Source organism: Aedes albopictus, chromosome 2 (assembly GCF_035046485.1).
Source record: "Aedes albopictus strain Foshan chromosome 2, AalbF5, whole genome shotgun sequence".
Taxonomy (NCBI): domain Eukaryota; kingdom Metazoa; phylum Arthropoda; class Insecta; order Diptera; family Culicidae; genus Aedes; species Aedes albopictus.
Window position 1 is genome coordinate 159448561 of NC_085137.1, and position 144179 is coordinate 159592739.

The window sequence follows — 144179 nt, forward strand, 5'->3', positions numbered from 1 at the left end:
TACACTACCCAAGTAACCACAATGCTGAAGCCGTACGCACTGCACGTACGGAGTACATACAGACCTACCCGCACCGCCTAAACAAACCACCTAGGCCGAACACAAGCGAAAATCGGGGCCACCACTGTTGAACCACGACTATACCAGTAGGTATAATCGCAATTAAGCAATCGTAGATCCATTCTTCGCTCCTACTCAGCCCTAACGATCCATAGCAATGCTTGTCAATATATGCACCACACACACGCAACCCCCACAACCCAACAGTATGGTCACTTGAGTATCCCTGGGATTTTGATTACATGATGGTCAGGGATCACAGCCATCAAAACGTTCCACACTTTACCAGGGCTTGCGACCTGTTACCATGATGATTTCCGCTATGGGAAACCATAATGGCTAGCGGTGTTCCGACTCATCATCTGTTTATTAATTTCAAAGCGGCGTACGATTCAGTGAAGAGAAATGAATTATGGCAGATAATGATTGACCACGGTTTTCCGGCGAAGTTGATTAGACTGTTTCGTGTGACGCTAGACGGATCAAATAATAAAGTGTACGGATTGCGTCATCTGCAAACCCTGAGTCAATGACGTAAATGTTTTTTTTCTTCCTCACTCTCTTAAACCTCTTAAACAAACACGAGAAAGAGAAAGATGGAAACAGGGGCTGCTGCCTCGAGTCTTAACTGAGCAATTTCAATGTTGGGCGATCTCAGCTTAAAACCTACAGCAGGGAATTTCTCTAAAAAGAACACTAGATCAAGGTCATTTTTTAATGAAAACGAAACTTTATTGAATATCATCGGGATCGAACTTTCCAAAGGCATTTTGGAGTTCGTAAAGGGCAGGGAAAACTATCCATAGCGATCAAACGGTGCTGCATCTCACGCGGCGAATGCTAGTTCTTTCATTAGAAATTATATTTTATTGGCAAGTACAACTAGTTAACGACAAAAACAAAATGGAAACAATAATGATAAAAAAACTAAAGCAAAACAAAATCGAAAATTAAAGTATGGAGATTTACACCGCCGCGAACCATTTTCATCTTCACAGCCGCTTTGCTTTCCACCAGCGCACTGGCTCTTCAGTGTCTCCAATCGCTTCCGTTCCGTTGAACGAGAACTTCGGAAGATCAGCAGCTATCGGTTGTTTTAAATTGGGGGGACATTGGGAATCATCGTGGGATAGGATTGGCTTTAGACGGGATCGTACAGAGTGGCTTAGACGGGATATTAGGGAAAAGGAATTACTGCTTGCGGATGGACAGTGTTTTGGGAGTTTTTCAGGAAAATGACTTGTAGTTTTCTTTCGGTATGTCGCACCGTGCACTATCGATCAGGCGTTGATCGTTCATATACTGGTGCAGCAAATTGTGCGCTCTCGGTTTCCGACCTGCAAAATTTTCCCCGGGTACAATTGTCCGTATCCCGTTCTGAATTCGATCCAGCGAATTGATGAATATTCAAAAAATCCAACGAAATCCGATGTTTGACCCAACCCAAAAATCACTTAAAGAGTTCATCTAGTTAGAAGTTCTTCAATCAAATATTTACACCTAGTCACTAAGTTCATACAGGATTCTTCTAAAATTGGCTTAAAGTTCTTCTTTGCTACACTTATCAACGATCATGGATAATGTTGGTGGAAATCAGCTATCACCCGGGGCCGTTATATACAAAACCCAGCACCCTCTCACAAGACAATCTTCGAAAGAGCAATGCAATGGTAGCAGTAGAGTTCCTAAGAAGAAATCCATCCCAGAGTTTCACTCGGGTTTTCACAACACACGCGACGCGTAATTTACGACTCAATCGATGTCTAGTCGCCAGCCTTGTGGTAGGATCTAGGGGCCAATCAGCTGCGTCTCCTGCGTACGACCGTTACACCGAAGATGATGGTAGCTTGCTTCGGCAACTCTCCCGAGTTGTCCTGGCTCATTGAGTTTAGCTTCATTTGGTTGCTGGTAACACATTACTTGTCATGACGTCTTCCAGGAAGCTTCTGATAGACTTTCGACACATTTCTGCTAACTTCGATTTGTTTGAAGACTTCTATCTTCTAGTCAGCAATTCTTGCTCGTTTCCACAGACTTGGCAGTTCCGTGCCGGACAGTCTCATGCTACTCTTGATCTTTTCAAAATCCTCGAGTTTGTGATCCACACGGAAGCCTCCGGGCTTCTGCTCCATGTCATGGATGCCGCGTCCTCCTTCGCAGTCGATCCCCACAAGGCTCAGCGGACTCAGACAATCTTCATCGGCGCACCCCTTCTCGGAAGTAGTGTCCACTCCGTTTCGGTTACCACCGACAGTTCATAATCAGATATTCAATCACGCAACACAACACAATTTTCTTCTTTCTCGTCCTTCCGCGAGAAATCTCTGGATCCATCATTCTTCTCTCGTCGCTCCACAGTCCCCTCAACCATCTTCGACTTGGCAATCCGGGCACGCAGCTGAAGTCCTCCCAAAGGAAGAGGAATTCTAAAACGCATTCCTCTTGGTCTTCTCAAGAAAACGGCCAACTATTTACTTTCCTCCGATCTGGCGAAACTTTCTCCATGGCGGAAACAACGATTCGGGCTGATCCCGAAAATCAATCGACTAACGGCCAGACCAGAAGGACAAAGACTTGGCGCCATGACGGAAGTTTGGTTTGATGTTGGGTTTCCTTGCACCACTTGTTGGGGTGCTCACGAGGAGACTAGGCTTAGAAGTTTGCCAGCGCGTTCATACTGGTCTTGCAGTCGATGAATCTCGTAACCGATGTCGTCGAAGCAGCAGCAGCACCTCCATCCTCCGCAGTCGCGCCTTGCTTGGTAATAAAGGTCAATTCGAACGTCGATAACCAGTCGAAACATTTGTCCACACTCTCAAAGGCCAACGCTTGACTGACATAGTCCACCGGGCAATTGGGACGATAACTAAACGGTAATAGATTGGTAAATGAGTTATTTTCGGCAAAAGACATGTGAGAGAATAGAGAAATGGGAAATCTAACAGAGATCAGCAATCCTTTCGTCCGAGAATGCGCTATCCTGTAAAACAGAATCACAATTTGGAAATGTGTTCCCTCCCAAAACCAGCCCCATCGAAAGAGAAACAACAGCCAAACTCCAAGAGTGGTACCACCTAAAACCTAGAAGGAAGAGGAGGAAGCCAGAGAGACCTAACTTTGGGCAATTTCAACAAAAAACTCAATCGGGGGGCCGCAAAGCTAGGTCAAATACGTACGCTTTGATAATGGTCTTCAGGGCGTTCTTGCGCTCTCGCTCGATAAACCAATCAATCAGATAACCGGCCATCAATGGGGCCGTCCGATACAGCGTGAAGAACCGACTGTAGTTGCCGAGGGCCCAAGCCGAACGGAGTTTGAGCGCGAAAATGATCACGTCCTGTTCCCGTTCGGTGGCAGTGAGCGCTTTCAGGATGGTGGTCAGATCTGTCGATGGAAAAAAGGACATTGTTAGAAACCACCGAGAAACGATTTCACTTCTTCACAGATTTCAACACCAACCGAGCGTGTTTTTGGTGAAAATGTAGTACAGGATTCGATACGCCGTAAACTCCAGAATATTCTCGCCCCCCACTTCGGAGTAGAGCATCTTGAGCTGCGTTTGGCACTGGTTGAACTCCTCGTGGTCGCCCTTTTCCATCGCAATGCGGGCGTGTGTTTCGTAGACCTGCACGGTGAACGCGTCGCGGATGCCTTGGACCTGCAAAAAACATGAATTCACATTACGTTTGTGTTTGTCTTTACATGTCTGTCTTCTTGACCTAACAAGAAAATCACAATCCATTTTATTAAATGAATAAGACAAATTGAAATACCTAAAAATCATTGAGAATACTTCAAAAATTTCTAAAGGTCGTAGAATTTATGAAACTTACCGTCAAATCCTGCCGGATCGACTTGAGTTGATCGCACGCATAGTAGTAGTCCTGCTTTTCGACCCACTTGTTCTTGACGTTCTGCAGCGAGTAGCGCAGCACTTCGACCGGTCGCACCTCGGACGGTGCGGGGGCCTTCGTGAGCCGCAGGAAGCTCTTCTCCAGATCGCGACAGGTTCCCACGATGTGCAGGTCGAACAGGTCCAGGCCACCATCTCCGTCTCCGGCGGCATCATCGATGAACAGTCGGGAAGGCGTCGGCATCTGCAGGCGTTTCTTCAGCGGGGAAGCGGCGGCGAAGCTGGGAGGCGAGATTTTCTTGCTGTTGGAGTTGAACCGGGCGGCACGTTTCTTCAGCGCTTCCTGATCACCATCCACGGCGCCTCCGATCTGACCATGCTCCGAGTAGAAACCGGACCGTTTCTGGTGGTTCTGGTTTTTGGTGTTGGACTTATTTTTCTGATTGACTTTTTGGTTTTTGAGCTTGAAAGATTTTCCTACGACGGAGGAGTTGCGACTTCCGCCATCTTCGCTACTATCGGAGGAGCGGCGCTTGCGGCGAGGTGAACGGGACTCCGTGCTGGAAGACCGACTGCGACGGCTCCGGCTGGTGCTGTAGCGACTTGAGGGAGATCGGGAGCGCGAACGAGACGAGCGAGACTTTTTCGAACCGGACTTGTTTCCCAGGCGAGAACCGAGCGAATGGGGCATCCCCAGCCCACCAGAGGAGCCGTTCTTGCGGGCGGCAAAGTTTTGACTGTTTCGACCGAATCCATTGGGAGGAGAAGGACTACCGCTTCGGTTGTTCTGGTTCTGATACTGGCTAATGCTACCGACGATTCCGGATTGTTTCGGTTTGTTCTGGTTTGGCGTCAGCAGGGCCCGTTCGCTATGAACGCTCGGCACCGGCTCGTTATCCCAATCCTTGGTCCACAATTCACCTTTGTTCGCGGCAGCTGTGATGCGCCCCTTAAGGCAAATATCGATCTGATCCTTATCGAAATCTGTCTTGCATTTGGCGTAACAGCGCGCGACAAAGTTGTTCAGACTTTCTGGCCAAGTGTCGGTCGGATTGTTGAACGGATCCGGTTTCTTCATGACCGGCGGCGGTGGAACAGTGGTACTAATAGTTCCCCCAACCATACCGGATTGACCGGGAAACGGCGGTGGAGGCTTGCTCAAATCCGGCACCTGAACCGGCGAGGAAAAGTTCGGAGCAGCCGGAGGAACCGGCGGCATCAATGGCGGTATTCCTCCATTGTTAAAAATCTGCTTGTTCTGCTGCTGATTTGCCATGTTGTTGTTGTTCATATTGTTCTTGTTCTTTTTCTTTTTTCTCTTGCTCATCTGCTGATTGTTCTGATTGAACTGCTGTTGTTGTTGTTGTTGTTGCTGCTGCTGCTGCTGTTGTGGTGGCGGGGGCAACTGAGGAGATCCACCCGACAGAGGGTTGCTCTGCTGCACCAATGGACTCACCCTCTGGGGTTGCTTGTTGATATTGAATCGAATCGGTCCGAACTGACTCGGCGCTTGTTTGAATCCTTGCATGTTCCCATCCTGTTGCTGCTGCTGAGGACTAAAAAATGACGACTTGTTCAATAAACTACCTGACGACGGTGAGGACGATCCATCGGAACCGTCTCCTCCGGGACCACCGGATACGGTGGACATCGTGGCGCTTGTGAAACCCGGCGCAGCGCCACCTCCGGGAGAACCCCCTCCTCCACTGGCCGACATCGGCGGTGGCGGAACATTCGTCGACATTGACCCCCCGGAATTGTACTGCAACTGCTGATAGTACGCGTTGCAATACTGAGCGTACTGTTGATAAGCCATTCCGTAAGGATTCGCCGTCGTCGATGCTAAATTATTCGATTTATCTTCCGAACTCATGCAGTTTCCTCCAGGCAACGCGTTACTTACGACTACCCCACCTGCTGAACTGCTCATCACAGCGTGCGACGAGCTACGATCGACGTATACTTTCAACTGCGTAGCGCTAGCGCTTGGCGATTTCAACCCTGTAGGTTACGAGAAAGAGAAAAATCAAAATTCAAGATGGCGACCATGGGTACGAACTTTTCCATTTTTCAATCGAACATTTCGGGTACAAAACGCTCCGCAAATCATTGAATTCCATAGTTCCTCCATTACTTACCTGATAATCTATCCGATGAACGAAGTTTGAGAAATAATCCTCGAATTTTACCGCTGAAAAATAACTTGAAATGGGCACTGCACCACTTGAATTCACGACACACTTTTTCATACGAATCACGAATGACGAAAACGATGGAGGAATGCGCGTGAGAAGGGCGAAGTGAGAAGAAAAATGGCTACAGTGAGCAACTGAATCGAGCGAACTGAGCAAGGCGGGCGAAAATAACCGAGAGCTGGCGCGTGACATGCGTTTGTTTCTCGCATAACATTTGGAGAAGGCAGATTTTATTGCGCTTCCAAGGGGAATGACATATCCTTTTCTAACTGGAATATCCGCATTTATCCGTTTCTATCTGTCGCTAACCGTTGCTAAGCGAGCTGCTAAGTGAGCAGCAGTTAAACGCGATTAACGACGGTTAGAGACGGATAAAGGCGGATATTCCGGTTAGAAAAAGATATGTCATTCCCCTTGTGCGCTTCTAGGGCCGATTTCTTCACCCGGGCTTAAATTTTAAACCAGGCTTAGCAACATTTTAAGCCGGGCTTAACTTTTTTTCAATTTCTTCACCTCGGCAGTAGAATAACTAGCCACAGAATGTCAATGTCGCGAGCGTTCGTGTGACCAACATCTAGTTTGCCACGCCCTTACAGCGTCAATACCGGTCCTACAAGTGTCAAACAAATTTTTATAGCCAAAACAAAACATCTACAACAACATGCGTATTTAAAAATAATAGATAAATACATCTGAGATATGAAATGAAATTAATTAATTTATTGGCAACAGCGCCATTGGCGATCTAATTTCTCATACATCTACTACCTCGGCTTAACCATTAAACCCGGTTTAATCAAGCTACGGTTTACGTTAAGTGTGGCTTATTGTACGTGCACTTGAAACCCGGAATTTTCGACTAGCGAAGTTGGATTTTTCTCCAAATCCGTACGTCGGACCTAACTTCGGAAGTGGTGCGCTGTATAGCGGATCAGGTTTGCTATACAGCGCACCACTTTCGAAGTTAGGTCCGACGCACGGATTTGAAGAAAAATCCAACTTCGGTAGTCGAAAACTCCAATTTTCAACTAAATTGAGAATATTTTAAGCGGTGCTCTGAGGTGGCTTAGCAACGCTAAGCCAGGCTTAAACCGCAAATTGCAGAGTTTGGGTTTCTTCACCTGCTTCATAAATAAATTTTTGAAACGGCAGAAAATATTTTTTAAGAAACATGTACACTTATGAACGATAAAATTCCCAAGTAACCATTAAGCCGCAAAAATGGCATTAAGTCGGCTCTATAGTCGAATGTAGAACCTGGCTAACAGAGCTAATTGGTTCTATATCCTCTTATAGAGCTGCTCAAAAGCCACTTTTGGCGAATTATTCGGCTGATATACGGCCAACTTTAAAATATCGTACCAAGTCTCTGGAGCGAAAGTTGTCAAAAGTGAGACAAAGAAAAAAGAAGAAAAAAATGTTTATCTTCTGTTCTTTTCTAACTTCCTTCGCTTCCATTGAAGTTGCTTTTTTGCTACTTCATTCAGATTCTAGCTGTTGTCCTCCGAGTTCCTGATCAAATCCGTTGCCTTTCTCATCTGCTCCACCAATGCACTATGGGAATGGTGTGATCAAACTAGTATTTAAACCATGAAAAACAAAATAGTTTGGGCATTTCGAGGGTTGAAAATGATATGGGATGAGGATGATTCAGTGGTGACGAACGCAGGAATTGATGCAGGAGAAGCAATGTTTATATAAATGGTCGGGAAACGTTTCACAAGAAGAGGTAAACGAGCTGGAGTTTGTCTTGAAAAAAATGGAATAATCAAGATAACCAAATTCCATTATCTATTTAACAACACCATTCCGATAAACATGCCAACAACAAACCCGGTTAACCCGGTCCTTCCATAATTTCAGGTCACAATAAACATTTTCGTCTCTTATGGTTCAAAAGATATTATTTTTTTTACAAACAAACTTAGGATGACACTCAAAAAAAAATCTTCTAATACCTTTTTATACACTGATTTTTTTTTATAAAAACTTAGTTCAAAAAAGCACATTTAGCCCATCGAATATTCAACATTTTGACTCATAATTCTAAATATAAAAAGTTTTATTCGTGGTGTATGTACTTCTAAACATGACTTATTTTGAATACCTAATAGGGTGACGTTGGATATTATTGGCAGGTTTGTCCTCTCCGTCGTGGGAGTTTTTTGTCGGCCAAAATGCCTGATACATTGCCATATTGTCGGGCCGCCACCAAACCGGACTTCGCACAATCAAGTCGCGACGTGACCCAACTCGCGACGTTTTTTTAATCATGTCAAATGTAGTGCGCATCCTTCCCGTTGTTGTCAGCAACACAGCGCACTAGATGCGAAACAGTTGCGACACTTGTGGACCAAGAAAATGGCAATTTTTGATTGAATGTCGGTCTTGATTCGAACCGGATAGACAATATCATTCAGCTTACTTTGGAAGGATTTGAGGCCAACTTTGAGTTCAATAGGTTTCTAAAAACCTCTCGTGACGAAGAGAACAAAACTGCCAAAAATACGACGCAAGTGGATTTTAAATATCTTTATGCAATTCAGAATCATAATTTACATTTTATATAACTCATTTTGGTACATATCATAATGGCCAATTTTTCCGAACTGGCTCATTATACAACTGAAATGAGTTGCATAATGAAAAATAGTTGTATAATTTTCATAATGCAACTCATTTGAGTTGCGTTATGAACTTGGTTATGAACATTATGCAACTCAAATGGGTTCAAGAATGGGTTGCATTATGAAAAAAATCATTGCATAAAATTTTGTATGGAACTCGTTGCAAAACTCGATTTTTTCAACACTCTTCGTATTTATTTAACTCGGCAAGCCTCTTTGGATAAATGTATTGTCTTCGCGGTTGAAACCCGAAGTTTCCCCACACCCGACAATCGAATTTTCTCAAAATCTATACGTGAAACCTAACGTCGGGCGTAGTGCGCTGGACAGCGGACCTGGCCCTCTATCTAGCGCACTGTGCCCGACGTACGTCCGACACACGGTTTAGGAGAAACATCGATTTTCGCGTGTTAAAAATTCCGTTTTTCAACTGCACGAACAATACGACTCGTGCTGAAAAAATCAACTTTTTGCAACTCGTTACACAAATAACTATTTTGCAACTCAGCACTATGAAATTTTATTTATACTTGCCGCACAGACAAACAGACGTATCACTTGGAACAAATTGCGATAAAAATCATCGTCACGAAAACATAATCACCCAATGCTAACCAGGCTGTGTTACGCAAATCGCTCAGTAGGTGGCAGTAGTGAGCAAACGTCAAACAGGAGCAAAAACGATGCGAGCGCCGTGACCGAGCGATTTGCCTACAAAATATTTGAACTAACCGTTAAAAAGGGTAACGATGAGAAGTGAGTAGAGTGAGACGTCTGTTTGTCTGTGCTTGCCGTATCACAACGGACTAGTTTATCGTACTATACCAAACAATTGCAGTACGATTCAAAATGCAACTGATTTCGGTTGTATTATGAATCATAATGCAATTGTTTGATCCACAACCCGAGTTGTCACGGCAAGAGCTTGCCAAATTGTCACGGTTATGGTACAGCTTGCTTGATCAAAATTTAGTGTCTAGCATGATAGAAGACATGACTGTTCCCATCGAACCACCGCGAAGCATGATGGTACTGATAGAAATGATCATATTCTAGTGATGTGTTTTTCATTGCAAAAATGTTTTGCAACTCGTTGCAAAACTCGATTTTTAAAGCGCACATTTAATTCCATTTTTTTCATGATGAATATTAATAGGGCACGATCGGTGAAGTACTAGATTTGTAGTAATGAGCTGATTTTTTGTATGGTGAGAAGGTGGATTCTCGTTTCTGCAAGGAAATCGTGCAAAAAGCGTGGGTATTATGGTTCCTCGCCTAATTTGATGATGTTTGAGCAAAACTTTAGAAAACTGTTTTGTTGTTTTGGCTAATTCTTGTCCCTTAATCAGTACAGTTTTCCCTATTGAGCGTTGTGAACGGCACCTAAACATTTTTAAAATAAAGTATTAAAAACACCAACGAATGGAATGAAGGTAGAATAAACTGTTTCTATTAAGGGATTTCAGTTTCTAGTGTAACTTGAACTTTGCTGTGGCTTAAACATATTTGAAAATGGTCTGAACTCTGGAGCATCTCATGACAAACACATTTTCAAAAACTCACTATCGAAATGCATCTTTATTCGAAGGCGATTATGGATATCACAACATAAAATCAACATTGCAACGCCTTTTCTGCAATGTGGCACTCCAACTTTGTATAATGAGAGGAAAATTCTAACACCAGCAAATTCTAACGATCATATGTAATAGGTACTAAATCGTAGATCATCGATACTAGCATTGGGTAAAACATCAACAGTCTAGGTAGATCATTATTGTTAATTTCCTTTGTTGGCGCGAGTTTCTTCTGGTTCTGGATTAATAAAACACATACTGAGAGCAGCGTATTTTACGGCAGCTTCAATGCTATATTGAAAATAATTCATTTTAATAATCTACATTGTTTTTTCTTAAACTTAACTTACTTGATAGTTTTCTAATCCAAACTCCCAGAGGGACGAACTGCACAACTCAGCGCACAACTTAACACTGAATCATCTAATTAATGAATTCCTATTAGACAATACAGTTGCCAGTTTCACCAAAATACCGCCGCAACATCCTTCTGTATCCGAAAAAAATATTTCAAAATATCGGCGACTTAAAATGACGTTTCCATTGGAAAGTCACTGGAATGATATGGGAAATTTCGTTAAGCTTGGCTTAGCGTAAGCCGTCACCTTTATTTGCTAAACCGGTGTGAAGAAATGCAAATATTTAAACCTGGCTTAAGATTTTGGCTTAACTTTAAGTGTGGTTTAAGATAAACCAGGCTTATGTCGTTAAGCCGGGTAGGTGAAGAAATCGGCCCTTAGCAAGAAAAAATTTTAGTTTCACACTTTTACCAAGGGGAATGACATATCTTTTTCTAACCGGAATATCCGCCTTTATCCGTCTCTAACTCTAACGTTAATCGCGTTTAACTGCTGCTCACTTAGCAGCTCGCTTAGAAACGGTTAGCGACAGATAGAAACGGATAAATGCGGATATTCCAGTTAGAAAAGGATATGTCATTCCCCTTGACTTTTACCGATCTGTCAGTCAGTTGTGCGCAAGGGTGAATCTCATATCATGGGCAGTATCCATATTTGCATTACTTAAAACATACCCAACCGGTATCAACCGCGTGCGATCAGTACAAGACTGAATGTATTATGCGTTGCGCGAAAATTTGTACGCGCAAGCGCCCATACATCTCCGCCTGTAAGAAAAATCATTTCGGTGTTTTCGGCGCAGTATTCCTTGGCCAATTCGCGCACTTATTGTAGAAGACACCATCACGATTAAACATACCAGCGGAGGTCTATAGTGGTAATCACGTTCAAATGTATGCGTGTCTCTTTTGTAGATGTAGTAGTGAAACTTGGGGGAAAATATGTGCACTCTTACCCCGGTTGTTAGTTTTATCATTATTTAGCCGTTTTACCCAAATCAGTTGGGTAATATTTTCATATGCAATCTGAATAGCCTTTGAATTGTCGTGCATTTTTGTGTATGGAAAAATTCAAGCTAGTGTTCGTGTGATGAAATGTCACTTATCTCTATTAGCGATTTTGCACCTTTTTCGCTCTCTATTTTCTTGCAACGGGTAATAACAAATAATGACACAATCAATCGAATCAGCTACTATTCCAGAAAATATTGTTTTATTTCAGGCCAAACATTTCAATAGGTCCTATCTGCATTTGAGAGGCTCTCTTTGTTCACTGTCTCTTTCAATTATTGCAATGTAATGATACACTTTTCAACTATTTTTGCAGTACAAATCAAAAGACGATTGTTTTGACCATCGTTCAATGCAAGGAGACAATTATAATACCAATAAACAGCTGAGATATTAACGCAAGAGAGGGAAACCAAAGAGAGCCTCTCTTCTGCAGATAGGACCTTTAGACATGTTTGGCCTGATTTCCGTTTCATTAAAACAATCTCGAAAGGGATCATAATGAGTTAACTTACCTTTCCATGCAAGTTATCAACAACAACGATCAGCCGGTGGACGAGCGTCGATGTTTGTTTTGGTTGCAGACAATGGAAACGTGCTGCGTGTAGCTTTGGCGCGCAATGACGTCGTCTGCTTGCTTGCTCCTAATAAGACAGATCGGTGAAGTTTGGGTGAAGTACTAGATTTGTAGTAATGAGCTGGATTTTAGTATGGTGAGAAAGCAGGGGTAGTCACTCTACACAGTGTGCCCTGGGCAAACCGGGCACACTAATGGCACCGGCTGGCACAAATGAACATTGAACTGAAATTATGGGAAAACCATCTCAGCAAACTTTGAAACCAGGAAAAAAATGTCCAGCTGTCAAAACTGAAGAATCACTTCGGCAAGAATTTGTCTTTTTTTACGATTTCCATTAACCATTTTACATATATTTTTTTCATATTTTAGGTTCAAAAACTCGAATCAACATAACGGACTGTTGCTTTTATTGGTTTGGTGATATGTCTTTGTCAATCGGTCATCATATGGAGGCTACGTCGTTGCAGCATGATCAGCGGTGTCATGGTCACAATTTTTTCCGCAGTCAAGTTCGCAGATTGTGAACAATCCTCGGTACTCACTTTACGTAATTTATGTTTAGTCCCTTGCTGTCAGAGCTGTCAGATCAATGTAACACAAGGGGTAGTCACTCTACACATTTCATTTGTGCCAACGTTTTTTTAATGTGCCTACCAGTGTGCACTGGTGTGCCCTAGTGTGTCGAGGTGCCGAGGATCAGCGTTCCACGCTTGTCATAATGACGGATGCACTGAACTGAAAACATGATAACATAATCTCAGCAAACATTGAACCTAAGGAAAAAAATGTCTACTGTCATGAAATGCACCATTTTATTGCAGAAACGGTGAATTGAGCTTCTCACCATACTAAAATTCAACTCATTACTACAAATCTAGTACTTCACCGATCTGTTCTATAGGACACAATCGGTGAAGTACTAGAATTGAAGTAATAGGCTAAATTTTTGTATGATGAGAAGGTCAATTCTCCGTTTTGCAATGAAATGGTGCAAAAATCGTGGGTATTATGATTTCTTGCCTAATAGGACAGATCGGTGAAGTACTAGATTTGTAGTAATGAGCTGAATTTTAGTATGGTGAGAAGGTCAATGGGGCACGTTCGGTGTAGTACTAGATTTGTAGTAATGAGCTGAATTTTAGTATGGTGAGAAGGTCAATTCTCCGTTTCTGCAATGAAATGGTGCAAAAAGCGTGGGTATTATGATTCCTTGCCTAATTTGATGCTGTTTGAGCAAAACTTTGGATAACTATGTTGTTTATGTTGCAAGAAATGGAGAAAACATCAACACAGTTGCCCAAAGTTTTGCTCAAACAGCATCAAATTAGGCTAGGAATCATAATACCCACGCTTTTTGCACCATTTCATTGCAGAAACGGAGAATTGACCTTCTCACCATACTAAAATTCAGCTCATTACTACAAATCTAGTACTTCACCGATCTGTCCTATTCTCCGTTTCAGCAATGAAATGGTGCAAACAGTGTGGGTGTTATGATTCGTTGCCTAATGGGGCACGTTCGGTGTAGTACTAGATTTGTAGTAATGAGCTGAATTTTTGTATAATGAGAAGGTCAATTCTCCGTTTCTGTAATGAAATGGTGCAAAAAGCGTGGGTATTATGATTCCTTGCCTAATTTGATGTTGTTTGAGCAAAACTTTGGATAACTATGTTGTGTATGTTGCAAGAAATGGAGAAAACAACAACACTGTTGCTCAAAGTTTTGCTCAAACAGCATCAAATTAGGCAACGAATCATAATGCCCACGCTTCTTGCATCATTTCATTGCAGGAATTGAGAATTGACCTTCTCACCATACAAAAATTCAGCTCATTACTACAAATCTAGTACTTTATCGATCTGTCCTATTGTATGCTGTTTGAGCAAAACTTTGGGCAACAGTGCTGTTGTTTTCTCCATTTCTTGCAATATAAACAACGTCGTTATCCAAAGTTTTGCTCAAACAGCATCAAATTAGGCAACGAATCATAATACCCACACTTTTTGCACCATTTCATTGCTGAAACAGTGAATTGACCTTCTCACCATACTAAAAGTCAGCTCATTACTACAAATCTAGTACTACACCGAAGGTGCCCCATTTGATGCTGTTTGAGCAAAACTTTGGATAACTATGTTGTTTATGTTGCAAGAAATGAAGAAAACAACAACACTGTCGCCCAAAGTTTTGCTCAAACAGCATCAAATTAGGAAAGGAATCATAATACCCACGCTTTTTGAACCATTTCTTTGCAGAAACGGAGAACTGACCTTCTCACCATACTAAAATTCAGCTCATTACTACAAATCTAGTACTTCACCTATCTGTCCTATTCTCCGTTTCTGCAATGAAATGGTGCAAAAAGCGTGGGTATTATGATTCCTTGCCTAATTTGATGCTGTTTGAGCAAAACTTTGGATAACTATGTTGTTTATGTTGCAAGAAATGGAGAAAACAACAACACTGTTGCCCAAAGTTTTGCTCAAACAGCATCAAATTAGACAACGAATCATAATACCCACGCTTTTGCACCATTTCATTGCAGAAACGGAGAATTGACCTTCTCACCATACTAAAATTCTGCTCATTACTACAAATCTAGTACTTCATCTATCTGTCCTATTCCTGAAGAAATACCAGAAGGAACTCCGAGTGGAATCTCGCATGAACTTCTTGGAAGGAATTTCAGAATGAGATTTTTGGAATTTTGGAATTTGCTTACTTACTTACTTACTTACTTACTTACTTACTTACTTACTTACTTACTTACTTACTTACTTACTTACTTACTTACTTACTTACTTACTTACTTACTTACTTACTTACTTACTTACTTACTTACTTACTTACTTACTTACTTACTTACTTACTTACTTACTTACTTACTTACTTACTTACTTACTTACTTACTTACTTACTTACTTACTTACTTACTTACTTACTTACTTACTTACTTACTTACTTACTTACTTACTTACTTACTTACTTACTTACTTACTTACTTACTTACTTACTTACTTACTTACTTACTTACTTACTTCCTTCCTTCCTTACTTACTTACTTACTTACTTACTTACTTACTTACTTACTTACTTACTTACTTACTTACTTACTTACTTACTTACTTACTTACTTACTTACTTACTTACTTACTTACTTACTTACTTACTTACTTACTTACTTACTTACTTACTTACTTACTTACTTACTTACTTACTTACTTACTTACTTACTTACTTACTTACTTACTTACTTACTTACTTACTTACTTACTTACTTACTTACTTACTTACTTACTTACTTACTTACTTACTTACTTACTTACTTACTTACTTACTTACTTACTTACTTACTTACTTACTTACTTACTTACTTACTTACTTACTTACTTACTTACTTACTTACTTACTTACTTACTTACTTACTTACTTACTTACTTACTTACTTACTTACTTACTTACTTACTTACTTACTTACTTACTTACTTACTTACTTACTTACTTACTTACTTACTTACTTACTTACTTACTTACTTACTTACTTACTTACTTACTTACTTACTTACTTACTTACTTACTTACTTACTTACTTACTTACTTACTTACTTACTTACTTACTTACTTACTTACTTACTTACTTACTTACTTACTTACTTACTTACTTACTTACTTACTTACTTACTTACTTACTTACTTACTTACTTACTTACTTACTTACTTACTTACTTACTTACTTACTTACTTACTTACTTACTTACTTACTTACTTACTTACTTACTTACTTACTTACTTACTTACTTACTTACTTACTTACTTACTTACTTACTTACTTACTTACTTACTTACTTACTTACTTACTTACTTACTTACTTACTTACTTACTTACTTACTTACTTACTTACTTACTTACTTACTTACTTACTTACTTACTTACTTACTTACTTACTTACTTACTTACTTACTTACTTACTTACTTACTTACTTACTTACTTACTTACTTACTTACTTACTTACTTACTTACTTACTTACTTACTTACTTACTTACTTACTTACTTACTTACTTACTTACTTACTTACTTACTTACTTACTTACTTACTTACTTACTTACTTACTTACTTACTTACTTACTTACTTACTTACTTACTTACTTACTTACTTACTTACTTACTTACTTACTTACTTACTTACTTACTTACTTACTTACTTACTTACTTACTTACTTACTTACTTACTTACTTACTTACTTACTTACTTACTTACTTACTTACTTACTTACTTACTTACTTACTTACTTACTTACTTACTTACTTACTTACTTACTTACTTACTTACTTACTTACTTACTTACTTACTTACTTACTTACTTACTTACTTACTTACTTACTTACTTACTTACTTACTTACTTACTTACTTACTTACTTACTTACTTACTTACTTACTTACTTACTTACTTACTTACTTACTTACTTACTTACTTACTTACTTACTTACTTACTTACTTACTTACTTACTTACTTACTTACTTACTTACTTACTTACTTACTTACTTACTTACTTACTTACTTACTTACTTACTTACTTACTTACTTACTTACTTACTTACTTACTTACTTACTTACTTACTTACTTACTTACTTACTTACTTACTTACTTACTTACTTACTTACTTACTTACTTACTTACTTACTTACTTACTTACTTACTTACTTACTTACTTACTTACTTACTTACTTACTTACTTACTTACTTACTTACTTACTTACTTACTTACTTACTTACTTACTTACTTACTTACTTACTTACTTACTTACTTACTTACTTACTTACTTACTTACTTACTTACTTACTTACTTACTTACTTACTTACTTACTTACTTACTTACTTACTTACTTACTTACTTACTTACTTACTTACTTACTTACTTACTTACTTACTTACTTACTTACTTACTTACTTACTTACTTACTTACTTACTTACTTACTTACTTACTTACTTACTTACTTACTTACTTACTTACTTACTTACTTACTTACTTACTTACTTACTTACTTACTTACTTACTTACTTACTTACTTACTTACTTACTTACTTACTTACTTACTTACTTACTTACTTACTTACTTACTTACTTACTTACTTACTTACTTACTTACTTACTTACTTACTTGTAGATCTTTGTTTGTTTGCAAAAATCTATACAAATCAAATTAGACTTTATGAAGTTCAAGTTTATTAGGGCAAGTTCGCGCGACTGCACTTACTACCTCATTCAAAGAGGAAGTAAAAAGGTAAAATAATGCAGCACCCATCAACCCTACGTGTATGATGATAATATACCCCCGGAACATTGCATGTAATCTCATTTAGGTACCTGCGATTGTGCTATACGTTCTCACATCAGAAGCTCAATACCACATCTACTTTTAAGTACATTTACATAAATGCACATGCCCTCCATTATTGTTTCACACATTCATGTCGCCCATTTTCAAATTAGACGACGCTACGACGCAGTTCTATACACCTTTGCAAAATAAAATAATAAAATTACTTTGCTTGACTAATTGAATAATTTGCTGCACGTTCTCGTGCATTCGTACTTCAGTTCATGCTCAACATTGATCCAGTTAACTTCTGGGTTGGTTTATGCTAAATATAGCAAATCAAGCTGGTTCTGCAGCAATCCTCTCGAGAGTGATTATTCCCTTCAGACAGAGCTCTCCGAAGCAGCTCGGTTGATATTTCGATTACAATGCGGTTTTTGAGTCCTGTCGCTAAATATGTAGTCAGTTCGCGCTTGCTTGTACCGTTTACTTCATCCGACATAAAACCATATAAACTGGATGTGGAAACCAAGGTCGCTTGCAATAAAAAAAATCACTTTTCACTTCGGGAGAATCAGAGGACAACGAATCCCGCACACGGAAGTCGATACATATTCTGCATTCTCGCTATGCCGGTTTTTGCAACAGCAGAGAAGAAGAAATCAAAACAAAAGAGGAACGGAACTGTTTGTTTAAATTTTCGAACCAAAACCGTATTGCGAGTGTGAATTAATTTATGCAAATTATTTTGAAATTTATTGGTCTGGTGTGTCGAAAACCGCTAGATGCTCTAACTAGGGGATGGAATGCATTTTATGTGCGAATTAATGCAACATTTAAATTGCTGATCAACTTATGTTTTTTTAGGCTGCAAAATGGTGAGTCGATAACCTGGAAATAGCGTCTAACATAGCTCTTGTCCTCTATAGTACAGCTGTGAAGACGTGGGTATTCAGCATAACCATGCTGAGGGTGACGGGTGCAATTCCCGGTCGGTCCGAGAACTTTTCGTAAAGGAAATTTTCTTGGCTTCCTAGAACATAGAGTATCTTCTTGCCTTCTTGGCACGATGTGCACGTGCTAAGCTATTGGCAGAGAAACATATACACAATACAGGTACCGTAAACCGGGGTCAAATTGATCAGCGGGGTGAAATTGATCATTCGGGTACTACATTGTAATTCTATACTAGGAATTCTTAAGCGTCGTAATGATCTTAATCTTTTTACGTCATTTGGTTCGTAGATGTGTAGATGTGAGTGTAGACTTTTAATTTCTTAGAAAAAAGTTAGTTTTGTCTTATTTTTTAGGAATTTGAAATGTATTCCTCATTTAGCTGAAATCATTGCTACTAAACAATCGATTGCTAATAGGACTTCCCGTAAATTTTCTGTTTTAACATTTTTGTGGAGCCTTGGTTCATTTTATTATGAAATAGTCATTGATGGTGATAGAATTCACTTATTTCAAATGAAATTGCCTACCTTTAGGCGTTTAAGTCGAAATTTCAAAATTAAATTTTGCATTTAAAGTATTAAATTTACTAGTTGTAAGATTTTAAACGCGTTATTCGGTTTTAGAAGAGCAAAATTAAGCGGAAAAGCAAAGTTTCCTTTCCAACCAATGCTAAATTGTATACTGATCAATTTCGCCCCAAAGTGGTATCTCCAATTTTTGATTTTTGGAGTTATTTAACTTAAAGTTCAAATTTATTGAACAAAATTCTGACACATGGTTCCATGGAGATCCACTGGGTACTGGTTTTACAGAAATTCTTTTGGCAATATTTGAATTGCCACTGATGTTTTCGAAAAAGTTGTATTAAAGTGATCAATTTGACCCCAGATTACGGTCAGTTTAAAACCTTCAGTTTGTAAATATTATGATGACTTATAATGTAGGGGTTTTCATCCTTTTGACATGCGGAGGACTTCATAACAATAAATTGTTTTGTGGATCCATAATAGCGCAAAAGTATACCTCATGACATACTTTGTTTTAAATACAAGGGATAGACAAATTGATCAGGACAGGCAAAATTTTCACTCTTCAAAAAATGTTCAAATAGTTGTAACTTTTTGAAAAGTGCATCAAAAAAAAAATTAAAAAAAATATTTTACTGTAAGTTGATCAACTAGTTGTGCATCAATGGTCTGATTTTGAGAAAGATCGGGCTATTCTACATAAAGTTAGAAAGATTCGAGAAAAAGTAAAAAATATCCGATAGCCAGCTTTGAACTGTTATATCTCCAGATTCGATGAACCGAATGCAATAGGACGCAATCAGTGAAGTACTAGATTGAAAGTAGTGAGCTGAATTTTTGTATGGTGAGATGATCAGTTCTCCATTTCTGCAACGAAATGGTGCAAACAACGTGGGTTATATGGTTTCTTGCCTAATTTGATGCTGTTTGAGCAAAAGTTTGGGTAACTGTGTTGTTGAAGTTGCAAGAAATAAAAAATACAACAACACAGTTACCCAAACTTTTGCTCAAACAGCATCAAATTAGACAAGAAACCATATAACCCACGTAGTTTGCACCATTTCATTGCAGAAATGGAGAACTGATCAACTCACCATACAAAAATCCAGCTCACTACTTTCAATCTAGTACTTCACTGATTGCTTCCTATTAAATTTTGAGCGTTCATGACTCATATAATGAGCTTTGAAAAAAGTTTAACTAAACTTAAAATTATTAACAAGAAAAAAAGTTACAGCAATTTCATTTATTTTATGATTTTTTTATTAAATTGGTCTAATGTTGATAATGTTTTCCATTACTTTTCAAATTTATTGCCAGTTATATTGTTACTTCCTTTCAAAATATATTCATATTAAAGTCAATTCGAGAGAATTCAAATAAGCTATAATAACCATCTCAAATGTTGAAGCGATGTTGAAATTTTCGGTAATTCAGTGTTATATCAGAAAAATAAACTTAACGCTATAATTTTATTCCGTATGAACAATTTTAGGTTGTGTCAAAAGTTTTTCAAAGCCAATCATATAAGTTATGAACGCTCAAAATTTCATTGCATTTGGTTCAATGAATCCGGAGATATTAACAGCTCAAAGTTGGCCATCTGATCATTTTTACTGTTTCTAGAATCTTTCTAACTTTATGTAGAATAGCTCGATCTTTCAAAAAAAATTGAACCATTGATACACAACTAGTTGATCAACTTACAGTAAAAGTTTTAGACATTTGATGCACTTTTCAAAAAGTTATAGCTATTTGACAATTTTTTGAAAAGAGAAAATTTTACCTGTCCCGATAATTTTGTCTATCCCCTGAATTTACCTTAATCTCATGCGTCAGAGAAACAGACGTCACACTCTCCTCGCTTCCCATCGATTACCTTTTTAACGGTTGATTCAAATATTCGATGGTTGGTCAATTCACCAGTCACGGTACTGGCATCGTTTCTGCTTCTGTTTGACGTTTGATCGCTATCGCCATCTAGTGGTGACTTGTCCAAACACGGCATGATTAGCATTGCGCGATTACGATTTCCTGACGATGACTTTTATTATTTTTTTATAATTTGTTCTAAATGTTACGTCTGTTTCTCTGTACAATACGTTATGTGCAATAAAGTCCCAAAAAAATCAAAAAATTCAGTCAGGGATTTCTTTGAAAATGTCTCCAAGGATTTACCCTGAAATTCCTTTACCAATTGATTCAAAAAAATCCCGGATTGCTTCAGAAATTCCTCCAGGTATCCCTTCTAAAATTCCTTAAGTGGAAGAGATTCGTGACAAGCACTTGATAGAGCGTGGTTACTGCCCAAGTAACAATTTTAATTTTATCAAAGTTTTTTAGCGATTCAAAAATCCTAAACATAAAACCATTGATGCCGACTTGAAAATGCTCTCGAGTTCTTGTATGCCTCAATAAGCCCACGTTCTGGCTAGTTGGCCCAGTCTTATTAGGGTCTACAGGACTTCGTATGCAAACCGGCTTAGGATTTCGGGTTGTATCATACTTTTATCAATCTTCTAAATAAAACCATCTTCTGACTTAAATAATTGTTTTGATTATTTTTCACTCTCAATGTTCGATCGTCAGAATAAATTATGCTTGGTTGTTTATCCAGCCATCAGTTGGAAAGATGCATATATGGAATTCAGATTTGTTTTTTTTTTTTTTTAAACTAAGTGCGCCACACAAACTATGCATAATTTGGAAGTTAAATGCATTTAATTTACTCGGCGGAATTGGGTGCAAAAAAGGTTTTTTCAACACAGCGGAGTTTAAAAGACATTATGTAATTTTTCTGACAAAATAAAATGACGGAAACGTGTTGTATGGTTTAATTTGATCTTAAGCTGTACGTGAAATCATAAAATTGAGTAATAATTTTTATGTATTTACATGAATTATCCCGGCTAGGCGACATATTTTTCTGATAAAACCCTGTGTTCCTGATGATTCCTCCAATAGGGCTAACCCTCCTGATGTAGTCATAACTGAGCTCATGATAGAACTAGCGGTTTTATCACAGCATGTTTTTGGTTTATGTTACGGCCACGAAATCTTTTGTTGGTTTTATACATTGCCTCACAGTTTTGTGTATTTGTTTACAAAAAAAATCTCTCCGACAACAACCGCAAATGCAAGTTTTATTGAAATGGTATATAATAAGTGATAAAACCAATTCATGTCTACTTGCAAGTCTTTAATTGAAGATGTTTATAGCAGAAGTTATATGATAGTTTTATGGAACGCCAAAGGTTCAAAGTAAAAAACTACCACATAAAACTAATTTAGAACAACTAGCTTGTTGACATGCTCGTATAAAACCAGGATAAAACATGAATAAACCTGGTTGTGCTGTATTTGCCGAACGATCTCTCTGTACGAGTACTGTTGGTTTGTACCGCTATCTTTTTTTTGGTCGCCCTTTGTTTCTGTTCTGCGGTGGTAAATAAAAGTAAGTGAACCCAGAATTTTCAACTTTATTACGTCGGTTTCCGATGAAAACATCTCAAATCAAATCATCATGTTACAACAGATTATTTCAGAAAATCTTCCACGTGTTCCTCTAGAAGTGTCACAAAGAATTCTTTAACGAAATCTGGCATGAATTGCTTCTCTAGTTCATACATGATTTTTCACAAACCATTTCGCAGATTGTTTGAGAAATTCGCTCAGAGATTACTTCAGAAATTCCTCAGGATATTTATTCAGAAGTTTCTCTAGGCATTCATTTGGAGAATCTTTTGAGATTCCGTCAGAAAATCTACCAAAAATTTATTCAGAAATTCTTCTAAAAACTCATTCTAAAAAATCTTGTCCGAATGCTAAATTTTCCTCACGATTTTTTTCAAAAAATCTTCCATGGATTCATTCGGAAATTTTCTTCAGGGATTTGTTAAGAATTTCTCCTATTCTACAAATTCCACAAAGAATTCTCTAAAAGCATCTCGCATGATTAACTTCTGAAATTCCTCTTTTTTATCAAAAAATATCCATGCATTGCGCTGAAATTCATCCAGGGTTTCTCCAAAAAAATCGTTCAGAAATTCTTTTTGAAATTTATTCGAAACATTTATTCAAAATTTTGTCCAGAGATTCTTTTTATAAAACTTTAAGTGATTCCTTCAAAAACTATTCCAGGTTTTTTTTCAGAAAGTGTTTCAAAAGTTCCTTCAAAATTTTGGTATTACTTACGAAATTCTTTCAAGGATTTCACCTGAAATTTCCACAGCAACTTCCAATTTCACCAGAAATTCCACTACACTAAAAATAATTCGCATCTAGTTTGTAAATGCCGCGCACATAGATTTTTGCAATCAAGCTTTGCACATAAATTTCACTGGCATTGCACATAGAATCAGATTTCCAGCTCATCTTAGTTTTTACATGCAATTCACATAAATAATAAAAGTCCGTACTTTTTGATTTTGAAGGTAAACCTATTGAATTTTATATGTCATCACAAATAAATACTACATGCGATTTTCTAGAAAATAAATAATTCACATTATTTTTTAATGATGAAAAAATGCATTTCGATCTAGATTTAAAAGCTATGGTGATTGCGAGGGTGATTGCATGCATCTTTCTAAAAGCGACGTTTCGGTGATAGAGCTTTCCATCTAGCAGGGTTTGTCCGGTCCAAACGAAAACTTCTGCCAAATCTTCCGGAAGTTCGTCTGTGGTCACCGTGCTTTGCCGCGCTGTAACCTCGAAATGGATCTGTTGGCATATTTTGATTATCATTACGTAAAAGAAAATTATTAAAATACGATACCTTTAAAAACTGTAGGAATTCGACCGGGAGACTTGAAATAGCGACCATAAACTCGGCCAGCAACAAAAGTCTTGCTCCAACATTTTTCCGTTAATGAAATGTTTTGAACGTATTGAAATATCAATTGATACACTCAAAATTTATAATCAGTTAACATAGGTTATAAATTTATCATTTTTAGAATTCATAGCTCTGCATATGAAAAATATGAGCAACTCAATTATATTTAATGCAAACGCTTTAAAATCTAAATGCCGCACATAAAATAAGGATTTGCGCCACCGATTCGCTTTTATCTGCTTCGCGCACATAAAAACTAATGGAGTTTTCATTTCAGTGTAGGGATTCTTTAAAAGTTTCACAAAGAGTTGTGTAAGAAAGTTGTGTATGAGCATGTGTATGAGTTTTTTTAAATACGCAGACACCGTCTTCAGTCAGAGGCTGTACAGACTGAATGAAATTTAACACTAGACAAGGGACACACGAAGCATGCACCAGTGGATACGAAGAGGAAACTATTCTCACGAAAAGTTTCATCGCCCGGAGCGAGAATCGAACCCTCACTCCATAGGATGGTACCTAGGGGCAGGACAGATACAGCGAGAGTAACTCTGTTATCGAAGTGTTGCTCGGAATTCCTCAGGATTGCTCTAGATCACTCTGGTTTTCCTGAAGTGTTGCCTGATACCAGTGAAAAATCGAGCAGGCTTGCCTGATTTTCCGCTTCGTAGAGACGTTTCTGAATGGATTCGAACAAAAAGAGCTACTCAGGATTGCTCAGAGTTGCTCCGGATTTCACAGTGTCTTGCCCCTAGGATGGTGCGATTAGAAGCTTGGTGACCCTAACCACAAGGCTACGAGATTCCACGAGTTTCTGCAGAAATTCTTCCAGGGATTTCTTTAGAATAACCTTCAGAGATTCACCCTATTTTCTTGGAACTTTTCTAGGTTTTTTTTTCGAAAACCCCTTCTTTTAACCCTCGAGCGATCGCGCTGTTGTATTTTGTACAACACGTTGAAAAAATCTCGCTTTTTGTACTCAGGCATTAATGTGGTGCTGACGCAGGTAGCCAACCGCGCGAGTTACGGAAGGTTAAGCAATCTTTCAAACGATCTTTTAAGGATTTTTTCCATTTTTTTTCTCCGGAGTTTGCTTTAGAAATTGCTCGAGAGATTTTTTTTTAATCTGAACTCTTAAAAAAAGTGAGATCTACTTGGGAATTTTCTGCAGGTTTTTTTTTACAAATGTTTCGAGGTATTCTTTTAGAAAATCAACAAGGGGTTTCATTATAAATTCGACTAATAATTTCTTCAAAAATATCTCCAGATTTTCCTCCAGAGATATCTTTATAAATTTCTCCAAGGATTACTTTGAAAACAATTCCAAAGATTTTTCGATAATTCTTTCATAGACCCTTGCTGAAATCTATCCTGGAAAGATTTCCGGGAAACTCCTGGAAGTATTTCCGGGAAACTCCTGGAAGGATTTCCGGGAACTCCCGGGGTCACCTAGAGGAATTTCCGCGGAACTCTTACGATGAATTCCCAGGAATGGAAGATTTCATGTGGAACTCCTGGAAAAGTTTCCAGAAAATTAATGAGAGAATTTCCGAGAAACTCCTGGAGGAATTTCGAAACAACTTCTGAAGCAATGTTCGAGAAGCTCCTGACAGAGTTTTTGTAAGAATGCCCGAGGAACCCATTATGAATTTCCGAGAAAATCCGGGAGGAATTCATGAGGCACTCCTGGAAGAGTTCCTAGAGAATTACCGAAGAGCTTCTGAAGGATTTCTCGTGGAACTCCTGGAGAAATTCTCTGGAAACTCTTGGATGAATTTCCGAAAAACCCCTGGAGAAAATCCCAACAATTCTTCTGAAGAGCTCTCCGTTTAAAACTGTGGAAATGTTGAGAAACAAGCTTTGTCTCAGTAGAGACGCTACGCCAGAAAGAAGAAGAAGAAGCATAGAAAAAAAACAACGATAGGAAGCAATCAGTGAAGTGCTAGATTTAAAGTAGTGAGCTGGATTTTTCTATGGTGAGATGATCAATAGGACAGATCGATGAAGTACTAGATTTGTAGTAATGAGCTGAATTTTAGTATGGTGAGAAGGTCAATAGGAAGCAATCAGTGAAGTGCTAGATTTAAAGTAGTGAGCTGGATTTTTCTATGGTAGGATGATCAATAGGACAGATCGATGAAGTACTAGATTTGTAGTAATGAGCTGAATTTTAGTATGGTGAGAAGGTCAATAGGAAGCAATCAGTGAAGTACTAGATTGAAAGTAGTGAGCTGGATTTCTGTATGGTGAGATGATCAGTTTTCTATTTCTGCAATGAAATGATGCAAACAGCGTGGGTTATATGGTTTCTTGCCTAATTTGATGCTGTTTGAGCAAACTTTGGGTAACTGTGTCGTTGAAGTTGCAAGAAATAAATAATACAACAACACAGTTACCCAAACTTTTGCTCAAATGGCATCAAATTAGTCAAGAAACCATATAACCCACGCTGTTTGTACCATTTCATTACAGAAATAAAGAACTGATCATCTCACCATACAAAAATCCAGCTCACTACTTTCAATCTAGTACTTCACTGATTGCTTCCTATTCTCCGTTTCTGCAATGAAAAGATACAAAAACCGTGGGTCTTATGATTTCTTGCCTTATTTGATGCTAGTTGAGCAAAACTTTGGGCAACAGTGTTGTTGTTTTCTCCATTTCTTGCAACATAAACAACATAGTTATCCAAATTTTTACTCAAACAGCATCAAATTAGGCAAGGAATCATAATACCCACGCTTTTTTCTCCATTTCATTACAGAAACGGAGAATTGACCTTCTCACCATACAAAAATTCAGCTCATCACTACAAATCTAGTACTAAACCGAACGTGCCCCATTCTTCATTTCTGCAATGAAATGGTGCAAACAGCGTGGGTTATATGGTTTCTTACCTAATTTTAAGCTGTTTGAGCAAAAGTTTGGGTAACTGTGTTGTTGAAGTTGCAAGAAATAGATAATACAACAGCACAGTGACCCACACTTTTGCTCAAACAGTATCAAATTAGTCAAGAAATCATATAACCAACGCCGTTTGCGCTATTTCATTGCAGAAATTGAGAAATGATCATCTCACCATACAAAAATCCAGCTCACTACTTTCAAACTAGTACTTCACCGATTGCTTCCTATTGTTTTTTTTTCTATGCTTTTTTTTCTGGCGTAGCGTCCCTACTGAGACAAAGCTTTTTGCTCAACATTTTCCACAGTTTTAAACGGAGAACTTCCTCTGCCAATGTCTATTTTGCATGTGTACACACTCAGCAAAAATCACCGACTTCAGTAATGTTTTACCGAAATCTCAACCGTTAAGTTTGTTATACAAGAAAAAATCGGTAAAGTTAGCACTTTTTACCGAACTTTGTTAGAGTTTGACAGAAAAACGATAACATTTTACCTAAATTTACAGAATTTCGTTTAAAACCTGTTACCGAACGCTCAGCAGTTGAGATTTCGGTAAAAATTACCGAACGCGACTAGCTGTGTATTAGGAGTATATCGGAAACTAGCTGTACATGTTCAAAACAGTCTTAAAAATAATCTATTCCAAATAAACATAACTTTTTTTAGAGATTCTAAAAATCTTAAAAAAAATAACAGTTCTGATTTTCTAAAAATAATCAGTTAACTTTGACTTTCATCTCATAGATTAAGGTTACACTTTAGCGTGGAACACAGAAAGACATTGTACATCCTGTACACTTTTTGAGTTCCATTTTGGCCCCATATCAACTGTGCAAAATTTCAGCTCGATCGGAAAAACCATATTTTAGCGTCAACCGTTTGAAGTTTTCATACGATTATCGTATGAAATCGATGAATGATTTCTGTTGGAAATATCACGAGAAACCAACCCTCTAAAGACCGCAAAGCGATCTAAGACAAGTGTAAAAAGTTATTGACTGAAATCCGAATAGCATGGAATAACGCTGTTTAACATGTAAAGAATAACAATACATAATAAAATCTCGTCATTTTATCGATCGGGTAAGGCTTAATAACTTTTTCCACGAACGTCGTATCGCTTTGCAGTCTTCGAAGGTCTGATTCCTCGTGAAGTTTTCTGCAGAAATCATTCATCGATTTATTTTTAGGGATCAAGGGGTGACCCCAAACGACTTTTCTTTGTAGAAGTAAATTTTCCCCATAGTAAATCGTATAAAAAACTAAGAATGGCGAGCGCTAAAGAATAGTTTTCTCGATCGATCTGAAATATTGCACAATAGGACACATCGGCGAAGTACTAGATTTGTAGTAATGAGCTGAATTTTTGTATGGTGAGAAGATCAATAGGACAGATCGGTGAAGTACTAGATTTGTAGTAATGAGCTGAATTTTAGTATGGTGAGAAGGTCAATTCTCCGTTTCTGCAATGAAATGGTGCAAAAAGCGTGGGTATTATTATTCCTGGCCTAATTTGATGCTGTTTGAGCAAAACTTTGGGTAACAATGATGTTGTTTTCTCCAATTCTTGCAACATAAACAACATAGTTATCCAAAGTTTTGCTCAAACAGCATCAAATTAGGCAAGGAATTATAATACCCACGCTTTTTGTACCATTTCATTGCAGAAACAGAGAACTGACCTTCTCACCATACAAAAATTCAGCTCATTACTACAAATCTAGTACTACACCGAACGTGCCCCATTCTCCGTTTCTGCAATGAGAAGGTGCAAAAAGCGTGGGTATTACGGTTCCTTGCCTAATTTGATGCTGTTTGAGCAAAACTTTGGAAAACAGTGTTCGGAGAATCGACCTTCTCACCATACTAAAATTCAGCTCATTAATACAAATCTAGTACTACACCGAACGTGCCCCATTGATATGGGACCAAAATGGAACTTAAAAAGTATACAGGAACTAGTGTTTTTGCATTTTTTTTTTATATTTTCCCATATAAACCGTGTCCCAGACTATTACACATATGTTTTTTAAAATTTTGAATATCTCCTGAAAATTTGAAATTGCAATAACAGTGGGGAATATATTCTTTTCTAGAATACTCATGATATAGAAAAAAAATTGTTTTTTTTTTCAAGAAAAATATTGCCCGCATTTTAGCCCAATTCTTAAAAATCAAAAATGGCCAGTTTTTGAGGAACTACATAGATTTTTTTACAGATTGTTATTTTATGTGGTGTACTCATTGCAACGTGTTTTCAATCATATTAAACATTTCCCAAATTTCTTCAGGCTGTTCTAAGCTTTACTATATTGTGAAGATTTGATAGAAGAACCGGAATAAAAAGACCAATCATGCTTCGAGATAGAACATTTTGAACATTTACAGTTAATTTCCCATACACTCTTTGTCGTGTGGCCGCAGGCACGTAGACACTCTTTGGTTGTTTTACGAAAAACGAGATTACAAACAACTAGAGTATCACGAGTGCCAAGTTTGGGAAAAATGTATTAGAGACTCAATTTATGAATTCTGTGAAATTTCTGAATAGTTTGACTTGAAGTTCTGGAAAAATACTCCCCATACTTGTAGAACTTTAGAAAAAAACATTGCTGAAAGTACAAACTGACAAAGTTTGAGAAAGTTTGATTTCAGTCATATAGGCGATGCGAAGCATAGGTATTCAACAAGACCATGCTGAGGATGACGAACTTTTCGTAATAGGGGGTGATACACAAATTATGTCACACAAAAATCGTCATTTTCAACTGCCCTCCCCCCTATGTCACACTTTTTGTAAGGGACCTCAATATTTTTTGTATGGGTGGTCACGCTCTGCAACACCCCCCCCCCCCCTCCCCCCTGATAGAGTGACGTAATTTGTGTACGACCCCAAGGAACTTTGCAAAAAAATGTGTATGAATAGAACCAAAACTACTTTTACTAACACCAACACCGTGTGTCAATCACGTACCAGTTATGGTGATATTTTCAATTTTGGTTAAACTTTGCTCTACTTGCAAGCATTCCTTATGAGATTAGCCATGGCTATGGCTAAATAAGGTGCAATGATGCCGAATTTTTTAGTTTTTTTTTTTTAAATTTGTATTATAAACTAGCTGTACCCGGCAAACTTTGTCTTGCCTACTGCGTTTTTTATGTTTCAAGTTTCTAGCCAAGACCAAATCCCCGGTCAAAATGTATGAAACATCGATTTTCAAAAACTTTAATTTTTTCTAATTTTTTTGTCTCATAAACCTTCCTTGGGTGAAAACTAACAGAACAAAACTTAGACGACCCAAATCGGACCATCCGTTCGCAAGTTATGCGCGGGCCCACGTATGCCACTGCATTTTTATATATATAGATTGGACAGATTTGAAGTTTAAATGAGTTCAACCATCTCATATGAATATGATTTTTGAAACTACTAATAATGTCATGTTGATTTGAACAGCAAAAGGTGGAAAATCAACTATCACTGATTTGTGGTACTGTCATAACTACTACAGTTAGCCTATATGAGAGTAATTTTTCATTTTATGTAATTTAATGATAAACTCTTACATTTATAATCGCCTTCAAATAGCTATTTCTGATGCATCACAGATTAAATCTTGTTTGTCTGATGAAACATCGGTACCGTCGTGCGGGGCTTCTTTATACACTTTTTAATGGTTTTCCAACTTTATGACATTATAACTCCCAGAATAGTGAATGTATTTCCACAATTTTTACACATAATAATTGTGAGTATGTATGTAGGATGCATGCAAAATTTGAACTAAATCCATCAATAAACAAAAAAGTTGCCCATACACCAATCGGAGACATCTCATATAGAACCAAAGGGGGGCTACTTTGGACATTTATAATTAAAACAAATCTGCAGTTAAAATTCCGGGTTTATTTAAAATACTACTTTGTACCAGTACTGTTGTGTACTATATCATACATGATTTCAATAAATATATGCGTTTTTAGGTGGTTCTGTGCTACCTTTGGTATTATGAGCAGCGCGATATTTTGATATAGACTTAAAGGCTGTCTGGGGGCCATTAATCCTTCTATTAGGTTAAACGGTCATTTAGAATGTGTATCGATACAAATATTCGATTGTATATGCTACGTCGATACTTTTTGCACGAATTGAGCAACCCTCTGAAATTTATGAACTGTAGAAACAATGCTTACAGAGCAAATGTTCTGATACGTTATGTATATTTTTATGATTCATTCGATGTTCTTTCGCCTCCTGACAAGCAATAAAGGGTTTGTTTGGAAAACAATTTCAACCAAATGAAGGGGAAAATATTGCGTCATAATAGTCCCAAAGACATGAAACAGATTTGAACCATATTTCAAATTCAAAAAATACATATTCAAAAGTGTCCAAAGTAGCCCCGTTTTTCAAAAGTAGCCCCGCACGACGGTAGATTGTATTTACAGTTGTAACGGTTCGTAGTACCCCCTCAGCAGGTTATTAAGAGTTTGTCGCGGTCTAGTGTAGTTTTCGTCTGTTTGTTTATATAAAATTCAGGAAAGTGTTTGTGTTGTTTGTTTCCACTTTTTGTGTTTGCTAGTCACCCGAAAAGGACGCAGCCATAGATATCAGCTACCACCATCCTTCAAAATTAGCCACCAGATGCCTCTGCCTTGCCTGAATCATGGACGTAGACGTTGGTAGCGGAAGGAGGCCATTAGGATCTTGGAGCTCCTCAATTGACCTAAGAAACGGCCATTTGCCCAAGTGATCGACACTCGTGAAGTCCGTTGTAAGTATAGTGTCTAATGTGTTCCTATTGTGTGTGTGGTGGATTCCAAGGACACAGAACACCGTGGTTTTACCATAAGCTAAAGTGACCAGACGTCCCGGATTGTGCGGGACAGTCCCGGATTCAAGCTAGTCGTCCCGCACTGCACAGTGTCCCGGAAATGTCCCGGATTTCAACAATCCCCTAAAATGTCGTTTTCTTGACAAACATGTTGACCAGAGATGGCATTTCACCGTAGCAATTCACTGGGGCGTCAGTTTATCGACCACACTGGGGATAAGAACATTTTTCACCACACCAAGAAACCAGTTTCTCTTGTTTTGGGTGTGCTCTTGCTCGTTCGCCTTGGATCGAGTGTGGCTCACTCTTTCGCGCGCATCGCGCTCGCGCGCTCTCCCGTGTTTTCACCCAGAAGTCACCGAATCACCACCATGGTGTCACCGGGGCGAGAACTCTACGGTGTTTCACCGCAGCGCGCACTCTGGCGCAAAAACCTCACTGGAGCGCGCGCCCGGGTGATTTTTTACACTTTCACCGGAGAGAATTTCAAAGCGCTCTCACCGCACTGTTGTGAGGCCTAGTGCTCAGGGAGCTAAGAGATTTATTTCTACCCACCAAGCTTGCGCGCATCTGAATCGCAGTGGTGGATCCATATATAAGAGACGGGCTCCTGTTGAGATGCACAGCGTGAGTGGTGTATTTTCTATTTCTCTTTTCTACACTGAGGATATGGACATCTCTGATGTTGACCAGAACTTTTGTTCATATTTTTTTTTTTCAAAAATCTCAAATGAATATCCAGTAAAAATCCACAGGGCTTTCTTGTAGAAATATCTGTTAGAACCACGGTTAGAACCCGTCAGATAAACTCTTAAGAGAAACATGCTCACATGGCTACTTGATTCGTGGAAGGTTACGTCCAGGATTCCCCTAGTCAGATTTTCCCGGGGGTTTTCGGAAATGATCGAAGGATTTCTATAGAAGTATATAATGGATCACTCTGGAAACTCCACCGGTGATAGATTTTTTTAGCTACAAATGGAAAGGATTCCAGGAAACAAATATCTTTTTTAGAAACGTTTATTCATATAAAGTTTGGTAAATATACACTTCATATTTGTGATGAAAATATTGGAGAATTGTTCCAGAATACTTTCCAAGAAATGTTTTGGAAAATGTTCTCCAGTAATCCACCAGTACTTTGTATTTGAATGCAACTAAAAAAATCCCATAGTTTTGTCAAAAACTCATTCCTGAATTTTCTCCAGCTATCTCTTCAATGGTTTGGCAGAAAATTTCCATGAAAAAAATTCAGACATTTAGAAAAAAAAAATCTTAAGCTAGTTTCCCAAATTCCATAATTTTCTTGTTGAGATCTAATACTTTGTTCCCTGAGTGTCGTGAAAAAGTTCCCTGATCATCAACCAAATTCCCCGTGAAATTCCCTGACTTTCTCTGATTTTCCAAGCCCAGAAATGAATTCCCTAAGTCTCTGGCTTTCCAGGTAGTCGACGTCCTGGTTTAGTAAAACTGTGTCCCGCATCAGAGCAAACTATATCTGGTCACTTTATCATAAGCATAGAGGGGAACCCTAACCCTAAAATGGGTCACCCTCCGCCGTGACGATATCCGGCAAAGACTTGGGCAGATGAATATCCGGCCATTCGGTACTCCAGGCCGAGGACCAACCTGAGGTCGGTGCTCCAGCGGTCGCGGACATCCTGGCTCGATCGGATGGCAAAGGTCGCAAAGGACATTGAAGAAGAAGAAGGAGAAGAAGAAGAAGAAGAAGAAGAAGAAGAAGAAGCAGAAGAAGAAGAAGAAGGACGAGAGGAAGGAGAGGATCGGCAGATGATGGCAGCAGTAGAAAGGGGCCCCGAGGAAAGATAGTCAAACTAGATTAAGAAAGTGGGTGGAAGTAGAGTGAATGTAGATAGCTAGCGAAAGATAGAAGAAGTGCACTAAATCGTAATAAACAGGAGTGTGAAAAGGGCAGCTCAAGTGTTTTCCTGAATCCGCGAAATAGTAGGATAAGCGTGCCGACCCTTGAGATGTGAGGTCCTAATACAGAGTCTCGTAAGCCGATGGGAAGGGTCACCTTCTGTGACCCTCTCCTCAGCCAACGGTAGCTATGGTAGTTACACAGTCATATCAATTTGTGACGATTTCATCTCGGACGGGCCAGCATATGAAAGGGAATCCTTTGTCGATTGTCATCTACCAAATAAATACACTTACATATATGTTTCTACCTCAAAACCCCAACCCGCCTTTCCGAGACAGGAAATTCTCACGAGATTTGCAGCCAGTTTTTTTCTCGCTTCTCAAACCTGTACTCGATGTGTTCGGTGCTTGATTAGGTGCAAAGCAGGTGGTACGCGGGTGCGAGAAACAAATCGACGAGTCCGCGTGGCGCGCGAGAGATCTACGCGGTGCAAAAAAAAAACAAAACAGTTCCGCGCGCGCCAGTTTGATCTCTCGCGCGCGCCTTTTGCTCTGAGTAGCATGCTGTTCTGCTGAACGATGACGATCATCAGCTTAGGGTGGCGTCGGCGATCGGCCGGGTAATTCGAATCGAATTAAATCATAGGGGTAGGTATTCCTCGTTCGCTACTTCCACATGGACCGGACGGTCGCGCGCGCTCGTGCTGGCAATAAGGGGGTGAGATTTGAGCGGCTGTAGATTGTTTCTCGGGCTCTAGTATAGAACGCGCACTGGCTGATCTCTCAGGGGGTTGCCCGAAGCCAGCGAGCACCGTACTCGTGTCCATATATAAGAGCACCTCCGACGCCGCGAACAGCTTAGTTTGAGTTTGATTACTTCAAACAAGACCAGCCTAATAAGCCACCGAACGGCTCTCTAGGTGCTTCTTGTTCTCCGAGGAAGCATTTCAGTTTAGTTCCGCTCCGCTAGCCACTAGTCTGTTGCAGTCGTTGAAGCAGTGTCTTAGAAAAAGTGCGAAAAGTGCCCCCGAAAAGTGTGACAGTGTCAGAGTGCCAAAATGCCAGCCAACGGAATGTTCGACGTCGCTCTGCAGGTCATCGACGACTCCAACGTGTCTAGTGGATCGGACAGTGCTGGTGTGTCTGAAGATGAAGATGTTCAACTGTTCTGCAGTATGGGGAATACGATAGTCCCGAAGCCGTTGAAGAAATCCATAACGAAAACCAAGGATGAAGAATTCAGCAAAACCGCCAAAGCAAACGAGAAACGATACGCCAGTCTTCCGAATCGTGAACAACACCAGCAATTCTTGACCGACTTCCTGTCGGAAGTGCTGAACAACGCGGTTTTCAATGCCACCGAACGGGCCAACAAAGTTCTGAACTGGGTAGATCCAGAACAGCTCAAGCGATCCTTGGACCTGGAGCTCAAGGATGAACCGGATTCGCATGAAAAGCTGCTGGAACTGACCCGGGCTACCATCAAGCACTCGGTCAAAACCGGGCATCCCTACTTCATGAATCAACTGTTCTCGTCCGTCGATCCGTACGGATTCGCTGGACAGATCCTCACCGATGCGCTGAACCCCAGCGTCTACACGTTCGAAGTGTCTCCGGTGTTTGTCCTGATGGAGGAAGTCGTGCTCAAGGAAATGAGAGCCATCGTTGGTTATCCTGACGGTGCTGGGGATGGTATCTTCTGCCCCGGTGGATCCATGGCCAACGGCTACTCTATTAGTTGTGCCCGCTTCAAACACATGCCCGATGTCAAGGTGAGTTGGTGTGACGGTGATAATTATAGCGAGCGACGTGCAATTAATATTGTGGACTTCTAGAACGCAATTATATTGAAGTGAAAGTGAACGATGATAATGTGGAATGCTTTGAGCTAATATGGCATCATGCCAGTAAGTACAAATTACAACCAATTTAATCATTGTGGAAAGAGTGACTATCTGGCGTGATACGGCGCAGGTGACACTGGCCGACGGTGGAATAATATGCGAAAAAAAACTTCAAGGCAAGAGCAGAACTCAGGATCACAAGTTTGCAACATTCCGGAGGAATGCGTTATTTGTACCTTTGCTGAAGTGTTGAAGGTTAACAATGTTGGTGAAAACAGTTGTCAAATAGTGTCGAAGGGGTCAAGTCCAATATGCTGCCTTAGATTTGCTAATTGAGATCACATTCGCGTTTGCTGTGCGTACACAACCCCAACGAGGTTACGTCGGTGGGGACCAGTTTTAACCATATTCTGACCCCTTGACTCCAGACAAGTTAACATGACTAGTACAGGCAGAATGGTAGCGTGGATCCACGGCGCCCTTGGAAATCACTCATATTGGCATCTAACAATACTTGGCAAATGTTTATTACAAGAAGATCTTTTCAAAGTGTTTTCAACAATTGTTTTTCGGTATTTCGTAAATTCCCTCCTTAACCCTTCGGGGACGGATGGGTCGTATGTGACCAGCCGAGATAATCGACCATCACAAACGTTTTCTAGACTAGCGAGGTTGCATCCAGAGAGGTGAAAATGCGGTCTCCAAAGGGCTAAAAGGCGTCCACAATCAAATTGCATCACGAAAAATAGTGTATTACTTTTGATTGCATGCATCAAAATAGCTGATTTTTTAACCAGCAGTAGTTTATTATGTGTAGATGATGCAATCAAAATTTCATCGCAATTGGTTAAGTATGTATAGAGATATCTCTGATACGAGAAATTTAGAATTTGGGATTATTGGGAATAAAAAAAAATACAAATATTTTATGTGCTTATATAGAAATCTTGAGTCAGAAATACTGAACCAATTACCTACAATGCTAGCATCAAGGATGGGAACACTCACTTGCAAAGAGTTACACTCACTTGCACTTTTCTCAGCTCAGAAGCGTGCAATCAAGAAACGATGTATGAACGACTTTTGCCTTGTAGTTTTGTCTAAAAGTTTGCCGAATAGAGTAGGGGTCGCACACGAATCCCAAAGTTTTTTTTGTTTGAATTGTAGTTTTCAGGAAAAATACGTTAAAGGGGCTAAAATGTAAAGAGTACCATAAAATATGCAAATATATTAGTTTTTTCACGTTTTCATGGTCTCGGGACCAAAGAGGTACCCTGGTTTTATATTTTTATCAGAAAATTTAGTTTTTGAGATATGATTTTTTGAAAATAAAAGGTCAAATTTTCCCATACAAGACACTTTTTTAAATTTGATTATATTTTGATTCCTTATAATATTATGGATACCAAAACCACCAGGAATCACTTTAAAAAGCAATACTATGCATAGTTTTATGAGAATTTGAAATTTCAAGCAATTTTAGAGTAGCTAGTACTAAAATATATGACTCTATATATTCAAAAAATCATATCTCAAAAACAAAACAACATACATTTCTGATTTTTTGATACGTTACGCCTAATTTCCATAATTTTCTGATAAAAATATAAACCAGGGTACCTCTTTGGTCCCGAGACCATGGAAACGTGAAAAAACTAATATATTTGCATATTTTATAGTACTCTTTACATTTTAGCCCCTTCCTGAAAACTACAATTCAATAGCTTTCAAACAAAAAAAAGAAGTTTAAAATCGGTCAACTGGTTCAAAAGTTACGATTTTGAAAATTTTTAGTTTTGAAAAACCTTATTTTTTTGGACCACCCTACATGAAAATTGGTCACCCTAATGACGAAATAAAAAATTACGGGTCTTATAATTTCCGAAAAACTACAAGCCCACCAAGTTTCACGACAATTGGAGATGCACTATATCGTTTTTTTATGGAATGGCTGATAGAGAACATTAAAAATTCTCAAATATTGACTGTTTGTCAACCTATTATTTGTGCATCATTGGTACAAATTTGGGCTCGGTTGGTTAATCTTTCGCGAACCTGGAACCGTTCTGGTAAAACACTGTTTATTAGACAACTAAATTTTGAATTGTCATATCTCAGGAACCAGTGAACCGAATTGAATAAAATTATAATTTCAAAACAAATAATATCTATTACCTATTTATCTGTTTTATTGATGTTTCTCGGTGAGCCAATAAAAACTATTGGCACGGGGGTGAATCTTCATCACGAAAAGTGCTGCTCGTTTGATAGCTCAACACTAGCGAACCTGGTGGTGGATGTCAAGCTTTAGCCTACAGCGAGCATAGAAAGGCGGCGTAGCACGCTTTGATGATTTTTTATTTCTCCATGCACATGCATTCTAATCTAGTTTTCCAAGTGACAATTTCACGACTTCCACCTTGAAACTTCAAATTTGTTCGAAGATACACATCTGTTCTGTGCTATTGGTTTATTGTTGTGACGTTTCGGCTTACTGTTTTCAGGATGGCTGAAGGAAAACAGTAAGCCGAAACTTCACAACGTTAAACCAATAGTTTTCATTGGCTCACCGAGAAACATCAATAAAACAGATCAATATCAGTTAACGGTGATTAGCACATCCAATTAAAGCCATATTAATTAATGAAGGGAGTAATGTTTTTTGTTAAAATAATGTATTTTCGTGTAATAAATTTTAGTGTCCGAGGATGGCTGAAGGAAAACAATAAGCCGAAACGTCACAACTTTAAACCAATAGTTTTTATTGGCTCACCGAGAAACATCAATAAAACAGATAAATATCAGTTAACGGTGATTAGCACATCCAAACAAATAATATCTACTGGATCAGACACAAATCCTGAATTCGGTGTCGGTGTCGATCAGGCTAAGGGCGGGGTGGCCTCTGCTGTACATAGTAGCCGTCTCCATTCCACTCGGTCCATGGCTGTTTGTCTCCAGTTCCGCACTCTGCGTAGGGTCCGCAGATCGTCCTCCACTTGGTCGACCCACCTAGCTCGCTGCGCTCCACGTCTTCTTGTACCGGTCGGATGACTCTCGAGAACCATTTTAGTCGGGTTGCTATCCGACATCCTGATGACGTGACCCGCCCACCGTAGCCTCCCGATTTTCGCGGTTTGGACGATGGTTGGTTCTCTCAGCAGCTGATGCAGCAGTGGTTCATTCGCCTTCTCCAAGTCCCGTCTTCCATCTGCACTCCGCCGTAGATGGTACGCAACACCTTCCGTTCGAAAACTCCAAGGGCGCGTTGGTCCTCTGCACGTAGGGTCCATGCTTCGTGGCCACAGAGGACGACCGGTCTAATCAGCGTTTTGTAGATAGTCAACTTTGTGTTACGGCGAACTTTATTCGATCGCAGAGTTCTGTGGAGTCCAAAGTAAGCACGATTTCCTGCCACAATGCGCCTCTGAATTTCTGTGCTGGTGTCATTGTTGGCGGTCACTAGTGAGCCCAAGTACACGAATTCTTCAACCGCCTCGATTTCATCACCGTCGATATAAATTCGGGGTGGCGGACGCGGTGATACCTCCCTGGAGCCCTTTGCCATCATGTACTTTGTCTTCGACACATTAAGGACTAATTCGATTCGCCTGGCTTCACTCAGGATGTAAGTTTCCGCCATCGTCTCAAATTTACGAGCAATAATATCAATATCATCAGCGAAACCAAGCAGCTGAACGGACTTCGTGAAAATCGTTCCACTCGTGTTTATCCCCGCTCTCCTAATTACACCCTCTAAAGCAATGTTGAACAGCAAGCACGAAAGACCATCACCTTGCCGTAACCCTCTGCGAGATTCGAAGGGACTCGAGAGTGTCCCTGATACTCGAACTACGTACATCACTCGATCCATCGTCGCCTTGATCAACCGTATCAGTTTATCCGGGAATCCGTATTCGTGCATTATCTGCCATAGCTGGTCTCGATCGATTGTATCATACGCCGATTTGAAATGGGCACGTTGTATTCGCGGCATTTCTGCAACACCTGGCGGATGGCGAACATCTGGTCCGTTGTAGCGCGTTCACACATAAATTTAGCTTGATATTGCCCCTCGAACTTTCTTGCAATCGGTGATAGTCGGCGGCATAACATTTGAGAGAGTATCTTGTAGGCAGCGCTCAGTAGTGTGATCGCGCGGTAGTTCCCACAATCCAACTTGTCGCCCTTTTTGTAGATGGGACACACGATACCTTCCATCCACTCCTCCGGTAATACTTCCTCCTCCCAAATCTTGGTAATGACCCAGTGTAGTGCTCTCACCAGTGTTTCTCCACTGTTTTTTAGAAGCTCGCTTGGTAGTTGATCTGCTCCAGCGGCCAACCTCCTCCTCAATCTCTTGGAGGTTAGGGGATCTGTTATGATCTGTTATCACGCCACCTTCGGTACTTGCAACGTCGCCATTGAGGTGCTTATCGTAGCTGCCGCCACCTCTCGACCATCTCGCGCTCGCTCGTGAGAATATTCCCGTGATTATCTCGGCACATATCGGCTTGTGGCACGAAACCTCTGCGCGAGCGGTTCAGCTTCTCGTAGAACTTTCGTGTGTCCTTAGCGCGGTACAGCTCTTCCATCGCTTCGCGATCTCGTTCTTCCTGCTGGCGCTTCTTCATCCGGAAGACTGAGTTCGGCCTGTTTCGCGCCTGTCTGTAACGTGCCTCATTCGCTCTCGTACGGTGTTGCAGCATTCTCGCCCATGCTGCATTCTTCTCGTTTTTCAACTGTTCACATTCGCCGTCGTACCAGTCGTTTCTGTGATTCGGAGTCGCAGTGCTGTAGCCGAGGTACCTACTACTTATGGCGGATCGGATGTCCCTCCAGCCATCTTCAAGTGTAGCTGCACCAAGCTGCTCTTCCGTTGGTAGGGCCACTGCTAACTGCTGCGCGAAGTCTTGAGCCACTTCTACGTTACGCAGCTGCTCGATGTTGAGCCGCGGCGTTCGGCTTCGACACGTGGTGATAACTGTCGAAAGTTTTGAGCGCATGCATACAGCGACTAAGTAGTGATCCGAATCTATATTCGCACTGCGGTATGTGCGGATGGTTTGGTTATATCCGAGAAGAATTTACCGTCGATTAGAACGTGGTCGATTTGGTTTTCTGTTTGAAGGTCGGGTGATCCCCAGGAGGTTTTGTAGATATCTTTACGGGGGAAGAAGGTGCTTCGGACTACCATACCACGGGAGGCTGCAAAGTTTACGCATCGCTGGTCGTTATCATTCGATACGGCGTGCAGGCTGTTTCGCCCGATTACCGGTCTGTACATTTCCTCCCTTCCTACCTGCGCGTTCATGTCGCCGACAACGATTTTCACGTCACGCGGCGAGCAACCATCGTATGTTTGCTCTAACTGCGCCTAATACGCTTCTTTCTCGTCATCAGGTCTCCCTTCGTGTGGGCAGTGGACGTTAATGATGTTGAAGAAACGTCCCTTAACTCTCAACATGCACATCCTTGCGTTGATCGGCTGCCACCCGATCACACGTTGTCGCATCTTGCCCAACACTATAAATCCTGTTCCCAGTTCATTGGTGGTGCCACAGCTTTAGTAGAAGGTAGCCGCTCGATGCCCGCTTTTCCACACTTTCTGTCCACTCCAACACAGCTTCTGCAACGTCACGATGTCGGGGATGTAGTTCGTCGTAGATTATCCTGTCACATCCTGCGAAACCAAATGGCTTGGAATTCCATGTTCCAAGTTTCCAATCGTAGTCCTTATTACGTCGCGTGGGTCTTTGCCGATTGTATCGAGTCGTATTTTCTCCTATGTTTTTCGCAATGGGGACTTTTACGGGTGCAGCCCAGCAAGGAACAACACAATTCCTAATATTAATGCTTTACAAGAGAAATATTCAGTTTTATAGGGCCCATATAGCACCAACTGTTAAGGCAAAACTGGAAGCATTTCCTAATTTTTCAGTTTTTGATTTTTTTTAAAAATAACGAAGCAATATTTTCAAAAACGGTTTTCGTACACATGTAGAGTATGGATCAATGTATCTTCTGATTTTCTTTTATGGTGAAAAAGTTCTCCATTTTTTCTATAATCATTTTTTTGTGAAATTTCGTTCAAAAATGGTTTCTGCAAAAACGAAAAACATTTTCCACTACGAAAAAAAATCAGAAGATACCTTGATTCATCCTCTACATGTGTACGAAAACCGATTTTGAAAATATTGCTTCGTTATTTAATAAAAAATCAAAAATCAAAAAGTGAGGAAATGCTTCCAGTTTCGCCTTAAGGCGTGGGTTTTCGGCATGCTGAAGGTAACGGGTGAGATTCCCGGTCGGTCCAGTAACTTTTAGTAAAGGAAATTTCCATGGCTTCCTTGGGCATAGAGTATCTTCCTGTCTGTCTAAGTAGTTAATACTGTCCCAAGTATAGACGAGGTTTTGAACACCAGGGCAGTTTGGCTAACCTAGGATATCCTGAAATGTCTCAGAATGGCCTTTAAGATTACAAGAGGTTCCTTTATTCCGACTGACTATGAAATATTATTGTTAAACACAAAAACAACTAACTATCGCTATTATATTGAAAAACTGAGGTCTACACTAGTTTGGGTGACTTAGAATATCACAGAATACAAAAAAAAACATTCCATTTTTATGAAATAAAGCTAATTTTTAACGGAAGTGAAATTAGTTTATGGTGTTACCAAATGTGCTATGTTCACCAGAGCATTTGAGTTACTCATTGTAATCACTGCAATCAAAATAACAAATTATTTAAATTATCACCACCAAAAACGTCATCAAGTCAATAACATCTCATTATCTTGAAGGTGAAGTATTACTTTGAATAACAAGTTATTCAGTTTCCAGTCTGAACATAGCACTACTTGAAAAGTTTCTACCAATCCTTTACCAACAAATTGTTTTAAAATCGTATAAAGGGTGATACGGTCAAAATTTGGTCACCCAATGTGTTTCATAACTTGAGACTGCGTACACCAAAACAGCTGATTTTTGTACCAGTAATGGTACATTATATGTAGCTTATACCATAAAATTTTCATAAAAATCGGTTCAGTATTTGCAGAGATATTGTGAATCCTGAAAACTGCAATTTTAAAATTTTGTACAAAGAGGATTAAAAAATAAGAACACATTTTTACTCTTTTATTTATAAAGCCAGAAATACTGAACCAATTGCAATGAAAATTTTTCTGTATGTTAAGTATACATATCAAAATGTTGTGTAAAAATTTCATTCAATTTGATCCAGCCGTTACAAAGTTATATTTGTTTAGGTGGTCAAATTTTGTCAAATTTTGTCAAGTCATGTCAAATTTTGGTCACACAATTGTTTTCATAACTTTAGAATGCGTACACCAAAACAGCTGATTTTTGGATCAGTAATGGTACATTATATGTAATAAAATTTTCATCAAAATCGGTCTAGTATTTGCGGAGATATTGTTGAACCCTGAGATCTGCAATTTTAAAATTTTGTGCAAAGAGGATTCATACATTTTTACTGTTTTATTTATAGAGCCAGAAATACTTAACCGATTTCAATGAAAATTTTTCTGTATGTGAAGTATGCATATCAAAATGTTGTGTAAAAATTTCATTCAATTTGATCCAGTCGTTACAAAGTTATATTTGCTTGAGTGGCACCCGGTCAGTTTTTTTTTATATTCAAACTGCTAAAACTTTGAAAGTATTCATACAAAATGGCTCAAAATTTTACTAAGAACATATTTTCATAATATTACTGAACTGTAAAATTTTGATAAAAATCGGAACAGTATTGGTAGTTCTATAATCAAAATTGTGCTTTACTGACCTCAAATTTACGAAAATTTACTATGGAGCGCCTTTGTACAACATTTTAAAAAGGTAGGTCGATGGTTTTATCTATATATCAACCAATACTCAATCGATTTTGATGAACATTTTATGGTATAAGCTACATATAATGTAGCATTACTGGTCCAAAAGTCAGCTGTTTTGGTGTACGCAGTCCAAAGTTATGAAAAAAATTGGGTGACCAAGTTTTGACCGTATCACCCTTAAATTATTGAATAATTAAGAGAATAATGTCAAAAATAATTGTTACCATGCCATGTGTTAATTGTCCTCACCTTCGTCAATTGTATAATTGCTTTGATTTGCGTATTGCTCACCTTGACGCAATAGATTTTCTGCAAATTAGAGCCGTAACGTCACTAGCAATCTCCATTGACCTTACGCTGATTGATAAACTATATTGAAATTGTATGCGATCGCTAATCGATATCCATCGATGCAACAAAGCTCAACTTTGCAAATTCCCAGCAACGTTGCGGAAACAGTCACCGATCGCAATTCCAACCCATAACAACAACAGGTATTTCCCAGTTGATCGACCTATGCGAATATGACACGCGTCAGTCAAGCCAGTTTTTTTTTCGTTCATCTCAGAACAAGTCCATCAGCCGGTCCGAATAAGATGTTGTGGTTGTGAGGAGATTGATATCTTGGGGGAACCTTTCACGCTTATTTAGTATCTGCTATTAAATTAATTATCACTCGCGCAAAAAAGGAGGCTCACCATCCGATCGCTGGCATTAACTGCCTTGCTACCGGTTAATGTGGTCTTGTATCTTGCTCGTACTACAGTATAGGCGACTATGGGTGGAACATTTAGCAGAGCATTTAAACTCCAAGTGAGAGATAATTAGCGAAGGAAATCTGTTCTTCATCGAGGAGAATGGTGATTTTATATTATTCTACAATATTAGCTTTAAGAAAGTTTCAGAAAGCCATATACATTATAGAAAATATAGCATCAAACGCCCACAATTCTAGCCCACCCTGTAAATGCTTAGATACAAGCAAACTTGATGTTAAGTATGTCTAAACATGAATCATTATAACACCTGCACCCGCCGCGGCGTTAGGTGATGAATTACGATAATCGCGATCAGATCGGGTCAGGTGCATGCCACACAGGTACAACAGCTGAAACAGATTGAATGACTAATGAATGCCGCCGATAGGGTGCCCGCTCAATTATGTCATTACGTCCCTGGTCCATTGAGGGATTCTCGAGAAAAGTGTTTCTTTATTATCAATAATTGTCGTCACTCATTTGCAGTGGAAACACTTTGTAGTGGTACCGTCGTTTAGGGTGAAGTCGTAAACCCAGTTTATATGTATTCAACCAGCTAGTTTTATATTTATTCAATAATTTATTAGGTGTTCAAAGCCGCTCATAGCTGACCGTAAAATTTGAAGTTGCTACTCCGTGATTGAACAGAACAATCGAAATTACACATGGAACCAACAAACGCAACTTGGAAGTAGCTTAAGGACCTACGTTTTGAAAACCCGCTTCAACAGTGCATCAGAACTTCAAACGCACAAATCTCAAGAAGCAAGCTTCAAACAACAGTGCATTTTATTATTATGTTCTTGCTCACTTGTAATAAGCTTAAAATAACAAGATCAGTTGCATTGGTTTTGTTTACGAAGAGATTTGTGCCCTCGAAATCGTGAGTAGGTGCCAAAGGCAGCCATAATGGTGGCCATTTTGGGATTCTAACAAGTCCTCAACGTTCCCATTGTCCTCCTTTGAGAATTCCAAACCTCATAAGGTCGATAACGGCGCCGGCCACATCTTTACGTTGATGATCGAAGGGAAGGGAAGGAATGTTAGTATGACGTGCGTTGCTTATTAGTAAACACCGAGATCACCTTTTTCTCCTACTCATCTGTAAGTTACCGATTTGCCTCCCCAATTTCAAACTCTACTAGAACTCTAACACTTTTAATGTTCGTCTGCGGACGAAGTAACGATTGTGATATCTCGATCTTACTCGGTTTCGTATGAAAGCATTTCCTCGACCGATACTACTGAATGTAATCTAATGATGTAAGAATTTGTCTGTTCTGAAAACGGTTTGCTACTGGCTTAATTGAGAATGGCAAATGATCCAGAACTAATGAAACAGTGTTTCCCAAAATGATCCACACATCGAAGAAAATGTTAAGAATGTCCGATTGTTTATTTAGTCAATTACGTGAATCGGGCTTAAGTGTGGAATTAGCTCAATGTTAAAATACACGTTAATAAAAACAAAACAAAAATATGATAATCGGACACGCTGATTTTGTTCGCCTTTTCGTCATTCTGGAGAAAATTGTTTTTTCAGTACCGTGATTTCGGGTGAAATTGATCGGCGTGAGGATCAATTTTATTTATTAAAATAACGCTTTTAACTAAAAACAATTTGTAAAAAATGTTCATCATCAGGCTCAAGAGTTATTGAATGATGAGTTTACATGAGACACATATTTCTGTATAAAATTCAATATTTTCCGAAATTGCATGTTGGGCGAGCTTTAAAGACACTTTTAAACTTTTGTTACCGTAGCTGTATCGCAAATGTAATGAATATTTGAATAAATGTTTCTTGCTGCCAAGTATTCGCTAAATCCGATTTCGTCATCTAAAGTTCTATAAGCATTGAAATTTATGCATAAAATTGTACTTTTCTGGAAGTTATAACATACAGGGGATACTCAAAATAACTGGGACAGGTAAAATTTTCACTTTCCAAAAAATGTTCAACTAGCTGTAACTTTTCGAAAAGGGCATCGAATATTCTCAAATTTTTACTTTGAGTTCATCAACTAGTTGTGTATCAGTGATACAATTTTGGAAAAGATCGGACTTTTCTATATGAAGTTAGAAAAATTCTAGAAAAAGGTATAATTATCCGATAGCCAACTTTGAGCTGTTATATCTCCGGGTTCAACCAACCGAATGCAATAAAATTTTGATCATTTATGACTAAAATAATGAGCTATTAAAAACTTTTGGCTTAATTTAAAAATCTATACATGAAAGAAAATTAAAACGATTTGATTATTTTTCTAGTATAACACCAATTTATTCAAAATTTCATCATCGTTTCAAAATTATGGATAGTAATTATAGTTCATTTAAGTTCTCTCTAATTGACTTGAATATATTTATGTTACGAAGGAAAGCAACCAAATAGCCGGCATTAAATTAAAAAGTAATGCGATGCACATGAAAAATAGATAAATTTACTAAAAAAACATAGAATAAATGAAATCGCTATAATTTTTCTTATATATATATATATATATATATATATATATATATATATATATATATATTTATATATATATATATATATATATATATATATATATATATATATATATAATTTTAAATTACGTCAAATGTTTTTCAAAGCTCATTATATAAGTCATAAGTGATCAAAATTTCATTGCATTCGGTTCATTGATTCCGGAGATATAACAGCTCAAAGTTGGCTATCGGATAATTATACCTTTTTCTAGAATCTTTCTAACTTCATGTAGAAAAGCCCGATCTTTTCCAAAATTGGACCACTGATACACAACTAGTTGATGAACTCACAGTAAAAATTTGAAAATATTTGATGCCTTTTTCGAAAAGTTATAGCTAGTTGAACATTATGTGGGCTCCAAACGATGTAACTTGGAATCTGAGAATCGAGCGGGTTCAAATACGTTTTATTCGGCTTGCTCTCAGAAATTTACCTTGGCGCGACCCAGCGAACTTGCCGCCATACCCTGATAGGTGTCGGTTGCTCGGAATTGAAAGGCTTGACAGAAGGCCAAATTCATCGTCCAGCTTCTCAACGGAGATATTGATTGCCCTCATCTCCTATCTTTGATAGACTTCCGAGCACCAAGTAGGATGTTAAGGCAGCGTCGCTTGATGCAATCACGATTCCATCGATCGAATTACGGCTACAATCAACCCATCTGTGCGATGATTCGTATGCTTAGTTCTGTAGAGTCCTCGTTTGAATTCGGTATGTCCACAAGTAAATTTGTCAGTAAAATTAGAAGATTAAATTCATTGTAGCTAGTACGTAACATTATTCATTAAGACAATATTGTCAGATGAATTATACTATATAAATAAATAAATAAATAAAAACATATTTTGAAAAGTGAAAATTTTACCTGTCCCAGTTATTTTGAGTATCCCCTGTATCTATATATAATTTAGTACAAAAATTGCATAATTTCAGGCGTTTTTTAAAGATTTATTAAACTTCAAACCCTAAAAATTGAAAAAAAATAGTAAACTTGTAAAAGTTTTGCATAGCTTTTCGCATTCTGGGGTTGTTAATGCACGTGAAAAAAATATTTTCAGCACTTTACAACAACATTTCACTGACTGATCAATTTCATCCCGAAAGTAAAATTTTTGATTTTTTATTTCAAATGATATTTTTTGTAATGAAATGTTTTGCAGTAGAATTTTCAACCTCAGTGACGGATGAAAACCATGGTCGTACTTGTTTTAAAGCATAGAATGGATTCACCTCAATTAGTATTCAAAAAATATTATTTAAAAACTGCAAAAAGTCATCAATTTCACCCGAAATCACGGTATATGGATATTAGTCTATGCGATTCTCATTAGAGCCTTAAGAAAGCGAAGTCCATGGTGCGTTGGTGCATCAGATAAGAAGCATGACGAGAATCAATAAAAGATCCTCAAGACCATCAACCGGAATCTGGATCGATCATCAAAAAAATCGTTAGGACATATTTTTTCTTGTCCCTTTTTTGACAGTCCTTTTTCCAGAGACTTGATTCGGCAAGTTGGAGTAGGCCGTATAACAGACGAATGATTCGCCTAAAGTGGCTTTTAATCAGCTTTGTTAGAAGATTTATAACTTATTAGCTTCGTTAACAATGACCTATATTCGACTGTAGAGACGACTTAATGCCATTTTTACGGCTCATTTGTTTTCTTGGTCGGCTTTCGTGTAACATTAGTTCATTATATTTTTTTTTTGATTATTTTGAATATTTACCATGTTACCTGGGAATTTATCTACTATTTTATTTGAGAAATTATTTTAGCTTTTTAATGAGCAAAGTAAAATCAATTGCCACTCAAAATTCTAATGAAAGTTTGAATTTGAAAATTCGTAAACATTCTCATTGGGGAATGTCTTGAGGTTACCTCCTAGCATTTCCTTCGCATTCATTTAAACATTTTACAGTGTTGACAAAAATACTTTAACTGAAAAATATTTAGATGATGCTCTTTAAGTTTATATAATTGTTTTTTTTTTGGATAATACATCTTTAGGCTTCAACTCTTGCAAATCTAACAGGAAACTGCAGGAATTCCAGATGTTCCCTAAAAACTACCAGTGAGTTTTTCTTATTTTCATTTTCACAAAGCAAATTAAATATTCCATGAATTGATTTATAGATTATACACAAAGTATTTCTTCCACATGTATCACTGGGTTTCTTTTAGAACATCTTTTAATCATTCTTTCAGAATATTTTGAAATTATCTTAAACTGAGAAACTCTTCAATAGATTTCCTCAGGAATCCCTCCTTAGATTTCTAGAAAAATCCTGCAAAGATTTCTTCAGAAATCGCTCTGAGAATTCCCTCAGAAATTCTTCCCAGATTTTTTTTAATATTTTATAGACTCCTGTAGAAATTCATTCTTAATTTCATTTAAAAAGTCTTCTAATAGTTTTTTTTTCTTTCTAAAAAAAAGTTTTAAAAATCTCACACATCACTTAGGAAATCTTCTATTGATTTCTTCCAATATTGTTCCATGTTTACTAGAGATTGCTTCATAATGTTCTGCTGGAATTCCTATAGAAAACCTTTCATGAATTTTCTCATTAATTTCTTAAAAAGATCCATAAATTTAAAATTTCTCCAGGTCTTCCGTTGAAAAATTTGCCATTGATTTCATCCAACATTCTCTAAAGGTTTTTCTTGAAATTTTTTCAGCGATTCCTTCAAAAATTCTTCTAGTTGTTCTCCACAAATTACTACAGGCATTTCTTTACGAACTACTCGAGGAATTCCTGCAAGAATTACTCCATGAATTCTATTGGAAATTCTTGCTGAATTATCTCCCGGATTTTCATGAGGATATTCATGCAGGAATTTTACCGGAGATTCCAACAGCAACTCATATAGATATTTATTCAGGAATTCATCCTGGCATTCCTTCATGTCCGTCTTATGATTACTGAAAATGTTCTTACAGATCTTCTGGGAAATATTTTGATTAAACTTCAGAAGAAATATTTGGTTAAGTTCTTGGAAAATATTTTTGAAAACAAAATTCAGAAAAAAAAATAAAAAAATACTGTCAGAATCTTCAAGAAATTTATGCATCATTCATGTTAGGTATCTGGAATATCATTTTTAATTATTGTGCTGGTCTTAGTGAGATTATTGAAATGCAAAATGCAAATTCGTACTTGTACTCGTAACATAGGAGAAATAATTTTGGGAACATTTTTGGGTGACTCTCATTGAAATTAATGAAATGCATGCCTTCTACACGAATGAATAAAAATTGATAGAAAATAAATAAAATCGAGAGGAATAGGGCACGATTGGTGAAGTACTAGATTTGTAGTTATTCTGTGTTTCTTATGAACGGCATATTAGTTCCATTTATTCGCACTTCGCTTCTTTCATGTGGCGTTTTTTTCGAAAGAGGCGGATCCGCTGTTTCCGCTTCGGTCTGTATCGCTTCACATTCTGTCGGGTTCCATGCTGAAGCATTACCGCCCGCCCTGCACTGCGTTATTCTCTTTCAAAACCGCTCTGCACTCCTCGTCGAACCATTCGTTCCGTCAACTTTTTCCGTACTCGTTACTGTACTCCAGCAGTCCTCTAGAGGGGCCACATCAATCACCCTTGCCTGGTAACGCTGCCTCGAGATTGTTGAGGCGATATCCGGTTGCTGCAGTCACTCTAGGTTTTACCGTGACGGTCGCCAGTACCGTACATTGCTGATGACGGGAAGTTTTGGGCGCAGTTTGACCATTACCAGAATCGATGTTAGCCCTACGATACGTCCTGAAGTCGATTATATCTGAGAAGTGCCGTCGATCAATCAGAACGTGCGATTCCGTCTGCTGTGGTGATCTACAGGTATATCCAGTAGGGAGACTGTGTTGGAAAAAGGTGCTACGTAAGGCCATGTATGACCACTCGATACTTTAGTCCTTAGTAAGTAGATAATCGTTTGAACGATGAATGTTCCCTTCAACAAAGTGCCGTTTTTTCTTCAACCGTCTGAGAACATGAGTAACGCGTGGCTTTCCAATTGTTTACTATCGTTGTTGCCGGCAAATCGGACGTAGCAGATGTCTGTAAATAGTGAGACACGCTGTCGTCAGCTTGCCACCATCCATGTAGGTATCTATAGGTGACAGGGAAAGTGTGGTTGAGTAAAAAAAAGTGGCACCGAGCCAGACGGAAAGTGAATTTTGTGAGGCGAGACCGGAAAGTGGCGCAATAAAAATAATACCACTTCTGTAATTATAGATCAAACCACATTTCTTAATTTAGTGAATGAATGCAGTGGCGGAATGTTCTTAGAATTTCACGCTCTGCGGAATGGCATGGGAAATTAATAGAGATTCAGATTCATGATTTATCATACTGCTTCCGCTATGGCTGAGAGTTTCATAAGAACAGCAACATCTGAGTCTATTTGGTTCGGCTTGGATCAGTGTTTCATCACAACACGAAACAACATTTCAACAGTTGGGTTTTCGAGTTTCTAGCAATTTCAACACTCATTTCAGTTGCATAATGAACCAGAACAGAAATTGACAATTATTATACCGAAATGATGATACTAAATTGCATAAAAGGATTCATAAGCCCAAAAAGAATAGTAGGCGAATATCCACTGGAGCCTGGTCTTCCTAAGATCTTCCAAACATTCTCTGGTACCTAATGACCATTTCTTCATTCACATTTATATTTATGTATCAGTATCATGTAGGTATCATGTATGCAGGCACAAAGATACTCTATGCCCAAGGAAGATAATGATCTGGACGATAATGATCAACATTCCAGCTTGAGAAGGCACAATGCACTCTACATATTTATCAGCATATCGCCATCAGATCGACCGTTGCCACAGCTCGATAATTAAAAGTCTTGTCAAATTGTCCCCGGCATCGTAAAACCGGACAAGGAAACAGTTCGTTACCAATCCACCGACAACCGTAAGCAAACGAAAAAAAATCGCTCAAAATTCATTCCGCCTCAACGAAGCTGCTGCACTTGACATTGAATCGATAAACCAGAACGGTAGCTCGCGAGTCGTCCGTCATCATCGGCGGTTTGCCTGCTCCTACCGCTGGCGCTGAGGTGGTGGTGTGCTGCATACCCGAGCAAAGTCTTACAACAAAATGATAGCAAATCGAAAACACGATTTGTAATCAGCAGCAAATTGATATCACAATTTGATATCAGATTGTCTTGATTCAACTTGAATTCAAATTTTGATTTCGTTTTGCTGTCACTTCAACTTATTATAAATATTAAAGTTTCTAACCAATTTCAAAACTTCTAGACGACCTTGTATAATACAACTAATGCTATACCATCAGTGCAATTAACATATTGCATTTAAGTTTTCATGTCATTCGTAAAACTATACATTTAACGATTTTTCCATTTTTTCGCACTGATAGCAAAAACAGTTATCATTTTGATATCACTGATGGCAGGAATTGTTTTCAACTTGCTGTTACGGGAACATTTTTCTGCTCTCATTTTTGATGTTTTAACCGTTAAAACGACCAAAATGACAACAACCTGAGTTTTCATAATTTGCAATATCACAACATCAAAATTAGTTTTCAATTTGCTGTCAAGCTTTGCTCGGGTAGCCCAACCGACCCGGCACAATAAATACCTCTATCCACCCATTCACTCACGCTATGCGCACCGCAATCAGCTGCTGCAGAAACCGGAGCTGAGACCACGAGAGTGTTGACCGCATTCAGAGAAGCCGTGGCACGTGCCCCCAGTTCTGTGGCGACCAATTCGAATTCGACGCCTAACTTCTGATTGGCGTTTCTTTCTTTCCGACGGAAGTTAATTTTAGCCCAACCCATTCATCGGTGTTCTTCGGCTGAACAGTCAGTTAGTGCCAGAAACTTAGTTCAATCGAATACCATACGATTGTATGGAGACAAAATGCTGTTCAATGCAATATCGCAGCAGGATAACGCGAAAATCCCCTTCCTTCATCAATCAATCATTGGACAAAATGACCATGAGAAAACCACAGCCTCATTCGTTGAAAAGCTCAGCTGGAATTCCGCATGGATCTCGATTGGCAAGTGATTACAAGTCAATCAATGTATACCGTGAATTGTGGTGCAGTTGATCGCTTTTCATGCGGCGCAACCAAACATATAGTGGCGTGACAACTTGGTTTGTGTGTACACAGATGGGAAAACTGAAATATACATACGATTTGGTGAGGTCGTTTCATTTATTTACGTTTACATTTATCTATTCGTATTCTTACATTATACTCAGTCAATTTTCTTCCGATTCTCATGAAATTTTATACACATGTATGCACGATTAGTACTATCAGTGTACACAAATTCATAAGAATCGGTTCAAAATTGACTGAGTTATAGCAACATAACACGCAGAAAAATATCACATATTAGAACCAAATGCCACTTTGGTTCAAACTCCATACTTTTTTTTTAATCAAAGCTCATTAATATTCAATTCTAATACTTAACAGCTTTGGATAAGTTTCTGAAGGGATGAACGCTGTAGCATAACTGTGAAAGTGGTTCCCGTTTTGGCTGATTTTTTGCTGTTCCCATTTCGCCTTAAATCACCCAGTGTGAGTAAAACAGTGGCCTAACAATTGACTCAATTTCGATAGTAATCGGCTGCCATAAGCTATTTATACAGTGATATCCACGCGAGCGTTCTTCGTTTGCAAGCCCTTCAGAATTCATCGATCGCTTTGTTGATTAACGTCAGTCATCAACAATAGCCAATATGAGCCATATCAAATCCTGCAAAACGAACCCACCGATCACTCGATCGGTCTCTACATCGTCTGCGTGTAGCGATGGAAACAACAACAAGCGACCCAGGGATGATAGGCTGACCGACGACGATCCTGACTGCGAAATGCTCGACAAAATCCAACAGATGTTCTCGATCTCAAACGCGAAAATTGAGGCAAAAATTGATGCAAGCAATGCCAAGATCGAGCACAGGATTACAGAAGTGGAAAACGTGGAAAGCCGAGTGTACCTGCAAGCACTCGGAGTTTTCGAGCGACGCGTGTTAAGGACAATCTTCGGCGGTGTGCAGGAGAATGGCGTGTGGCGAAGAAGGATGAACCACGAGTTCGCTGCACTCTACGGCGAACCCAACATCCAGGAGGTGCCGAAAGTCGAAAGGATACGATGGGCAGGGCATATTGCAAGAATGACGGACAACAACCCTGCAAAGTTGGTGTTCGCGACAGATCCGGTTGGCACAAGAAGGCGTTGAGCGCAGAAAGCACGATGGGCGGATCAGGTGGAGCGTGACTTGGCATTGGGCGTGACCGAGGATGGAGAGCGGCAGCTACGAACCGTGTATTATGAAGAAATTTTCTGCCTATGATCGCATATCAGTCCCATATTTGCTGGGTTTCCTATTCATATGGGACAGTTATGCGATCATAGGCAGTATTGTTGATTCAGTTTTAACTTGAAGTGAGATACGTTAACAGTTTTAACGGGAGTGAGATACAATCCCAGGTCCTTGACGTGAGAGAAAACCTAGGAAGATGTACTCCTAATGCAATCTCGAAAATAATTTGTGAAAGAAATCCCGGATTTGGCCCTGGGCGAAACCTCAGGAAGAGGAATCCGGAAGGAATCCCTGACAAGATGCCGAAAAATAACCCTGAATCACGGAAAAAAATCCCCCAAGGAATCAACTTCAAAATCCTCTAAGCTCTAAGCTAGCTAAGGAATACCTTCAGAAATTGATGAAAGAATCCCGGGAGGAATTCCTAACGAAGGAATTCTAGATTTACTCACAGAATCCTGGGAAATCCCGAAAGGAATTCTCAAATGAAACCCCATGAATGAAGCAATCCCGAAAAAAATCTCTGAAAGAATTCCTGCAAAAAAAAAACAGGAGAAAACCCTTATTCAGCTTGGGAAGAATGCCGGATAAATTCTGGGATAAATTCCTGAAGCAAGAAATAAAATAAAGGAATGTCGGAAGGAATCCCGGGATAAGTTTCTGAAAGGAATCTTGCAGAAGAATCCTTGAAAGAATCAATAAATCAATCTTGGCAGCTATCCCTTGAGGTAACACGAAAAAATCCATGATAGGGGTCCCAGGAGAAAACCCACGAAGAATCCTGGTGGAAACCGTGATGAAATCTCGAGAATAATCCATAAAAGAAGTCCTTGAAGAAGTCAATGAAAAACCCCCTGATGGAAGCCATAAAATATCGCTGAAGAAATCCCGGAAAAAATTCCTTAAAGAAATTATGAGAAGAATCAATGCCAAGATCAATGCAGGAACACGTATAGAACTTTGAAAGCGATCCTGCGAAAATCGTTGAAGGGATTTCCTGATTTATTGAAAATATGAATGAATGAATGAAGAAATCCCGGGAGGCATCCAGCGGCATCCACAACCGAGTATTGCGGCGTTCTATTTTTGATTATGTGTTATATTAAATATCTCCTTATCCCTCGAGCGATCGCGCTGTTATATTTTGTACAATGGGGCACGTTCGGTGTAGTACTAGATTTGTAGTAATGAGCTGAATTTTTGTATGGTGAGAAGGTCAATTCTCCGTTTCTGCAATAAAATGGTGCAAAAAGCGTGGGTATTATGATTCCTTGCCTGAATTGATGCTGTTTGAGCAAAACTTTGGATAGCTATGTTGTTTATGTTGCAAGAAATAGAAAAAAACAACAACACTGTTACCCAAAGTTTTGCTCAAACAGCATAAAATTAGGCAAGGAATCATAATACCCACACTTTTTACGCCATATCATTGCAGAAACTGAGAATTGACCTTCTCACCATACTAAAATTCAGCTCATTACTACAAATCTAGTACTTCACCAATCTGTCCTATACGTTGGAAAAATCTTGCTTTTTATACTCCGCATTAGCGTAGCTTTCTTCCCCCGCAAATATATCCACAAAGCCACCTGGAGATCACCCGACCAACAAACAGAAAATCAAATCGACCACGTTAATCGACGGTAAATTCTTCTCGGATATAACCAATGTCCGCACATACCGCAGTGCGAATATAGATTCGTATCACTACTTAGTCGCTGTATGCATGCGCTCAAAACTTTCGACAGTTATCACCACGCGTCGAAGTCGAACGCCGCGGCTCAACATCGAGCAGCTGCGTAACGTAGAAGTGGCTCAAGACTACGCGCAGCAGTTTGTAGTCGCCCTACCAACGGAAGAGCAGCTTGGCGCAGCTACACTTGAAGATGGCTGGAGGGACATCCGATCCGCCATAGGTAGTACCTCGGTTACAGCACTAGGCTTCGCGACTCCGAATCACAAAAACAACTGATACGACGGCGAATGTGAACAGTTGAAAAACGAGAAGAATGCAACATGGACGAGAATGCTACTACACCGTACGGGAGCGAATGAGGCACGTAACAAACAGGCGCGGAACAGGCAGAACTCAGTCTTCCGGATGAAGAAGCGAGCGCCAGCAGGAAGAACGAGATCGCGAAGCGATGGAAGAGCTGTACCGCGCTAAGGACACACGAAAGTTCTACGAGAAGCTGAACCGCTCGCGCAGAGGCTTTGTGCCACAAGCCGACAAGCCGACATGTGCCGAGATGATCACGGGAATATTCTCACGAGCGAGCGTGAGGTGGTCGAGAGGTGGCGGCAGCATTACGATGAGCACCTCAATGGGGACGTTGCAAGTACCGAAGGTGGCGTGGTAACAGATCTAGGAGTATGTGCACAGGACGAAAGACTTCCGGCCCCTGACCTCCAAGAGATTGAGGAGGAGGTTGGCCGGTTGAAAAACAACAAAGCCGCTGGAGCAGATCAACTACCAAGCGAGCTTCTAAAATACGGTGGTTACGGTGGAGAAGCACTGGTGAGAGCACTACACTGGGTCATTACCAAGATTTGGGAGGAGGAAGTATTACCGGAGGAATGGATGGATGGTATCATGTGTCCCATCTACAAAAAGGGCAACAAGTTGGATTGCGGGAACTATCGCGCGATCACACTACTAAGCGCTGCCTACAAGATACTCTCTCAAATTTTATGCCGCCGACTATCACCGATTGCAAGAGAGTTCGTGGGGCAATATCAGGCTGGATTTGTGGGTGAACGCGCTACAACGGACCAGATGTTCGCCATCCGCCAGGTGTTGCAGAAATATCGCGAATACAACGTGCCCACACATCACTTGTTCATCGATTTCAAATCGGCGTATGATACAATCGATCGAGAACAGCTATGGCAGATTATGCACGAATACGGATTCCCGGACAAACTGACACGGTTTATCAAGGCGACGATGGATCGAGTGATGCGCGTAGTTCGAGTATCAGGGACACTCTCGAGTCCCTTCGAATCTCGCAGAGGGTTACGGCAAGGTGATGGTCTTTCGTGCTTGCTGTTCAACATTGCTCTAGAGGGTGTAATTAGGAGAGCGGGGATAAACACGAGTGGAACGATTTTTCCGAAGTCCGTTCAGCTGCTTGGTTTCACTGATGATATTGATATTATTGCTCGTAAATTTGAGACGATGGCAGAAACGTACATCCGACTAAAGAGTGAAGCCAGACGAATCGGATTAGTCATTAATGTGTCGAAGACAAAGTACATGATGGCAAAGGGCTTCACGGAGGAATCAACGCGCCCGCCACCCCGAATTTATATCGACGGTGATGAAATCGAGGCGGTTGAAGAATTCGTGTACTTGGGCTCACTGGTGACCGCCGACAACGACACCAGCAGAGAAATTCAGAGGCGCATTGTGGCAGGAAATCGTCCTTACTTTGGACTCCGCAGAACTCTACGATCGAATAAAGTTCGCCGTAACACGAAGTTAACCATCTACAAAACGCTGATTAGACCGGTCGTCCTCTATGGGCACGAAACATGGACCCTACGTGCAGAAGAAGGTGTTGCGTACCATCTACGGCGAAGTGCAGATGGAAGACGGGACCTGGAGAAGGCGTGGAGCGCAGCGAGCTAGGTGGGTCGACCAAGTGGAGGACGATCTGCGGACCCTACGCAGAGTGCGGAACTGGAGACAAACAGCCATGAACCGAGTGGAATGGAGACGGCTACTATGTACAGCAGAGGCCACCCCGGCCTTAGCCTGATCGGCGGTGGTGGTTAGCGTAAGGAATATTGTGCAAACTAATATGGAACAACCTCACCGGTTTGTACATTATAGGCAGCACAACAGCCACCCACAGATGACGCAACAGCCACCCTGCTCCACACAACTGATATAACGGGACTATAGCGTTAAGATTTGATTTATCAATTTAAATGTTGTATGGGTCATACATGCATCAGTATTTCAAAGGCACAAATTTTATAAATTACACATACAAGCAGTTTCCTTCCGAGATGATTGAATATGACAATACAAATTAATAAATAATCAGAACCGTTACATCAACCCGCCACCACGATCAGCCTGTCGATGAATGATCGCTCGTATGCCGGTGACGGAATCCGTATAGTAAATAAACAATGCTTTGATGATAATCGAAAATCTGGTTTCGCTAATGGAGCCGCTTACTGAACGAAACCATAACAAAAAATGATTCCCAGCCACATTTAACCCGTTTGAAATTGACTCGTCATTTTGTAGACATAATGTATAGCCAGAGCAATCCAATCGATCGCGCGAGGTGCTGCCCCGTCACGTCAATTACAATTCTATCATCAATGAAATCTACGTACGATGATCAGATTCTAACCCGCCAATTTCGCACAGCGTGCTCGTCGTGATCTTCCCCATTGAGGGCAGCCTCAATCTCAGACCCGGCTAGACCATCGACTGCCTGCCTAGCCGCCAACCTGTTCCGTCCGATGATTGATAATCGGTAGTAGCCGTTCTACAATCATTTTAATTAATTTGCGCTCTTTGTTCTCCTCGTTAACGCATGATTTACCACGTCCCTCTCACTCTCTGTTTTCTTTAACCGGTATTTTTTGTTTTGTTTTCATTACAGACAAAAGGATTACATTCACTTCCGCGCTTGGTAATCTTCACATCTGAAGACGCTCATTACTCGGTGAAAAAATTGGCATCGTTCATGGGCATCGGGTCGGACAACGTGTATCCCATCCGTACCGATGCCATCGGCAAGATCAGGGTGGATCATCTAGGTAGGTTGTTGGACCTTTCGCTTTTTGAGTTTCTATCACAGACAAACGGACATTAAATTACCAGAGAACTTGTATAGTAATCGAATGACCAATGGAAGCTTGGATTCATAGGATTGACGATCAACTTTGAGTGTTATCGTAGGGTTATCATACTAAATGAATTAGAGCTTGACACTAATGTATGTGAATCTAAACAAGTCAACTATTTGACCTTATGTACAAGTTCCCTAAGTAATAATAATCGAAGATCATCAACCAATATCTTACTTTTAGGTTTATTCCTCATTTGAGTTTAGTGTTCTCCAAGATATAGCATGTGTCTAGTTGAAAAATAATAAAATTCCTCCAGGAATGTCATTAGTGTTATATTCGAATTTGAGCTACTGTCTAATGACAGTGAGCAATACCAACCTTAACAATTAGAAGTGCCAAAATGTGAATAGCATAAAAGAGGAATAAACTGAGGACTCGTCCTCTTTCGTGTTTGGAACGTCAACGCAGAAACATCTATTCTTATTCTACCAACCTCGTCACATACCCCGGGAGTTATATAGTGAGACTTCATCTTCAGACATAATAGTGGCTGCGAGGAGAAATCCACGTGAAAAGATCGTTTGTGCTTCATTGTGCGAAACAAGTGAATTTAATAGACTAAACCCGATAGTGGACGCAACAAAAGGTTACAGTCGGTAGCGTCAGGGGTGAAGTGATATTTTTTTTTATCGCGTGCAATATTCTTTAAAGGCAAATAAAGCATAGTGGAAATCCCATTGTGAAACATATTCAACAGTTTAAGTGAGGTGAGCCTACGGTGGACCAAGTAGGTACCGTACAAAGTTTTCGCTAAGGCTAGAGCGAGTTTGTCTCGACGAAAGGGTGTACGTACTGTACGAGTGGATTTGGTTGTGTCTTTTTGGACTTCATCTGGTAGCGTCATCCGAAGGAATTGATCAAAAAGCATCGGTCCTGTGGTGCCATACAAGGTAGCTAGCTGGTGTAGCGCATACTACGTGTCGCAAGGTGACCCCAAAGTAATTGAATAATGGCTCAATCCAACATGGCGTTTACCATCGAGCCATACCGCCGAGGCGGAAAGTTTTCGGACTGGGTTGAACGTTTGACCTATTTTTTCTCAATGAACAAGGTCGAAAAAGAAAATTACAAGGCGTATTTCATTACGATGAGTGGACCAACCGTTTTTACGGAATTGAAACTATTGTTTCCAAACACCGAGCTTACTCAGGTCTCTTATGATGAGATGATCAGGAAATTAAAATCTAGGTTGGACAAAACCGAGACCGATTTCATTCAGCGTGTTAAATTCAACAATAGAGTTCAATTGCCCAACGAGTCAGTAGAGGACTTCATCCTTGCGGTCAAGCTACTTGCGGAGTTTTGCGGTTTCGAGAATTTTAAAAACTCCGCCATTAGAGATCGCATTGTAGCAGGGGTACGGGACAAAAGTTTGCAACAACGGCTTTTAAATGAAGATAACCCCACTTTGGAAACAGTTGAGAAAGTAGTTGCAACCTGGGAGATAGCAACCAATAATGCCGTGTCCTTGAATACCGATACCGAGATAAGCCAAGTGGGAGCTCTTCATACTCCAGGTCATCAGGGCCGTAGAACGAGTTACGATAAATTAGCTTTGACTTATCAAGCTGCAAGAAACTTGAACAGAGGCTCGGTTAAAGATAGGTTAGGGTTCAGATCTACTCCGCGAGGAACCGGAAGGATCGATTCATCCAGCAGAGGTGGACTACTGAGGACGCCGCGGAATAATAAATCCAAGTACGCCAATATGATTTGCGATTTTTGTAATATGAGAGGGCACATCAAGCGCAAATGTTATGCGTTGAAAAATTTGCTAAATCACCGTGTTCATTCTATTGATGAGGATGACCCCAAAGAAGGACCTAGTACAAGACCCAGTGTCGACGAAAACCTGAATGAGCTGATGGGAAGAATGACAACTCGCGACTCGGACGACGAAAGTGATGGATACAATTCAGATTCAAATTGGAAGCGTGGTAACTACCGCACATCGCGTACAACTGAGGATGATCAATAATGGCATTCAGTCGGCACGTCCCAACGTTGTGGTATCGTTCAACAGATCTGGCCAAATGGCAGAGGCGATTATTGAGCGTTGTACAACGGAAGGAGTGGATAACGGGTCTGATAATCGGACAACGGGAAATTCCATTGAGGAAGATCGAAGAAGACGAAAACGTAAGGCGGATCCATCGAACGAACCACCAAGGCGATCCAAGAGGGCACGTCGGCCGAATTTAAGTGATGATTTTGTTTACTGAAGATTAGGAGTCATTTAGTATAAGAGTAAGATCGGTTCCTTATGGAACTTTCTGAATTGTTGATCTAGAATTAGAAAGACCTTGCTGACATATCAGCTATCGAACATTTGTAACTTTTCTTAATTTGTATTTTTGTGTATTCTTTCTTAAAAGGGCAAGAAGTTGTTATATTCGAATTTGAGCTACTGTCTAATGACAGTGAGCAATACCAACCTTAACAATTAGAAGTGCCAAAATGTGAATAGCATAAAAGAGGAATAAACTGAGGACTCGTCCTCTTTCGTGTTTGGAACGTCAACGCAGAAACATCTATTCTTATTCTACCAACCTCGTCACATACCCCGGGAGTTATATAGTGAGACTTCATCTTCAGACATAATAATTAGAACTCAATTACAAATATCTACAGTAGACTTCAAAAGATCGTGCGAGAATCTCTTCTGGACTCGAAAAAACTATTCAAGAAACTATTTTTATAAAAAAAATGAGAACTCATGACTAATCACAAGTATTTGTGTGCATTTTGTAAAAAGATTAGATTTGCATGTTTGAATACAGAACTCATGGTGAACCATAAGTAGATACTCAGTACCTGTTGAAGTCAAAGACAGTTCAGTTGAACAACTTGAACAACTCGCGAATGATCCATTTCTATATACATTGCAATCATTCAATCATAATCCCGACCTACTTCTCAACCTTCCATTTCCCCTCCCCCCCACCAGAGTCGGAAATTCTACGTGCCAAAGCAGAGGGAGCCGTCCCGTTCATGGTATCGGCCACCGCCGGAACTACCGTGATTGGAGCGTTCGACCCGCTGGAACAGATTGCGGATCTGTGCAAAAAGTACAATCTCTGGATGCACGTGGATGCAGCCTGGGGTGGCGGTGCGCTCATGTCCAAGAAGTACCGATCGCTGCTGAAGGGAATCGAACGGTGAGTGGTGCATGTTGAAGTGTAGAGTAGATCTATTAAGCAAAGCGGTGATTGTTAAAGAGACAATTACAGTCAATTGTAGCATTAAGGGGTACTTCCCGGGCGAAACAGTCAGCAAAGTGGAGTGGTAATTGTACTTCGACAAATAGGTTGAACAAATATTTGTCGTTCATTACCTTGAAGAACAAGACTCATGGAATTCTCGGTTAAACCACTTAGTCGCAATTTCCCATTATATAAATATATGCATGAACTTGATCGTCACTTATGTGATGACTTTCTAATTTCTTTCTTATCTTATGTTTGACACTAGTTGTTTTAATCCCAACCTCCGGAATAAACGAACAGAATTAAATAATAGCATATTTTGCAATGAAGATACATTAGTTTGAAATGTATTCCCTCTTGTACCGACTTTTCTAACCCTCTAAACAGAATACCAAGTAACATCAGTGTTGTACCTTTGAATTCCGCTCCCCAGATTTCTCTAGAAAATCCCCCAGAGATTGTGATATGCTTCTTAGATTTTTTAACATTTTTTAAGGGATTCTCCTAGGAACACTTTCAAAAATTTCTTCGGTTTTCTTTAGACTTCCATAGTCCACCCAATTTTTTGTAGCATTCCATTATAAGACCCATAGATTTCCTCAGTAGTTCCTCCATGGATCCTTAAAAAATTCCAGTGATTACTTTGATAATCCTTCCAAAGGATCTAAAGGGATTTTTGTCACGGATTCATTCAGAAATATTTCCAGGAGTTCTTAAAAAAAACTCTGATTCCTTCACATCATCCTCTAAGAATTCATCCAGAGGTCCCTTTAGAAAATCTCGCAAAATTACCTTCAAAACTTTCCTTAACAAAATTCTCCAGGTATTCCTTAAAAAACCCAGGGAATCTTTCAGAAAACCTTTTAGGTATTCTTTTGTGAAATCCTTTAGAGATTCCTTTAGAAATTCCTCTAGAGGTTCCAAAAGAAATTTCTCCGAAAACTCGTTAAGAAAATATTTTATTGATTCCTTCCGGAATGGGGCACGGTCAGTGTAGTACTAGATTTGTAGTAATGAGCTGCATTTTTGTATGGTGAGAAGGTCAGTTCTCCGTTTCTGCAATGAAATAGTGCAAAAAGCGTGGGTTTTATGATTCCTTGCCTAATTTGATGATGTTTGAGCAAAACTAAAACAAAACTGTAAAGAGTATTGAGGTGACTTTAAATGAATTTTTACAAGTTTACCTGGATAAAGCGTTAAGCCTGGATAAAAGGATTAAGCAATTCATATAGTGGCTCCCCGCATAGCAAAATACAATTTGCCATAAGTTCCAAACAATAAATTGCCTTTAACTGACGAGGTAACTATATATCAAGGAGCTAGTTTTATGTTAAGCTATATGAAACAAAATCTAAATACTGTAATCAACAGTTTGCAAAAAGCATATCAAGTTGTGACAATTTACCATAGTATCCAGGCATTGTTGAATGATAAGAGAATGAAAACTCGCATTGAATTGTTGCAATGTAGGATCACCTTATGGTATACTGTTGGTTTTTAGATTTGAGAAACATACTCACACTCACACATGTATATTTTACTATACAGAATTTTTGTTCAACAACATGGCATACAGTAGTATGCATTGTATTTGTAAGCGATGGGTTTTCTATATGTGTCGTATAATTGTTCATTAAAGCTTATTTCGCGAACGTAACCATTTAAAAATATTGGCAACTAATTTTAATTTACATTTCGTTGCATTGCTACACACCCAGCTTCTGTTTGTGTGGCGCACTATTATTTTTCATTATTTGTATTAAAGTTTTTTAACATGTTTTCCTCGCGAGGATGAATTAATTTAACATAAATAATTTTTATTGTTCGATTTTTGATTACTCAAATTACCACACAACTGGGATAAGCCCTTTTCAAAAGATATGCGAGTTTTGTTAACCGCGCCACACTGGGGCAGGATTGAAAATACATGGAAAAAACCTCTAGCTCGTCGAGATGTCGAGATCGACACTTGGTGTCTTCAGAGAAAATATTTCTATGAACAAGGTCGATATTCTGAACGGTAGCATATTTTTCTTGCGTTATTCGCATAAAAGTCCTATAAGTCATTTTGGCCATCTTTCATTTTAGCGGTATGGTGTCTTCGGCAAAGTTGTTCGGCTATTTATAAAAAAGTTTACCGAAGACGTCAAATTTCCAAAGCCTACTGTTCTTGAGATATTAATCGTTTTGTAAAATGCCTATCTAAAATCGAGTTTTTTCATTAAATGACGTTTGTAAACAAATTTAATGTCCGTTTTCGAGTTATAATAATGAAAAATACTAAAATAAAACATATATCAAAGAAATTAGTTGAAAAAAACAAAATATGCATTGATTTTTTATAGAAAGTTCCTGAAAATCACGCAAAATGTATATAGGACGTTCTTGCAGTCGGGCAAGTTCGGGCAAGTTTTTTCATCGGCGATCACCTAAAAAATACATAAACTTTCATGTAAATTTTTTTCACCGACATGATATTTGATGATATTTTTTAAATAGCGTTCAAAGTTTACTGTTTTGTGTGAATTAGTACAACATTTTTGCAGATATTTTATCATGTTGTATGATGCAAAGTGAACCAAGAGAAGTATAAATGCAATCTAGTTACAGGTTTAGTTATTTTTAAGCTTCAAACAAATTGTAAAACACAAAAATGTCCGAAACGCCAATAAAAGTGAGTTTTTAGATCATTGAACACACAAAAAATATTTCTATTAAATAAGATTATATAAGATAATGATAAAACCAAGGCTAAATGGCGTGTTTAGGACATTTTTGTGTTTTACAATTTGTTTGAAGCTTAAAAATAACTAAACCTGTGACTAGATTGCATTTTTACTTCTCATGGTTCAATTGGGAACATACAACATGGTAAAATATCTGCAAAAATGTTGTTCTAATTCACACAAAACAGTAAACTTTGAACGCTATTTTAAAAAAATCATCAAATATCATGTCGGTGAAAAAAATTTACATAAAAGCTTATGTATTTTTTAGGTGATCGCCGATGAAAAAACTTGCCCGAACTTGCCCGACTGCAAGAACGTCCTATATACATTTTGCGTGATTTTCAGGAACTTTCTATAAAAAATCAATGCATATTTTGTTTTTTCCAACTAATTTCTTTGATATATGTTTTATTTTAGTATTTTTGATTATTGTAACTCGAAAACGGGCATTAAATTCGTTTACAAACGTAATTTAATAAAAAAAACTTGATTTTAGATAGGTATTTTATAAAACGGTTAATATCTCAAGAACAGTAGGCTTTGGAAATTTGACGTCTTCGGCAAACTTTTTGAGCATAAATAGCCAAACAACTTTGCCGAAGACACCATACCGCTAAAATGAAAGATGGCCAAAATGACTTATAGGACTTTTATGCGAATAACGCAAGAAAAATATACTACCGTTCAGAATATCGACTTTGTTCATAGAAATATTTTCTCTGAAGACACCAAGTGTCGATCTCGACATCTCGACGAGCTAGAGGTTTTTTCCATGTATTTTCAATCCTGCCCCAGTGTGCGCGCTGCAGGAGCAAAAGGAGCAAACAATTTTCAACGCCACCATCGCAAGCAGCAACCTGCGGACCAGCTGCCACCTGAACTCGGGATAATTATTCCTCCTGAAAGGAACGTGCGGATCGGAGCAGACCCCGGACCTACTAGTAATCCCGAGAGTAATCCAGCCTCGTTCTGAAGGAAATATAATCTTGAAGGTAAGTTAATATTTTGTCTGGTAGATAATGTTTTCAATGAGCGAAAACCGTTTTTCTTTTGTTTCCAGGTTTCCCAGGAAGGAGTGGAGCCGATAATGGACCGAGACGGGTCCGCAGCGCAGGAGCCGCGTGAATGCGGAAGTGAACAGCCGGATGGAAAGAATGTGTGAATGTTGAAAGATCCGATGAATGTGCACGGAACTAATCACTGGCGACTGTAGGAGGTGCACCAAGCTGCTTCGGCGACAATTCCTTCAACAGGATGTTTGGACAACTCAGTTGGTCAGACTCGTCATCTCCAAGTTGTGCTATTTTGGGACGGTTCCTCGTCACATTCAGGAAGTGGGAAAATAATATTTTCACCTGTCGCCACTGAATTTGAATTGAAATATATACATCAACAAAAGTGACTTGATACGGTAAGCTAAATTTGTAAGCATTTCAATGATGGGGCTATATTGTTCGTGCAGTTGAAAATCGGAATTTTTGACACGCGAAAATAGATTTTTCTCCTAAACCGTGTGTCGGACGTACGTCGGGCACAGTGCGCTGGATAAAGGGCCAGGTCCGCTATCCAGCGCACTACGTCCGACGTTAGGTTTCACGTATGGATTTTGAGAAAATTCGATTGTCGGGTGTGGGGAAACTTCGGGTTTCAACCGCGACGACAATATTTGAAGCACTTGGATGAACTGCCAGCATTCCAATGCACATTTTACAATTCAAATTCAGTGGCTACAAATAATTACAAGTTTATTCCCATTTAGTGTAACAACGAAATGATTTTGATTGTACCCAATATTTTCCAGTGTTTATTATAAATATACTAGGTATTTAAATTAATTGGTTTCAGCTTGTCTTATTAAAGTAATATGCTTTTTTCTAGTAGCTGATTTCGCAAACAAGTTATAACTGATATAATTGAACTTCAATTTTTATTGCTTGCGATAGCAGTTATTAGAAAACAGTTTATTACTTGCGATTGATGAATATCTACAAAATACAAATAGATTCTTACAATACAGGATACTGTTAATTCTAGTATATAGCACAATACATGAACTGTCTCTGTTGATGTTGTGCTTTTCTGCCAAATTTATGGTTCAACCACTTTTAAACAATTTGACTTGCACTTATCCTTGCAAAAAATGGATAATATGTCTACACTATGACATACAGTATTGTAAAATTTTTGTTCGAGAAAAATGCTGATTTTTTATTGTAACCTAACTTAACCGCCTATTCCCCATATTGTGAGAAGGCCCATTACAATATGCCAAATGGGTTACTACAATATGCACACACTATCACTTACTGTGATGACGAACAACATGTGATATTGTTCAGGCATTGTAGCAGATTGTTGTGAACAATATGCGAAATGGTGTCCTTATAGTTTACAACTATGCGGGTCATGCTGAATGAGCATTGGTGACCGTACACTTTGTATTTGCTACTCTAGAGCAAGCAGAATCGTACAGAGAATCAATAGATGGGGTTTTGTCATTAACACACCTTCCTCAATGTACGCGTTCCGAGAGCTCAATCTTTGTAATAACCAAATGATCTTTAATAACATTAATAAACTTATTAAAACTATTGTACAATACAACATGAACCAAAATTGCACTACATCATAAGACAATGCCATTTCATATTTCAATACTCAATTATTGACACGTAAACAACTTAATACTTATTAACGTACTCATCAAATCAAACAATATAGATTACTGGAATTGAACATACGAAACAAACATTATTCTGGAATAGATCTTTACGACAAAGGCTTCCAACACAGAGAAACGGAAAGCAGTTGTTTACGCAATTTGAGATTCACATAATGGTTTTGGTAGTGAACCGATGATTCTGTATGTGAGTTGGTAATTTCGGTACCAGGATAAGGGTTCTGCAGAAATGAAGGTTTTGGAAACACAATAGAATGTTAGAAGAGTTGGTGTTGTTCGGATAGGCGAAGGGTCTTCCAGCAGCAGTTTGTATGTGCAGCTCAAAGCTAAAAAAGGGATTTTATTAGAGTTCATTTCGAGAGAGTCATGTTATAGCAATACATTTGATCTTGCCTATATCGATAGCAAACCCCTTTGGATCGATGTAACAGAAATCACGTATAGTCGTTGCCTGAGAGTAACATTGATTAACAAAGCGTAAAACTTCGAATTCATCCTTTAAGCATACCTAGTCACAGCGAATATCTCTATGCACACGATATAATTGCAACCCTCAATACAAGCCGCCGGAACGCTATATTCTATATGAGAAACCGGCATTAAGAAGTGTATACAAATCCCTGTGAGGAATAAACGGTTTCTTTACCTACTCCTAACGTTTATAAATTTCAAGTTAACGACTTAAGCAGAACCAAATTCAACGTAAATCAGCACAAAATAACTCGCACCAAACTAATCATATAATCGAATTCTTCATCAAATTAGCATCACACTGCATCTTCTCTAGCATACGAAAAAGTGCCACACGTTTCTGCCTTTTGCTATTGTGCTATGGCAGCTCATTGTGTCAACCGTAGCTATTCATTCGTTGAGTGGGATTCTAGAGGCGGTGATGCTGAACGTCGTCCGTGCTGCCAGAACAGGTGTTATCACATTGCAGATACAGATTACTGTAAGCGTATCTTACAGGAACAAGATAGGGACTTCACACTTAGAAAAAAATCACTGCCTTCGGTAATGTTTTACCGAAATCTCAACCGTTAAGTTTGTTTTACAGGAAAAATTCGGTAAAGTTATCCACTTTTACCGAGCTTCGTTAGAGTTTGACAGATAAACGATGAGAATTTACCGAAATTTGGTATTTTTTACAGAATTTCTTTAAAAATCCATTACCGAACGCTCAGCAGTTGAGATTTCGGTAAAAATTACCGAACGCGACTAGTTATGTAGCTTGAACAATTTGCTTGAAATAGTTGATTACGGTGAAATAATGGGGCACGTTCGGTGTAGTACTAGATTTGTAGTAATGAGCTGAATTTTTGTATGGTGAGAAGGACAGTTCTCTGTTTCTGCAATGAAATAGTACAAAAAGCGTGGGTATTATGATTCCTTGCCTAATTTGATGCTGTTTGAGCAAAACTTTGGATAACTACCCAAGTAACCATGAGGCACTATAATTCATCTGAAGACGAATATAATGCTATTAAGGAGCTGACACGCTCTATATTGGCCGCTTAATAGCCCTGTGAGCCAAATCTGGCGAAATATAGTGCAAATGGTTACTAGGGTATGTTGTTTATGTTGCAAGAAATGAAGAAAACAACAACACTGTTGCCCGAAGGTTTGCTCAAACAGCATCAAATTAGGCAAATAATCATAATACCCACGCTTTTTGCACCATTTCACTGCAGAATCGGAGAATTGACCTTCTCACCATACTAAAATTCAGCTCATTACTACAAATCTAGTACTTCACCGATCTGTCCTATTACATGCATCAACAATCAATAGGAAACGTTCGACGTAGTACTAGAATTGTAGTAATGAGCTGAATTTTTGTATGGTGAGAAGATGAATTCTCCGTTTCTGCAATGAAATGGTGCGAAAAGCGTGGATATTATGATTCCTTGCCTAATTTGATGCTGTTTGAGTAAAACTTTGGATAACTATGTTGTTTATGTTGCAAGAAATTGAGAACCTTGCTCAAACAGCATCAAATTAGGCAAGGAATCGTAATACCCACGCTTTTTGCACCATTTCATTGCAGAAACGGAGAATTGACCTTCGCACCATACTTAAATTCAGCTCATTACTACAAATCTAGTACTTCACCGATCTTTCCTATAGGAAACGTTCGATGTAGTACTAAAATTGTAGCAATGAGCTGAATTTTTGTATGGTGAGAATATGAATTTTCCGTTTCTGCAATGAAATGGTGCGAAAACCGTGGGTATTATGATTCCTTGCCTAATTGTATGAGTAAAACTTTGGGTAACTATATTGTTCAAATTACAATAAATGGAGACAACAACAAAACTGTTGCCCAAAGTTTTGCTCAAACAGCATTAAATTAGACAATGCCCAAGTAACCACGGTGCTGAAGCCTTATTGCATGCAGATATACGGTATACTTAGAGCAATCATTACTTTACATGCAAACTTAAAGTTGATTTAAAGTGGAAATGGGCAATTATGCGACTGCTTCAAGATTATACCAGTATAATCCTAATTTGGTTCTATAATTGCCCACTTCCACTTTAAATCAACCTTAAGTTTGCATGTAAAGTAATGATTGCACTAAATACACCGTATATCTGCATGTAATAAGGCTTCAGCACTGTGGTTACTTGGGTGAATTATACTTTATGCACCATTTCATTGCAGAGACAGATAATTCTACAGACCTTCTCATCATACAAAAATTCAGCTCATTACTAAAAATCGAATACATCCTGATTGTGTCCTATTGTACTGGAATAGGACGCAATCGGTGAAGTACTAGATAGAAAGGAGTGAGCTGGATTTTGTATGGTGAGATATCAATTCTCAAACTCAATTCTCAAAGCAAATCAATTCAAACAGCGTGGGTATTATGAGAAAATAACAGTGTTGTTGTTTTCTCCATTTATTGCAACATAAACAACATAGTTATCCAAAGTTTTGCTCAAACAGCATTGAATTAGGCAATGAATCATAATACTCACGCTGTTTGCACCATATCATTGCAGAAACGGAGAATTGACCTTCTCACCATACAAAAATTCAGCTCATTACTTCAATTCTAGTACTGCACCGATTGTGTCCTATAGGAGGCAATCAGTGAAGTACTAGATTGAAAGTAGTGAGCTGGATTTTTGTATGGTGAGATGTTCAATTCTCCATTTTTGCAATGAATTGGTGCAAACAGCGTGGGTCGTATGATTTCTTGGCTAATTTGATGCTGTTTGAGCAAAAGTTTGGATAACTTTGTTGTTGTATTATTTATTTCATGCAACTTCAACAACACAGTTACCCAAACTTTTGCTCAAACAGCATCAAATTAGTCAAGAAATCATATAACCCACGCTGTTTGAACCATTTCATTGCAGAAATGGAGAATTGAACATCTCACCATACAAAAATCCAGCTCACTACTTTCAATCTAGTACTTCACTGATTGCCTCCTATAGGACACAATCGGTGCAGTACTAGAATTGAAGTAATGAGCTGAATTTTTGTATGGTGAGAAGGTCAATTCTCCGTTTCTGCAATGATATGGTGCAAACAGCGTGAGTATTATGATTCATTGCCTAATTCAATGCTGTTTGAGCAAAACTTTGGATAACTATGTTGTTTATGTTGCAATAAATGGAGAAAACAACAACACTGTTATTTTCTCATAATACCCACGCTGTTTGAATTGATTTGCTTTGAGAATTGAGTTTGAGAATTGATATCTCACCATACAAAATCCAGCTCACTTCTTTCTATCTAGTACTTCACCGATTGCGTCCTATTCCAGTACAATAGGACACAATCAGGATGTATTCGATTTTAAGTAATGAGCTGAATTTTTGTATGATGAGAAGGTCTGTAGAATTATCTGTCTCTGCAATGAAATGGTGCATAAAGTATAATTCACCCAAGTAACCACAGTGCTGAAGCCTTATTACATGCAGATATACGGTGTATTTAGTGCAATCATTACTTTACATGCAAACTTAAGGTTGATTTAAAGTGGAAGTGGGCAATTATAGAACCAAATTAGGATTATACTGGTATAATCTTGAAGCAGTCGCATAATTGCCCATTTCCACTTTAAATCAACTTTAAGTTTGCATGTAAAGTAATGATTGCTCTAAGTATACCGTATATCTGCATGCAATAAGGCTTCAGCACCGTGGTTACTTGGGCATTGTCTAATTTAATGCTGTTTGAGCAAAACTTTGGGCAACAGTTTTGTTGTTGTCTCCATTTATTGTAATTTGAACAATATAGTTACCCAAAGTTTTACTCATACAATTAGGCAAGGAATCATAATACCCACGGTTTTCGCACCATTTCATTGCAGAAACGGAAAATTCATATTCTCACCATACAAAAATTCAGCTCATTGCTACAATTTTAGTACTACATCGAACGTTTCCTATAGGAAAGATCGGTGAAGTACTAGATTTGTAGTAATGAGCTGAATTTAAGTATGGTGCGAAGGTCAATTCTCCGTTTCTGCAATGAAATGGTGCAAAAAGCGTGGGTATTACGATTCCTTGCCTAATTTGATGCTGTTTGAGCAAGGTTCTCAATTTCTTGCAACATAAACAACATAGTTATCCAAAGTTTTACTCAAACAGCATCAAATTAGGCAAGGAATCATAATATCCACGCTTTTCGCACCATTTCATTGCAGAAACGGAGAATTCATCTTCTCACCATACAAAAATTCAGCTCATTACTACAATTCTAGTACTACGTCGAACGTTTCCTATTGATTATTGATGCATGTAATTATTTCATCGTAATCAACTATTTCAAGCAAATTGTTCAAGCTACATAACTAGTCGCGTTCGGTAATTTTTACCGAAATCTCAACTGCTGAGCGTTCGGTAATGGATTTTTAAAGAAATTCTGTAAAAAATACCAAATTTCGGTAAATTCTCATCGTTTATCTGTCAAACTCTAACGAAGCTCGGTAAAAGTGGATAACTTTACCGAATTTTTCCTGTAAAACAAACTTAACGGTTGAGATTTCGGTAAAACATTACCGAAGGCAGTGATTTTTTTCTAAGTGTGAAGTCCCTATCTTGTTCCTGTAAGATACGCTTACAGTAATCTGTATCTGCAATGTGATAACACCAACTCTTCTAACATTCTATTGTGTTTCCAAAACCTTCATTTCTGCAGAACCCTTATCCTGGTACCGAAATTACCAACTCACATACAGAATCATCGGTTCACTACCAAAACCATTATGTGAATCTCAAATTGCGTAAACAACTGCTTTCCGTTTCTCTGTGTTGGAAGCCTTTGTCGTAAAGATCTATTTCAGAATAATGTTTGTTTCGTATGTTCAATTCCAGTAATCTATATTGTTTGATTTGATGAGTACGTTAATAAGTATTAAGTTGTTTACGTGTCAATAATTGAGTATTGAAATATGAAATGGCATTGTCTTATGATGTAGTGCAATTTTGGTTCATGTTGTATTGTACAATAGTTTTAATAAGTTTATTAATATTATTAAAGATCATTTGGTTATTACAAAGATTGAGCTCTCGGAACGCGTACATTGAGGAAGGTGTGTTAATGACAAAACCCCATCTATTGATTCTCTGTACGATTCTGCTTGCTCTAGAGTAGCAAATACAAAGTGTACGGTCACCAATGCTCATTCAGCATGAGCCACTATATGAATTGCTTAATCCTTTTATCCAGGCTTAACGCTTTATCCAGGTAAACTTGTAAAAATTCATTAAAAGTCACCTCAATACTCTTTACAGTTTTGTTTTAGTTTTGCTCAAACATCATCAAATTAGGCAAGGAATCATAAAACCCACGCTTTTTGCACTATTTCATTGCAGAAACGGAGAACTGACCTTCTCACCATACAAAAATGAAGCTCATTACTACAAATCTAGTACTACACTGACCGTGCCCCATTCCGGAAAGAATCAATAAAATATTTTCTTAACGAGTTTTCGGAGAAATTTCTTTTGGAACCTCTAGAGGAATTTCTAAAGGAATCTTTAAAGGATTTCCCAAAAGAATACCTAAAAGGTTTTCTGAAAGATTCCCTGGGTTTTTTAAGGAATACCTGAAGAATTTTGTTAAGGAAAGTTTTGAAGGTAATTTTGCGAGATTTTCTAAAGAGACCTCTGGATGAATTCTTAGAGGATGATGTGAAGGAATCAGAGTTTTTTTTAAGAACTCCTGGAAATATTTCTGAATGAATCCGTGACAAAAATCCCTTTAGATCCTTTGGAAGGATTATCAAAGTAATCACTGGAATTTTTTAAGGATCCATGGAGGAACTACTGAGGAAATCTATGGGTCTTATAATGGAATGCTACAAAAAATTGGGTGGACTATGGAAGTCTAAAGAAAACCGAAGAAATTTTTGAAAGTGTTCCTAGGAGAATCCCTTAAAAATTTCAAAAAAATCTAAGATGCATATCACAATCTCTGGAGAATTTTCTAGAGAAATCTAGGGGGCGGAATTCAAAGGTACAACACTGATGTTACTTGGTATTCTGTTTAGAGAGTTAGTATGGTGAGAAGGTCAATTCTCCGTTTCTGCAAAGAAATGGTGCAAAAAGCGTGGGTTTTATGATTCCTTGCTTAATTTCATGCTGTTTGAGCAAAACTTTGGATAACTATGTTGTTTATGTTGCAAGAAATGGAGAAAACAACAACACTGTTGCTCAAAGTTTTGCTTAAACAGCATCAAATCAGGCAAGGAATCATAAAACCCACGCTTTTTGCGCCATTTTATTGCAGAAACGGAGAATTGACCTTCTCACCATACTGAAATTCAGCTCATTACTACAAATCTAGTACTTCACCGATTTGTCCTATAGGACACGTTCGTTGTAGTACTAGAATTGTAGCAATGAGTTGAATTTTTGTATGGTGAGAAGGTCAATTCTCCGTTTCTGCAATGAAATGGTGCGAAAAGCGTGGGTATTATGATTCCTTGCCTAATTGTATGTTGTTCGAGCAAAACTTTGGGTAACTATAATGTTCAAATTGCAAGAAACGGAGACAACAACAGAACTCCAAAAAGTGTCAATCTATCATAACTTTTTTCAACGTTTAAAAAGTACCTATGTTTTAAAAAATGTTCAAGCATTTATATATTGTTGATAAACGTTCAAAATTTCATTCACTTTGGTTCACTGGTCTCCGAGATATGACAGTTTAATAATTAGTTGTCTTGAAAATAGTTATTATAATTAGCTTTTAAAAAGTGTTTTACGAGAACGGTTCTAGCTTCGCGAAAGATTAATCAATTGAGTTCTAATTTCTACCAATAATGCACATATACACATGGAATAGGTAGACAAACAGTCAAAATTTGAAAATGTTTTATGCACTCTATGAAAAGTTACAACATGTTAAAAAAGAGAAAAAAAATTACCTATCCCAAACATTTTGTACTTCCCCCATTTTCCCACATAAATTTCAAATTCGTGTAGAGTCCCCTTAGAATTTATCGATTCTCCTCAAATTTTCGCTGTAGCTTATGAGTGTCTTAAACAGCAAATTAAGGTAGAAATAATCAGAATATTTTCGGTTTGAACTTTCATAAAAATCTTTGGGCCATCCTATTACTCATATTGGAATTTCTGTCTACTTACAGTTATTCTTCGGTTACCTTCCAATCTAACTCGTAATTTTTTTGAAGGTAACAAGGCTATGTAATCCCCTAACTATACTGAAAAAAATCAGCTTCATAGCGTTCTGGACAGTCGAGAAAATGCAAATAGAGTACAGCTGCCCCAATTGCGCTAATAAATTTCTCGTTATGTTGTCAGCATAGAAATGCATTTTCCATTTTATTTAATATTTTTCGATTAGTGCAAAAATATCGTAGCACTTTATATCTTGCGTTACAGTTAACCAATTTTCAATCTCTTGACATGGATTGAAAGCTGAATATAATATGGTTCGATCATCTGAACACAATTGTTTCATCAGATTGATGAAAATCGAGTTATTGGTGAGTATATGAACCGATGGCACAAATTTCCCGAATGGAGGAGAACGTGCCTCTAGAGCCGACCTACTGATGAACCGATCTTCTAAAATTTTAGTAAATCTTAAAAAAAAATAATGAAGATTTGTGTTTTTTTTTTTCAATAAGAAAAAGTCAATTTAAAAATTCTTCCTCAAGATACATTTGAAATATAAGATGTGTTAGCGAGTTACAGAAAAAAATCAGCTCAATCGGAGCATTAGTTACGGAGAATGAGATGTAAGAAGGAAGTAACTTTGCTTGAAAATAGAACAAAAATCGATTTCAAATTGTCAGCCTTATATGGAAATTCAAAAAAAAAATCCGCTCTACTGCGTTTTTTTTTTCTTCATGTTTTTGAACACAGGGCATCATTTTACAATAATAATGATCATCAGCTTACCGAGTTCCAAAATGCTGTAAACTGGTGTAATCTTTTCAAATCTTGCTCAAATTATCCTATAATAAACCCCCTGAGGATCATTATTGGATTGTTGAGGTCCTCTATTGGGTAGATCGTATTCTCTTATCATGTTAAATCGGTGACAATAGTAGACCACTATAAGCTAAAATACCCTAACTAATGTGCACGCAAAGTTTACCATGCTCTATCTGCTAATCAATGGGTATGGCTGTGATGGTTAGCCGTTTATGCGACGAAAAAAACAAGTTACACTCGTGATTACAAATGTTACGGTCGCCATTTCACGCTCTACTTATGTGTTAAGATTTTGAGATTTGTACACTAGATGTTCTAGTTTGAATCTCGCAGAATCTCGAGGCAGCGTTGCCGGACGAGGGTGTGCTCGATGTGGCCCCTCTAGAGGACTGCTGGAGTAAAGTCAAAGCAGCCATCAACAACGCAGCCGAGAGCACTATCGGGTACGTAGAACGGAGTCGACGAAACGATTGGTTCGACGAGGAGTGCAGAGCGGTTCTGGAGGAGAAGGATGCAGCGCGGGCGGTAATGCTGCAGCATGGAACCCGACAGAATGTGGAGCGATACAGACAGAAGCGGAAGCAGCAGACCCGTCTCTTCCGGAAGAAAAAGCGCCGCCTGGAAGAAGCGGAGTGCGAGGAAATGGAACTGCTGTGCCGTTCACAGGAAACACGCAAGTTCTACCAGAAGCTCAACGCATCCCGCAAAGGCTACGTGCCGCAAGCCGAAATCTGCAGGGATAAGGATGGGAGCCTCCTGACGGACAAACGTGAGGTGATCGAAAGGTGGAAGCAGCACTTCGACGAGCACCTGAATGGCGAAGAGAATGTAGGCACGGAGGACCAAAGCAGCGGAGGAAATGACTATGTTGGTGCAACAGAGGACGGGAACGAACCAACTCCCACGCTGAGGGAAGTTAAGGATGCCATCCACCAGCTCAAAAACAACAAAGCGGCTGGTAAGGACGGTATCGCAGCGGAACTCATCAAGATGGGCCCGGAAAAGTTGGCCACCTGTCTGCACCAGTTAGTTGTCAAGATCTGGGAAACCGAACAGCTACCGGAGGAGTGGAAGGAAGGGATAATCTATCCCATCCACAAGAAAGGCGACAAGTTAATGTGTGAGAACTTTCGAGCGATCACCATTTTGAATGCCGCCTACAAAGTGCTATCCCAGATCATCTTCCGTCGTCTTTCACCTAAAGTAAATGAGTTCGTGGGAAGTTACCAAGCCGGTTTCATCGACGGCCGGTCGACAACGGACCAGATCTTCACCGTACGGCAAATCCTCCAGAAATGCCGTGAATACCAGGTCCCAACGCATCACCTGTTCATCGACTTCAAAGCGGCATACGACAGTATCGACCGCACAGAGCTATGGAAAATTATGGACGAGAACAGCTTTCCCGGGAAGCTGACTAGACTGATAAGAGCAACGATGGACGGTGTGCAGAACAGCGTAAGGATTTCGGGTGAACTATCCAGTTTATTTGAATCTCGACGGGGACTACGACAAGGTGATGGACTTTCCTGCCTACTATTCAACATCGCCCTGGAAGGTGTTATGCGACGAGCCGGGCTCAACAGCCGGGGTACGATCTTCACGAAATCCAGTCAATTTGTATGTTTTGCGGATGACATGGATATTATTGCTAGGACATTTGGAACGGTGGCAGAACAGTACACCCGCCTGAAACGTGAAGCAGCAAAGGTCGGACTGGTGGTGAATGCGGCTAAGACAAAGTACATGCTGGTAGGTGGGACTGAGCGAGACAGGACAAGCCTTGGCAGCAATGTTACGATAGACGGGGATACTTTCGAGGTGGTAGAAGAATTCGTCTACCTCGGTTCCTTGCTAACGGCTGACAATAACGTGAGCCGTGAAATACGAAGGCGCATCATCAGTGGAAGTCGTACCTATTATGGGCTCCAGAAGAAACTGTGGTCAAAAAAGATTCACCCCCGCACCAAATGTACCATGTACAAGACGTTAATAAGACCGGTGGTTCTCTACGGGCACAAGACGTGGACGATGCTCGAGGAGGACATGCAAGCACTCGGAGTTTTCGAGCGACGGGTGCTAAGGACGATCTTCGGCGGCGTGCAGGAGAACGGTGTGTGGCGGAGAAGGATGAACCACGAGCTCGCTGCACTTTATGGCGAACCCAGCATCCAGAAGGTAGCCAAAGCCGGAAGGATACGGTGGGCAGGGCATGTTGCAAGAATGCCGGACAACAACCCTGCAAAGTTGGAGTTTGCTAACCATCCGGTTGGTACAAGAAGGCGTGGAGCGCAGAGAGCACGATGGGCGGACCAGGTGGAGCGTGATCTGGCGAGTGTTGGGCGTGACCGACGTTGGAGAGCTGCAGCTGCAAATCGAGTATTATGGCGGCAAATTGTTGATTCAGTATTATCATGAATTTGATGTTAACTAAATAAATGAATGAATGTTCTAGTTTGAATATGTTTGAATTATATTTATACGTCCGTATTTAACTTTCCAAATAAATCTGGATGATCATTAGAAATGTAAATTTCTTGTTACCAAATTTAAAAAATAATAATAATAAACTATCTCCCATCTTCCCACCAGATCGGACTCGGTCACCTGGAATCCACACAAGCTGCTCGCCGCTCCACAGCAATGTTCCACTTTCCTGACCCGCCACGAGGGAATCCTGTCGGAGTGCCACTCGACCAACGCCACCTATCTCTTCCAGAAGGACAAGTTCTACGACACCCAGTACGACACCGGCGACAAGCACATCCAGTGTGGCCGCCGGGCCGACGTGCTCAAGTTCTGGTTCATGTGGCGTGCCAAGGGCACATCCGGACTGGAGCAGCACATCGACAAGGTGTTCGAGAACGCTGAACACTTCACCAACAGTATTAAGGCACGGGACGGGTTCGAAATGGTCGTGGAAACTCCCGAATGCACCAACGTGTGCTTCTGGTACGTTCCGCCGGGTTTACGAAGCGTGCCACGGGACAGCGCCGAGTTCACCGAACGGCTCCACAAGGTGGCGCCCAAGGTCAAGGAACGCATGATGCGGGAGGGCTCGATGATGATCACCTACCAACCGATCCACGATAAGCCGAACTTCTTCCGCTTGGTGCTGCAGAACTCGGCCCTGGACAAATCGGACATGAACTACATCATCGATGAAATCGAGCGACTTGCTGCGGATTTATAAATAAAGGAGGCAAGCGAGCGGAAACTGGTCTCGTTTCTATCTTGCACATTTTTGCGTGTAGGGAGTTTTGTTGAAGTTTTTTTTTATATTAAAACATAATTTATATCCTTGTGTAAAAGACAAACCCAAAAAAAGTTGTATTTATTGGTAGCATTGTTTTGTTCGCTGGAAGCACCACGTGGTTGAGGGCTGACAGAACGGTGCGTGATGAGAAGGAATCGGAATGAGAATGCTCTACTTGAGAAGACATGTGATTGTATACTAAGATATAGGCAAAGGAAGCAAGATTGTAATATGCTAACATATCTTAGAATGGATTTAAGAATCAGTATAAAAATGATGTACAAAAAGGAAAATAAAGATGTTTACCAGTGTATTGTATTCTACATTGATAGTTTTTCATTTAGAGAAGAAATCCCGTTTAGAGAAGGCATGAAGTTTTTACAGGATAAGAATCTGGCAATATCGTTTTCAGGGAAACGACCAATACTGCTTAACCTTCCTTAGTCCCTAAAAAAAGTTACAAATAAGACCCTGGGGTCATTTTTTACCCCAAACTTTGGACAGCTCGCAAAAATCAGCGGTTTGTCCGATTTTGGATCTCTTTGGCTCCAATGAAAGGAGCACAAGTCTAGTTTTCAAAACCACTGGAGAAATCCGGATTTGGCCACTGTGGCCACCGGGAACCTGCTTCAACTGAAAAATGCCGCTTTAGAGACCCTAACTTTGGCAAGCTATAACTTTGCAACCAAACAAGTAATCAGGACCGTCCAAGGATCGTTGGATAGGTATTCACGTGGACTTTGATTATAGACATTAAAATTGACTAATTATTGAGAACCGGTTCCGGAAATCCGGAACATCCGAAATTTTAGTTTTCATCATTGCTATGTACTTAAAAATCCACAAATGTATAACCTTTATGCATTTTATTGCATAACTTCTCTGCACACTTCACTGAAATGAGAAACATATTGTTCAAGACCATTTTTGAAGGGTTCTGGGCAGGTCTGGTCAATGTGGAACGGGTTACAGGGATTGCGGAAGGTGGTCAATTGGGTAACGACAATGAACTTCGTATAGTTTTCGCTCCGAAACCCGGTTACACATGGTGCAACCTTCGTGGATTTTCATGTCTGTTGTTCTTGTGTTACACAAAAAGATTGATAGTAATCTTCTTCTTCTTCTTGGCGTAACATCCCTACTGGAAAAAATCTGCTTCTCAGCTATGTATGTATATCGTGTTGCAGGCACGAGGATACTATACAGTCAGGTCTTTTTTCACGCGGTTTTTTTACGCGGCCGCGTAAATAAAAACTCCATCCAAAAAAAATTCATCGTCTTATTTTTGCATGATTCGTCGAGAAATGGTGAGAACTTTTTTTGCGGTTTCTGAATTTTGAACTGAGTTTTTTTTACGCGGTACGTATCCTCCACGTAAAAAAACCTGACTGTGTGCCCAAGGAAGTAAGAGTAATTTCACTTATAAAAAGTTCCTAGGCCGACCGTAAATCGAGCCCGTCACCCTCATGCTGAATTCCTTTACAGCTATGGTTATAGGGGCCCCTAATGAATAGTCATATTTGTTCCACGTGTTCACCGGAGTGACCACCGGAGAAATCCATATTGTATTGCTCTCAGATTTTTACAACAAATGTAGGCTTTGACAGCTAAATTTTAATCATTCACATGTATTGTATATTTACATTTATAATTTGTAATGTTCTGGTATAAAAATGAACAAATGATGATCTCAATATTGTTCTGCGATTTTCGACTGTGAAGATTACAAATTGGGTTCCAAACGTTGGAGCCAAGAAAATAAATTCGTAGGTCAATTTATTATGCAAGCCACCCAAATTTCGTTCAAAGATGATCTTGATCTTTCCAGGCCAAGGTCATCAAAGAAACTGTTTAACAGCATAAGTAGACATTTATCAGTTGACCTCATATTGTGTTTCACGCTTGAAGTGCAAAGTGTGATAAACCAATCTGTGATTTGATTCTTTGTGATCAAGGAATTGATTGTAAAATAATTCTGTGCTTTAGAAATAGATGTTATACTGAGAATTACTCCAAAAGCTTCACCAGCAATTTCTCCAGAAGATGCACCGAGATTTTTTGAAGGAGTGAATCCGGGTGACCTTCCTTGAGGGATTCATCAATAAATCATCTGACATTTCCGCGGAGCATTTATCTAACAGTTTTCCGGAGAATCTATTAAAGGAATTGTCAGGTCGATCTCCTTCGGAACTTATGGAAAATTTATGGCAAAAATTCCGAAGAAACTCTTGAAGGAATTTTCGGACGACCACCCGAAGAAATATCCTGAGAGACTACTGAACGAAATTCTAGTGATCTACTGAAGAACTTTCTGCTAGAAAGATTCTTGGTAGAAACCCTAGAAGAATTAGAGGTGGAACTCTTAGGACAATTCCTGTGAAAGTCCTTGAGGAATTCCTGGTGGAACTGTTTTTTGTTTGTGTTTTTTTTTTTTTTTCAAATTAAAGAAATAATAAAATTATCTCTTGGAAGAATTGAAAATCCTAAAAAAACGAATAAAAGTCTTTGAAGAATTCCATGTGGAGCATCCATAGAAACTATGAACCAGAAACATTGGGCATTTAGTGGCACTCATAGAGAATTTCCCGGTGAAACTCCTCTGGGTGTACCAACTATAAATTCTAGAGGAATATCCGGTGTAACTATTGTAAATTCAAGATCTATTTCAGGAGGAGCTAGAGGAATTCACGAAGCATCTGTGTTGCGAAGCTCCTACAGGTATTCACAGCAAAACTCTTGAAAGACTATCTGATGAAGCTCCCAGAAAATTTTCCGGTTGAACTTCTAAACAAATTAACGGTGAAAATCTAAGAAAAATTAGAGTGGAACTCTAGATTTTCACACAAAAAAAAAACGCGTTATAAAGGGGTGGGGAAGATACGAAAATTAAGGTTTAAGTATTACGTAATAAATTGAAGCTCCTAGAAGACTTACCGCTGAATTTTCTGCGGAAATTTTAGAGCACTATTTGGTGTAACTTGCAGAGAAATTCTCGATGGAATTCCTGCAGGAATGTACGGTAGAACTTCTAAAGTAATAACTTAAAGAAATTTTTAGAGCTCCACTAGAGGATTTTTTAAAGAAAAGAAATTTCCACAAGTATTCTCGGCGGTACTCCTGTTAGGAAATTATCCCCTGTGAATTAATCTTTCAAAGGAATTCCTGATATAATTTCTCTAGGGATTAAAAGTTTATCTTCTAGAGGAAATTTGCGGCGGAACACATAGAGAAGTATTTTGAGAAATTCTTTGGAACTTTTAGAACTATTTCTGAAGAGATTTTTGGTGGAACTTCGAGAAGAATTCCCACAAGAATTCCCGATAAAACTCTTGCCAGACTTCCCGATGGAACTTCGAGAAATAATCGATGCAATTCCTAGAGAAATTCTCTTTGGAACTCCTTGACGAATCTCTAGTGGATTTCCTAGAGAGATTCTTGCTGTTACTCCTAGGAGAATCTCTGGTTGAAGTCTTAGAGGAGTTCCAGTGAATGTACTAGAGGAATTCACGGTGGATTCACTGGACGGATTCACGGTGGATCAACTACTACAATTTCTGAATATTAGCGGAGGGGGGCCACAAGTATTCACAGAGGATCTTCAAGTGAAACTTCCGGTGTAACTGGATGTACTTCCGTTGAAACTTTGAGCAAAATTCCCAGTGAAACTTTGACAGGAACTCCTAGAGGAATTCCCAGTGGATCTACCAAAGAAAAAAATGGTGAAAGTAGAAAAAAACATTTATTGGAACTCCTAGAGAAAGTCTATTTGGAATTCCTAAGAGAATTCGTAACGTAACTCCTAGAGGATTTTTCTGAGAAACTCCTAGAGGCATTCCCGTTGTAACTTCCGAAATAGTTCTTAGTTCAAAAAATTACTACTGGCGAGAGAATTTCCGGGTAACCTCTAATCTAGAGGGATTTCTGGTGGAACTCGTAGAAGAATTTTCGTTGAAACTTCTGGAGGAATTCTCGCTGGAACTACTAGGGGATGCGACTCCTGTGGGAATCCTACTGGAGTTTAGATCAGAACTCCTGGAATTACTGGTGAAATTCCTTGAGAATTTCCGGTTGAATTTTCTGCTGGAATTGATGGTGGGACTACTGGAAGTATTCCTTATGGAACTCCTTGAAAGGTTACCAATGGAACTTCTAAAGCAGTGGAGCTCAGCGCTTTTCGTATTTTTGCGCAACATTTGGTTAGAAATCAATAAAAACTAAAGAGATGTGTTACAAATTTATGCTTTATCCAAAGCCTGGCGTTGTAGCTAACTGGTTATGGAGAAAACCCTTAGTTATATTTTCACTCTTTCGAGATTTTCTCGATTGGGTAAATAAAAAGGCCCACAGGCCGCACTCATTCGCCGAAGTTTGTCAAATTTTAGTTTTGTAACCTTGTACTATAAAATAACTTCAATATTAAGCTTCACTTCGAATACAAATTTGCTTGTCATTGAATTGGTTTTCGATAAGTACTAAGCAATTTTGTTGATGAAATGCGTAAAGTGCTCAGCCCACTGATCTAGAGGAATTCTTGCTGGAGCTCCTGCGGGCACTTCAAGACGAATAATAGGTGGAGCTTCGTGAGAGATTCATGTTTGAACTCCGTGAGGCAAATTTTGCCGGAATTCCTAGTGAAACTCCTATAGCAGTAATCGTGGGAGCTCCCGAAGGATTTTTTTTTATTTTCACCGGATATGTAAAGGCCGCTGTAATAGAGCAATTTTCAACAATCCTTTCACCAACAGGCATGAAACCTCCTCATTTCTTCATCTTTGTATTTAATAATTTGCAAGTTATATTGCTGCATCTACAATAATTGTTGTTTTCATTTTCATTTTCATTTTGCAGCAGTTGGTGGGGCAATAAGAGCGCAAGTCAATCCAATGCCGAAGATCAAGGAGGGGTAATGGCCGTAATAGTCCGTGCGGACCACATGAACACCATCGGAAGGGTAATGGTATAGGTTGGGGAAAGGTATTGGACTAGACTTGAGACGCAATAATGCAAATACGATAGAAAGTGTGAAATTGGTTTCTGTAGTAAGGTTCATGTTGTATGTTAGGTCCTTGTCAGTTTGTCAGTTAGTTGCCTTAGATTCCCAAACTTAAGTAGCGTTACTGTTTTGCCCCATATCAAATATGTAGTCTCTACTCTATTGGAGTGTTGTATTAAGTTGTTATGTTCATTATGTCAGTAATTGCTGGACATAATCTGCCGTGTGCAGCATAGTTGTCCCATGTTACTTTTTGGCGATTTTGACTTTTTATCATCAAAAGGTCTATTTTCGCATATACTTTCAGAATCTACTCTCGATTAGTATACTTTGTTCAGAAACTCCATGAAAACAACATCAAGTCAATTTGTCCCATGTTCAGTTTTGTCATCATAAGTTGTCCCATGTTCCATTTTGCAGCATATGCAGTCCCATGTTCAATTTTGCAGCATAAGCTGTCCCATGTTCATTTATTTTTTCTCAAAAGCTATATCATGTTCAGTTTATACGCATAAAAAGCTGTCCGAGCATCTCTGAGGGAATCCTGAACATTTTCCGGAAATCCTGATATCATTTGTAAAATTCAACATGGGACAGCTTATGCTGCAAAACTCGACATGGGACAGCTTATGCTGAACATCTCACATGACATGGGACAGCTTATGCCGAGAAAATCCCGAAAATTGCTAGATTTATCGGCATAACAGTCTCACTAGAGTTTTTCTTTAAATAATCAAAGTAAATTGTATGTTTATGAAACTTTTTGTTCAAACTTCAATGATAAATACCAATTCTAACGCTATGATGGTGGATTCATTTTGTGTTTTTATTACACTTGTCCGTAGAGATGGAAACAATGCTGAAACTTAAAACGCGTTTTTCTCAGTTTGCTGTTTTGGAACATGGGACAACTATGCTGCACACGGCAGTAATGTTTTTGCGTCATTTATTGCAGAATATTATTTAAGATAAGTAGTAATTTTCGTCCAAAATGTCCAGACTAATTGGTCTCATTGATAACGCATTAATCATTTACACCTATCAGGAATCGCTCCTAGATCCTGGCAATATACGGCTAAATCTTCGAATTGTTCTGTCAGTCCTACTAGTTTTTATTGTAGAAAACATGTCACTCCCTCACTTTTCATATAATACCAACATTTAAAACGTTAAATTATCTTCCTTGTCATACATAAGTAATGTTGTCCAGCTTAGTCAAAGAAGTAGGTAATTAGTTTTCGTCGAGTCGAGACGCATTGACGTCAACAAAGCATTTTAAGTTATTGATCACGCGTTAGCTTCGGAACTAAAGCAAAATTAAGTGTTGCAACTCGCGCCGGGAGTTAGTATGGACTTGGAAATATCAATGCTATTCAGCTGCAAAATTCGACGAGATAAAAAAGTTCCACAAATTTGCAAAAAAAGAGAATTAGAGATTTTGAAAAGAAGAAAACTACTTGAAAACTAGTTATTCGTTCGTACGCGTAACGCTAGTTAAATTTTCATTTACAATGCGAAAAACCGAAGTACAATTTTCCATCCACTTAGTTTTCTGATAAATTCTTGTTTCCCGCCGTATGTTAGTTATTTACCTTTGCACGCTTAGAATTCAGGTTCCATGGAGAGTATTTTACATTTGTTTACTTACATATGTCGATGATACTTCCCCCATAGATTGTGTTTGTTAGCTTCTGGTTGTCTTTCGAAGATCATCCATATGTTAATCTGAAAAAGTTTGTGCTCATGCACCGTTCATGTTCCACAAGGATCCGAACCATGCAACAAAGAACGAAAAATTGATTAGTAATTTTTATATGTATAGTGTTTGTGTTATGAATAATAGCAGTAATTGTTTTAGTATTAGTGTGTATGTGATCAAACAGGAAAAAAAAATCGTCACGAATATCAATCATAATTTAATGTATTTAATGAATAATATTAATTACTAGCTGTCCCGGCAAACTTTGTCTTGCCAAAGCTGTGGTGGTTTGACAACTGTTGAGGTCATAACGTCACCGCACTCTAGATTGGTTTCATTTCAATCGTGTTGATTTCCTTCCCAGCTCACGAAAATCAGTACTTTATCAATTTTCTTACTTTTCTAGTTGTTTTTCGTAACTTTTTAGACATATAAACACAGCCAACACGAATACGAATCAAACCCTGCATAAGTTATCCTGATTGGTTCATCGGTACGTGAGTTTTGTTGCCTCAAAGGGACTTCAAACTCATTTTTAAATATATAGATATTTCCAAGAAAATAAAATATTTTGTTTTTGCAGCATAGCTGGGCCTTTAAAAATTTCAACATTTGATTAGGATGCCGAACCATCTGAGCAGTGGCAACCATCTCGGACATCCCCCTGTCACAACCCAATCAACATCGAACCAACTGACCCAAATTCCCGTGCTTGGGTAGATTATGCAAATATCTCACCGCGCAAAAGAAATACGGTCAACCAGTCCAACCGGCCGAGCAGCAGCAGAAAGATGCCCAAAATAGAGGCCCCTCCCTAATGGTCCAACTACCCTATATCGACTAATTATTTCCTCAATGTGGTCCACGTCGTGTCGCAGTCATGTGTAGCTATACTTTTTCTTAAACTTTATAACTAAATATTGAAACTAATACAGTAATGAAAATGATGTTTAGAGTTGAAATGAGGACAGATCTGTAATACAATTGATTTAATAATTAAGTTTTTTTTTAACATTTATTCGCTTTATTAAATTAAATTTTTGACTGCGAGACGATGGAAGGTGATTCACACAAGAACGCTTATCGGATGGCACTTTATCCGATGAAGTCAATGGAAGTATGATTTCCCTTCCTTTGCTTGAATCCGCCACCCAAAGCACGCACCCATTCGGCCATTGAGGAAGCCGTTGGCTATTAGATCGAATTATCCAGGGACATAAGTGGCTTTGATGGGCACTCCTGTCGCACCCATTAATCTAATGTTGTTATATCAGAAAAAAATACAATAAAGTAATATATAAATATGTTTTAACAACACTAGCAACAATTGAAACAAGAGGGCCCTCAGAAGACACTCTTCCCTAGACAATATTGATCCAAAGCCCATATACAGGTATGTTCCGTTTTTGTCACTATCCGATTTCGTCAACATTTCATTCCGTTTTCGTCAACACTAAAGTTTTTGTCAAATTTGTTCCCTCGAACACGAGTTATTTATAGTTTAACATTAATCTTGAGGCAACGCACCCATGAGTGAATTTGAAGCAACCACCAATGAGGACATAGAAGACGTATACGCTACAATAGCTTTGAACACATTTCAAATTCAGCTGTAGATAATGCTAATTCATACTTTCTCCACAGAGAACAGACATCCAAGTCCAGTTCCGAAGCTGTGTAAGGAATTTAACGGCCATTTGAAATCGGCAACACAAGTGGCAATAGCGTGGCGCTGCAATCGATTGATTTCCCATACTAATTTAATTCACCACTTGAAATGTTTCAATTCACCACTGACTGTGGCAATATGGTGTTTGGCGGCGTTAGTGTTGTCATCGTGTATTGGTTTGCAACCTTACTCTAGTAAAGATTCAAATCCTTACACAACTTTTCGAATGAAATTTGTTCTAGCCTGGATGTCTGTTCTCTGTGCTTTCTCTCACGCATAATTTTACTTCTTATTTGAACATGAGAAAAATTAAACCAATAGTCCGATAGAAAATTTACTCTAGCTGTACGTACCAACTGGAACTTGGCCTGCCTCTTCAAGTGTTCTTCGAGAACTTAAGGCGAAACTGGATCCATTCCCTCACTTTTTGGTTTTTGATTTTTTATTAAATAACGAAGCGATATTTTCAAAAACGGTTTTCGTGCACATGTAGAGTATGGATCAGGGTATCTTCTGATTTTTTTACGCGAGAGAAAATGTTTTCGTTTTTGCAGAAACCATTTTTGAACAAAATTTCACTAAAAAATGGTTTTTGAAAAAACGAAAAACATTTTCTACAGCGTAAAAAATTCAGAAGATGCCCTGATCCATACTCTACATGTGCACGAAAACCGATTTTAAAAATATTGCTTCGTTATCTATATATATAAAAATGCAGTGGCATACGTGGGACCGCGCATAACTCGCGAACGGAACGTCCGATTTTGGTCATCTTTGTTTTGTACTGTTAGTTTTTACCCAAGGAAGGTTTATGAACCGAAAAACATTGAAAAATTGAGAGTTTTTGAAAATCGGGTTTTCATACATTTTGAACGGAGACTTCGGCTTGGCTAAGGACCTAAAACGTCAAAAAACGCAGTAGGCAAGACAAAGTTTGCCGGGGACAGCTAGTTTAATAAAAAATCAAAAACCAAAAAAATGAGGAAATGCTTCCAGTTTCGCCTTAAACAGTTCGGGGTTTTTCCCATCATTACCTGAATTTTTACACAACAATCTTTTTTACAAGACTTTTTTTTAAGTGCAATAAATACCACGCGTTTTTCCACATGATTTTCTTTAAATTACGCGATGTGCTGAATTCTTCTCTTCTGGTCGCTATTTCTTTTCGACGGGGCTCAAACTCCAACCAGAGATCTCTCTTGTCATCCTTGATACCCTGTCCAAATTTTCCCGTCCGAAACTGCTATATTCACTAGGTAAACGGGAGATTCCTATAGAATTTTATCCGGGATTTTATCTTTCGATTGCTCTAAAAATGCAATCTTGGTTTCATTCAGTAATTTCTACTAGCGATTCTACTTTGTATTCCTCCAGATTATTTAATGGATTTCTTCTGAGATATCGTTAGAAAATAATTCATAAGTTTCTTTAGGTTAATTAGGTCTTCCAGAAATAAGTTTCTCTAGGAAAGAGGAGTCTAGGAACTTGACAAACGATCTGAGGATTTCTCCAGCAACTACTGAAGGGTTCCCAGAAGAATCTAAAGATTCCCAAAAAACCCAAAAGAAATCCCATCAATTCTGAACTTATACAGGATTCCTAGAAGGAATTTCTCAAGGTTTCCCACTAAGAAAATCTGGAGGATTCTCAGGAATAACTCCCCGGAGATTTCTACACAAAACATCAGGAGGACTCCCTAAAGAGAACTCCCTGAAGAAATTTCTGGGTTTGAGGAAAGAATTCCTGGAATTCCTAGACTAAACTACTGAGATATTTCCAGGAAACGCAGTAAGAAGTCGGGAGAATTATTATTATCGTATCTTTTTGCCTTTCTCGTACACTAAGTGTACTGGAAAGGCTATATGTTCACTCCAAAAATGACTTTTTGATAGAAGGCCCGGTGGGTCGAGTCACATATACCAATCAACTCAGCTCGACGAGTTGAGGTGATGTCTGTGTGTGTGTGTGTGTGTGTGTGTGTGTGTGTGTGTGTGTGTGTGTGTGTGTGTGTGTGTGTGTGTGTGTGTGTGTGTGTGTGTGTGTGTGTGTGTGTGTGTGTGTGTGTGTGTGTGTGTGTGTGTGTGTGTGTGTGTGTGTGTGTGAGTATGTGTGTGTACAAAATAAACTCACATCACTTTTTGACAGTAAACCTCAACCGATTTTAATGACCGACGGTTCATTCGACGCGGAATCTGGTCCCATTGTTTACTATTGAAAATGGTTCGGATCGGTTCAGCCGTTCCGGAGTTATGGCCATTTAGGTGTTCCAGACCGGTACCCTAGGAAGGGGCCAGATATGAAAATGCTACAACACCATGCATGCGACATACCAGACTGCGGCTTTTTCGATAACCTGGCGAACGGTAAGCAGGAAAATACTTTCCGCCCACATCTGAACCAGTAGTATTCCGGAATCTGTTCCGGATGTCCCGCCGGAAGTGGCAAAATATAAAAGTGAGCCAAATCCATGCATGCGACACATCAAATGACGGCTTTTTTGATAACCTGGTGAACAGTGAACAGGAAAATAGCCTTTGATCCAGCAGAGATTACCGGTAGTGTTCCGGAACCGGTTCCGGGTGCCCCGCCGGAAGTGGCCAAATATAAAATTGAACCAAACCCATGCATGCGACACATCAAATCGCGTCTCTTTAGATAACCTAATGAACGGTTAGCAATAAAATGGAATCAGACTATATTTAGGAAAAGCAGTAGTATTCCGGAACCGGTTCCGTGTATCCCGCCGGAAGTGGTCAAATGTAGATGGGAACCAAATCCATGCATGCGACACATTAAATAGCTGCTTTTTCGATAAAAACTGAAGAACGGTGAGCAGGAAAATAGCCTTAGATCACAGCAGAGACTACCGGTAGTGTTCCGGAACCAGCTCCAGATGTCCCGCAGGAAGTGGTCAAATATAAAAGTGAACCAAAGCCATGCATGCGACAAGCAGGAAAACAGCCCTAGATCACAGCAAACACTACCGATAGTGCTCTGGAACCAGTTCCGGATGTCCCACCGGAAGTGGTCAAATGTAAAAGTGAACCAAATCCATGCATGCAGCACATTAAATCGCGGCTCTTTAGATATAAAATGGTTTCAAACCTTATTTAAGACAACCAGTACTATTCCCAAACCGGTTCCGGGTGTCTTGCTGGAAATGGTCAAATGCATATAAGAGCCAAACCCGTGCATGCGACACATCAAACGACGGCTTTTTCGATAACCTGATGAACGGTTTACAAGAAAATAGTCTCAGATCATATTAGAGACCACCGGTAGTGTTCCAGAACCCGTTTTGTATGTCCCGCCAGAATGACCAAAATGTTAAATGAATCAAATCCATGCATGCACATCAATTTTCGGCTTTTCAGAAAACCTGTTGAACAGCTAGCAAGAAACTAGTCTCAGACCATATTTGAGACAATAGGTACAGTCTTGGAACCGGTTCCGGGTATCGCACAGGAAGTGGTAAAAACAGTGAAAATAATCAATGCAATCGATAAATATGTGTATGAGAACAAAATCTTGAAAAAACTGAAGCAGGCTCATTAAATCATACTTTTTTATATTTCTGAGGTGTAAATGGGGGTTGCATGAGAAAATTGAAATTTAATCGAATCAACCTCGAGCAAAGTTTTTCAATCCCCTTTTGCGTCTAAAATTGCATCGCAAAATTTTGATCCGACTGATTGCTCCTCGCGCTCTGTTATATGGTTCTAATTTGAATTGGATTCAGTACGAAAAATTTCACTTGCTTCCATTTTTTTGGTCATTTTTTTTAAATCTAGTAACCAATGATAATAAAATATAGCCTGAAGTTTACAGAAAAAAGTTTATCGAAGACTGTAAAGCGATTTTTGGTTGTGAAATAAATTATATTTTAGCTTGTTATTATCGTCTTGGTATTGATGGACCTCCAGTAATAGTCAAGGTGGTCACGCAGTCAACTAAGAGGTCTGATATTTTTTCAACTCTGCCTATACAATGAATATAACATCGGAAATATGTGCCATCAGTTAGTTTCCCAACTCGATGATGGCTTGGATAAAATTCTTGCTTTTAAACATAAAGCATTCACAGGATTCAGGAGTCGATGGAAAGATCATGAGTACATATTCGACGAGAAAGGCACTATCACCACTAGGTGGATTCATCCGAGTTTTTAATGAGATTGTCAGCCCAAGGCTCGTTCATCTACTAATCATGGGAAAATAACAAAGATGAAAGATAGAATCCTCTTGGAAGTATTCATAATAAAAGTTCCAGTAGGTGTAGGTGTTTCTACTGCGCATAAATGCCAAAACAAAGTCCTGTGGGAATCCTTATGAGAAATTTTTGGTTGGAGGACATTTCAGGTAAAAATATCATAAGAAACTCTAAAGAATCCAAGAAAGAACTTCTGACAAAATACTAGAAAAAATGTTGAAGGAATCCCAGAAATAAATTTCGGAGGAACCCCAGAATGAACCCCTGGAGAAATATCAGAAAAATGTTCTGGAGGGATTTCAAAAAGTAATCTTGGAAGAATTCCCGCAGGAAATTCTGAAGAAACGGAGATACCCCTATATTTCAAAAGTAAAATCTTGGTGAATCTCCAAAGCAATTCGAGTTGGATTAATTGCACAGTATGTCTAGTTTAAATCCCAAAATGATTTTCTTAGCCCATCTTGTGCATTAGGGCCATTCTAGACCCAAACTGTACACTACGTCAACGAGCTGTTCCCATCATAATGCATAAGGAAGGCTGATAAATTCCACTTGCTGGTGGAATATTCTAAGGGATCCCCAAAGAACTCCAGGAGAAATTAAAAAAAAAAAGACATCTAGGTTGATCCGAGGAGGAATTTCTGAAGAAATCATAAGGGGCAAAACTTCTTTTCTCTAAAAATTCTTATCGAATTCCAAAAGATAAACAAGCGGCATGGTACAAGGTAACTTAGAAGAATTCTAGAGGATCTTCTTGGGGAATCCAATATTCTAGAGAAGTTACAAGTGCTTGCTTAGAAAAAATCCTGGAGATTTCCTAAAAGTATCCTAGACGAAACTTTTATAGGAATCCGTGAAGATGATACTCGTGGAGAAATGCCTTCCGGAAGGAAATAAACATATCCATTTTTGTTAGGATATCGAAATTATGTTTCTGGAGATGAATAATTCCTGGAAGTATGTCATATTTTAAAACATCAATCCGGCCCCCTGAGATGAACCAGCCTCGGGCTGAAAATCTCATAAATTAAGACATAAAAAAACATCAATCCGGGTACTGGAACTGTAATATGTGTCATTCTTGCGTTCAACGAAAATAAATTTCCAAAAATGTGGTCACAAATGTGGTGAAAGCTTCTTGTCGGCGTCACTGTCAGAAAACTGTAATTTGAATTGGTTGCAGATGTGTTAAAATTAATGCCTTAAAGAATTAAATTTCATAGTAAACAGCATATATTTACTTCTGGAATGTGTTCTACAGTAAAACTTCCAATTCATATTAAAATGTTGCAAAATATTTTGCCAAAGAAAATTATTCCGTTTTTATCACTATTCCGTTTTTGTCAACTGAAAATCGCGGACCGTGTTGATAAAAACGGAACATACCTGTATATATTTATATATATATATATATATATATATATATATATATATATATATATATATATATATATATATATATATATATATATATATATATATATATATATATATATATATATATATATATATATATATATATATATATATATATATATATATATATATATATATATATATATATATATATATATATATATATATATATATATATATATATATATATATATATATATATATATATGTGCTACGTTAGTCAAGGAAAGGACGAAGTAGTCAGTTTTTGTCGATTTCGTCAAGTATGCGTCTTAAGTCTTAAGTCTTGAGTCTTGATCACCCGTTGGCTTCGAATCTATAAGCAAGCACTATTAAATGCTGCACTTTCGCACTATTGGTTTCGGTTTCTTAGTTATTTCAGATTGATATGGCAAGAAAACATTATTAATCATTCATTAGACATTCAAAAAATTTTAGTGTTTACTCACAAAACAACTATCACATATAAAAATACTGATATTGAAAATTTAGATGAATATTAATCACAAGTAAATACAATGTCAGCACTGTGAATGAGCAATTTGAATACACGAGATACTACTATTTGTTGCATATTTGAATTGATTGTTAAAATTAACCGAATAGTGGAAAGCCCAGAGAACAATTCCAAGTCTGCTGACTCCAGAAAGATCCCAAGATTCGTCACAAAGCACAAATGTTTTCATTATGATTCACAACGACTCTCGCAAATCTTCACGACTCAACCGACTGGAACTGTTTTCTGAGTATAGAAACAACTGAGCCCTAGCAGGTACCTCCTGTTTATCGAGCATTTCTGATAAATCAGCCATACTCCATCTGTAGCAGCCGGTTCGCAATGAACCGTTGGAGGCGCATTAAAGTGTTAAAGGTGATATTTTCATTACAAGAATTATAATTAACGTCCTTCACTTTAATACCGTCAAACCCTGTGATCTTGGCTAGGGAGATTGCTGCATCTACAATAATTGTTGTTGTGAGAATACTAACAAAAATTTACAAATCTATACACTTATTGGTAAAGAAACGTGATCATATTTGCAACACCAAATGTAATTCCTAAAGTGGAAGTCCTTCACTTTAATACCGTCAAACCCTGTGATCTTGGCTAGGGAGATTGCTGCATCTACAATAATTGTTGTTGTGAGAATACTAACAAAAATTTACAAATCTATACACTTATTGGTAAAGAAACGTGATCATATTTGCAACACCAAATGTAATTCCTAAAGTGGAAGTCCTAGTAAAATTCCAGGTGGAACTGCCTCATGAATTTCCGGTATTTTTATTTTGGAATCTCCAGTTTTTATGGAATCTCTCGAATACTATCATACCCGGAACTGTAGGTATGTTATGCTATGTGCCGATATTGCCAGAGAAGGTCAAAAAAGACCCCAAGACCTTACTAAGGTTACTTTTCCTACATTGAGAAAATGTTTTCTCGTTGGTCTCATCGATTTTAAAATCATGAAATTCGGATGAAATATAACTAGATTTTTTTTTTGTTTTATACCCTTTATAAAAAAAATACTTTGACATATTCAATGCACGTTATTCATATACATAGTTGTGTTATATTAACATTTTCGACCTACCCTAAATTTCCAGCAATTAATACGTACCTTGCGTATTATTCGAAGTGGTGATTCTGGTCATCAGCTCCTTCATATAATTCTCCTCCAATCGATCATTATTTGGTAACACCGTAACACGTTCAATCAGATCACATGAAACAAAATAGGTATTCTGTGGCCACAAACAATCTTCCTAAAACTGCGCCCCACAGTTGGTGCAGCGTCGATTTTTCATGGCCAAGCAGCACAGTATGCCAACCGGAAAGAAGAAAATGGCGCAACAGATTCCGCAACAAGTGTAATCATCTTCCAGCATACCAATCCGACAAGCCGGGCATCCACCGACCACTATGATTTCCTGCGGAATCACCACGGCAGTAGTGGTGGTGGTGGCGGCAATTCCGGAGCCTCCCGCACCAGCCGATGGCGGCACCACAATCGATAGCGGCACCTTTGCCCCCGAGGAGTCCATCGAACCGTAGTTGGGCATCGGTTGCTGCTGGGCCGGAACATTCGGGTACGGGCTCGGGTAGTACTGTTGCTGTGGGTAGGGAGCCGAAGGAGCCACCGTAATCACCGCCGCAGAATCTGTCCGCAAATAGATGTTGAGTCGAAATTGTTTGATTAGGGCTCAGCGATAAAGCTTCCACCCTCTTCCACCGAGTAGGTAGGGGAAGGATGAGTCATTGCTGCGAGGCGATGATGAGCAATGCACAACAAAGGGGAATCCAATATTATTGCAACGTACCTTGTCCCATCTGTTGGGTGTTTTCGGCCATCACCTCCGCGTAACTTGGCGGCAGATTGGCATTGGCCATGACGATGGATGTGCGGGAGATTCTTTCGAAGAATAAACGGAACAAAAATCGTAAATTTTTAAGCAACAGATCTGCAAAAATCACAGAACAGCTGATGACAGAAGACAAAATCAAAACAAATAGCAACAGTGCAGATCATAAGATTTTGTATTGTTTTTAGTACATTAATTATTATTTTAGTACCGTTATACACGGAGGTAAAACATAGGGCACGATCGGCAAAGTACTAGATTTGTAATAATGAGCTGAAATTTTGAATGGTGAGAAGGAAAACTCTGGTGTTCGATTTGAACGGGTCGTAAGATTGCTGTGATTTTTATGCAGATTCGACCTATTCAAATCGAACGCCAGAATAGGACAGATTGGTGAAGCACTAGAATTGAAGTAATGAGCTAAATTTTAGTATGGTGAGAAGGTCAATAGGACACGTTCGGGTAGTACTAGAATTGTAGTAATGAGCTGAATTTTTGTAGGGTGAGAAGGTGAATTCTCCGTTTCTGCAAGAAAATGGTACAAATAGCGTGGGTATAGAACAGATCGGTGAAGTACTAGATTTGTAGTAATGAGCTAAATTTTTGTATGGTGAGAAGGTCAATTCTCCGTTTATGCAATGAAATGGTGCAAAAAGCGTGGGTATTATGATTCCTTGCCTAATTTGATGCTGTTTGAGCAAAACTTTGGGCAACAGTGTTGTTGTTTTTTTTTCTATTTCTTGCAACATAAACAACATAGTTATCCAAAGTTTTGCTCAAACAGCATCAAATTAGGCAAGGAATCATAATACCCACGCTTTTTGCACCATTTCATTGCAGAAACGGAGAACTGACCTTCTCACCATACTAAAATTCAGCTCATTACTACAAATCTAGTACTACACCGAACGTGCCCCATTATGATTTCTTGCCTAATTTGATGTTGTTTGAGCAAAACTTTGGGTAACCGTGTAGCTTTTTTCTCCATTTCTTGCAACTTAAACAACACAGTTACCCAAAGTTTTGCTCAAACAGGATCAAATTAAGCAAGGAATCATAATACCCACGCTTTTTGAACCATTTCAGGCCAAACATGTCTAAAGGTCCAATCTGCAGAAGAGAGGCTCTCTTTGGTTTCCCTCTCTTTCGTTAATATCTCAGCTGTTTAGTTGTATTATGATTGTCTCCTTGCATTGAACGATGGTCAAAACAATCGTCTTTTGATTTGTACTGCAAAAATAGTTGAAAAGTGTACCATTTCATTGCAATAATTGAAAGAGAAACTGAGCAAAGAGAGCCTCTTAAATGCAGATTGGACCGAGGATTGGACCTTTTGAAATGTTTGGCCTGATTTCATTGCAGAAACGGAGAATTGACCTTCTCACCATACAAAAATTTAGCTCATTACTTCAATAGGACAGGTCGGTGAAGTACTAGATTTGTAGTAATGAGCTGAATTTTAGTATGGTGAGAAGGTCAATTCTCCGTTTCTGCAATGAAATGGTGCAAGAAGCGTGGGTATTATGATTCCTTGCCTAATTTGATGCTGATTGAGCAAAACTTTGGGCATCAGTGTTGTTGTTTTCTCCATTTCTTGCAACATAAACAACATAGTTGTAGAAAGTTTTGCTCAAACAGCATCAAATTAGGCAAGGAATCATAATACCCACGCTTTTTGCACCATTTCATTGCAGAAACGGAGAATTGACCTTCTCACCATACTAAAATTCAGCTCATTACTACAAATCTAGTACTTCACCGACCTGCAGAAACGGCGAATTGACCTTCTCACCATACTAAAATTCAGCTCATTACTACAAATCTAGTACTACACCGAACGTGCCCCATTCTAATACTTCATCGATTGTGTCCTATTCTCCGTTTCTGCGATGAAATGGTGCAAACAGCGTGGGTATTGTGATTCTTTGCTTAATTTGATGCTGTTTGAGCAAAACTTTGGGCAACAGTGTTGCCTACACTGAACGTGCCCCATACACTGAAAGATGGATCATCTCACCATACAAAAATGGGGCACGTTCGGTGTAGTACTAGATTTGTAGTAATGAGCTGAATTTTAGTATGGTGAGAAGGTCAATTCGCCGTTTCTGCAATGAAATAGTGCAAAAAGCGTGGGTATTATGATTCCTTGCTCAATTTGATGCTGTTTGAGCAAAACTTTGGATAACTATGTTGTTTATGTTGCAAGAAATGGAGAAAACAACAACAGTGTAGCCTAAAGTTTTGCTCAAACAGCATCAAATTAGGCAAGGAATCATTATACCCACGCTTTTTGCACCATTTCATTGCAGAAACGGAGAATTTACCTTCTCACCATACTAAAATTCAGCTCATTACTACAAATCTAGTACTACACCGATCTGTCCTATTCAGCTCACTACTTTCAATCTAGTACTTCACTGATTGCCCCCTATTCTCCGTTTATGCAATGAAATGGTTTTTTTATCTGTATTAACGAGAAAAAAGCAAAAAGCATAGGTATAGGACAGATCGGTGAAGTACTTGATCCCCCCTCCCTTAGCGTTACGTAATATGTATATGAAAGAACCCTCTGAGCCCCACCGCATCTCAACTCTCATCACAACCGTTTGTGCAAGTCTTTTATGACGTTTTTCTCTATCACGCACACTAAGATTCAGATGTTCCAGCTCAGTAATTTTTTCACTGAGTTCAGTATTTTTTCCATCTTTTTACTGAGTTTTCAACAGCAGATTTATTTCGGTACACTCGGTAATCGTATTTACCGTTCACCAGTAACGATATTTACCGTGCTTCAGTAACTTTTGACAGTTTGTGAGCTGAGCTCGGTAACTCATTTACAGAATATCCGCAAAATAAATAACCGAGCGTACCGAGTTAAATCTGCTGTTGAGAACTCAGTAAAAAGATGGGAAAAATACCGAGCTGATCTTAGCGTGCGTGTCTATGTCATTTTGATCAGTTGTCAGTTTCACGCACCAACGAACGAACACGATACGCTATTCGGGGCGCAGTCGTGGCCCAACAAGCGAATCCGGATTTTCCTTCAGTGTAAAGAACCTAATTCAATCTAGTACTGCGTTTTAGTACTCAAGTCGTCACCAGATCGCCACTCGAGCGTCACGCACGGAAGTAAACAAAAAAAATTTCACTTTCTGGCAGCACTTTCAATCAGCTGTTTGCCTTCAGCTGTCAACTGCTCGCTCATTTCACAAACACTTCGATGCATTTGGTACCGCTTGCACACACACCCTCTCCCGCACCAATCTGTGTCGAACGGGATTCTACTTGACGTTTGAGCAGGACCAGTTTTTCATTAGCGCTGCAACACAAAAGAGTGATCCAATATTTTCTATCAGTGTTGAAAACGCGTAATTTCCCGAAATTTTTGCACGAAAAGTCCAAATTTCGGTCGTGGTTTCGGTGTACCGGGCGGCGAGCAGCCAGAATCGTGTCGTGTCGCCGCGAAAAGTGCGAATTTCGGTGGGGAAAAGTGATTGGGAGTGAAAAAGTTTGACGGCTACTTCCGCGGAAGAAGAGAACCAGAAGAGTGATTTCACCACGCGCGAGCGATTGCATAAACGGTGCCCTCCCAAGAGTTTCGTGGAACGTATTTATTTGAGGAAAGAAAATCCAGAACCAGGACGATTGGGGACCAGATTTGCTGATTGGGATTGGGGACAGTCGATGCCCCAAACGGGATAATGCTACGGGAGCTGATCGCCTGGGTGCTGAACAACTATCTTGGAAAATATGTGGAAAATCTGAACACGGCCCAGCTGACTATTGCGCTGCTATCTGGTGAGTACCTTTTTTCTTGGGTTATTATTTTTGTAGGGCGCCTCCGGTACGTTTTTTTTTGTTCCCCGTGACCTGCCAATACAATGAAGGCTCGTCCAAGGAATTACAAGGCAATTCCCGTCTCTATTCGGGCAAAGTGATTGAATTTTTTCATTGTAGTAGACAATGACATCATAATAGGTGTTGAGCAACGACAGAGCAAATAGATTGCGGCGCACATTCAATAATCTCCTGCGAATCGTCTGGCACGGACAAGGTGCACAATCACGGCGTAAATCGCTTACTCACTAGGCTAGTAAGGCGCACTACATTTGGCCGCCGTACAGTCATAATTAGTTTGTGGCCATATTATCGTCTTATGCTCCTCACGCAGTAGGCTACTACATACGTGCAGAGACTCAATGCAGTCTGCTGCAGCTGCAGCAGCAGGCTGTAAAGCTTACTCAATGCCAATTTTCACTCTCGTTAACCCCATAGTAGGCGGAAAGTGACGAAAATCGCTTTCCGCGAGACCACGGGGGAAATCGCAATCCGCAAGCCACCCTTGATCGCGGTGTTTGTTTTGTTTTGGTTGTGGAATGCGATCAGCGTTTACGTAACCAAAAGATGGTAGGCTGTACAAGAAGTTGGAAGGGGAAGTAGAGAGGATGCATGGCTGTATCATTTATTAGGTACCCGCCGCACATCACAGCAAAACAAACAACCATCATGATCCATTTACGCACCCGTCGCCGGGTATCGATGTATGGCTGTTGCTGCATATGTAGACGAAAAGTGCAATCGATGCGAAAACAAATGTGATCATCAAATATCTATACACGTAGGTAGCGCCATAGCCAATGAGGTTTAAAACTGAACTTTGGCTTGGTTATAGAAGCGCGGAAGGAATGGTAGATTCGGTTCACTGGCCATAGCTGTCAAGGACTCGAGGATAATTAGATAGAGCTTACAACTAGCGAATGGGAATACACACATAAGGGGAAATGACGGCTTCGGCAGGTTTTTCATCCTATTTCAACCTCGAGTGAATTAAATCGTTAATAATCTAATTCATTATAATTATTTAGTCATAACTGTAAACTTTTAGTTGCACCCTTTAAGATCGAGGAAGTTGTACATATTCACCCGCTTTATAGTCGATATTTCACAGATAGAACCTTCTGGGATATCTCTAGGATTTTAATAAAATTTTGGGGAATCTTCCGGGAACAAAATCAGGAATTTCTGCAGTAGTTTGTTTGTAGTTTGTAATAGTATGTCCAAGTGTTTATTTAGAGATTCAACCAGGAGTGCCCTCCAGGAGTTCATTCAGAGATTAACCTGTAGTGTTTTTTAGAAAAACCTCAGTCCACAAATTCCTTCAGGAGCTCCATCAGGGATTAATTCTGGGCGAGTCTCTAGAGATTCCTTTGTGAGTTTATTCACGAATTGCGTCATAATGTTCTTCAGGAGTTTCTTTTGGAGTACGTTCAAGAATTACTCTAGAAATTCAACGATTAGTTCCTTCTGGGATTTCTTCAGTATAATAATCAGGGATGTTGGCAGGAGTTTCTTGAGAGATGTCCAGCTTTTTCTTTTTTCTAGTCCTAAACACGAGAAAGAGCGGATTAACAGCATGGCAACTAGCCCCTCATCTTTCCATCCTTCTCTTTCTCTTTCTGCACCAATGGTCTCCACGATTTCTTTCAGATATTTTCCCGGAGTTCATTCAAGAGTTCCTTCGATTCCTGTAGGGGTTCTTTTTGGGATTTCTGATCCAGTTAACTTCAGGGTTATCCATTGATTTCTCTAGGAGTTTGTTCAGAGATTCCTCTGGGGTTCTTTACAGATTCTATTAGGAGGAGTTTGTTCACTTGTGCCTCTAGGGATTCGTTCAAAAGTATCATCGGTAGTTTCATCAGAGATCCCTCCAAAAATTCCTTGGGGTGTTCTTCCAGAAGTTTCTTTAGGTTTTCTCAGGGATTGGGATTACATCAAGGGGTCTCTAAAGAGATTTCTCCAGGAGTTACTTTAGAGATTTCTCAAGTATTATAACCAAATTTCGCCAGAGTTATCTCAAGAGTTTCTTCAGGAATCCGCTCTGTTCTGTGATTCCGTAAAGATTTATTTATTTATTTATTTATTCTTTATTCGCTTCATTTGACTTGTGTCTTAATGAAGGTGGTGGGGAAAAGCCTCTTCGAGTTGGCCATGAAATATGACTGCCTGTCTCCAAAAGGCGTAAAACCCCGCATCTTTTCGACAAACATTACAGAACTTGACTTACAAGTATCTTCATTATAATACAAACGATTTTAAACTATTAAAACAACAACAGGTCACTCGAGCAGTTACTGAAAAAAAAACATGTGTGTAGATTAGCTTTTTACGTTAAGGACAGACTTGTTAGAATCCCAAAATGGCCACCATAATGGCCGACTTTGGCACCTACTCACGATTTCGAAAGCACAAATCTCTTCGTAAACAAAACCAGCGCACCTGAGCTTCTTATTTTAAGCTTATTACAAGTGAGCAAGAACAGAATAATAAAATGCACTGTTGTATGAAGCTTGCTTCTTGAGATTTGTGCGTTTGAAGTTCTGATGCACTGTTGAAGCGGGATTTCAAGGCGTTTGTCCTTAACAATTTGGACAGATCCTCGCCTGTATTCAAATTCGCTGTATCCAATGTCGAATAATGCTATCACAGCACACGATGCCTCCGCTGCTGAACCTTTCTCTGGAATACCTGAGCAGACAGGTTGAAGTCGAACAAATCGACAATGACAAGATGATGATAACCAAGCCTTTCTCCAAGAATTCTGTAATACCTGGTAGTACACGGATACATTTCGGAAATGCGAGGTATAACACCGAGATGGATATTGTTGCACGCTCGGATAACAAACTGAGCAGATCTTTGTTTCAACATCTATTCGAAGTGCGGTGGCATTCAATCACTCACATTACAGTGGTGGTCACTACAGTGATTTGGTGGGCTTTTCAGGACTCTGATACCCCTCTGATTCCTAGAAATCTACTAAACACCTTGAGCTGAATGGTGGCCCACCATCAGTCACAATGACGTCTGGCAGGCCAAACCTGGCAAAAAGAGATCTAAATTTAGTCTTAACTTTCTTGGTATCAGTTTCGTTTCTTATGAATTCAACTTCAAGCCACTTTGAGTAACTATCCACCTAACAAACATTTTGGCTGTATAAGCGTTGAACAAACTGTTCTTAAGCAAACTTTAGCTGAAGAAACTGTCGTTCAGCTACCAATATTACTTGGGCACCACTACAAGGAAAACTATTTGTTCGAAATAGAAAAAAAAATGGTTGTATTCTACTAATTGGACGAGTTCCAGTTCACAACATTTGCTTCTTTCTTTGGTACCACTGCCGTCTGATTACATATGTGACAAATTTTACCAGTATCTCTATTTATTCCGTACCAGTAAACGGTTCTTCTGGCCAGTTGTTTGATTTTGTGAGTATCTGTATGATTTCTATGTAGAAGTTTCAATACTGTTGTATGCAAACTAGCTGGTATTACAACACGATCCTGGAACATCAAACAACCATTCAATAGCTCAATGTTTTGATCATATGAATAAACATCCTTAAATCTTTTCTCCAACTTTTTTGGTCAATCGTTTTGCATGAAAAACAATACTTTCTGAAGAAAATCATCTTTTTTGTCTCGTTCCCAAACTTTATCGAGTCCAAAAGTATATCTGCGGTAATAGGGTATGTGTGCCATCAGTAATTTCATGCTCCCATATTAATCCTATTCGAAAACAAGCGATTACGGCACCGATTGATTCCGTTCTTTTTTATTTCATGGGTGCTCACTTCTAACAAAAAATACAAAAATAAGAAACAAAACAAACAGCGCATCAATCCTTTGTTTTTCGTAGGATGAAAATAGGAGCCACATGCTTAATTAGGGAACCAATACCCTATTGATGTTTTTGATTGAATCGCGTAGTAACTCTTCGAGAACTTCTTATGATAAGGAAAAAGGAGAGCAAAAGTCCGCGTTTCCTATTTTAGCAAAGCACTAGAACCACTTATTCTCTTATTTTTTCAATATTTCTGCTGAAGTATTATCACTGTTTGTTCACCAATCATACCTTCAAATTATATTTTCGGAGCCAAATTTTCACAAAACTACAAATAAATCACTTAAGTTCTTCCTTAATTTAGTAACAAAAATAACGCAACCCAATTAGACCTGTGCGCCGCAAACACTTTTTGTCCCACGCCGACGCCGACTGAGGTATCGGCGGCGCGCCATACGCCGCTGTTTATTACGCCGCCGATTTTAATTTTTCACGCCGGTGATCAGTGCACGAACAAAATTAAGTTTACATAAAGTCGAGATAAAAAAAATCCCACGATCACTATCATAAGAATTTGACTTCAGAAATACAATAACTGATTTCTCAACTCTTAGAGCTGTTTTATTTTCATTTTTCATTAGATTTTATTAATTATTCATCATTTACATCTCTCCAGAAGTTTCTTCAGAGATTCTTCCAGAAGGATTCAGTGATGCTTCCAGGAGATCCACCTTCCAGGAGATTCCTCTAGAAAATTCTTCAGGGATGCCTCAGGAAGATCTCGACAGAAGTACCTTCAGGGAAAACTCTTAAAATCCTTTCAGAACAATAGGACAGATCGGTGAAGTACTAGATTTGTAGTAATGAGCTGAATTGTAGTATGGTGAGAAGGTCAATTCTCCGTTTATGTAATGAAATAGTGCAAAAAGCGTGGGTATTATGATTCCTTGCCTAATTTGATGCTGTTTGAGCAAAACTTTGGGCAACAGTGTTGTTGTTTTCTCCATTTCTTGCAACATAAACAACATAGTTATCTAAAGTTTTGCTCAAACAACATCAAATTAGGCAAGGAATCATAATACCCACGCTTTTTGCACCATTTCATTACAGAAACGGAGAATAGGAAGCAATCAGTGAAGTACTAGATTGAAAGTAGTGAGCTGGATTTTTGTATGGTGAGATGAGCAGTTCTCCGTTTCTGCAATGAAATGGAGCAAACAGCGTGGGTTATATGATTTCTTGCCTAATTTGATGCTATTTGAGCAAAAGTTTGGTTAACTGTGTTGTTGTATTATTTATTTCTTACAACTTCAACAACACAGTTACCCAAACTTTTGCTCAAACAGCATCAAATTAGGCAAGAAATCACATAACCCACGCTGTTTGCACCATTTCGTTGCAGAAACGGAGAATTGATCATCTCACCATACAAAAATCCAGCTCACTACTTTCAATCTAGTACTTCACTGATTGCTTCCTATTGACCTTCTCACCATACAAAAAATCAGCTGATTACTACAAATCTAGTACTACACCGAACGTGTCCCATTCAGGGATGCCTCCTAGAGATACATCAGAGATCCATCAAGAAGATCCTTTAGGGATTCTTATAGGAGGTCCTTCAGAGATTAGTCTGAGAGTTCCTTCGTGTATTTTTTCAGGAATTCCTACATGAGTTTCCTTAGGCACTAGTCCAGGAGCTTCCTCAGAGATTCCTCCAGGAGATCCTTCAGAAATTCTTCTAGAATTCCAACAAATGGATTTCTCCTGATGTTCTGTAGGGATTGCCCAAAAAGATAATTCAGGGAGTTTCATCAAGGGTTCCTACAGAAATTGCTTCCAGCAGCCCTCCTGGAATTTGTTAAGGAATCCTTCCTGAAATTCCTTCGGGGATTCCTGAAGATTTTTTTTCAGAGATTATTTCAGGAGTTCTGACAAAGATTGCTCCAGAAGTTCCTTCGGTAGTCTCTCCAGGAGTTCGCTCAGGGATCTCCCTAATAGCTCCAGGAGGATTCAGGGATACCTCCAGGTGTTCAATAGGAATTCCTTCAGAGTTCACTAAGTTCTTTCAACGGGAGTTCGCTCTGGTATCTTTCCAGAAGTCCCCTTAAAGATTCTTTCAGGGGGATTTTTTTCCCTCCCCTGTTGGGGAAATTAAGCCACTGCGTCCAATAGGCTGAACTTTTGTGGCATTTACGGATTTACAAATACCACCTGGAGATCCATCAAGAATCCAGAAAAAAGTTTCTTCAGAAACTCCTGCAGGAGGTCTTTAAAAATTAGTCTAGCAGTTCCTACAGGGATTCTACAGCAATTCCAACAGGAGTTCTTACAAAAATTAATCCAGGAGTTTCATCAGAGATTCTTCCATGAGTTTCAGGGATTCTTGCAGATGTTTCTTCAGGGATTCCTACAGAAGTTTCTTCAGAAATATCAACAGAAGTTCTTAAAAGAATCTTATGGGAAGACCCAAAGAAAAGTCCAGGAGAATTCAGGGATTACTCCAGAAGTTTATTCAGGGATTCATATATAAAAGTTCCTTTCAAGTTTCCTTCATATCCTTAGGGGATTCCTCGAGAAGTTTCTTTAGGAATTCCTCCGGAAGTTCTTCTGGGGTTCTTTCAGATTGTAGATTGACATTGAGATTTTTCCAGTAAGACTCACGGATGCCTCCAGGAGTTACATCAAAGATTTCTCCAGAAGCTCAGTCAGGAATTCCTACAGGAGTTCCTTCAAGGACTCTTTGTAGGAGTTCCTTCAATAATTTCCTTGGATTATAATCAGGCATATCTCTAGGATATTCTTGAGGAATCTTTCACAGAGTTTCTACAAGAGTTTATCAAGGATTTCTTTCTGGAATTCATTCAGGAATTCTTTAGAGAATACCTCCTGCAAATCCTTCCACCTATCCGGAAAAATGTAGGGGATTCCTCTTAGAATTCCTCCGGAGATTCTTCCTAGTTTTTCTTTCAGGGTTTCCTCCTAGACTTCCTTTGAGGATTCCTCCTTAAATTCTTTCGGGGATTCCCCATAATTTTCCGTCGTTGATTCCTCCTGGAAGTCCTTCGCAGTTCTGGAACTTCTTTGGTGATTCCACTTAGAATTCCTTCGGAGATTCATCATGGAATTACTTCTGGAATTCCTCGTGAAATTCGTCCAGAAATATCTCCTGGACTTCATTTAGGGAATCCTTCTAGACTTCCTTCGGGGATTTCTCCTCCAATTCTTTCGGGGATTCCTTCTGGAATTCCTTCGGAAATTCTTCCAAATTTCTTCGGAGATTCCTCGTGGAATTTCTTCGGAGATTCCTCGTGGAATTCCTCCGGAAATTCTTCATGGAAATCCTATGGGGATTCCTCCTAGAGTTGCTTTGGGATTTTTTTTTCTGGAATTCTTTCGGAGATTCCTCTTTGTAGTTTACGATAATTTATTTGAAGCTATGATTCATCAGTCTCCCGAGCAAAGTCTGATAGCAAATTGAAAACTAATTTTGATGTTATGATATTGCAAATTTTGATAACTCAGGTTGTTGTCGTTTTGGTCGTTTTAACGGTTAAAACATCAAAAATGAGAGCAGAAAAATGTTCCTGTGACAGCAAATTGAAAACCATCCCTGCTATCGATGATAGCAAATTGATAACTGTTTTTGTTATCAGCGCAAGAAAAATGAAAAATCGTTAAATGTAGAGTTTTTCGGTTGATATCAAATCTTAAATGCAATAATACAATTGCACTAATGATAAATCCCTAGAATTACTTCACATAGTTTACTAAAAGATTTAAAAACTATTGTAACACTAAATATTTACATTAATTCAAAATAACAGCAACCCGAAAGCAAAATTTGAAATCAAATTAAGTAAAGATAAAATGATATCGAAATGTGATATCAATTTGTTGCTGAATACAAATCATGTTTTCGATTTGCTGTAATTTGGTTGTTGGAGTTTTGTTGGAGCAATAAAACTATATCTCCAGGCAAAAAGGATAAGCGATGATGAAAAGGTGCTGCCAGTTGCAAGGAAAATCCCATCGCTAATTAGCGTGGAAGTCACATTTGCTAACAGGTATGTGAAAAGTGACAAAAGAGAAGTGGAATCTTCTATCTGCAAAGAGAAGCCAGGCAGCATATCTATCACGGAGAAAAAACCGTGTAGTTTGAATCAACTAACACGTTTGTTGAATTACAAACTGAACAAATAGTTGTTTTGAAATGTAGTTTTGTTGTTTTTGATCCATGTTTACAATTTGAAACAATCCGGTAAATCGGTTGTTTCTACCACCATTTAGTAATATAAAACAACTGCCGAAGTAGTTATTTCGAATTGAAAACTTTGTTATTTCTACAGACCGTATGGTTTGTATTTACCACAATGCGGTTTGTTTTTGATTCAGACAAACAGAGTAAAATATTAGGTAAGTTCAACAAATCGGGCAGTAAAATTTAACCGATATTTTGGTTGGAGAGAAAACAACCAATTATTTGGTTTGAAACTGACCAGAACAAACTAAACGTTTGGTTCACGGAGAAAAAATAATAGTAAACACAAACAATATTTAGTTTGATTTAACCGGAATACCACATTGAATTTGGCACAAACAAAATATTAGTTGATTTCAACTACCGCCGTTTGTAAAAACAAACTATAATGTTAGTAATTACTCAGTCATTAAATTCAACAAATGTATGGTTTGATTTAACCATTCTGTCAGTTATTCGCTTTTGACAGTTATCAAAACAAGCCAAAATGGTAGTAAGTTTAACCAACGTTCGTCGTTTAAATCAACTAATTTTTAGTTTGAAACAAACCATACGTACAGTTCAAATCAACCAACGTGTTTTTTGAAATTACATGCAGCTTTACATCCGTTTAACCCCCCCTCCTCCTTCCCCCTTTACCCATTTCTCTCCCTATCCCCTACTATTTTTACGCATCAAATAAAATGAAAGAATCTGTTTTGAACTTTTATTTTCTATAAAGTAAATGTCGAACCTTTTTTGCCAGGATCCTTGCCGATGTTTCTTCCACTCAGACTTTCTGTGGTTTCGAGAATATGCCAATCCAAGAATCGGCCTCTCCTCCACGCACATAATGCAACATTTTCATAACGTGAGCGGTTCCATTCTGTAATGCTGAAAAATGTGCTTATTTCAATTTAGAATGCAAATAAATTTGAAGTAAAAATCAACTTACTTGGTAATTTCTTCTTTGATGCAGTCAGGACGACTAAAATATCATCAATCACGCAGCGGGAAACAATCCTGGGCTGGAACATGGCTGCAGACCAAGCTTAGCAAACCATTACTGTAAAATGAATCTCATACCAGTGCCAGACCAGTCAAAAAAAATCAGGTGGTACGGAGGCAGAAACAAACACGGAGAAAAAACCGTGTAGTTTGAATCAACTAACACGTTTGTTGAATTACAAACTGAACAAATAGTTGTTTTGAAATGTAGTTTTGTTGTTTTTGATCCATGTTTACAATTTGAAACAATCCGGTAAATCGGTTGTTTCTACCACCATTTAGTAATATAAAACAACTGCCGAAGTAGTTATTTCGAATTGAAAACTTTGTTATTTCTACAGACCGTATGGTTTGTATTTACCACAATGCGGTTTGTTTTTGATTCAGACAAACAGAGTAAAATATTAGGTAAGTTCAACAAATCGGGCAGTAAAATTTAACCGATATTTTGGTTGGAGAGAAAACAACCAATTATTTGGTTTGAAACTGACCAGAACAAACTAAACGTTTGGTTTGTTTCTGCCTCCGTACCACCTGATTTTTTTTGACTGGTCTGGCACTGGTATGAGATTCATTTTACAGTAATGGTTTGCTAAGCTTGGTCTGCAGCCATGTTCCAGCCCAGGATTGTTTCCCGCTGCGTGATTGATGATATTTTAGTCGTCCTGACTGCATCAAAGAAGAAATTACCAAGTAAGTTGATTTTTACTTCAAATTTATTTGCATTCTAAATTGAAATAAGCACATTTTTCAGCATTACAGAATGGAACCGCTCACGTTATGAAAATGTTGCATTATGTGCGTGGAGGAGAGGCCGATTCTTGGATTGGCATATTCTCGAAACCACAGAAAGTCTGAGTGGAAGAAACATCGGCAAGGATCCTGGCAAAAAAGGTTCGACATTTACTTTATAGAAAATAAAAGTTCAAAACAGATTCTTTCATTTTATTTGATGCGTAAAAATAGTAGGGGATAGGGAGAGAAATGGGTAAAGGGGGAAGGAGGAGGGGGGGTTAAACGGATGTAAAGCTGCATGTAATTTCAAAAAACACGTTGGTTGATTTGAACTGTACGTATGGTTTGTTTCAAACTAAAAATTAGTTGATTTAAACGACGAACGTTGGTTAAACTTACTACCATTTTGGCTTGTTTTGATAACTGTCAAAAGCGAATAACTGACAGAATGGTTAAATCAAACCATACATTTGTTGAATTTAATGACTGAGTAATTACTAACATTATAGTTTGTTTTTACAAACGGCGGTAGTTGAAATCAACTAATATTTTGTTTGTGCCAAATTCAATGTGGTATTCCGGTTAAATCAAACTAAATATTGTTTGTGTTTACTATTATTTTTTCTCCGTGATAGTATATAAGAAACCTAGTTGTAAATTTTAAGGTAGTACAAACTTTCATTTTCAATAGAACTCACGCTCGGATCATTATTCCAAAATCCCTTCTAGAGACCATATTTTATGGTGGCTCCAGAGAGGAACTCACGACCTTCGCGTTATCAGCACGCCTTATTCCTTTGGTGATTCCTCTTAGAATTCCCTCAGGATTTTTTCCTGGAACTCCTTCAAAGATTCCTTCTGGATATTTTTCGTTGATTCCCAAGTTGATTCCACATTTAAATTCTAGGGATTCTTTCTTTAATTGGCTTGGAAATTCCTGCTGGAATTTGTTTAGGATTTGTGCTGGAACTCTTTCGGGGTTTCCTCTTGGAATACCTGCAGGAACTCCTCCTAGAATTATTTCTGGGGTTCCTCATGGAATTCCTCCTGGATATTTTTTTATGGTTCCCCTTAGAAATACTGTGGGCATTTCTTCTCGAATTTCCTTAATTTTTTTTCTGGAATTCCTTTGGGGATTCCTCCTGGGCTCCCTTCAAGAAATCCATCTGGGATTTTTTCGAGGATTCCTCCTGGAATTCCTTCGGAGTTTCCTCTGTGAATTTCTTTGGTTATTCCTCTTAGATTTTTTTTCGAATTTTTTTCCTGAAATTCCTTTAGGAATTCCTCATGTTATTATTCCAGGGTTCCTCCTGGAATTCCTTCAGGATTTCGTTCTTGAATTTCTTCGGTGGTTTCTCCTACAATTCCTTCGGAAATTCTTTCTGGTATTCGAGAATTCTTCCAAAAGTTCTTTCGGGAATTGCTTTTTGAATTTCTTTGGAGATTTTTTCTGGACTTCCTATGGAGATTACTTCTAGAAATCCTAGGTTTTCTCTTGAAACACCTTTGAGGGGTCCGCTTGTAATTCCTTCGGAGATTTATCCCGGTTTTCCTTCGGTGACGCCCTGTGGGATTCCTGCATGGATTTCTCCTGTAATTTTTCCGGGGATTTTTCCTAGACTTCCTTCGAGGATTCCTCCTAAAATTCATTCGGGGATTCCTCCTGATGTTTCGTCGGGGAATTCCTTCGATATTTCCTCAAAATTTCTCTCCAAATTTCTTCGGAGATTCCTTCTACAATTCCTGCGGAGTTTCCTCCTGGAAGTTCTTCAATGATTCATTCTGGAATTCATTCGAGAATTAATTTTTCCTGGAGTTCTAACTGGGATTCCTCTTGGAATTCATTCGGAGATTCCTCCTAGAGTTAATCAGGGATTCCTTTTATAATTCCCTCGGGGATTTCTCCCGATATTTTATCGGAGATTCCTTCTGGATTTATTGCGGGATTCCCTCTTGGAATTCATTTGGTGATTCCTCTTCTAGTTTCTTCAGATTCCTCCTGAAATTCATTCGGGAATTCTTCCTAGAACTCTTTCGCGGTGTCCTGCTTACTCGGAGAATTCTTTCGGAAATTCCTCCTAATTCTTGGATATTTTTCGTTGATTCCTCCTAGAAATCCCTTGGGGATCCCTTTTGGAATTCCTTCGAAAATTCCCACTGGAATTCTTTTGAGGATCCCTACTGGAAATTCTTTGGGATTTCTGCTGGATATTTTTGTTCATTCCTGTAAAAATCCTTAGGAAATCCCTTCTCGAATATCTTTAATAATTCCCGCTGTAATTCCGTCGAGGATTCCTCCTGGAATTCCTTTGGGGGAATCCATAAAGTACGTCATGGTTAGAGGGGAGAGAGGGAGTTTCGGAAAGTTTGACAAGCATTAGGTATACGAAAAACCCGTACGAAGGGGAGAGGGGGCTCGGAAATTCCCAAATGTCTCGTGACGTACTAAATGGATGCCCCCTTTGGGAATGCCTGCTGTTTTTGTGAATGTGTAGCTGTTACACATTTTTGGTGTAGTCTGGAAATAATGCACTTATGAGTAGGGCTTACACAATTTAGATGCTGAGCGGTTTTATCGTGTAGGTCGATTCACTGGTGACAGTGATGGACCCGAACAGAAATAAAAAAGGTATTGATTATAACGTAATAGTTTATTGTGCAGAAGCGTCCAGAGAAGCACAACTTGCCTCGGAGGTGGTCGTCCAAAGAGTGGCCTGTTCATTGCATGTGTCTTATGCGTATTCGTTGAGGGAGCACCGTATAACGGCTTCGAATTGTCATACTAACGTGTACGGCAAATTAAGTCCCATTTACACTGGTCGCATGCATGAGGGGTATGCCACACATTTCCCCTCTTCTCAAAAAAAAAAAATAGTAAAGATTATTTACATGTTAACATGCCCAACATGTATAAACTGAATGTCCAGCATAATTGAAAAAAAAATACGAAATAAATTATAGATATATTTTATTCTCAGTGTGTATGCGAAGGTGGCGTAACTCACGACGGTGTAAATAACAACACCTAATAAATTTGACTCAGCTGTCATGTCAAAGAAAGTTGGAACGAGTAGGAAAACGGAACAGTCATAAACAAAACGAATTTCTTCCACACAGGTAAATTGGCTCTGACGGCAGCAAAAATGCACTCACTCCAATGGGAAATCCCATTTGTATCTGTCATCGTGTGCGTGAAGAAGTATAAACAAACGTGTTTTGTCTCGTTTTTTCTCACGTTTGCCATACGACTCCCGCCAGGCGGCAGCACTGCGGCGCTGTCATGGCCTATACGACTCCCGCCAGGCGGCAGCACTGCGGCGCTGTCATGGCCTATTGATAAGTGTTTTGTTAATTAATTGTTTTATTCACTTCAGGTGTTTGATGAAGGTGTGTTACAATGAGCTTCGTAAATATTTATTGTTCAACGGACCGGACATACTGGTCAAGGTACGCTGGGGCCCTTTTTACTCGACTTCTGCGGTTTGTGTGGTCTTCTGCGGCGGTTGGAGCACTCGATGTCGTCATGTTCGGTTCATTGTCGTCGGCTACACCAGGATTCTGGACTTCATCTGATTTGGATTTGTTTTGACAGTGAGAAACCTTCTTGGTTTGCGTGACGTGTCGTCTGAGGGACTGGCCATCTTCGGAGTGCAGGACCAAGCTTCCGTTATTTTCATCTGCCACCGTGTATCTAGTGGGAGAAAATCTCGGCTGACCTTTGCTACGAAATTGACGCTGAATGATTACCGTATCGCCGGGTTGTACACGACACGAACGAGCACCACGACGACTATCCTCTCTGTGCTTTCCTTCCAGCTTCGCTTTCCGATCCCGTTCATCCAACATCGCATCGTCGACGACCGTTTTTCCCGGGTTGACCAGAGGTAGGCCTCGTCGAATTTTCCTGCCCTGCATGACTTCCTCAGGAGGGAGTCGGGTTATGCTGTGTGCTGCGGAGTTGTATGCATGCACAGCCTCTCGTAGTTCGTCAGCGTAGTTTGTTTTATTGGAGATGGCCGCTGACATAGCCTTGTTCACGATTTTCATGCTGTTTTCCACTAAACCGTTCTGCTGCGGGTACATCGGCTTGGAGAAAACAGCTTTTATTCCTCGGCTGGCGCAGTAGTTCTTATAGTCTGATCCGTTAAATGGAGGTCCGTTGTCCGATCTGATGCTCTTTGGGTACCCTTCTATTTCAAATATTTCCTCGAGGACTCTCTTGGTGCACTCGTAGCTTGTTGACTTCACGGGTCTTGCAAAGAGGAATCGTGATCTGTAATCGATAACGACAAGAATCGATATACCACCCAGTAGAGCGTAGGGGCCGTTGAAGTCAACCGCAATTGACTCCCACACAACCTTCGGGGCAAAAACCCTTTGCATAGGAGGGGGTCGTTCTGGCTTGCCATTCGTGACGCAGACTACGCATGACTCCACGCATTTCTGTACCATTGTCGCCAGTCCTGGCCACCACACTCGTTGTCTCAAAATACTTTTCATTTTTGCCACAGAAGGGTGCCCTTCGTGTGCGACTTTTAAGGCTTTGTCCTGTAGTGATGTAGGGATAACTGCGCAACCGGTTTTGATGATCATGCCATCTCGAAAGGACAACTCGTCTCGTACATTGTGGTAGGTTTTGTCCACATCCGACCATAGTCCGGATTCCAATGCCGCCAACACGGGTTTAAGCGTTTCATCCTCTGATGTGGCGGTGATGATCTCGTCTTCGGTGAGTATCTCCACGGAATTTGCTTCCAGTCTTCCGATTTCCCACGGGCTAGCGTCGTCGTTGAACGGCTCGTCCTCGCCATTGTAGAGCCTAGAAGACGGGTCGGCTATGTTGTCCATCCCGCGCACGTACTCCACGTCATAGCTGTAGGGGCTCAGCCTAAGTGCCCAACCATCTGCCCGGGTGAGAGCTCGCTTCGATTCCTCTCGGGAGCGGTTAAGGATGAATGCTACACCTTGGGCATCAGTGCGGAGGGTGAAGTGTCTTCCTAGGAGAAAGTAGGAGAAATGTTCAACTCCCCAGACCGCACTGAGCGCCTCCCGTTGATTCTGGGCGTATTTCTGCTCGGTTTTTGTAAGTGCTTTGGACGCAAAGCTGATGATCCTTGGGTGGCGATGCTTGCTTTCTTGCACTAGCACTGCCCCTAATGCAACGGGGGAGGCATCGGTGTACAAGACGGTCTTGTCCGTGTCTGAGAAGAATCCCAATGTGGTTGTGCAATGTAGAATTCGCTGTTTAATCCGTTCGAAAGCTTCTCTTTGTTTCTCACCCCAAGTCCATGTTTTACTTGTTACGATTTCCCATAACGGGCGCGATATCCCTGCAAAATTCCTCACGTATGTGCTAATGTAGGACGCGAGCCCAAGGAAGCTCCTTAGCTCGGAGATACTCGCGGGCTCCCGGAAATTGCGCAGGCTCTTGATTTTCTCCTCATCAACATGGAAGCCATCACCATCCAACAGGTGTCCAAGAAATTTAAGACTGCTCTTGTCGTATTCACACTTTGCACGGTTAAGTGTGAGGTTGTTTTCACGCAGTATCTGGAGGACTTTTTCGACAGTCTGGCGTAGCTCGTCCAACGTTTCAGCAAAAATAAGAATGTCGTCAATATACACGATTACATTCTCCATACCAGCAAAAAGCCGATTCATCTCGCGCTGGAATATTTCGGGGGCACAATTGACCCCGAACATTAGCCTCGTGAAACGGTACATACCGTTTTCAGTGAGAAAGGTGGTGAGATCGCGAGACTCTTCGCATAGCTCCAGGTGATGAAACGCGTTGCTAAGATCTAGTTTCGAAAAATATTTGGCACCGTGGAGCTTAACACGCATTTCGTCGATAAGCGGCAGCCGGAAATATTCCCGGTTGATTGCTTTATTCGGAGCTCTCATGTTCACCACGAGTCTGAAATCCGATTTGCCTTTGGCCACGGCGGACATCCCACTTATCCAACCGGGCGCCTTCGTCACCTTCTCGACTATTCCGTGCTTTTCCATTTCCTCCAATCTCTTTCTGGCGGCCTCCCTGAACGCCGCGGGGACATTGTAGTACGCGTTCTTCGAGGGAGGAATGGTCGGGTCTACACTAAATTTAACTTGCACACCCGGCATCTTGGGGAATACACTATCGCTATCGTTGGATTCAAAGCTGTTTACGGTCTTTCCAACCTTAAGAAGATTCAAGTCGTGCGCAGTGGATCGGCCGAGCAGCGATCTTGATCCTCCAGAAACAACGTGAAAAATAGCAACCACAGATGGTTTTTCAGTTCCTGGTACCTCAACTGTTGCCTTAAACGTGCATTCGACAGGCATCGGTTTAGCGGAAGCATAGGCATGCAAACTTTTATTGGGTTGTTGAATGATCTGGAGTTGCGCAAATCCCGAGTCGTAGTCTTGTTTTAGGTGCACCCAATCTTCGCCCCCGATAACGTTAACATCGGCTCCGGAGTCGATGAGAAAGCTTATTGGTCTGGCGGATCCGATACAGCAGTCGACTAGCGCGTCCTCCAAAGTGAGGGCAAAAACGTTCTAAAAAGGAAATTTAAAGGAATGTTGGGATGTAATGAAATACGCTTTCAAGCTGGAGATTTTCTATTCAAGTTTATTCAAGTATTTGTATTCAGCCTTGCTTTACCTGTTTTTCGTAAAATACGTTCTCTTCGCCCGAAGATTCAGCATCGGCTTGCTTCGAGATCTGCTGTACTGCGTTTGGGCGCTCCGAACGACATGCAACCGCAAAGTGTCCTCGTTTGCCACAGTTGTCGCATGTTCGGGTCAATGCAGGGCACTGCGGATTTCGATGGAAGAGGTTGTTGCATCTTGGGCAGCGTGTGTTACGATCTTGCGTTCGAGGGCTACGTTGTCCGTCTCTTGCTTGCTGTGTGGAGTTGCCTGCTTGTCTCGATCGTTCCGGGCGCCATGGTCCATTTCTCATGAAATCTGAATTCGTACGGCGTTGCTTGGTCGCCGGGTTGTCAAATTGCTGATGAGTGTTGATTCGTTTTCGGCCGACACCGGAGCGCCGACCAATTTCCAGAATATTGGCGTCAACCGTTCTTTCAGCTGTTTCTTCTTCATAAACTTCCTCGCGAGTTGCTGATTGCACAATGAAGTTGGTGTCGTAGCCATAGGTGCGGGCAGCCTTTGCCAAGTCTTTGTTTCTCAGTCCTTCTAGCAATTGGGCTCTGACAAATCGGCTTTCGTCGTCGGCATTGTAGCCACATAGCTTTACGCCTCTTATAAGCCGAGCGTGGAAAGTAACGGTCGACTCATCTTTTCCCTGTTTCATCTTCAGGAAAGCTTGGTGTTCTGCAGTTGTGTCCGTCATTGATCGCAAATGGGTTTCAATGTTTTTGACGAAATTCGAATAGCACTGCGGGTCCGTCAGGCTGGGGCGGAGGTTGGCTGCTTTGACGATCGATTGCAGTTCTTTGCCAAGCGACAGGTACAACAGTTTCATCTTGTAGACTGGGTCGTTTGTATTATGCATCGACACCGCAACCTCGAAATCCTCGATGAAGTCGTACCACTCGGCCCACATTTTGTTCGGGCGGACACCGCTGGGATAGGGCTTAATGTGTTCTGGGCGTACAGTCGTGTGTGAACCGGTGGCTTGGGCGGGTTCGCGGGTGAAATCCCAGCTGCGGGCGGGTTCGGGGGTCACTTGCTGTGGTGCGAGCTGTTGATTACCAGGCTGAAGCAGAGTTACAGCCTTCCTGAGGTCCGCTAAAACCTTTTCGATCTGCTCCATCCGGCCGTCGCGGTCCTTTTCCGGATAATTTTGCTTACTGGGGTTGGCTTCACCAGTCGGGCTGGCTTCCTTCGTCTTCGTTGGGGTGGCCTGGTCGTCATCGTCGCTGGAAGAATCGATGCTGGCTGTGCTGTAATTGCTGCTGCGGTGGCTCGCGGTGCTTTCACTGTCGCTGTCCTCGTCGGTACCACCGTTCGATGCGGGTTCGTTCGTCTCGTTTTTGTTGGTTATGTCTTCTTCGTTGTCACTGGTATCTGCGTCTCGCTCCAAATCGCAATCGCTCAAATCGTTTAGGTCTTCCGTTGGCCGAACGTATTTGCCGCGGTTGTCCATCGCGCAGATTGTGTTGGGATTGTTGTTAAGAACTTCGAATTTCAATCTGTAAAGTTCAAAACGCGTCGTATTAGTTATGTTTGGCAATTTAAAAGAACGATTGTAAAGGAAAATATTTGCGGCATCTGCTTTTTTCCGACCATGGCGGGGTCGCGCTTTACTTTGCTACTTTGATTGGGGCTTATTCCCATCAAGTCGTGCGATATGTTTGTGCAAAGCGGTGAGTTTATCATGCTGCGGCGGAAATTTTCATTTTTAAGCGGCATCGTTTTGAAACGGCTTGGGGATTTTTTTTAGCTATTTTTAAAATGGCGTCATTTGGTGATGGGTCAAGCGGCGTTGGCTAATTTCAACAAGCATCGTTTTGAAACGAATTGAATGTGCTACTTGCGGGTTGCGGTGCATGCGAGGGGCGATTTTCCCAAGTTGCTTTATTTCGTTGATTTCGGCGAGGCTTTGATGATGGCGAATTATAATAAGCACGTTTATGCGAAATTTTGTTCGTTCGCTCAATTACTGGCAGGTTCGCCAAATGTGCAGAAGCGTCCAGAGAAGCACAACTTGCCTCGGAGGTGGTCGTCCAAAGAGTGGCCTGTTCATTGCATGTGTCTTATGCGTATTCGTTGAGGGAGCACCGTATAACGGCTTCGAATTGTCATACTAACGTGTACGGCAAATTAAGTCCCATTTACACTGGTCGCATGCATGAGGGGTATGCCACACATTTATGTCATCAATGGTCATAAAAAAGCTTAGACTACAATGTTCAAGCCCATATACGGGAGCTCACCTACACAATACCTGAATAAGCTACCCTCAGTGTTCCAATAGCCGCGCACGAGAGTAGAAAACATGATTCCTTGCAAAAATACAATCTTTTTTTTCACGGATATTCACAATATGTGTGCCATGAAGAGAATCGTACATATTGGAGCGGCTATTGGAACACGAGTGACTACTCGTACACTGACGGTATTTCCAATACCAGGATAATCGACCAATACCTTGTCTTGGTATGATAGGTACCTGACTTTTCTATGCGTCAGTTGAATTCGTTCTTGCTCGGGTTGCCTCTACTTTCAAATTAGGTTGTACGAAATACGTGGCTGTTGCAAGTTATTCCGTGCGTAGACTAACTTGCAACACTTAGCATGAAGTTAAGTTACCTACCATTAAACTACACTAACACTCGAAAAAGATGAATGAAAACAATTTGAAGGAATTTGTATCTGGAATTTGAAGCAGTTTGTTGAAAGGCTTGCAATGAACTTTCTGCTAGGCTTGGTAAAATTTGGAAAGCATCATTCAGCATGAAATATATAATTAGGTTTCGGATTAGGTCTTCGATCAACGATCAACGATCAAATCTGACTATACATGTCAATGGTTGCTACTCCGTGATTGATCTGAGCTGGTACCAATTGCACTGAGATCCAAATGAATAAGGACTGGGACACTCCACTTATTCTCAAAGTACAATTCTAGCAGCTCATACATTTTGGATCAATAACGGCGCCGGCCACGTCCTTATACTCAGTTGGGAAGGGAGAGGAATGTTAGAGTGTGCTGGTTGTTGCTACTAAAGACCGAGATCACCTCTGCATCCCCACAACCAGCACGGACTGGGGTATTTGTTAGACGGAAAGGATGGGAGATCTGGGAATCACCGTTGGGTCGGTGATGCGATCCATGGATAGGGGTTATTTATAGTGTTTGTAAGGTGATAGATTGTCTGGTGAATGAGGTGAATAAGGTCAAGCGGCACAGCACGCTTTGATTGCATAACTTGTAGGCGTTATATACACTGTGCTGTGAGTGGAAATTGGAAGGGAGGGAAACGACTTTTTTTCAAATCGTTTCTGGTTCTAGCGATGGCTATGAACATATGAATATACATGAGTTGTATATGTAGAGAAGAGAGAGAGGAAGTGGATAGAAAGATACAAAGTAGGATGAAAGGGACGGGCCAGGGATTGAACCCATGACCTTCTGCATATGGATCAGAAGCGGTAGCCACTAGACCACCAAGCCCGTTCGATTAGGTTTCGGATTAGGTCTTTAGAAGGTTTCGGATTAGGTCTTTAGAAGTAACTCATTTTCGCATAATCTCGAAACTTATTTTGAATTACCCGCGCAATCTAAGTATAACCACTACTCTAAATTATAGATTCTGGATTATCTGTGGAATTAGTAAACTTGTTGACTAGAGGAAATTCGAAAATTTATGTTTTCTAACCATATAGCCGAAGCGATAAGCACGCGGGTATTTAACCGACCTTGTTGAGGGTGTTTCTCCTGATTAGGATGTTACGCCAAGAAGAGAATGTTTTCTTAATACAGCACTCATCGTTTGCACAAATTGAAACGGGCTTTCTAATCTGTTTTAAACATTTCTTTTCTTTGCAGGCCAAGTGGAACTAGAGAACCTTCCACTGCGCAAGGATGCCCTCCGCTATTTGGGACTTCCACTGCAGATCATCGGGGGCACGATCGGCAAAGTAAAGCTAACCGTTCCGGTGCGTCAATTCCGGACGGCTTCCTGGTGCCTCAACATCGACAACGTGAACGTGGTGTGCGGTCCGATCGACCTCAACGAATGGAACCCGGAAATCGAACAACAAACGGAGCTTGATTTCAAAATCGCCTCGTTGGACCGACTGGAAGCTAAATGGCGAGCCCAGCGGGAGACTCCCGTTACCGAGGGAACTTATTATGCCTCATCCTACTCGGGATGGCTCAGCTACGGTACCTCGCTGGTCACAAACATCATTGAGAACCTGCAACTGAAAGTCAACGGAATACACATCCGGTACGAGGATGGGCTGACGATTCCGAACCAAAGATTTGCCTGCGGGATCAACATTGAAGCCCTGTCCGCTCAGAGTTGCGATTCCAATTGGGTACCCGGACAGACGTCCAACTGGAGCCAACAGCAGGTGACATTCAAGCTGGTCGAGTTGACCAACTTTGCCTTTTACTGGGATCCGGTGGGCGGGAACGAGCAGGTCTACATCATTAATCCGATCAGTGCCAAAGCGCAGCTAAAGCGGGATCGAAGCGAAACGCCGTTGCGCACCCGCAGTCGGCCCCGGTTGGTGTGCGACCTGGTATGGGACGAAATTAAAATAACCCTCAGCGATGTGAGTATGAATTTTATCTCTAGGGGATATGCTATTTATGTGTTATCAGTTTACCGTCCGAGAGAAATTGCTGGGATTTTGCGTCATGACAATGTCCATCTCTGATGAAATAATTGCATGGTTTCGGAAATTAAATTATTCCTTCAATCGACTGATTGCACTGTTGGTTCTTCTGAACAGTATAGAAAATAATCAAGCGATATACGGCAAATTGTTTTTGCTGATAATCAGCAAACTTTGCTGATTGTTTGTGCTGAATAGATTTAACAATAAAAATTGCTGACTCGGCACTTTTTTTTAATAATTTTGCAATCGTGACAGAAAATTTCGATGAAAACTGCAAATTCTATTTGAAATTGTCCAGTTATATGTTTCAGAATAAAAAATCCAGAGTTGAATTGTTTTACGATTCAGACTTTTCATGGCAGTTTCATAAAACCTTCGCATATCATTTTGTTCCATAATTCACGGTTGCTTATACATATGGAATGGTTCATAACTACTAGTAAACTCCGTCTTCCAATTCTAGATCCAATACAACCAAATGATGCAATGCGCCCGCGGACTGGACGACATCGCGCGCTATCGTCGCTTCAAGTTGCACCGACCGAACAGCACCATACGGGAGGATCCCAAAGCGTGGTGGCGCTACGCCATCCGCTGCCATGGGCTTCTTCGACATGCGCAAAGTGATCCGTTTGTGATAGCTAGAGAAAATTTACGGTATATTAGCGTGTATGGTAGAGTGGTGGCCAACCCGAACGAAGTGCTCTCCAGTGACAACAAGAGTTTCAAGGATCGAATCGAGAGGGAACGGGACTTTGATGAGCTGAAACTGTTGAGGGATGTCTGCATGGCGCGAATGCCGTCCTTGGACAAATCCCCGCAGATGAACCAAGGGAAGAACATGTTGGTTCACTTCTTCCCACAGTGGTGGGGATGGTACAACAATAACAACGGTAATGCGGCGGAATCGCCTCCTACGCCGGAGCAAAACGACGCACCCTTGGAGGCAAACTGGGGACCAGAGGAGGATCTTAGTCCTGTGAGCAGTTTTGAGGATGAAATCTTGAATGCACTCTCGGATTCGGTGGACACCAATTCGCTGCTGAAACGGGATGCCGTTTTCGGAAGGTTCAACTTCGTGTTAAGGCAGGGCACTATGGACTTCTGCAGTGCTCTAGAAATGACCCCAAAGCTACAAGTTCAGTTTCAAAACCTTAAGCTAGATGTAGAAACACGACCACGAAGTGGCTCGCACTATCTTAGTCTCTCGTTAGGATCTATCTTTATAAAAGATCGAATAACACCAAATTCTCAGTTCCCGGATCTGGTCAAACCCCAGGCAAAGGAAGATTTGCAAGTCAGTGCCAAAGTTTGTCCGGTGAAATCGCGGAGTCAATCGCTTCAGCAATCCCCAATGGAACCAATCTTCGAAGTGCAATACGAGCGGAAACCTCTCTCCCATGATACCGATTATCGGCTGCTGGTAAAGTCCCAGTCGCTGGACATCGTCTACAATATGGACGCCGTCAAATGGCTTGTGGAGTTTTTGACCAAACCGCACCAACAGTACGATACCAGACGGAAACTGGAAAACATGAAGAACAAAACCAAAATGGAGCTGATGCGGAACATGAAGAACATCCTCGAGGGGCATCTCAACACTCGGAAGACGTGGACCTTGGAGTTTGACATCTTTGCTCCTCAAATTATCTTCGTTGATAACTTTGCCGATCGACAGAACAGCACAATTGTGGTGGTTGACTTCGGTCGACTTCAACTGACAAACGGAAATAAACCGTTCCCAGGATCAGCTCTGGTGCGGAAGTCAGGCAACAATGACAGCTCTCCGGAAATCACGGTAGAGAATGACGATGAAGATGCATTTATGACTCCTTGCTCGACTCCTCCTGGCTCAGAAGCTAGCTCGACCCACTCTCCGACGCTGCAATCGGCCATGTCAGAGTTGCCTGAACTAAACATCACCAACGGAGATGCCCTCGATGAACATTCGCTCTACCAAAAATTGTACGATCGGTACCACATTCACCTAACGGATTTGCAGGTCCTTGTCTGTCGGGGGAAAGAGCGATGGAACTTCGCCAGCACCAAAGGCACATCTACCCTGCACGTTTTGGACCGCTTCAGCATAGCTCTACAGGTGGAGCGACGTGTAGTTTATACAAGTGATCCCCAGTATCCTAGTCTAACACTGTCGGGAACTCTCCCGAAGCTAAACGCCCATATCAACGAATACAAAGTATCCACGCTTCTGACGCTAAGCAACAGCCTCTCAAAGGCAGGCCAAGTCTGGTCCGGTGACGTGCCGGATGTCACAGAAGTACCACGCACCGATCTTCAGACTCCCAACGACGAAGACAGCAGCACCGACACGAGCTCTGCCTATCGGAAAGAATCGGCCAACATAATCGTTTTCCAGTTCACGATCGACCAAATGTCGCTGGAAGTGCAATCCCGGGGTAGGAGCATAGCCGAGTTGCAGGTTTCCGGCGTAAAGGCTGGCTTCAGCCGGCGGCCCGAGGACGTGACACTGACGCTGTCCGTGCATGGGTTGCTGCTGGCCGACGCCATGCAATCGTTCGGACCGGATTTCGAGCTGCTCATTGCCAGCCATCGGCATGTTGGGTACGTATGTCTAGAGAATGATATAGTTGACGTGTTTGATTGAACACACTTTTCCACAGAATGGACAGCCTATCGGGAAGTTTGCGACAGAGCGAGCCCTGTTCTCCCTGCTCGCCGGGGTCGCCCGATCCGAACATGGAGTACCGGCGACCAACCAGTCCACTGACTATTTCGAAAGCACTGAGCAACTTACAAAAAGGTATGAATTCTTCGTTGTTGAACTGTCTTTAGTTTTTATGCATTTTTTATGATTTACTTGAATTGAAAGAGAATTATTGTTTCCTAATAACTCGCCTAATTATATGCTGATGAGTGATAACAAAACTCATTTAATTTAAACTTTTGACCACAGCACAGCACACATTACATGGCGACCGTGACATTAAAACATGCCACATTAATAATAACAAAGGCTATGTACATCGCCTTTGTTATTATTAATGTGGCATGTTTTAATGTCACGGTCGCCATGTATAATGTGTGCTGTGGTCAAAAGTTTAAATAAAAGGAGTTTTGGAGGGTGTCTACTGTCTACTACCTCCTGGGAAACCGGGAATCCTCAGGGACTTTTATTCAACAGGGAAAAACCTGGAAAACTCGGGAAATATCGCGAATACTCAGGGAAATTTCACAAACATTGGGTAGTATGAATAGAAAGTAGCGAACTTTACTACTTGTAGATCTACTCAGAAGTAGAATAGAGTTTACTACATTGTTGATATGAATAAAAAAAATTTCGATTAAGTGTTTTTAGTGTATCCATAAAAAAATCGGCTACAAGGATTCTATGAGGGTTTCTACCTGGAACTTCTTTGGAAATATCTTTTGATACGCCTCCGAGGATTTCTCACAAGACTTCTACCGTAGTTTTTCAGGTCATTTGTCTTGGTATTCCTTTTTGAAAACCCCTTGTAGGTTTTCGGGATTACTACTAGGATTTTTCCAAGATTCGTACACTTTTCGACAAATGCTTCAGGTATTCCTCCCAGAGTTTCTTCAGAAATTCTTACTGTGATTTCTGCCAGGATTTCCCAACGAATTCATCCAGAAATCTTTCAGTTATTCTTCCATATGGATTTCCCAGGGGACTTTACCAGACATTCTTCCATAAATTTCTCCAGTAATTCGTCTAGAGGGGTTCTCCCAGTGATTGATTTGGGACTTTTTTCGAGGATTGCTGAAGTTATTTTTTCAGGAATTCCTGAAGGAATGTTTCCAGCGCTCCCGTCACGGATTTCCTTCAAATATTCTTTTTGGGTTTCTTTCTAGATTTCTTCAAGAATTCCTCCATGTATTCCTTCAGGAATTCCGCTGGGGATTCCTCCACACATTCCTCAAGGGGTTTCCTTCACATTTTTTTGGGATTTCTTCGGGAATTCCTCATCTCGGAATTTCTTCATGGGGATGCTGTTGGAATTCATTCTGGAGTTCCTGTTGGGATTCATTCAGGAATTAATCCTGGTACTCTTTCAGGAATTCCTCCAGAGATTCTTCTGGGAATTCCTACATTCTGGAAATCATACAGAAATTTGTCCTGGGATTCCGGCAGGAAATGTTCAAGGGATTCCTTTAGCAACTCCTTAAAAATCTCAAAGAGTTCCTTCAGGAAATCCTTATGAGATTCCTTCCAAAATTCTTTCGGGATTATTTCAGTGATTGCTTCTGCAATTCGTTAAGGTGAATCGGGACGCTGTGTTATTTTTCCTATCTTCCCTCTCTTTCTAACAATTTGCCTCGCGATTTTGACGATGGTAATCTCGATTTCTATCGCACAGATGAGGCTGAAAAACAATCAGCATATGCACTGCAAGTGAGCATACACAATGATAGATTTTTGTTCCATTATATGAAGTAGAATCTGAGATTACCATCTTAGTAGCAACAGAGCAATGGCGGATATTTCCTCGACCGTCCCGTCCGCCCTTAAGGGTTTCATTCAGGAATTCTTCCTTGGATGTCTTTGAGAATTCCTCTTGAGGTTTGTTCCGACTACCGTCGGAAGTTGGACCACTACCACTACCACATTTTGCTAAAGTAAACCCCAAACTCGCCAGCGCACCAACGACGGCGGAGTACCGTTTTATCACCACTACACCTCAAGCCACCGTATCAGCGGCGGCGACAAGGAGTCTTTTTCGAAACGTCGTAACGATCGGCCGCGCGCGCACCCGACAGCAGCAGGACAAAAGAAGAATATTTGTCATAGAGAGAAAGAAAAGTAAAATAAATGTAGTGCTAAGAATATAGTCGTCAGTGCCCTGATCACCTTTTTTCCACCGAAGAATTGGCCCTTGCCAATTTCCCACCCGTGAAGTAATTCTTCCCCTGTTGGCCCTTGCCAAACCAGGTTGTGTCTGCCATTTTTCGACCTCCAATTCCCAGAGGATTGGCCCTTGCCAGTCCTTGCTTTTCTCGCGAGTGTTACCCCCAAAACTTAAGTGATACAGTCCGCTGCAGTTCGACCCACCCTGCTGGGCTCGAACAAGGTTTATTAGGAAATTCTTCCGGTGTATTCTTCAGGAACTCCGCTTGGGAGTACTTCAGAAATCCTTCATGGGATTCATTCAGGAATTCCTCCAAGTCTTTCGTCAGGGATTCCTATAGGAATTCCAACTAGGATTTCTCCAGGATTCCTTCAGGGATTCCTCCAGGCATTTGTTCAGAATTTCCTCCGGGGATTCTTTCAGGAATTTCTACTGGGATTCTTCCAGAAATTTCTAATGGAATTCCTTCAGGAATCCCTAAAGAGTCTTCCAAAATTCGTCTTGAGGATTTCATCTGTATTTCACCTGAGATATCTTCCTGAATTTCTCATGGGAATCCTTCCAGAATTGCTCCGAGGAATCCGTCATAAATTCCTCCTGGGAATCCTCAAGGAATTCCTGAGAGGAGTCCTGCAGGATTTCTCCTAGGTTCATTCCAGAATTCGTCCTGGGATTCATTTAGGAGATTTATTAAAAAATTCTGCTTAGGTTTTCTTCAAGATTAATTCAGGAATTCCTACTGAGTTTCTTTAGGAATTCCTCTAGGCGTTTATTCAGGATTTCATCTTGAAATTCTTTCAGGAACTCCAACTGGGATTCTTCCAGGAATTTCTAATTGCATATCTTGAAGAATTCCTCAAAGATGTCCTTCAAAATGATTTCTTCAAGTATTCTTCCTGAGATTCCTTCCTGAATTCCTACTGATAACCCTTCAGGAATTCCTACTGGGAATCCTCATGGAGTTCCTCCTGGGAATCCTTCATGGAATTCCTCCTGGGATTTTCCTGGAATTCCTCTAGGGTTTTCTCCAGAAAGTCCTCCTAGGATTTATTCTAGAACTCCTCCAGGTACTTGTTCAGGATTTCATACTGAGGTTCTTCCAGGAATTTCTACTGGGATTCTCACAGGAGTTTCTAATGCAATTTCTTCAGGAATTCCCTAAGAGTCTTCCAAAATTCCTCTTGAGGATTTCATCAGGTATTTCTTCTGAGATATCTTCCTTAGTTCCTCCTGGGAATCCTTTAGCAATTCCTCCGAGGATTTTTTCATAAATTTCTCCTGGGAATCCTAAAGGAACTCCTCCGAGCAGTGCTGCAGGATTTTTTCTGGATTCCTTTTGAGATTTCTTCAGGAATTCCTCTTGTATTTCCTCCTAGGATTCATTCTAGAATTCCACCTGGGACTAATTCAGAAATTCATCCTGGGATTCCTTCAGGGTTCTTTTACAGAGATTCTTTCACCTTGTGGAATTTTTTCGTGGAGTCTTTCAGGAATTTGTCCTTGTATCCCAGCAAGAGTTTCTCCTGAGATTTATTAGGAAATTTTTCATGAAATTACTTCAGGATTCCTGCAGGAATTCCTGCTGAGTTTCTTTACGAATTCCTCTAAGCGTTTACTGAGGATTTCATCCTGGAATTATTTCAGGAATACCTACTGGGATTCTTCCAGAAATTTCTGATGCCATTTCTTCAGGAATTCCTCAAAGATGAATCCTATAAAGATCTAACACCTTCCGGAATTCCTTCTGGGATTCATTCTGAATTCCTTCCGGATTCAGGGATTCCTTCAGGAATTCCTCCAAGGATTCCGTCATTGATTCCTGCAGGGATTCCGCCTTCTCCAGGATTCCTTCAGGAACTGCTACTGAGATTCATTAGGAAATTCCTCCAGGCATTTATTCAGAGTTTCATCTTGGGACTATTTGAGGAATTCCTACTGGGATTCTTCAAGGATTTTTTTCTGGGATTTATTTCGAGAGATGCCTTTCAGAATTCCTCTTACGATTTTTTCTGGTATTCCTACTGGTATACATCTTGGGCTTTTTTTTCGGAATTCCTCTTGGAATTTGTTCCAGAAATCCATATGCGATTCCTTCATGAATTCCTCCTTGGATTCCGTTCGCCGTTCGGAATTCATCCAGTGATTTCTTCCGGAATTCCTTCTAGGATTCCTTACGGAATGTCTTTCGGGATTTCTTCAGCAATTGATCCTGGAATTCCTTCAGAAATTTCAACCATTTCTCCATTTTTTATGAAACCTTGTGACAAAGGAAGAAAAAAATATTTGTTCTGGCCTAAATCTCCTGGAATTTGTCCACGGATTCAGGAAATTCATAGAGATGCATCTATGATTCCAGTAAAGGATGCCCCTGATTATCCGAATTTCCTTCAGGAATTTCATCTTCGATTCTCTCACGAATACATTCAGTTATTCTTTCTTTTTTCTCCATAAAGAATCCTGCAAAAAAATATTCAAGTATTTCTTTAGGAATTCCTCTAGAGATTGCTTTATCAAATTTTTCAGGGGCTTCTTCGGTACTTGCTTGAGGGATTTCTTCGGGAGTTTATCCCAAGACTCCGTTTAGAATTCAAACATTGCTTTTTCTATGGGTTGATTCTTTCATGCATGTCTCCAGGGGTTCATCCGGAATTTCTTCCAGGGATTAGGTGGTTAAACAACTTCTCTAGTGACTGCAGGATTCCTCCAGGAAATCTTTAGAAATTCCTCTAGGTGTTGTTCCAGAAATCCCTCCAGAAATTTCGCTATGAGTTCCTCCATGGATTCCTTAAGGAATTCTTCCAAGGATTCCTCAAGAATTCTTCATAAATGCCTTCGGGTATTCCTCTAGAAATTTTATTTCGATTCAAAAAGCATTGCACGAATCAGTCTAATCAGTTTCGCCAGAGAACCATGTTCTACCTATATTTGCTATACGTTTTAGAGTTTGTGTTCAACTAGTCTTTTGAAACAATTTTGGTACCATTTAGAAGTCTTTTCCGTTATTTTCGTCTATAGTTATTTTGTAAGATGATCACCAAGATATAATTTCTTTAAATTAAACGTTTCTGTTTTCCTTTCGTTCCCGTGCTTTCGTTTTGGTTCGTTTTGCATGCACAATTTTCGTTTCGGGGTTCCAAATCGCACCGTAACATGTGCCCTAAACAGAGACAACTTCTCCCACGTGGAATGCTGCCCCGTTCGGCGATCTAGATGCGTTGATCACGGTGGAGATCACCTTCATGAACAACGAGAAAGTCGGCGAAAACCTTCAGATGGCGAACATTCAGTTCAACAATTTGGACATAATCGGTAACTATACAAGTTTTGAATAAAGTTGTATGTGATCCCAAACAATAACCAATCGTTCCCTCACAGCCAACCAGGAAACCATCGTTGAACTGCTCGGTTTTGTGAAACGTGTGATCCCGAAGGCACCCCCCAAGCCACCGGAACAGTCACGGCCGATACCGAAACCGGAAGATATCAACGCTTCCACGGGTTCGATAGCGGCAGCAGTCGGCGTCACCAGTGAAGCCCTAGACGGAGTGGTGTCTCCAGTTCGGACAGAAATCACCTTCGACTTCCACCGGTTGAATGTGCTGGTATTGAGAGCTTTGATGAGGGATAGCTATATGGTAGGTCGCAAAGTGGGAACGTTTACTATGTCCGAGGCGAAGATCCACGCATCGCTGGGCTCTAGTATCACCGTGGAGGGGTCGTTGGGAGGGTTGCAAGTACTGGACCTTACCCCCGAGGGAATCAATCATCAACGGATTCTTTCGGTGGGAAAAGATCCTCTGACAGATCCCCCGGAAATACGACAGGGACCGGACCTGATGACTTCGCTAGCACAAGAGGTGTACGGAATTCCGCCCAAGTCAACAGTCGATGGATTGCAGGAGGAACGGCAGGCCCTTTCTTTCGGTGTATCCAAAGATATCAATGCCGTTATTGACGTTAGGGTAAAGATGGCATCGGTGTGGTTTATTCACTGCGCTAGATTTATGCAGGAGTTGACTTGGTGCGCATCGGAGTTTAAACATTACTTGAAGAATTTGGCGAGATCGATTAGGGATAAAGCAACGGACATGGCACTCGGATTGGTTCAATCGAGGGGTGACCTCAGCAGTAGTAGACCGGAGAGCATCTACAACTCGCCTAGGCGAGCACGGAAACAGCGAACGGTTTCGCTGTCCAAGACTCAGGAAGTTCTACTGAATTCGGAGTACACCCTGAGGGTGGACATCACTCTGGAGACTCCGGTATTGATCCTTCCGAGGTCGAGCAGTAGTCCACAGGTTTTGGTCGCCCACTTGGGACGGATAACGGTTAGCAATACACAGGAGCTGCCGGACAGTCCTTCAAATGAGAGCAACATCAATTTGACGACTACGATTATCAACGAAGAGATCAGTATAGAGGAACGGATTGTCTACAATTTGAGCGATGTCGATGGGGTGTTCGATACGTTGGATGACGAGAATGATTCCAGCCGGATTCGTTTTGCCAAAGAAAATTCTATGGAATTCATTGATAGTGTTGTACAGAACTATGACCTGTACAGGATCGACATTAAAAATATCAATCTATATTCGTTGGATACGACAAACCGGAAAGGATTTCGATTTTCAGCGTTGCCGCGAGCAGAAGAATTCTATTCCTGTAAGGAGAATGCCATACCAATTATTCATGACACGATATTTTCTTTGGAGATATCTCGAGACATCAGTGAAATAGATAGCGACGGGTTTACCATTTCCGGCCGAGTCGTAAAACCTTTAAGGGTTTCTCTAAAACGTCAACAGTATGAACAGCTTCTGGAGACTATAGATAACTTGTTCAAAATTCCAAAGGATTTGGTTCGCCCACCTACGGAGACGACAGTTCTGGACAAGCATCTGGAAATAATCGAAGAATCGACCTTCAACGCCTACCCAATTACGGACAAAGTCCGCCGAGGTCTCATGTACCAAAATAGCTTCGAAGAGCGTCCATCGACACTCAATCTGAAGGTCAACTTCGAGCTGCCTGCATTCACAATCCAGCTGAACGACAATCGTAACGATCCTCAAATACAAATCTCATTCATAGACTTTTCCGTACAATTTGAGAAACGAAACAGCTATGAAACGCACGTGAAGATCTCTCTACGATCCCTAATGATGGAGGACTTGCTTCAATCGGACACAGCCAAGACTCGCTACATGGTGGTATCCTCCTCGCAGAACGACAACTACGGTCGTCCGACTTCCTCATTTGCCTCGTTCTCCTGCCCGAACTTGGTCGGTCTCCTTGGAAACGTCGAAGAACTCCCCAACTCCCTGCCGACAAACTTCGACGACAAAACTAGCTTCTACTTTCTGGCAGCAAACAAATCTCTCTGTCCGGATACTCCTCCGCCGTCTCCGTCTACGCAGCGGAACAACCAGTCCACCACAGCCGACTCTGAAGAGGCCAATCTCGTCATCTACACCTCCGTTATGGTCGATCCGGCTTGTCCGGCATTCGCCACCCAATTCAACTCCCTCCAACAGTCCAGCTCGATCGATTTCAACAGCCTGGATCTGATCGTTTCCGTCGAGAGTTGGTTCGTACTCCTGAACTTTTTCGGTCTGCTCAGCGACGATGAAAGCTCTGGCTCGTCACAAAAATCCTCGTCCGATCAAGACACACGTGAAAAAGCACCTCAAACGGGTCATTCCAAGTTGGACATCTCCGTGCGATCGCTCTCGTTGGTCCTGGCCAAACCAAGCTACGAAATCGCCAAAGCAAACGTATCCAACGCCCAGTTCACCGTATCGAAGCGAAACTCGGCCAAACAGGTCGAGGGAAAGCTGGGATCCATCACCTTGAGCGATTTAACCCCCTACGGGTTTATTTATCGCGAGAAGTTCATGACTACTGGAAACGAAGCGTTAAGTTTCGTTTACTCGCGGGATTCGGCCAAATCGAACGCCCGCAATCTGCAGAAGGATGCCCGACTCAGGATCGAAATGTCGTCGGTGAGATTTGTGCACACCAAGCGATTCATCGCCGAAATTCAGCTGTTCTTCAAGGAATTCTCGCAACTGCAAACGGTAAGTTAGTTAAACTTAAGAAAATCTATGAATTTTTTGAAATTCGAATACCTAGAATTCAAAAATTTCATTAGAATATCAATGCAATCTAAAGAATAAAACATGACTGAGTTGATGAAAGACCTTAAGCACAGACAAACAGGCGTATCACTCGCAACAAAGCGCGATCAAAAACATCGTCACAAAAGCATAACCAATAGAGTTAATAAACTATAGAGGACGAATGTCGCTGCTGTTCCCTTTGTTCTCGCTCGCAAACATTTCGGGTATCTATCTGTCAAACTGCATACTTTTTCGCTTTGACACTTATAGCCCGGCCTATCTTCGCCAGCAAGAGATGTTTCGGCAGCGACGCCAGCGACATTCTTCCTCTATAGTTTATTACCTCTATTGCATAACCGCCCAATGCTAATTACGCTGTGATTCGCAAACCCACTGAGTAGGTGGCGGTAGTGAGCAAACGTCAAAAAAGAGCAAAAACGATGCAAGCGCCATGAGGGAGAGATTTGCGAACTACAGATTATTTGAATAGTCCGTTAAAAAGGGAATCGATGGAACGTGGGTGGAGTGAACCGTCTGTTTGTCCGTGCTTTATGCTTATCTAGATCTAAGCTTAAAGTCTTTTAAATTCATGCGAAAAAATACCAAGTAGCTTGTATTTTGCCATTTGAAGCTTTTTATTCATATTATTGCATTGGACAAATTTCAGCCTGTAATGCGCAAGATCAAGACCACCGACTCGAAAGCCTATCTCAAGCAACGCCCAACCCAGCTGGGTTTGGAAATCAAAGCCGGTGCTCCGATTTTGATCCTGCCGATGGCGTTCAACAGTGAGCAGGTGATCGTGGCCGATCTGGGTGAGTTCACCTTGAAGAACGAATTCCGAATGAGTGGCGATCCGGCAGTCATCAGCGTGTCGAGCAACCCCAGTGTGAAGGAAGTTCTGGACGTAATGTACGTCAATCTTCTGCATACAAATATCTTCGCCGCACGGAAAGTGGTCAAACCGGAAGGACACCTGGGCCAGGTGGATTTTGACGACGCAGCAGTCGACATGAAGAGCTTCTGGCTCGTGAAACAGGGACCAAGTTTGCTGAAGGAAAAATGCCACCTCAAGCTGCAAGTCGAACGGAATATGGACTCGTGGAATAGTCATTATGGTAAGTCGCCAGGGGTGATCCTGTGATAATACATCAATAACTCACCCGTTTATATATACAGTTCCAGACATCAGTGTGCACGGCACCCTTTCTAGGCTGGAGGCCGTCCTGGACCTGCAGCAGTACCGGCTAGTTCGAGGTTTCCTGTCATACAACTTGGGTGAAAACTTGGACGAGCTGTACCAGCGGCCAATGTCCAACATTCCAAATAGTACCTTAAGTTTAAACACGGACACTGATCCGATCGAGGAGGTTTGGAAGAACCTTGCCATCCACCTGGAACTTCAGGATGTGTCCGTTCGGTTGGAAGCGCTGGGAAGCGACCGGAAGCCCACCCCGTTAGCTTGTATCAATTTTATCAAGTCGAAGCTGCTGGTGGATAGCTTGAGCGATGGAGCTCAGGATATCGATCTGGTATCGCAGGAGATCCTGATCAAGGACACCCGATTTGATCGGCCTTGTACCTACCAGGGTGAGATCAGAAACGTGTTTCCCGATATTCTACAGCCGATCGTGAGCGACCCCGGCGAAGGTCAAGTCCAGGCGGAAATTCACAGCAGGAGAAGGCAAGATTTGACCAAGTTCACCATCCTGCTGAACAACATGCGATTGATGGCGATACTGGATTGGTTGGAAAACGCGAAGGATTTCATTCTGCAACAGGAGGATCAACCGCAGATCGGGTTGGACATCAATGCCGGCGAGAGGATAGCATCTTCGGTGGATGCAGGAAAACGTGCGCCCACACCGTCGGAGGAAAACAGGATGGAGCTGAAGCTGAACATTACGGATTCGGAGCTGGTGCTCGTGGAAAAGACTGACCAGAAGGATACCAATGCTGTTATTTTGAAGGTAAGTGAATGTTCTGTCGAAGTAAGTATTTTCGTAGCTATTTCTAGACAGTGGAACAGTGGAAATACTAAATACTTAATGAATTTGTGGAGATATGTGTATTCGGTAGAATATCTGGTAAAATTCATGCTGTGAGGAGCTATTGCCGGTAGTCCTTTGGTACATTTTTTTTTATTCCTGTTCGGGTTTGTCACTGCGACCAGTTATTAGATCTATTGTGACATTACCCGTATCCTTAGTGTAGTGCATGTCGCATTACTCAATTGCCATTGAGGGGCAATAAAGTATCGATTTTGATACAGTTTTTGTTTTGTTTTCTTATAAAACAAAACAAGAGTACTGATATTGGCCATGCATCGGAAACCTAGCATCACCCTTGTTTTACTGCTAAATTCTCCCCAGTAGGAAGTTTAGGACCCGGGTTTTAACATTAGCAGCAATATCATTCCAATAATGGAACATGTGTTCAGTAATAAGGATTCTAGTACCGTCAAACGGGGTGACTTGCAACACTTTTAAGCTTCAACTAACAAAATTTGTTGATTAAACTCAGTTTTAAAATTTAAACTCTTTGTAATAGTTTTAATAGCCGGCCCCTCTATAAAATAAAGTGAACAAGTTATAGATTGATTTATTTTTTCATGTTGAAAAAGCTAAATAAGGTCGTTTTTGATACAAGACGTCGTGCGGGGTGACTTGCAACACTCAATGTAAATCCCTTTTCTAACACGCAGATATTTATTTTTAGTTTCAAGCATATTTGATAAGTCTTCTTGTTACTATTGTGATGTCGTTTGAGTTGACATTCATATTTTTGTATTTGTTTTTACATAGGAAACTGAATTGTGAATTTTTATATGGAAATATTGGGCTCAAAAACACCAAGTTACTAATTGTTAATTTAACATAAGTTTTAATGTATTTTTCAGTTCTTATGATGATCCTTCAGACTGTTGCTGGTGATCTATTAGTTAAGGACAAGGTATTTGGAGTACATAGCTCAAATTTTCTAGAGCACCGTTTTTTAGAACCGTTGAACGGATTTGAATCAAAATGCATCACGCTGATGACAACCACTGAACAATCAGCATGTTGCATTTTGACACAAATCCGTTCACCGGTTCTTGAAAACGGTGCTCTAGAAAATTTGAGCTATGTACTCCAAATACCTTGTCCTTAAACAACAATATTTCGTTTTTCTTGACTTTGAATTGTTAATAAAATGAGTGTTGCAAGTCACCCCGTCTAGGTACCATATTTCAAAACATATGAATTTAACAAAGATATTGTAATGTTTTTATAAAGTAAAATGGAAATTTATATAGCTTGTTATATAAAGAATCCGCATATGGAATGTTATTTTTGGAGAATTAGGGTAATTCGCTAATTGTTGAACACTACCCAAATGTTGAACAGTTTCTGAATATTTTATTATAAACCTTAGTTAAGTAATTTTCATCCAACTTAAACTTATGATGTAGATGCATATACATGTGGGTCACGATGTTGCTCTAATTAAATTACAAAATTATACATATTTTGCGTCAAAAAAAATTATTGAAAATTTTGTACCGCTGATGACACGAAAACTGCACAATTCTTATGATTAATTTTAAGAAATTGCTGTTACGAAATAAGCTTTGCGGGCAAATTAACCACAAATATCAAAGGCACACCATAGTTACAAGACATGGAAGGATGTCATTAACAGTTTAATATTGTTTAAAATCACATTTTCATTGTAATATAATTTGAAAAAAATATTTTTCTTATCACACTATTATTATGCATCCATGATCCAATAGTTGAACACTGGCATAACCTACGATGTTAGCATGACCGCTAGAATTTTTTTTCACTTTACCTAACCGTGCATTGCTTGGGGTTTCAAAGGCGTTCCAGGGATGTTCTAGAGATGTTCCAGTGGGCTTCAGAAAGATTCCAGTGGTTTTCAATGGGTTTCAAGGGCGTTCCAGAGGTGTTCAAGAGGAATTCAGAGTGTTAAGGGGGTCCAAGGAGTATTTCAAGGCGTTCCAGGATGCTCAGGAGCAGCCCACGGGTTTTCAAGGGATTTCAGGGTCGTTTCATGTGTGTTCTTGGGGGTTGAGTGGGTCCCATGGGTTTCCAGGAGAGTTTCAGGGGTTTTTAAAGGCGTACTTTTCTTCTGTCGTTTTCGCTTCTAATCAAATCTTTTCAGCCATGTTTGCATCTAGTCATGTATAAAACGATTTCAGTCCACACTAGAGCTCTCTTCAAATGTGCGATTCCTTGTCATTTAAATGAATTATCACTAGCTCGGACTAGCTGGGCACAAAACACGAAAAACCCAGAAGAAAATCCGCCAGGATGAAAAAATATCGGATGTCGGGTCAAAGTCGGGTCAAATTTTATCGAATGTTGGACCACTGTTGGACCCACATCGGGTAACTATCGTGTCTATGTTGGGTTTGGTGGCCAAAATAAAAACAGGTGAATGATAGGTTGATGTCGGGTTATACGTTATCAATTACGAACAAAGCTTCAACCGTTCAACAATTGGCGAGAACCGTCCAACATTAGGATGAGCTAGCTTAAGGAAGCGTTCAACATTTGGGTTGCAGACTTCCCATACAAATGTTCTATTTTCTCTTAGAATATGGAATTTAAGGGAATACAAATTTAATGGGCAGTATAAGGGATAAGTAGATCTAGACGTTCACTGGATATTTTTCAACTAAAGTGGAACTCTGCACGGAAAAACAAACGAAAACCAAAATGCCGGTACTAACCGTTCAACAATTGGCGAATTACCCTATGTTATCATTCTTTTGCAGGCAACGATTTAGAGCTCACATTTTTGTTACTTTTTCATACTAATGTTACATTTATGAATATTTTGTTGAAACTATTTATATAAAAGTAAAAATTGTGGCTACTACTAAGATAGTATGTAAACTTTTTAGTTCAACTGAGTTTTGGTAGGTAAGCGTCCGTTTTTTATGTTTTTTTTATAGATATAGACAGAAGACATCAAGTGTTGCAAGTCACCCCGTTTGACGGTATGTTCCTTGCGTACTAGCACTTTCCAGTCTTCGAAGAGTTAGTACATACATGGATCCCCAACCCAATTTGATTTCCTTTGCATTGAGTTTAGCCTCAGATGGTGAGGTTTTTAACTATAGGGTGTCCCAGAAAGTATGGGCACAACTTTGTATAGCGAAAATACAATCATTTTCTTAACAAACAACAATTTTTATATTTTTGTATTTTTATTCAAGGTATTTTAATTAATACCTGTAAAGAGTTTATACATTAAAAAGGGTTTTTGTATGCAGAATGTTTAAAACGAAAAAACATCTTTCAAAACTTCTGCACAAACTACTTTTTTACGGGTTTGCCAAATATCCGAGTTCGAAACATTTTTTTCGAATTTTTTTCACATCATATATTCGAAAACATGTTTCCTCAGATGGTTGTTTGAAATTTTTTATAGAAATATGTTTTGCCTGTGCGTACGGGTATTCCATAATTTTGAGAAAACTGGAAAATTCGCCTTTTCTATTTCTGGATAAGACATGCCCACAAACATTCGAGTGTTTAAACATGTTTTAACGAGAATAAAAATAATTCAATCTGCACTTTATAAAGCTGGAGTATTTATTTTACTTATGGTGAAATTAAATTGTAATTTTCTGCATGCTGTGATATATATTCAGAAGCTTGTTTTTATCTATTAGAAAAACGAGTTTTCAAAAATATCGATTTTGGCGTTTAAATCCATTTTTCAGGTTCAAAAGTTTATGTTTTCAATTCAAACTAAGGGTTGTACAAATAGATACCCATATGGAAATACACGGAAATATTTTTTGAAATTTTTATCGAGCTCAACTTCATGTGTAGGGATTAATTTGTTAAGCGATGTTATTGAAAAATATAGCAATTTGTGCAGAAGCTTTAAAAGGTCTTTTAGGGAATGTTCTTCCGCTTTCAAACGAAGTGTTAAATGCAAATTTTAATGATTGGCATTTGATGTCAATATAATAAGGCAGGATATGTGTGAAAATAAAGTTTGTTTATGCATCCATTCCCAAATGGCAGAGCTGCAAAGTTGTGCCCATACTTTCTGGGACACCCTATATATGCAAAATAAAGTTGGTAAACTCAGTTTTATTCAAAAACTGGAATTCACCAAAACACCAGTAGTAGGACTAAATGCTATAACTCCTTGAATTACAAGAACACATATTCCAAAATTGAAAAATAGGACGACACTAGATTTCGGTTTGGTAGATCTATCACCGCAACGCAACCCAAAAAGGCGATCTACCCACGCTACGGGCTCCGTTAAAGATCGAGCATCTTTTAAACCCCCTCAATAAGGTGGCCTACACTTATATGAAAAACAAAAATTTCGGAAAATGCCAAGTCTTACCTCCTCAATCAGTTGTTTCGGACTCCCAGAAGCTACGTTCAAAATTTGAGCAAAATCGGTTGAGCCTAAGGGGGCGCTCAAATCGCTTGAAGTTTGTATGGGAAAACTTGGCCAAATGTATGCAGAAATTTTAAGTTTTCGAATTTTGCCGCTAGGTGGCGCTGTTAGCGTTCAATAATCAAACCCTTTGGTATTATTGTAGGTGACTATATGCCAAACAACTTTGTCGAAGACCGCAAAGTGATCCAACGTCTGTGAAAAAAGTTATACCCTAGGTAAAGTGAGGATAAACTTTATTGTTATTTTTCCAATACATGTAAAGGAATAATATCAATAATGAAATCTCAAAACTTTGCCTCACCTTGCCTAGGGTATAACTTTTTTCATAGCCGTCGGATCACTTCGCGGTCTTCAACAAAGTTGTTTGGCATATAGTCACCTACAATAATGCCAAAGGGTTTGATTATTGAACGCTTACAGCGTCACCTAGCGGCAAAATTCGAAAACTTAAAATTTCTGCATACATTTGGCCAAGTTTTCCCATACAAACTTCAAGCGATTTGAGCGCCCCCTTAGGCTCAACCGATTTTGCTCAAATTTTGAACGTAGCTTCTGGGAGTCCAAAACAACTGATTTAGGAGGTAAGACTTGACATTTTTCGAAATTTTTGTTTTTCATATAAGTGTGGGCCACCCTACCCCTCAACCATTCATCCCTCAGCACGGTCGCCTGACACCTTGGATTGGGGTTACCTGTTTGGTGGACTTTTACCCCCGGAACAGGTGGTCCGTAGTGCTATTCTAAGCCGGCAGCTACACGGGCAGTCCTTTGGTACATAGGAAGTTTACGCTTGCATCAATCAAATCATCTATACGGCAAGGAGGCCGTATAGATGATTTGATTGATGCAAGCGTATAGATGATTTTTTTTTTTTTTTTTTTTATATATGTTATATTATCGCCCCATCCGTGAACCTCTAACTTCCTAGGGTTCCTCTTTGGAGCCACCATCATGATCCGCAAGTTTTTTTTTTTATTTAAGCCATTGCAACCAATACTTTGATCCATTGTGGTATATCCCTGTTTAGTTTCGCATTTGTTCAGGACGACGAGTCAATATTTAGGGACACGCCGTTTGCTGATTATGCGAAATACCCCAATTTGGGATGATTTTTAGAATAAAATCAACCATCAAATTGGGATTTTTCAGCCAAATTTCAAAAGGATTTAGAAGACCCTTGTTGAAATATTGTCTTCTACGCACAAAAAGTGCTGGACAGTCACATAACAAATAATGAGCAGTCTCAGTTGCATAATTTAGTTACAGAATCGACACACATCAGATTAACATCGATTAATGTTTTGCCAATGATATCTTGTCGGGCAGAGAGAGAAGGGTGAGAAGCCCAATAGCTATTCTAAGAGATTTTTTTATTTAGATTTAACAGTTTTTCTGCAGTTTTATCATTCGGAGATATGAACTGTTTTGATTGTCTTGTTGTTTTCGTAACAATCCAGTTTGATCGTATCATTTGATCCTCCCATCGTTTTATTTCCATTTGCATTTCACATTTGGATACACCGCAGAAAGGTTCTGGACCTATGAATTGAACTTCTGGACCTTCTATGGCAAGTATATCAGCTTTCTCCGGGCCCACATCCGGGCTTCTTTAGGGCCCTCATAGCCGAGGCGGTAAACGCACGGGTATTCAGCATGACCATGCTGAGGGTGACGGGTTCGATTCCCGGTCGGTCCAGGATCTTTTCGTAAAGGAAATTTCCTTGACTTCCTTGGGCATAGAGTATCTTCGTGCCTGCCACACGATATACACATGCAAAATGGTCATTGGCAGAGGAAGCTCTCAGTTAATAACTGTGGAAGTGCTCATAGAACACTAAGCTGAGAAGCAGGCTTTGTCCCAGTGAGGACGTTACGCCAAGAAGAGAGAGAGAGATCAGCTTTCTCATTACCTTCTATTCCACAGTGGACGGGTATCCAGTACAAGTCAACCTGGTTTTTGGCAGCCAAGTGTTTTAAGAGCTCCATGCATTTCCACACCAGTTTCGACTGACATGTGAATGTTTTTAGTGGACTCAAAGCCACTTGACAATCTAAAAATATGCAAATCCGCGTATGGCTGTATTTTCTCTTGAGACCTACAGATACACACTCCAGAATTGCATATATTTCCACAAGAAAAAACGGTTGTCCATTTTCCCGTTGGTATTGAAATATTCAGCCCTGGCCCGGTAACTCCAACACCAGTGCCATGATACATTTTTGAGCCATCAGTGTAGAAAATAATCGATTCTGGTAAGATATTCGGACCCCCTGATTCCCATACTTGACGATCAGTGTTAACCACTGTCTACGGTGTATCAAAGTTCAGTCCATCCAGTCTTTGTTCATTACTACATTAACGGGAAAATCTTTCAGTATACTGAGATGCCCGAAAAGATTACCTTCCAATAATATAATAGTTCTTCTCAGCCTTATCTTTTCAACTTCCATTTGCACATATTGATGCAGTGGAAGTTTATAGAGAGCCGCATCTAAGGCCTTTGATGGTGTACTTTGCATTGTTCCTGTTATAGCCATACAAGCCAAATTTTTTCTAGTTTTTTTGTGTTGTATGTTGTTTTGTCTTAAGTGCCTCTTTTACTGTTTGCCAACTGAGCTATGTTTGACAAAATATTTGGCCAAACTTAACGAAGCAAATATTTGGCATCATAGTAAACAGTCTAATACTCTAATGGCACCTTTTGGGCACCAAACAAACGATGTATAAACTATCCTGGGTCTTACAATAACCGTATATCCAATGAATCATTTTTGGTTTCAGTCCCCATTTCCTTACAAACGTAGTTTTGCTTACCCAAAGACCACTCGTGCCTTTGTTAATTACATATTGTAAATGTAAGTTCCAATTAAGTTTATTATCTAGAATTACTATCAGATATTTAGCATTTGACGAGTATCGTTGGATAGATCTGTTGATTTCCAAAGTTTTCAAAGTAATTTTTCTTCGGGTAAACGGTACTAAAACTGCTTTTGAAAGGTTGATGTTTAATTCTTTTCGTCGACACCAACGCCAGGTGCAGTTTAATGTAGATTGTATTCTGATTGTAATGATGCTGTCTAACTTTCCAAGCACTATTATAACTACGTCATCTGCGAAACCGATGACTTCAAAGCCTCTTTCCACTAGTGTATTGAGGAGATCATCAACAACAAGTGATCATTGCAGAAGACAATGCCCTGGTAGTCTTTACACTTATTGACGATTCTCCCAATTCAGCAGACACTTTTCTTTTATTTAGCATTTACATTAAATATCCACCTTTTGATACAAGGGTCGAAGTTTCTATTTATCATTGAATTGTCAATGAGTTGTAAGACGCATTATCAAAAGCACCTTCTATGTCAATAAATGCTACAAGTGCAATTTATTTCTTGTCAACCGTATTCTGTAGATTTACTAAGTGGATATCTTTGTAAATATTTAGATTTTATATGTTCGTCTATTATCTTCTTCATAATTTTGAGTATGGAAGACGTAATATCAGTCCCATATTTGCTGGGTTTCCTATTCATATGGGCCAGTTATGCGATCATTGGCAGTATAGGTCTGAAAGATTTTGGTTAACACATTTGTGTTTTGTCTTTTTTATTCGCTTTTGGGATAAAAACAACTCGAACTTGAGTGCATACTTTAGGGGCTGATCACAAACCACGTAGACCAAATTTTGGCCATCTCAGGCATCATATGCCTAAATATTTTTTCCAGTAATATTTTCTGCTATTTCATCTATTTGTTTCTTTGTTTCAATATTTTCATTTATTGTTACATTATTATTGAACTGCAAAATAGATTTCTGGCGTTCTATTTGAATAGGTCGAGTCTACATAGGAATCACAACAAACTTAGGACCTAATTTGAAGGGTCTGCAGTTCCATCTACCGGGTTTCCGCTCGCAAGTCGTCGCATCGATCAAATCATCTGTTCGGCGGGGAGTCTTATCATACATGTTATAACATCGCCCCATCCGTGAACCTCTGACGTCCTAGGGTTCCTCTTTGGAGCCACTATCATGATCCGCAAGTTTACCCGTTTCCCCGATATCTAATAGAGCTAGTTTCAACACAGGTCTTCTGAATATCCCTTATGCTGACGTCCGTCTTTTCCAGTGATAACCTTTTCTACACGTCCACGAACCCGCTGATGACGCGTCGTTCCACTAACAAACAAGAACCAGATCATCAACTTTCAGGTTCCGCGTTTCTGCAGCTCCTACGCGACCATTAGTCAGTCAGCACCGCTCTGCATCGACCACTTTTGTTCTCAGCGCAGGTCCCTCATGATTATCAACCCTCAACAAGTGTTGGTCTCCTCACCGCCTCTCGGAACTCAGCGAATATTGGCTTCACCTCATCGGATATTCGCCTCTTCATCGTCTCTAGGATACCGCATTTCGATCTCCTCGCTTCTCCTCGATCTCCACCAGGGCGTCTCTGGGCCCATAACCTGTTGAAATCACACAATGAAGGAAATGAAGGAAATCTGCAAACATGTTTGTACCTAGATTGAAACAGGATGAGACGCTTAGCAGGCAATATCAGTTAGTGCTTACGGATTGGAGCCTCCCTATCCCTATTTGGTTTTGTAGTTTCAACCCACTGCTCTGACATAATTTTAATAAGTCCACTCTTCTTTCCCAGCAGTTCTCTGTTTCGCAAGAATGGATCGTTGCTCCTGCAACATACGCTAAGATACAATCATCGCTTCTATTCCTATTCCAATAATAGCATTTCTCTTAGATTTGGCGCTAATATCCCTCTAACTCAAGCTGTTGTAGTTTCCTCAGAACCTGTTCCTTCATCTCCTTGATGTTCCGCAATGACCAGCGGGTTCAGACTATAAACTAAAAGTTTTACTATTGCTTATATTTTTGATCTCTTCAAACTGAAGCTACAATTACTTCCCTCCTTCTCTCTTTCCAGAGCACCACCGTAGTATCGTTCCGTCCTTTCGAGTTGGCCAAAACCATGTCAATCAACTTGAACAACTTGGAAGTGTGTTCGTGCGTTCTCGGTGCGGAAGATGGCACCGCTCTGTCCATCATCGATCCCGTCACGGTTAACATGGACCTGCGGCAGGGTGTGCTGGACGTGCAGATGCAGAAGCAGCTGTGCATTCGGCTGTCCTACCACGACGTGAAAATGTTCCAACGGATGCTGGAGTCGTTGCCGGGCCAAACAAAGAATGCTCGGGACAGCAGTAAACAGGCCAGTATGGAAGATGGGGTCGAGAGTAATACGGCGGTGGAAAAGCTGGTTTTGCTTGGGTTCAATCGGGAGGATTGTCTGGAGGCATTGGACAAGTGTCGCTATCAGATTGATGACGCGGCGCTGTGGCTGACGCAGAACTCTGAACCGCAGAAATACGAATCGGTGGCGCAGAAAAGTGGTACTACGGTTGAAGCGATAGAACTGAAGGCACCTTGCATATCGATTTGTGTGATTGACGACTGTCGAGATGCGGATGTGCCGTTGCTGGAGTTGTCCCTGAGTAAGCTCGATTTGAGACAGGAATTGGGTCAAAGCACGATGTCTATGGATGGTACGGATACGGCTCTGGAGGTTTTCTCCCCAACGACCAACAATTTCGTTGGATTTAAGGCCGGACGTATGGTTGGAGTATTCGCTGGCGATTATTACAATCGGGCGCTGAGCGGTTGGGAACCCCTGATCGAACCGTGGAAGGTTGAAGCGCAATGGGGATATTGTTTAGGGCAAACAGGGACCAGCAGAAATTTGCTGAACCTAAGGATTGAGAGCAATGATACTTTAAGACTGAATATTACCAGTACATTAATAGATTTATATCAGATGGTTAAGGAGAATTGGACGCAGGATTATTACAACTCTAATAACGTAAATATGGCCAATAGAAGTCCAGTAAACTACCGCAGACGCACACCGTTTATTCCGTTCGCGATTAAAAACGACACCGGAGTTCGAATTTGGTACACTACCGTAATATCGACGGAAGTGTCGTCGCGTTCAAGTGTTCTAACCGATCCCAACACCCAGTGGACACTTGTCGACCCTGGAGGAACGGCAACCTTTTCGTATGCCACTAAGAGCAAGCAAAGGCATCGAGATACCCACAAGTTTAACCTACATCAGATTGCGGTGCGTGCCGATGGATGGCAAGAAGTGGGACCAATCTCTGTGGATCGGGTGGGAACCTATTTCCGGCACGCCCGAGCCGATATAGTCGACAACTATTCGCAAATACCACGTGCCCGGATTGTGTTTGCCGTGACCCTGGAAGGTTCAGCTCAGAAGCTCATCACGGTACGGTCTGCACTAAAGTTGACCAACAAACTGGATAATCCGGTTCTGGTGAAGATGGAACACCTGTTCGGTCATCTCAGCATTCGCGATTGGCCTGACACCAAGGCGCAGATACTGCACTCGAACGAAGTGCTTAACATCCCGTTGACCCACGTGCATGCGACTCTTTTCTTCCGGCCACTTCCGCAGAACGTTCCA

General features: G+C 40.0%; 4 protein-coding genes and 1 long non-coding RNA gene across 6 annotated transcripts in view; 3 read left to right on the forward strand and 2 right to left on the reverse strand.

The window, feature by feature from the left end:
- Positions 1-767: 767 nt before the first annotated feature.
- On the reverse strand, positions 768-6225 carry LOC109407254 (leukocyte receptor cluster member 8 homolog). The gene is made up of 5 exons (XM_029859317.2): positions 6052-6225; positions 3894-5914; positions 3520-3718; positions 3237-3444; positions 768-2926 (listed from the first exon to the last, which is right to left on the reverse strand). Exons 2-5 carry the CDS (start codon positions 5841-5843, stop codon positions 2713-2715), a joined length of 2571 nt encoding a protein of 856 aa, XP_029715177.2. The 5' UTR covers positions 5844-5914; positions 6052-6225; the 3' UTR covers positions 768-2712.
- Positions 6226-34337: 28112 nt separating this feature from the next.
- LOC109407253 (cysteine sulfinic acid decarboxylase) lies at positions 34338-79343 on the forward strand. The gene is made up of 4 exons (XM_029858852.2): positions 34338-35310; positions 58471-58627; positions 61668-61878; positions 78357-79343. The coding sequence occupies exons 1-4, from the start codon at positions 34597-34599 to the stop codon at positions 78955-78957; spliced, it is 1683 nt and encodes a 560-aa protein (XP_029714712.1). The 5' UTR covers positions 34338-34596; the 3' UTR covers positions 78958-79343.
- Positions 65461-66490, forward strand: LOC134285932 (uncharacterized). The gene is made up of 2 exons (XR_009996813.1): positions 65461-65647; positions 65716-66490. It is a non-coding gene; the product is annotated as an uncharacterized LOC134285932 (long non-coding RNA).
- A 15186-nt stretch (positions 79344-94529) lies between the features above and the next one.
- LOC109414321 (membrane protein BRI3) lies at positions 94530-95518 on the reverse strand. The gene is made up of 2 exons (XM_019688139.3): positions 95329-95518; positions 94530-95168 (listed from the first exon to the last, which is right to left on the reverse strand). The coding sequence occupies exons 1-2, from the start codon at positions 95396-95398 to the stop codon at positions 94774-94776; spliced, it is 465 nt and encodes a 154-aa protein (XP_019543684.2). The 5' UTR covers positions 95399-95518; the 3' UTR covers positions 94530-94773.
- Positions 95519-98656: 3138 nt separating this feature from the next.
- LOC109414320 (intermembrane lipid transfer protein Vps13D) overlaps positions 98657-144179 on the forward strand; it is a 49897-nt gene continuing 4374 nt past the window's right edge. Inside the window, exons 1-9 of one of the 2 annotated variants that reach the window (XM_029858829.2) lie at positions 98657-99168; positions 119475-120208; positions 120738-122857; positions 122917-123056; positions 128287-128430; positions 128497-131198; positions 131908-132358; positions 132420-133210; positions 142623-144179. The exon at positions 142623-144179 is cut by the window's right edge and continues 3891 nt beyond it. In XM_029858829.2, the coding sequence (XP_029714689.2) occupies positions 99072-99168; positions 119475-120208; positions 120738-122857; positions 122917-123056; positions 128287-128430; positions 128497-131198; positions 131908-132358; positions 132420-133210; positions 142623-144179 (8736 nt within the window). In that variant the 5' untranslated portion in view covers positions 98657-99071. The remainder of the gene's footprint in view (positions 99169-119474; positions 120209-120737; positions 122858-122916; positions 123057-128286; positions 128431-128496; positions 131199-131907; positions 132359-132419; positions 133211-142622) is intronic. The other variant, XM_062850637.1, reaches the window with a different exon arrangement.

Coding starts and splice junctions, on each gene's coding strand:
- LOC109407254 (XM_029859317.2), bottom strand. CDS start 5,843: ATGAGCAGTTCAGCAGGTGGGGTAGTCGTAAGTAACGCGTTGCCTGGA. Junction 3,719..3,893: donor CGATCCGGCAGGATTTGACG/GTAAGTTTCATA, acceptor TGTTTTTTGCAG/GTCCAAGGCATCCGCGACGC. Junction 2,927..3,236: donor CTGAAGACCATTATCAAAGC/GTACGTATTTGA, acceptor ATTACCGTTTAG/TTATCGTCCCAATTGCCCGG.
- LOC109407253 (XM_029858852.2), top strand. CDS start 34,597: ATGCCAGCCAACGGAATGTTCGACGTCGCTCTGCAGGTCATCGACGAC. Junction 35,311..58,470: donor AACACATGCCCGATGTCAAG/GTGAGTTGGTGT, acceptor TTTTCATTACAG/ACAAAAGGATTACATTCACT. Junction 58,628..61,667: donor GATCAGGGTGGATCATCTAG/GTAGGTTGTTGG, acceptor CCCCCCCACCAG/AGTCGGAAATTCTACGTGCC.
- LOC109414321 (XM_019688139.3), bottom strand. CDS start 95,398: ATGGCCAATGCCAATCTGCCGCCAAGTTACGCGGAGGTGATGGCCGAA. Junction 95,169..95,328: donor CACCCAACAGATGGGACAAG/GTACGTTGCAAT, acceptor ATTTGCGGACAG/ATTCTGCGGCGGTGATTACG.